The 140,785-nt window shown below is 48.2% G+C and overlaps 1 protein-coding gene and 1 pseudogene across 2 annotated transcripts; one reads left to right on the top strand and one right to left on the bottom strand.

Moving 5' to 3' along the window:
* Positions 1-2,669: 2,669 nt before the first annotated feature.
* On the bottom strand, positions 2,670-7,688 carry LOC147737829 (uncharacterized). The gene is made up of 2 exons (XM_086946954.1): positions 6,550-7,688; positions 2,670-3,018 (listed from the first exon to the last, which is right to left on the bottom strand). Exons 1-2 carry the CDS (start codon positions 7,686-7,688, stop codon positions 2,670-2,672), a joined length of 1,488 nt encoding a protein of 495 aa, XP_086803080.1.
* A 15,716-nt stretch (positions 7,689-23,404) lies between these two features.
* On the top strand, positions 23,405-104,717 carry LOC147737828 (uncharacterized; annotated as a pseudogene). The gene is made up of 3 exons (XR_015302492.1): positions 23,405-23,520; positions 100,290-100,368; positions 100,846-104,717. The product of XR_015302492.1 is annotated as an uncharacterized LOC147737828 (transcript).
* Positions 104,718-140,785: the final 36,068 nt, after the last annotated feature.

Raw genomic sequence — 140,785 nt, 5'->3', positions numbered from 1 at the left:
GTCCTGATAGTCAAGTCAAGTCAAGTCAAGTCATAGAATTTGTATAGCGCACTACATACCCAGAGGGTTTCAAGGCGCTTAGGAAGGGGAGGAGGATTACTTGTCAAATATCCACGTTTTAAGTTGCTTTCTGAACGCTAGGTGGTTCTGGGTAAGGCGAAGGTAAGCGGGGAGTGAGTTCCATGTTTTAGCAGCCAGGTATGAAAAGGATCTGCCTCCCATGGTGGCCTTGTTGATGCGAGGTACAATGGCGAGGGCTTGGCTGGAAGAACGTAGTTGGCGGGAGGGGGTGTAGAAGGACAGTCGTGAGTTGAGGCAATCTGGTCCGATGTCGTAGAGTGATTTGTGTGCGTGGGTAAGCAGTCGGAAAGTGATCCTCTTATTGACGGGTAGCCAGTGGAGGTCTTTAAGGTGACCAGAGATGTGTTCGTTGCGTGGGATGTCTAATATGAGCCTGGCTGAGGCGTTTTGGATTCGTTGGAGTTTCTTCTGGAGTTTTGCGGTAGTACCCGCGTAGAGGGTGTTTCCGTAGTCCAGTCGGCTCGTGACCAGAGCGTGGGTGACTGTTTTCCTTGTTTCGGAGGGGATCCAGCGAAATGTTTTTCTGAGCATGCGAAGAATGTTGAAGCAGGAAGAGGATACGGCGCTGACTTGTCTGTTCATTGAGAGTGAAGAATCCAGGATGACGCCTAGGTTCCGTGCGTGGTCTGTCGGGATGGGTGCTTTTCCGAGGGCTTCCGGCCACCAGGAGTCGTCCCATGCAGAGGGGGATGTACCTAAGATGAGGACTTCTGTTTTGTCTGAGTTCAGTTTCAGACGGCTTTGTTTCATCCATTCGGCAACTTCTTTCATTCCTTCGTGTAGGTTAGTTTTGGCGGTGCTGGGGTCATTGGTGAGAGAAAGGATCAGTTGAGTGTCGTCCGCGTAAGAGATGATGTTGAGGTTGTGTTGGCGTGCGATGGCCGCGAGGGGGCTCATGAATACGTTGAAGAGGGTGGGACTGAGTGAGGATCCTTGTGGTACGCCGCAGATGACTTCAGAGGCCTCGGACTTGAATGGAGGAAGGCGGACTCTCTGGGTTCTTCCGGTGAGGAACGAGGTGATCCATTCAAGTGCTTTTCCTTGGATTCCGATGTTATTGAGGCGTTGTAGAAGGGTGCTGTGGCAGACTGTGTCGAAGGCAGCGGAGAGGTCGAGGAGGATGAGGGCGACTGTGTCTCCATTGTCCAGTAGAGTTCGAATGTCGTCTGTTGCTGCGATGAGGGCGGTCTCAGTGCTGTGTTTTGCTCGGAAGGCAGATTGTGAGGGGTCGAGGGATTTGTTGGCTTCGAGGAAGGCGGCGAGCTGGTTGTTGACAGCTTTCTCGATGACTTTGGCCGGGAATGGAAGAAGCGAGATGGGGCGGTAATTTTTGAGTTCGGTGGGGTCCGCTGTTGGTTTTTTCAGAAGGGCGGTGAGTTCAGCGTGTTTCCAGTCTTCCGGGAAGGTGGCGGAGTTGAAGGAGCAGTTGATGACGTCTCGGAGGTGTGGTGCTATGACGGAGTCTGCTTTGTTGAAGATGTGGTGAGGGCATGGGTCTGTGGGGGATCCTGAGTGGATGGAGTTCATCAGGCGGATGGTGTCCTCAGTGGAGATTGGGTTCCAGTCGTTAAGGGTGTTCACGGGGGGAAGATGATCAGCAGATGGTAGGGTGGGTTGGTTTCCGGGTTGGTTGTCAAAGCTGTTGTGGATGTCTGCAATCTTGTTGTGGAAAAATGAAGCTAGGGAGTCGCAGAGGGTTTGAGAGGGGGTGATGTCGTTGGAGTTGGCCGAGGGATTGGAAAATTCCTTGACGATGTTGAAAAGTTCCTTGCTGTTGTGGGCGTTGTTGTCAAGTCGATCCTTGAATGCTGTTTTCTTGGCTTTTCGAATCAGTTGGTGGTGAGTGCGGGAGGCGTTTTTGAAGGCGTCCTTGGTGCTGGTGGTTGGGTCTTTTTTCCAGGCCTTTTCAAGGGAGCGGCAGAGTTTCTTGGACTTCTTGAGATCATCGTTGAACCATGAGGCTTTCTTGCTGCCAGGTTTGCTTTGACGTTTTTTCAGTGGTGCTAAGGTGTCGGCGGTGTTGGATAACCATAGGGTGAGGTTGGCGGCGGCTTCGTTAGCGTTGGAAGAGAGGGCTGGGGAGTTTCGAAGGAGCGATGCGGAGATTTGGTCCGTGGTGATTTTGTTCCAGTTTCTTTGCAGGGTAGGTTGGAGGTGGATGTTGGGTTTTGGTTTGTTGTAGGTGAAGTGAACGCAGCTGTGGTCAGTCCAGAGGAGGTCCGTGGTGTGGCTGAAGGAGACATGATTGCTGGATGTGAAGATGGGGTCGAGTGTGTGACCTGCGATGTGGGTGGGGGAAGTGACTAGTTGTTTAAGTCCGAGGTTGGCGAGGTTGTCCACGAGGGTGGCGGTGTTGCGGTTGTTGATCTTTTCAAACCGGGCGTCGTCTTCTTGGTTCCGCTCCCGTACCGGCAAAGAAAAGGAAAACGGGGGTCAGGACAAAAGAAATGGTCTGATACTACACAAGGGACCGGGAGTGAGGGAAGAACCTCCGTGAGCTGGTGCACTAATCAAATCTACCCCTAAAGGTGGGGAAAGGAAGTGCTCGTGAAAGGGGCAGAGGGTTTAGGGCTTTTCTACAGGAAAATTCACTGCTGTTTCCTCCGCCCGACCCAACCCGCTACCCGGCCCCGTACCTCTTGGAGCCACGCTCCTCCCGTGGGAACGTGGCGGGGCGAAGCGTGGAAACGTTGGCCTCCAGGCGTGCCGTTCTCCCTCCGGTCCGAGTCCTGGTAACTCCCGTCGTTTTCCACGTGGACCTCCACTCCTGGGGAAACGCCGACCGTTGAGGTTTCTGTCCTTCCGGCTTTTGACGCCGTTACGCTCTCAGGGGGTGGAGACTCGTCTCCTTGGTCCGAGGTCTTAAAGGGACCGTCTGTATTAGTGAGCGGGATCCAGCCTGACTCGTCCTCTTCGGTCCATGACGAAGGTGTATGAGTGGGGACAAGGGGCACGGTAAAAGAGGTGTGGCTGACCACCGTTCTGCATTAATCTGAGGTTCCGACACCTGTGCCCCGTCACATTCCTCCCCCCCTGGCTTCTCCCGTTCGGGGAGAGGGAACACCCTCGAAAGAAAGTCTGCATTGCCATTGTCTTTTCCTTTACGATGGTGTACGGTAAAGGAATACGGTTGTAGGGACAAGAACCATCTCAAGACTCTAGGGTTGTGGCTACTGTTTTGATGTATCCACTTCAGGGGCGCATGGTCTGTATGAAGGATGAATGGTTTTCATTCCAGGTAATATCTAAGCTTTTCTATAGCCCACTTTATGGCCAGGGCCTCCCTTTCAATAGTGGAATACCTGCATTCTCTCGGAAATAGCTTCCTACTTACATACAAAACCGGATGCTCGATAACATCTTTGCTGACTTGGGACAGGACAGCACCTATGAAGTAGTGTGGCTCACTGGTTAGAGGCGGCAGACCCGAGAGCAGAGGACGGCCCGGGACCAGGGTTCGATTCCCGGCGCGGCAGGTTTCTGGACCAGGGTCAGCGGACTCGATAATTCTCTCGCCTCGGTGCCCACTCTGATCAGCGATCACACTCGGTAACTCTGGGCATTAGCTTGCCTCATCTTCACTAACGGCCCCACCAGACCGCCGGGGATGCCTGGTCTCACCCTGGAGATACCCATTAAGGGACCATCTCTCAGGGAAGCCAGGAAGGGTTTCGCAGCGGTTGAAGCGCCTTGGGACCCTACGGGTAAGTAGTGCGCTATATAAATGCCTATACATTTACATACATTTACATTTACATACCCAGGTTGGAGGCATCTGTGGCTAAAATGTAAGGTTTAGAATGGTCAGGAGAGGTCAGTATTGGTGCCGTAGTCATGGTAGTTTTTAGGAACTGAAAGGCTTTTAGGGACTCTAGTGAGGGTTGGTTGAAGTCACGGGGTTTTGTGTCTTTTCTGAGGAGGTCAGTCAAAGGGGCTGCTATCTCAGCAAAGTGAGGTATGAACCTACGGTAGTACCCCACCAGTCCTAGAAAGGCTCGTAGATCTCTTTTGTTAGACGGAAAAGGGACTGAGGCTATCGCCCGTACTTTCTCACTTTGAGGATCTATGGATCCTTCTCCCAAGACATATCCCAGGTAGTTTACAGTGTGAAAGGCGGCTCTTGATTTTTTTGCATTAATGTGAAGTCCCGCTTTCCTTAATGCAGAGAGGATGGTTGTCAGGTGTAATAGATGTTCTTTCCAATCTCGGCTGTAAATGACGATATCGTCCAAGTAGGCTGAGCTGAATGCAGTGTAGGGCTGTAGCACTAGGTTCATTAAGCGTTGAAAAGTCGCTGGGGCCCCATGTAACCCAAAGGGCAGAACCATAAATTCATAAGCCCCATCATCTGTCACAAAAGCCGTTTTTTTCCAATCTTCCTCACGAAGGGGCACTTGCCAATACCCCTTTGTGAGGTCGATAGTTGTTATATAGCGGGCGTCTCCTATTTTCTCTATCAAATCATCAACCCTTGGGATGGGGTAGGTATCGAAATGCGACACCGCATTTAAGGCACGGAAGTCCATACAAAACCGTTTGGACCCATCCGGTTTGGGAATCATCACTATGGGTGATGACCAATTGCTCTGTGAGGGGCGTATGACCCCTAGTTGTAACATATCTTGGACTTCCTTTCGGATAGCATCTTTCCTGACAGCCGGTATCCTGTACAGTCTTTGTTTCACGACTTTTCCGGGTAAGGTCTCTATACGATGCTCAGCTAGTGTAGTTCTCCCGGGTAGGTCGGAGAAGATGTCAGCAAAGGGTTTCAGCGTTTCGGCTAACTCCTCCTTTTTTTGGGTGGACAGCTCTGTATTCACCACCAAATGTTCCAGGGTTGAGGTCTGGTCCACAGTCGTCTGTCCTACAAAATGTCCCTTTCTAGGTGCTGGTCCCAGCCATTCTTTTAGCATGTTGATGTGGTATGTTTGGGTCTTGGACGGGGACAGGCGTAACCTATAGGTCGTCAGCCCAATGGTATCAATTATCTGAAATGGCCCTTGCCATTCATGTTTCTGCTTGTTCATGCTAGAAGGCAGTAGCACGAGAGCCCAGCTTCCTTTTTCAAGTTTTCTTAACTTCCTTCCTTTATCGTAGTTTTTTTTGTACCTGTTTTGCTGGACTTCCAAGTTAGAGTAAGCTAACTCTTGCAGCTTCCCTAGTTTGTTTCTTAGTTGGGTCGTGTACTCTAGCATTGTCTTTTGTTCTTCTGCTTCTTCGTTCTCCCACATGTCTTTGGTGATTTCCAGCAAGGAACGTGGTATCCTTCCATATAGGAGCTCAAAGGAGGAGCACCCCAGACTACTTTGTTTCTGGGCCCTAATAACATATAGGGCTATAGGCAAAAGTCGGTCCCAGGTAGGTCCCTCGGCTGTCAACATTTTCTTCAGAGTTGCTTTGAGGGTTTGATTATACCGTTCCACTAGACCATCGGTCTGTGGATGGTATACCGAGGTCTTCAGGTGTTTAATATCTAGGGAAGCACAGACTTCTTTCATCAACTTTGAAGTAAATGGAGTTCCCTGATCAGTCAGCACTTCTTTGGGGAATCCTACTCTTGAAAACAATTCCACAAATTTTTCAGCGATGGCTGCGGTGGTGGTGATTCGCAAAGGAAAGGCTTCAACAAACCTGGCGGCATAGTCGACTATCACGAGGGCATACAGGTATCCTCGACTCGACTTGGGTAAGGGACCTATGATATCCATGCCGACCCTTTCGAACGGCACTCCAATAATGGGCATCTTTTGTAAGGGGGCCATGGACGGTCGACGTGTATTTTGTCGTTGACACACTTCACATTTAGCACAATAGTCCTGCACATCTTTATAGATCCCTGGCCAAAAGAAATGTCTAGTTATGCTATCCGTGGTTTTTTCTTTCCCTGCGTGACCAGCCGTCAGATGGGCATGAGCAAAGAAAAGAACCTGCTCTCTAAAGGACTGGGGTACAAGCAGTTGTAATTCTCCTTCGGCTCTGCTTTGTCTATACAATAGATCGTTTTTATTCAGGAAGCGAGGGAAAGAGGGAGATGCTAGATCACCAGTAGCATGCGCAGCTTCCCATGCATTGACCAAAGTCCTGTCCTCTCTCTGAGCAAAACGAAAACTTCGGTCAATAACCCAAGGCTCGGGGGACAGGTATGAAGGAAGACTTTTACTCTGTTTGGATTGGGATAGGGTCTCTTTAAAGAGGGACAAAAATTCATGGTTGTCTGTTCCCAAGATCATGTCTTCAGGAAGGGAGTCGACCACCCCTACCCAAACTGTACAGGGTTCCCTATTTGGAAGTGCTATAGTAATAGATGCTACAGGGTACGGTTTTACATCTCCATGTACACACCTTATATAAATGGGCCCTTTTGGATTCATATGTTCTGGCTTAACAAACCGGGTTTGAATGACTGATTGCCAGCACCCTGAATCTAGCAAGGCTCTTACCGTGTAACCATCCATCCTCATACTCATGTAGAAGGTGCTGCCCATTTCTGCAGAGTACATCACTGTTCTTGGAAGACAGCCGACCTCCATCGGTTCCTCCGGTGGCTTACGTTTGGGACACATTCTCGCGATATGGCCCCACTCTCCGCATTCGAAGCACTGGGGTCCTTTATTTGGTGGAAGGATCATGCTTGTGGGGCGTAGCAGCCGAGGCAGCTCTACTCCTCCCTTAGGTTTCTTCTCCACTTTAGGGGGTGGAACCACTTTGTGAGCTTTTTCTGGCTCCCAAGTAAGGGTTTTCGGTTGAGCTCTAGCATATTGGGAAGCCATCTCGATCGCGTGTTCTACAGTAAGTCCCACGTGTTGACGCAACCAGCGTTGTGTGGCGTAAGGCAAGGCTTCCATGAACTGCTCTAGATATATTTTGTTTAGTATGTCCTCTTTGCTGCACACGTCTGGGCGCAACCATTTATCTGCTGACATTTTTAATCTAAAAAAGAGAGTCTTTGGGTTCTCACCTTGGACGCCTCTTTCTTTCCTGAACCGCACACGATAAGCCTCCTGATCCAAACCCAGGTGATCCAGGATCACCATTTTGATGGTGGCATATGGAGTTGTACCGAGGGGGTTAGCAGCCTGATAGGCCGATTGGGCTTCACCTGTGAGAAGAGGCGCTAGAAAGAACGGCCATTTCTCTTCTGGCCAACTCAATGCGCGTGCCGCCCTTTCGAAGTTTACAAGGAATGCGTCCGGATCTTCACCTGAGACGTATTTCTGTAGGGCCACACCTGGGGGATGGGGGTTATGTACTCTAACTTCCCCTTGGACGACCTGTGGAGGAGGTGTTATACTCTTCAGACTTTCCAGTTGTGCTGTTATCGTTGTCGTGAACATATCTCGGTCTGCCTGTGCGGATGACATTTGGTTTTCCATGACTTTTTCCAATTTCTCCTGTCCTTTGATGATATGGTCAATTAGGGCCTCCATCTTTTCTTTACAGACGGATGGTGATCCCACTTCTGACACCAGTTGTCCCGTGGGGGTTGGAACGTTGGGACCTGTACGGGGTACTATCGGTTCTACAGCTGGAGCTGCTGAAAAGAGGCACACAGGCGCCTTCAGTAACGGTTTTAACGAAGGCTTTATTGGGATGTGAGTCTTTTTCATGAACACAGTCCTGGAAAGTTAAGCAAAGAAATTAGCTTGTCTCTGGCGTCGGTGCTTCTGCTTCGGTACGTCTTGTTCTGATATAGGGTGGCCGTGCTCTAAACCGGGCGTCGTCTTCTTGGTTCCGCTCCCGTACCGGCAAAGAAAAGGAAAACGGGGGTCAGGACAAAAGAAATGGTCTGATACTACACAAGGGACCGGGAGTGAGGGAAGAACCTCCGTGAGCTGGTGCACTAATCAAATCTACCCCTAAAGGTGGGGAAAGGAAGTGCTAGTGAAAGGGGCAGAGGGTGTAGGGCTTTTCTACAGGAAAATTCACTGCTGTTTCCTCCGCCCGACCCAACCCGCTACCCGGCCCCTTACCTCTTGGAGCCACGCTCCTCCCGTGGGAACGTGGCGGGGTGAAGCGTGGAAACGTTGGCCTCCAGGCGTGTCGCTCTCCCTCTGGTCTGAGTCCTGGTAACTCCCGTCGTTTTCCACGTGTACCTCCACTCCTGGGGAAACGCCGACCGTTGAGGTTTTTGTCCTTCCGGCTTTTGACGCTGTTACGCTCTCAGTGGGTGGAGACTCGTCTCCTTGGTCCGAGGTCTTAAAGGGACCGTCTGTATTAGTGAGCGGGATCCAGCCTGACTCGTCCTCTTCGGTCCATGATGAAGGTGTATGCTGTGGGGACAAGGGGCACGGTAAAAGAGGTGTGGCTGACCACCATTCTGCATTAATCTGAGGTTCCGACACCTGTGCCCCGTCACAATACCCCACTTCCCTTCCGCAATTGGACATGCGCCCGCAGCCACACGGAGGCAGCCGCCTCCGCTTCACTACTCCCCTATGACACACAACAGCTGCCCAGCGCGGAGCTCGTGGAAGTCAAGAGAAGCCGCCGAAGCTAATGAAGAGGTGAGCCAGCAGGCAGCGCCATCGAGTGGCTGCATACCCGCGCAGTACCGAAGGGCCACAGAACTAATACGCCGCCCCCCCCCCCCCCCCCCCAGGGCTCCCAGAGTTCACCTGCGCCCAGAAAAAGGCTCTGCGCCCATCGCTCTCATTCGCAAGGCGAGCTCCATCCAGTTGCGCCAGCCCCGCGTGGCCCGCCTAAAATGAAGGAACTGCTGCGCGGCACATCACATGCACAGGGAGCGCCACCCAGTACCAACTGATCGCTCCACGCTGGAATCAATGAAGGCCAGCGTGAAGGAGTACCACAATCACGCCACAGCGCCTCTCTTACCAGCAAAAGCGTCTGCTGGTCGCCCGCCTGCCACAGATAGACTTTGCAGCTCCTACGCCCAGAGTCCGCCCGCAAATGAAGAGGCCTGCCTGACTCCGACATCACGCTCGTGATCGGAGGGAGGAACACTGCAGCCAAGCAGCAGGCACAGCGCCGCCTGCTGGCCCACACTGCACAGCACCCTACCCTGAAAACAAAGCACCAAGGAGGACGTGGGGGTCCGTGTGAATGCCCCGGGCCGTTATGAAGTGACTACTGCGCCCCTATTGACTTTCACACAGTGGCAGCACAAGCAAGACCGGCAGGAGCAGCCCTATCAGCCTGGCACAAAATTAGACATGGCCGGTAGAGACAGAAACGGCCTGCACTATTGAGGCAGATTGCATGGCTTCCAATGTTACAGCAGCTAGACCATTTACCTGTGCATATCCTGGTAGGCAGCCCTGTGCATGAAGAGCATCCAGTGAGGACTGGAACCGCCAAGACTGCTGCGAACGGGACAAAGAATTGCGCTGCAGTGCTACCTAGGGGCCGTATTTGGTTACTGCACCCGGGAAAAGGGAGCGCTTCTCAATGAAAGGCCAACAGCCTCAGGAGAGCTATCATAGCCAGCACAGCGTAGTGACTACAGCGTAACCCCTCCCTACCAACAACATCCTACATGACAGGCAACTCAAGCACTGCAAGGATTAAAGAAAGTTCCTTTCCAAAAAGTCAGCCGAAGAGGAAAAGCCTACACAGCATGAGAGCAGTTGCTGCACTGGACTAGGTAAAGGAAGCACAGTCTGCAATGTCCCTGTAGGAGCTGCCCTACCGTAACACAAGGGGAATAGACTGATGAACCCAGTCAGAACAGCACAACCAAAGGCCCACAGCAGCGCAGCGTGAGCACACAATGCCCAAGAAGAGGAAAGGAAGCGCGCCAACAGAAGAGAGCATCCAACCCCCCCCTCAACCAGCGGGCGAAAACATGGACGGCTACAGCTCTGCACCGCCCTCGCTCAACGGAAACTGAGGTTGCAAAGCACAGCCACTACCAGAACTGACTGTACCCAGCTGCCCTGCAAAAGAAGGGCACATGAGAGGTCTACTGTGACTGACCCTTTGCAGCAAGCCCAATGTGCCAGATGGACGCACGCACATGAAACCCACAACTAGCAAAGAGATGCCATGGGCCCAAGGCTACCCCAACACAGAAACATGCCAAGAAGCGAAAGACGGCAAAGCCCAGTAATATGCTGAGCCCAAATGACGCACCACACGTGGCTGCCCTCTGCCACCGCCAGTGAAGAAGTCGCCATCACCCACCCTATTGGTGAACAACCGCAAGCTACAACGCAGGCACCACAAGTGCCAGAAGAAAGCGTCCACAAACAAGACCAAGCACTCAAAGGACACACCAAGCCAGAAACGTGCAGGAGGTCGCGCCAGTGAACCGGACTGCACAGTCAGCACCTAGGAAACCTCTCCACACAGAAGCACTGCTGCACGCAGGTTGGAGAGCACACACCTCTCCACCGCCACAGCGAAGCCCTGCAACAGGCCGAAGACCACCCACGGTGTCCTACCTCGCACTACCTCAAGATGGAGTCGGCCGTGACCCAGATAGGCGAGAGACGAGTCGCACACCCCACGTGGCAGGCCGCCACAGCACCATGTGCTCCAACAACCAGCGACACCAGACCGAACGTCACGTCGCCCAACAAGCGAGGAGCACATCACCGAGTGACTAGTCCAGCCAAAGAACACGTCACCGAGTGACTAGTCCAGCCAAACACGCCAGAGCAAAGGCAGAAGCCGGCGCCACGACAGCGCCGCCTCGAGATCCAAATGTAACGCCCTCAAAGAAAAGAAGAAGAGTGACAGCTCTGTCACCCCGAAGACCGGATGAGCACAGGTGGGCTGAACACGCCAACAAAGGGAGAAGACCGAGGACTCACAGCCAGCCAAGAAGCACACCCTGACACACCAGACAGCCACCAAGACAGACCGACTTCCCAGGATACAGCCCCATGGATGAACCAAACATAAGCTGCAGCAAGCGCAGTCCACGTCTCATCCCAACGCTCCCCCAGGCGACGGTCCATCCTGAGCGTCGGCAGTCTCAGTCAGTCAGCATCCCTCCTCCTGTCCGCAGATGCCACGGGCGAAGATAAGATCAGCACTGAGTGGCCGCCCTCTCACCGCCTCAAGATGGAGTCGGCAGTGGCCCCACAACAGGCATGAGAGGAACCGTACACTCTACATGTCAAGCCGCCACCTAAGGCCAACATCAACAGAGCGGAGGCACATGGCTGCCAAATCTCTCCCAACATCCTACACTCCCAGCTAACCACCATCACCCCAGCCATCAACACCTGCGCCAAGCAACACCGCTGCCAGAGTCTGACAGTGTGGACTGGCAAGAGTTTCAAGAAGTTCAAGCAAGACGTGGTCCGCGACCAGGGAACCAACGAACTTCGACACCCTCAAGAACCAGAAGCAAAACCATTAACAGGAGAAGGTCGCGGCGACTGGTCCAGTCACAGAGCGGAAAAGAAGACAGTGTCCTAGAGCCAGGACGAGGCCAGAGGGAAACGGGCGGAGTGCACGACGCTCGGAAAAGCCTGGTCAGGAGGACAAGAGCAGCGAGATGACCAGACCACGTCGCGAAAAAGAAAACCGAGAAGAAGGGTACGACGCCATGAAGGAAAGAGAAGAAGAAAGGAGTCACGTGGCAAGACGCCATCAAGAACAGCAACACCGTTAAAGGTGAGGAGAGGTGCGACAAGCCTGCACACCCACCAGAAGAGGAGGTTGACATGCACCACAACATCGGATACAAGGGTTTCCAAGTCTCAAGGGAACATCAGTAGCACTAGGCAAGGAACAGGCCTCTACCCACAAGTCCTCTGACAACCCGTCGACTGCAGGAATGTACAGGCTGGACTATTGGCAACTCCCACCTTTGGGATTGAGCGGAAGCCTGGATGGGGATAAGGCTCAGACGCCCGGCAGAGTGACAACTGACCACCCCACACCAGTCCGTGGATATCCAAGGGGCAAAGGCTTCAGGGACACCGGTGGCAGAGGATACCGACACGAGAGATGGATCCATCGCCGTCTATCCTGCATGTCCTGGGAAGAAGAGGAACTTGTTCGCAAAAGGAAAGAGTCAACAGCCACCCTCCAGGTGGAGCATGGTAGTAATCTCATCGCCTCCTCCATTCACACCGGCTTGTGGAGTTGGAGCAACGCTGCAGAGAACACCCTGCCCAGCGGAAACCTGAAGAAGAGGGCCTCCGGGACATCTCGTGGCAGAAGAACACCAGCGAGAGGGGCGTCCCAGTGAGAGGGGTGCCTTTCAACCTCTCCCTCTTTTGCAATATGAAGCCCAGCTGCCTACAGTGAAGAAACCCGATGGAATGGTATAAGACAACCTCCATCAAGTCTACCATCTGGCCGTCCTGTTCGGCGTCTCCCCAAAAGCAAGTTCTCAAGGGACTGAAGAACACACTGCCATGGAGCGAGCCACACTGCCAGGGCGCAAGCCCAGAAGAGCACGCCCGCCGAAGACCAGGACGCCGAGCCCAAAAGAACGAACGTGTCAGCTGAAAGTTTCCACCGTCGTCATCTAGCAAGCAGCTGAAGAGACTCTTTCTAAAGTTAGGAGATTGCATATTTTTGTATTTTTCCTCCGACAGATTCGGACTTTGTTTTGTCTCAACTTTTATTAAAGTTGGGGAGGAATGTAGTGTCCTGCTGGACACGGTCTAGTTGTTTAAATGTTGTAACCCACACTATACACCCACCCACCACCGGCGTCATGAGTCAGGTGACCCGGTCAATAAAAGAGGCGGAGCGCACGTGCTCGGGGCCAGTTACTGTACTTCACTAATCTGTTTTCTACAGAGGGGAGGTGGTCCACAGGGGAATCCAAGTCCACATCAGTTTTCACAGGGTTTTGATGATGGTAACACACTCAAAAAAACTCTGGACCTCTTGAGTTTTCAGACAGTGAAGTTTTTGAAGGGGGTGATGAGTGTGTTAGGTATTGCGTCTTAGTGTCCTTAGGCTCAATCCTTATTTGTATAAACAGAATCAAGATAGTCCTTGTTTTGTAGAAAAGTTACTCTTTATTTGTGTAGGTAAAAGCGTAGACAGCCGACACGTGTTTCGCCCCTATGGCGATTTGCGCCAGGGCTTTTTCAAGGCTATTTACAATGTTTTTTGTTCTGTACACTTCCTCATCTTATGCAAAATAATTTTCAACATCAAATCCGGTTTTTCAATTTTTTTGGGGTAGAATCCCTGGAGTGCTCCTGAAAGGTCTCTCGTTTCTTCTTCCGCTATCGCTCGCGAAAATACTCATCACCCCTTTCAAAAACTTCACTAATCTGTCTCTGTGTCATTCATCACCGTCATGTGGGCTTGAGGCCCAACACGACACTATCCACGAGAATATTTTTGATGCTGCGAAATTTGCTAATCTATGATGCAATGTCTTTGGGGGTGGGGAGAGTCTATCTAGAGTCTTCTCGCCAGAGATGTGCAACCGGTAAAATAATCTCCATGCTGTCAGTTACATTTTAGGAGAATAGATAGTTAAGTGGCAAATATCAACAAATATTAGCAAACCCAATAGATCCAAGATAAGAATTTGTTGCGAAAGGAACTACAAATTTAGATGCTGAGTAGCCTTGGCCAAATGGCTGAAAGCAGTATATAGATACTGCCATAGACATCCAATGGGACCGTGTTCTAGTACCGTTCAGAGTGCCAGACCTATCTTCACATCTCCCAGAAGGCATGAACCAGGCATTGCCCCGGAGCCTGGGCAGAACTAGGGGCTGCAATCTGGGGCAGGTCTGAAGGAAGCGAGAGAGGACTGGGGCGCACAAAGGGGCTTGTGAAAATCTGACTCCTGGGCATGGAGGGCCCCTGCGGGTCTGGGGCCACCAGAAGGTAAGAAGGGGGTGGGGAGTGAAAGGTTCAGTGAGAGCTACGCCGACCGGTAGAAACAGAGAGCCACAGAGTGGGTGGAGGGGCAGAGAAAAGAAAAGTAGCCAGAGCAGCCGAGCTGGAGGGAGGGGAGAGCAGCTCTAAGGTCAAGACAAGGAGGGCGAGTTGGTGCGATGAGGACTTGGAGAGGTGCACATGACTACGCCCCAGCCCGGCCCGCCGTTCAGAGTCCCAGGCCTATCTTCACGTCTCCCAGAAGGCTCTGTGTGCATGAACCAGGCATTGCCCGGAGCCTGGGCAGAACTAGGGGCAGCATTCCGGGGCAGGTCTAAAGGAAGTGAGAGAGGGCTGGGGGTGCACAAAGGGGCTTGTGAAAATCTGACTCCTGGGCACGGAGGGCCCCTGTGGGTCTGGGGCCACCAGAAGGTAAGAAGGGGTGGGGAGTGAAAGGTACAGTGAGAGCTACGCGGACCGGTAGAAACAGAGAGTCACAGAGTGGGTGGAGGGGCAGAGAAAAGAAAAGTCGCCAGAGCAGGCGAGCTGGAGGGAGGGGAGAGCAGCTCTAAGGTCAAGACAAGGAGGGCGAGTTGGTGCGATGAGGACTCGGAGAGGTGCACATGACTACGGCCCAGCCCAGCCCGCCGTTCAGAGTCCCAGGTCTATCTTCACGTCTCCCAGAAGGCTCTGTGTGCATAAACTAGGCATTGCCCCGGAGCCTGGGCAGAACTAGGGGCTGCAATCTGGGGCAGGTCTGAAGGAAGCGAGAGAGGACTGGGGTGCACAAAGGGGCTTGTGAAAATCTGACTCCTGGGCACGGAGGGCCCCTGCGGGTCTGGGGCCACCAGATAGTTTTATCAGAGACGGGCGGGAGGCAACTGCCAGCGTGTGAAAGGCGGCCTGGGTGGGTGTTCAGGGCACGGGCACAGATAGGACCCGGGCTGACCACACATTACGGCCCCCTCCCCGCCCCCTTCCCCGTGAACCTCGCGCGAGCTGGAGGCGCTTTATACCACCCAAACTCCACTTCACAGCGCAGTGAGGGAGGAGGGGGAGCTGCGGGGTCTAAAGAAAGAAGAGGGGGCAAAAAATGAGGCAGAAACAAGGCCGAAATTAACCCAGTCATACACACGCCTTGCAGCGGTGCAAACTCAAAGCAAATGCTCCTTTGAGCTATTTTCTGTCTCCTTCATAGGAACTGGATAGGATTTGCTCCACTCCAAAACGATTTAGCACCCTGGCAAAAGATAGATTAAAGCGATCTGCTCTACTTTTGCTGAAGTAACATGTTAAGGAGAGGCGTAGACATCGTTTTCCCCGGCTATAAAATGTGAAAGATTAAACTAGATTTCGTGAAAAGTCTGCCTGCTCCGCTTCTAAAGCAAAACAGTGAAAAATCAACCGGTTTCATTTTCACATTATTTTTTAGCACTGCATTACTAATTGAAGAAGAGGTGGGGAAGGAGTAGGAAACCAGGGGAGGGATCATGAAAGAGCCACGTCTTTTTCAGACTAGGGGGCGTGTTTTTTCATGTTGACGTCACAGCGAGAAAGAAATGAAAAAACACGCCCCCCAATCCGAAAAAGGCGGGGCTTAAACGGAGTGACGCCCCTCTCCTCCAATAGCTGGCCAGCATTAACGAGGCCAGCCAATGGAGAAGAGGGGCGGGTTCAAGCCCCCTAACTAAGAATCATTAAATCTTCGGACCGAACTGCGCAGGCGCAGCCTACGGTCCTCGACCTAAAAAATCACATTACACAACAAACTACAGAATGCAACGGACCATGTTATTACTTAGAACAGCACCGCCTGAGTCTTCTGTAATTCTAATGACCAAAATAAATTTTTCTTTCATATTAGGCAATATCCAACATTCTGAAATATGGTCATGGCCATTTTTCACCTGTCTATTAAAAATCTGTTGAACTTACGCCAATACAGAGGGCTGGGACCCAATTAGAAAAGGAGGTCTTAGAGCATTTGAGTTGAGTGAATCAATCTGAACCTGATGATTTAATTGTATTCAGATATCAGAACACCTTTACAATATTTGATTTCAGAAAAGGTCGCAATTTCAGACATTAGCTTCAAATTACATCTTTCCAACCAGGTACTTGGTTTAACAATTCATTCTTTTATTTTTCACTTTGACTTTTTCATAATTCCGAATTTTAATTCTCATATCTTCAATATGTCTGTAGAGATAAATTAAATGTAGCATTTTAATTGAAGGGGCACTGCTTCCACGACATAGAATGAAACATGTAAACCTTGAGCAACCTAGGATATGGCCTAATTTTAATTTGTACAAACAGGGGGAGGTTACATAACATAATTATATATTTATATTGCCAGATACCAAGCTGGCTACTCTTGATTTCACTCCATACTGTTTTCTTCTACCTATCTACACTTCCTAGCTCTTTTATCACACTTGTGCAGATTGTTCTTAATTCCCACGGTCTCCTTTTGCCACTGTTTTACCCTGTTGAAGTCCCTGCATTCCTGGGCACTTTTGTAAAAATTGCGGCATTTTTACAAAAGTGCACATTTCGCGGTTTGCCGCGAAATCCTGGAGGGTCTGTATGTAGTTGGCTCCTCATACGCAATGCATTATTTCTCTCTTCTCGTTGAGTCCATTGTCGGTTGTGCCCAGACGTAGGATCGGTTTCTACTTCGTAGTGCGGTAGTATGGAATCAGTGCAACTTCCTTTTATGTGTTTTAGGACTGTCCATTTTATGTCTTGTGTCCCATCTCTTTTTTCTTCACAATAATGTACCATGGGTGCATTCTGGACTTTGCATTTAATTCTTGATCTGTGTTGAGTGATCCTCTTTTTTACCGCCTGAGTTGTTTTACCTACGTATGTACGCTGGCATGGGCATATTACACAATATATTACTTTGGTACTATTGCAATTTATGAATTCTTCATGTATGATACTTTTGCCTCTGTATTCAAATTTATCTCCTTCGATGGTACTCAAGCGTGAGATGCAATTTCCACATCGGTGGTGTCCTTTTATGGGAGGTAGTGCTAGCATGGTCTATATGGAAACCTTTGGTCTATTCATCTGTGTATTGGCACGTACCCGTTTGTCCTTTCATGGGAGGTAGTGCTAGCATGGTCTATATGGAAACCTTTGGTCTATTCATCTGTGTATTGGCACGTACCCGTTTGTCTTTGATGTTTTTGTCTGCTGACCGCTGTTAGGGGCCTCTGTTGGTTACTGTCTTAATTCACAGAGTTTTCCTTGGGTTGGGGACAAAAGTCTGATCCAAGGGGTGTACTGAGCCAGATCACTTTTGTTTGCCATGATGGTACTGTCTGCCACCTGGGATGTATCTGTGAACAAGTTAATGTTAGGTGCTGCACAGATGAGAAGAGTTCCCCGTGGGCCAGTTCAGTGGCTCAGGAGAGTGTAGATTGAGGTATCCAACAGAGTTCAAAGGGGCATAGAACTGATGAGTGCCTCTGAAGTAGAGGGCCACTGTCCCCGTTCTATCACCTAAGCAGGAAAGCCTATCAAGGTATTGATTAAACTCCCCTGTCGTTAGGCTGGAGGGGGTTGTGTTAGACCTGCCCTTTTTGCAGGGTCATCCCCACACTTTATACCTTCCTCCTACTACTTTTTGATAAAGCTGTTTTGTTAGCCTTGGGACTCTGTGCACTTTACCATTGCTAATCCGTGCTAAAGTGCGTGTGTTCTCTTCTTAAAACATGGTCACATATACTTCTGCCTATTTAGCATATTTAATATACTTGTAAGGCCCTAGTTAGGTAGCCCTACATGTGCCCATGGCCTGTAAACTGAATGCCACTAGTGGGCTGCAGCACTGCTTGTGCCACCCACTTAAGGAGTCCTTTAAACATGTCTCAAGCCTGCCACTGCAAGGGACATCATTGGCAGGAATCGGAGGGAGGGCCTGAATAGGCTCTGTAGTGTCTCAACACAGAGAACTGCACACCACCTGTAGTTAGTCCGGAACAAGGGCAGGGAAGGTAGGGCATCTCTACACTTCAAAGGTATGCCTCTAGAAGTTTCTTCCACTTCAAAGAAAGAAGGACATTGGACACCAGCACTTCAGTACACTTCTGGACCTGGGGACACTGCCAGGAAGAAAGACTACTGTGCCTCTACAAGGAGTGCCACTATGCTGGACTGCTGCTCTATAAGGAACTGCACCCTGCTTTACTGACCTGCTGTACTCTTGTCTTGGGAAGAATATCTAAGTCTGCAACTCTACCTTGAACCCGGGACCCCAGAGTTACTCAGCAATCATCGCTCATACCAATCATCACTCATCGCTCATACCAATAATCAATCATCGCTCAGACCAATTATCACTCATCGTGCAGACCAATCATCACTTATCGTTCAGACCAATCATCACTTATCGTTCAGACCAATCATCACTCATCGCTCATTCCAATCATCACTCATCGCTCATACCAATCATCACTCATCGCTCATACAATCATCAATCATCGCTCAAACCAATCATCAATCATCGCTCAGACCAATCATCACTCATCGTTCAGACCAATCATCACTTATCGTTCAGACCAATCATCACTCATCGTTCAGACCAATCATCACTCATCGTTCAGACCAATCATCACTCAGCGCTCATATCAATCATCACTCAGCGCTCAGACCCATCAGTCCTCGCTCATACCAACCATAACTCATCGCTCAGACCAATCATTAATCATTGTTCAGACCAATCATCACTCATCGCTCATACCAATCATCACTCATCGCTCATTCCAATCATCATTCATCGCTCATACAATCATCACTCATCGCTCATACCAATCATCACTCATCGTTCAGGCCAATCATCACTCAGGGCTCATACCAATCATCACTCAGCGCTCATACCAATCATCACTCAGCGCTCAGACCAATCACTCATTGCTCATACCAACCATAACTCATCACTCAGACCAATCATCGTTCAGACCAATCATCATTCATCGCTCATACCAATCATCACTCAGCACTCATACCAATCATCACTCTTCGCTCATACCAATCATCACTCATCGCTCATACCAATCATCACTCATCACTCATACCAATCATCACTCATACCAATCATCAATCATCGCTCAGACCAATCATCACTCATCGTGCAGACCAATCATCACTTATCGTTCAGACCATTCATCACTTATCGTTCAGACCAATCATCACTCATCGTTCAGACCAATCATCACTCAGCGCTCAGACCAATCACTCATCGCTCATACCAAACATAACTCATCGCTCAGACCAATCATCAATCATTGTTCAGACCAATCATCACTCCTCGCTCATTCCAATCATCACTCATTGCTCATACCAATCATCACTCATACCAATCATCAATCATCGCTCAGACCAATCATCACTCATCGCTCATACCAATCATCACTCAGCGCTCAGACCAATCATCACTTATCATTCAGACCAATCATCACTCATCGTTCAGACCAATCATCACTCATCGTTCAGACCAATCATCACTCATCGTTCAGACCAATCATCACTCAGCGCTCATACCAATCTTCATTCAGTGCTCATACCAATCATCACTCAGCGGTCAGACCAATCATTCATCGCTCATGCCAACCATAACTCATTGCTCAGACCAATCATCGTTCAGACCAATCATCACTCATCGCTCATACCAATCATCACTCAGAGCTCATACCAATCATCACTCATCGTTCAGACCAATCATCACTCATCTCTCAGACCAATCATCAATCATCGCTCAGACCAATCATCACTCATCGCTCATACCAATCATCACTCATCGCTCATACCAATCATCAATCATCGCTCAGACCAATCATCACTCATCGTTCAGACCAATCATCACTTAGCGTTCAGACCAATCATCACTCATCGTTCAGACCAATCATCACTCATCGTTCAGACCAATCATCACTCAGCTTTCATACCAATCATCTCTCAGCGCTCATACCAATCATCACTCAGCGCTCATACAATCACTCATCGCTCATACCAATCATCACTCAGCGCTCAGACCAATCACTCATCGCTCATACCAACCATAACTCAGCGCTCAGACCAATTACTCATCGCTCAGACCAATCATCACTCATCGCTCAGACAAATCATCACTCATACCAATCATCACTCATCGCTCATTCCAATCATCACTCATCGCTCACATACCTTCATATGTGCTTTCTCAAAATAACCAATACCATCAGGGATAGTTTACTCATGTGCCTCCTGTGTTGCTGCTACGCTGTGAATCAGTGGCAGCGCTATAATAGAACAAAGTCTAAGAGGATACCAGCACAGCCATTGACGTCTCAGCCTCAGCGCCCTCATCCACACTGACAAATAGCATTTGCAACTGAGAACTCCTGACCGAACCGCTTTACCAATTTACACAACGTATAGTACCTTTGCTCTCACACCGCTGACAGCATGCACCTGACTCCCAGGCCAGAACGTCACAAGAACGAGCACAATCAGATGGTGTAATGTACTCAGGGGCTAATCAGAGTGAAAAAAAGAGTACATTTATGCCCAAGTGTAAGTTTATCCTGGTGAATCGAGACCATAATATCTGCTCTTTCCCCAGCAGTTGTGTAAACAGTGACGTTTTCTTGAAATTGGCTCGACCACTGTAAATGTAAATGTAAATGTATTGCGATTTATATAGCGCACGTATCACCCGAAGGCATCAAGGCGCTTGCCTTGGGAACCCGTCCTGGTATTCCCCTGTGAGATAACCCCAGCAGGGTATCCACAAGGTGAAAGCCAGGCATCCCGCCGCGAGGGGCCATAGTGGAGATTAAGCAAGCTATTGCCCAGAGTCGCAGAGTGTGAACCCGTGAGTCGAGTAGGCACCGGAACGAGAATTATCGAGTCCGTGGAATTTTTGAGCCCAAGACCCGCCGAGGCGGGGAATTGAACCCTGGTCCAGGACCGATCCCAGCTTCCGGGTCTGCCGCCTCTAACCCCTGAGCCACACTTCTCCACTACGCCAGATTGTGCATAAGTCCTATGCGTAACCAGTAGCTGGGTGAATAGTAATGCTTCTTTGCCGTCTGCGCGTCCGCCATCCAGATAGGATTCAATATCTGCCCCTTAGCCAGCGTTAATTATTGATAAGGAGCAGGTCCACAGTGCAGACTCTCCTGATAGCCAGCAGCCAGGTAAATTGTGAAGTTCTTTGCAGTTTCCACTGCCTCTGGCTAAACCACGCATAACTTCTTATATTTAGCAGGCAGCTGGGTAAAAACTTACATGTATTTGCTGTTTGCACAGTACTGGTAAATAATGAAGCTTGTTTGCTATTTGCAGAGCCACCAGTATAAGTGTAAATAATCTCTGCTGTTCGTACAGTTGGCAAATGAATACCAGAGAAAATTAAATACATACCACTTATAGACAAGCATTGAAAATGCAACAGGTCTCGCCTTTGATTAAGTTAAAGCCATCTGCTTTGCTAATGGAACAGTATAGCAAAGCAAATAGCTTTAACTCAATGAAGGCGAGACCTATTGCATTTCTAATGCTTGTTCTTTCTATGTTTTAGGTGAGGTTATTTTACTAAGACTTGGTTTTTCATTTCCTTGGGTGGTGACATGTGAAGTAAGCCACTTGTTTACCGGTGTCAGGCGTAATCGTATTGGGAGGATAGCTGAGTGCGGAGAGTGATTATTTTTCTGGAGGAAGTTAGTTTATCCGCGTGCCTCAGAAGTGCTGTCCTACAAGAGTAAACAAAACTAAAAGGAACCACGGACATGCAGAAATTAAGCCTACACCGCAGAAAATCAAACCGCTTATGACAGACTATGTTTGCCCGTCAAAAGGTGACAGTACGTCAGAGCTCAGATTAGCTATTCAGAGGGTTGTGGCTGCAGAGTGCAGATGTAACGAAGACACGACACCCACCTGGGTCTCTCCTTGGTTATATGAGGCTATAACCACCAAGGCCGCTGGAATTATGCGGCAGTGAAGGGAAACTTATGTGGCACGGTTGAGTAAATTATGCAGCAAGAAAAGACAAATTATGCGGCGCATTTTGTGACCGTATTACTTCATTATTTTATCATTTTTACTCCCGTTAACACTGTGTGGCCATTGGTTGCACTACAAAATAATTAGGGAGTCACCCTTTATGGCGAAAAGGGAATGGGTTTATAGTCAACACAAATATAAAAGATTTTCCCTTTTCCTGGTTGTGGATGATAGAGGGGACTGCAATATACAGCCCTTCTATCACTGCGTTTAATCAGCAGCTGGGGGATATGATCAGGTTTAAAGCGCACCACACAGTAACACATTTACAGGGGAGCTAATCAGTATGGATCATATTCCTTTCTTACTTAAACATGCATAGTTATAACAACATTCAGGGATATATGAGTGGTAAGACAAGAGGTAATGCTCAAATAATAGAGGTTAGGTTGATTTAAGTCAGTATATTTATTATCACAAAATTGATATTATACATTTTATTAACATTTCATAAAAACAAAATATCATCCATTTTATACAAAAGCATAATCATAAAACATTTTCTATTAAGCTGAGGAGTACAAGTAAAACAAGCGCGAGCCAACCACGAGTTTACTTTCACATCACGCAGACTGTCACATCTAAACCCCCAGGTCTTTACCAGCGCCAATGCTTGTTTCCCATATGAGACCCTTTTAAGACGGCTGCGAGCGTTTTAAAAAAAATCACCCACGTCTGTGTCTTTACAGGCGCTAATGCTTGTTTCCCATATGAGACCCTGTCATGGACTGTGAGCATCTTAGAGAAACACCCATGTTTGTGTCTTTGCAGGCGCCAATGCTTGTTTCCCATATGAGACCCTGTCATGGACTGTGAGAGTCTTAGAGAAACACCCATGTCTGTGTCTTTGCAGGCTTGTTTCCCATACGAGATCCTGTCATGGACTCTGAATGTCCACCCACGTCTGTGTCTTTACAGGCGCCAATGCTTGTTTCCCATACGAGATCCTGTCATGGACTCCGAGTGTCCACCCACGTCTGTGTCTTTGCAGGCGCCAATGCTTGTTTCTCATACGAGATCCTGTCATGGACTCTGAGTGTCCACCCACGTCTGTGTCTTTGCAGGCGTCAATGCTTGTTTCCCATACGAGATCCTGTCATGGACTCTGAGTGTTCCACCCACGTCTGTGTCTTTGCAGGCGCCAATGCTTGTTTCCCATATGAGACCCTGTCATGGACTCTGAGTGTCCACCCATGTCTGTGTCTTTGCAGGCGGCATTGCTTGTTTCCCATATGAGACCCTGTCATGTTTCTTTGCTGGAGTCTGGTTGCGGCGGTTCCGTCAGTGGCCACCAGAGGGCGCTCCTCGCCTGCTGATGAAACCCGCTGAGCCGCACATTGGATGTAAGGAGAAGAGTTTCCTTTTCCGGGTGAGCAGCGGCAGAGACAGCACCAGCAGCGGTGGTGACATCACCTCTTGTCTCTTCTTGTGTGCAGCCTGCTGCCCAGGAGGAAGGAACCTCATCTGTCTGTGCAGTTACCTTCATCTACAGACCCCCTCAGGCCCCTGATCTCCCCCTGCCCTCCCTCAGACCCCAGATCTGCCCCCCCCCACCACGGCCCCACAGGAGGGGGAGGGAGCCCCGACACATCTGCACAGTTCTCTGCTCAGGTAGGAGATTGTCAGCACCTTCTGCTGTGTTTGTAGAAATAGACTGAATAATCCTGGAGGAAATCTCTGCAGGGGCCGGGCTGAGCTGGGCTCTTCTATCCGGGGGCCCCTGGGGCTCAGCTGGGCTCTTCTATCCGGGGCCCCTGGAGCTGAGCTAGGCTCTTCTATCCCGGGCCCCTGGGGCTGAGCTGGGCTCTTCTATTCAGGGCCGCTGGGGCTGAGCTGGGCTCCACTATTCAGTAACTGGGGCTGAGCTTGGCTCTTCTATCCGGGGGCCTCTGGGGCTGTGCTGGGCTCTTCTATCCAGGGGTCCCTGGGGCTGAGCTTGGCTCTTCTATCCGGGGCTCCTGGGGCTGAGCTGGGCTCTTCTATCCTGGGCCCCTGGGGCTGAGCTGGGCTCTTACATCTGGGGCCCTGGGGCTGAGCTGGGCTCTTCTATCCGGGGACCCCAGGGCTGAGCTGGGCTCTCCTATCCAGGGGCCCCTGGGGCTGAGCTGGGCTCTTCTATCTGAGGGCCCCCAGGGCTGAGCTGGGCTCTTTTATCCAGGGGCCCCTGGGTGCTGAGCTGGGCTCTTCTATCCGGGATCTGTGTGCTGCATCTTAGTGCACTATGAGGAATCTATGCACTGGAGCTGCCCGTGCAGGTAAGGGTGGTGGGTCGGGTGTCGTTCCGCGTCATCATGTGTTGTGGCCAGTATTGTCACTATACACTCCGCCCTGGTCGGGTGTTGTTCCGCGTCATCATGTGTTGCTGCCAGTATTATTACTATGGTCGGGTGTCGTTCTGCGTCATCATCTGTTGCTGCCGGTATTGTCACTGTACACTCCGCCCTGGTAGGGTGTTGTTCCGCGTCATCATCTGTTGTGTAAATGTTGTCAATGTAAGATGGCGCCTCTGGATCTTTCTGTAAGAGCTCCATAACTGATGCTGCAAATAAACCAGGACTATTCTTAAAGCCACTGGCAGTCATGTATAACAGAACTGAGAAAGAGCTTAGACACTCCCTCCCTCTAGATTCTTTAACCCCCCTCTTCATGGTTTCCATACAGCCCTGGAGCCTACTTTAAAGCTCCCTCACACACATTCTTTTCCCTCAGGTCCCCGGGTTTGTAGGATGAAAATGCTCACAATTTTACCTCTTCTCCTGAGGGCGCATCCCTTATGAAGGCTTGGGACTGTGACCCTCTGCAAGAAGGATGTTGTCGGCAGCTGATAAATGTGGGCAGAAAACAGCTTTAAATGTGTGTATGTATAGCTCTCAATTAGTATTTTTACAATCTGAACACTATCTGGAGGTTTAACATGTCCATCAGAGTTTCAGACTGTATATATTCTTCAGTCTGATTCACCAACAGAAGTTCTCGAAGAATCTAGCGCAGTATTTTCACTTCAGCTGGGCTGTCCACCAGCACCATCACCCAAGTCCTGTTCCGTAGAAGTATCTGTAGTTTGCAGGGCATTTTCTATAGTTAATCAAGTTCCTTTCTTTCTTTTTAAAGTTAGTGATAGATATCAACCTTTCTCTTCCTTCTTTACACTAACCTCAGTGTCTTGTTCTGATTCGGTCCGTCCACCCCTCTTGGCCCAAAAAGAATGAGAAGTAATGCTATTAGAATACAGATGCCAGTCTGTCTTTTATATTTTTGTACGGTCCGTCAAATTGTATCCACCTTGGCTGGACTTCTGAGTTGATGGAAATTCAGTCCTTTTATTTTTGTTAGTCTTTTTCGTCTTTTTATATCCTTTCTAGTCTCTGGTGTAGTTTTTTCCTCACCAGAACCCTCAGTCTCATTTTTTGTTGTGAGGTGCAATTTGATGGCTCGTGACCCCAAGGTGTGACGCCCACAGGAGTAAATGTTTCAAAATCATTTTAGGTGGCTCCTGTTCACACTCTTGAACAGGGATTGCTGCAGCCTCTGGCGCATAGCCAAAGCCGCTGCTTCTCGGCTCAGCATGATTGAGGACAACTGTTTTAAGATTTCCCATTCATTTAATTCCTAGATCTAGGGAGGGTGCAGCCTTCTACTCATTTGTTCTTGCCTTAGTACATCGGGTAGTACCGCCCATGACGGCGTGCCATGGGTAGTACGGTTGATACTTCAACTCATTCCTAGATCGAGGGAGGGTGCAGCCTTGTACTCATTTGTTCTTGCCTTAGTACATCAGGTGTACCACCAATGACGGCGTGCCATGAGCAGTACGGTTGATACTTCATCTCATTCTAGATCGAGGGAGGGTGCAGCCTTCTACTCATTTGTTCCTGCCTTAGTACATCGGGTAGTACCGCCCATGACGGCGTGCCATGGGTAGTACGGTTGATACTTCATCTCATTCCTAGATCTAGGGCTGGTGCAGCCTTGTACTCAATTGTTCTTGCCTTAGTACATGGGGTAGTACCGCCCATGAAGGGGACGTCTCATCGCGACAATGCTGCTCCTCTGGTTGGTGTTGCAAGCGATCCAGAAGGCAGTTTTGTTGCTTTTTACGGGCTCTTTGCCCATAGTAGCGCTTATAGTCCGTGGACTGCTTGTATGGAACCCTGAGTCTGTGGTACAGGTCTCACTCGACCCGCTCTGCCTGCTTTGTTCTGCAATACATACTGTTTGAGCCACCTATACAGGATACTGTGTCTACCGAGCCAGTACGGTATCAGGTGCCCCCCGCTTTAGGGAACTCAGTCGGGCATTCTGAGGTATGTGGGGGCTAAGTGACCAACAAACCAATCTTATGAACTGGACGGGTGAAAGGGTCCACCGGGTCGTGATATGCTTGGGGCTGAGTCAGAACGTCTGCATCTTTGTAGGAGTGGAAAGCGTAGTAATGAGGAAATATAAATTTTTTGGTCAAGTTATGTTCCCTAGCGTGTACCCCACCGTCTCCATGTACGAGGTTAAAGTGCATGTAACTTCCCTCCTGTGCCAGCTATAAAGACGCAAATACATTTGCGTTCAACGTTAACATGTCCTCTTTCAGACCCGCCATGAACGGGTTGAATATTCAGTTCCTAAGTATGCCTTGCCAACGTCTTTTTGTGGCATACTTTACACGTTTTTCAGCTCTGGCGGAGCAGGCCCCGAATTCTGCCATCGAGCCTTTTTCTGCTTTCTGACTCTAAAAGCCTCAGCCCAGGCTGCCTCTGTACCCGTGACCTCTGCCTTACTCCCAGCGCAGCCCTCGGCGCTTAGCACAGCCTGCTGCCTGCCAAGACCGACTTCAACCTTCGCATTATCTATTCCGCTCCTCGAAAATACATTCTTGCCTACTAGTTTAAGTAAACATTCCCCCAGCTGCAGAGCAGAAGGGCTCGGCCTCACTGTCTCTGTGCAAGTAATTCATAGCCTCCGTTACCATGGAAGGCCCATGCCCCCCTCGCATCTCATGCAGACACTTAGACGCTTATACACGCACTCACAGTCAGTATAGAATAGCTTCTGCCCCAGAGACCTTTTCCGTCCAGATAATATGGTTCCCAAACATCAGATACCAGATATGATAATGGTACAAGTTGATCTGACATGCCAGACTTCTGTCTCTTTCCGTCAGTGTAAATGTCAAGTCCCCTGCACCCTCCAGTTTCATGTAAATCACACGTCATGCAGCTGCGCGCGCATCCAGGCCTCAGATTTCTGCTGACATTGCAAGATTCTGTCATAGAGCCACCCACTTGTGACATATTCACATGACGTTTCCAGAACACACCTCTGTTCACGCCTAGTTCACGCCTTCTAATTACGTATTGTTAACACGTGTGTATCCTTATCTCGTTTCTCTCAGCTGTTACGCCTTCTGCATTGACTTTCATTATGTATAATAAGTATAAAAGAAATGTAATGTCAATAAAGTATTGCTCTATCCCTTCCTGCACCCCAGTGGTGGCAGGAGCAAGATATCCGGTCATGACCGTTCCTTTTTAAGGAATAAAACCCCTAAGAACTCTAACACCACGGACTCTGATTCTTTCTTTCCGATTGAGTTATTATTGATTAAGTACTTACCTGCATAGAAATTAGGACGGTAAATCAAATATTTACCACATTATTTTGGCGCCCGAATAGGGACCCCTCCCCCACCTTACGCGCCGGTTGGTGCGTTGCACGCTCTGTCCCCTGCCATCAGTTAGACGGAAACTACGCGTACCGGCAGGATTTCCTGTATCTCCCTCTGGCCCACGGAGGTGACGAAGACTGCAATCAGCTCCCAGACGAGGCGGTAAGGAGTGCGGAGGATCCCGACCAGAGCCTAGCCGAAAGAAGCAAGGTCCGAGGTGTCAAGAGGCCCACCAGTTTCCGAAGTATCCACGTGTCGAGTCGAGTCGAGTCCGGTCCAGTCCAGTCGAGTTTTCCGAGGCCTTCTGTTTCCGTGCTTCCCGGTGAGTACCATTGCTGGGACGTATCTAGACGGGTGCATTACTATGTATCCGGTAAAGACGGGTTTGGGTACACAAATTCGGTCTGCACTGTTTTAGACAGTGTATCTGTACTGTTTAGCAGTATATCCGATGATTCAGGTTCTTGCACTGTTCTTAGCAGTGTATCTGTGCTGTTTAGCAGTACATCCAGTATAGGGGGTAGTCATATATGTTTCTAATGTTCTCATGTGATTAATGTCGTTGTATGAGTGACTGTTTTAATGTGCATTATTGTGTTCTTGTGTTATTGTGTCTAGAGTCAAGCAGCAAGGATTGAACATTTAGTGTTTAAGTAGACAAGATGCCGTTTTTCAATAAGTTAAAGCAGATAGGAACTAGGAAAGGGATACTAGAGGAAGAAATTCCTATCCCCCCTAGGGACACGCCTGGAAATTACATGTACCACAAGCATGGCATAGACGCCATACTGTATCTAGATTTATGGGCCGATTATACTAAGCATCTAGAAGAAAAATACAGATGGCCCGCTATAGGAACATGGGATGCCGAGTGCATCCTTAAGGTAGAAGAAGCTCTATGGAGAAAGAAAGCCAGACAATCACAGAAAGATGCTATAGAGTTATGGCGTAAAGAATCACATAAACGTACAGAAAAAGCACTCCGTAGAGAAGACAGACTTAAAGATTCAGATAAAGCTCAAGAAAACGAATTAGTTACTGAAGGAATCCGAGTAAAAGCAGAACAAGTAGATCGCATCCGAAATAGCCAAGTAAATGGTATGTATTTAGTGGCCGAGGGTTCGCCTGAAGCCATTTCAGAAATGCCGAAAAATCTACCACCACCATTGGTTCCAACTAAAGTAAACCACAGGACTACTAAAGACATATTTCTGAATTCCTATCTAAACGATGTAGCACCCGCTTACACCAACCCTCGTGCCCACGTCCCGCCTACTGACGGTGACGGAGATGGCAACCCGCCTTCAGACCGCACCCCACCATTACCGCAACAGAGTTCCCCCGTTCGACAGCCTGTTCCTCCACCTCCACCACTTCCCACACCTAAGGTTAATATACCACATCCGCTTTTGCCTGATCCTAATAGGAGACAAGTTCAGGTACAGATACAGACTCCACAGAGAAGTAATGTTCAAGCCTCCGCCTCTGGAGGTGCGACAGCAGATTTCCAGACCCCGCCAGCATCACATAGATTAAATCTTAGAGATCTACTGAAGCAACCTACGCTCCAATCACCCCGTCTCGATATACTCAAAGAACCCCTTCAAGTTTGCAGATATGATCCAGTACCCGGTAAAGACGATAGAATGATGATAGCATCACTACGCTTACGACAAGCTACAGATTACCTACTATACTTCTCAGGAATGAAAGAGTACCTAGATAGAATATATCACTTTGTCCAGACTGGGGAAGACCCTGACAGTATTAAGGAAGCCATGGCACACCAGAAAGTTGACACTCAAGCGTATATACTACGTTTTTTCATAAATTGCTTAATAAGAGAACGAGACAGGCCTGGGACAGAACAGGACGAGCTGGACGGCCTAAATAAGTGGGGTCAGAATATATCCGAAGGAAAGCATGATAAACAGAATTGCATAGCTAGTATGTACAAGAAAATAAGAAAGGAAGTAATAGAAATACACAGAAAAGAACAAGAAAAAGAGAATGACAAGTTCTCCGAGGAAGACGAATCTGAAGAACCAGAAAAGACTACAGAGACAATAGCGTATGTAGGTAAGGGAACTTGCCTTAGGAAAGGCATTCGTCCAGAAAGCAAGAGAGTTTTTCTCTCTGGCATATCAAAACCGAACTCTCCTGAACATCAGTTCCAAGAGACTGATAAAATGCTTCGAGAACGAATGGGGTACCATGTGCTCAATTCTATGGATGAACAAGAACTAGCCCGGTCAGCAGTATTGTGGGCTGACAATCCTAATATATACAATGATGACACAGTAGCACAGACATTTCTGAACCTTTCCCCAGACGAGCAGAAACTAGCAGGTGTATACATGATTCAGCATCTCCTTACGTTACACAGAAAACAACATTCTGATCCAGGTCCCTTACACGATACATTAGAAGCACTACTCATGGATAGATGGAGAGGCCTAAGTACCAAGTTAATTCAAATAATTCTAGAGCAACGGCACAGATATAACACTTTTTTAAGCTCACAATACGTTCCCGCTCCGCCCCCGGAAAGGAAAATGTATCATATGGAACGTCTTCATGGACTCGAAAGTCAGAACCCATTACGAGAAGTACACCCAGTCATGGGTGCCGATAATACCTTGAAACATGTGTATGTACACACACCCATGACCAAGTTAGAACTATTGGAAATGAAGAAACTAGTACCCTGTCACGATAAAGACCCTGCGGGTTTTCACAGAGAACTTAAAGACATGTTACTGATGGGAGATTACACATATGCAGATATCATGAAAATGTTAAAAGTACTGCTGCCCACCGGCATCTACGAGAAACTGAAGGAAAGAGAGTGGGAGGTGGGAGACAAAAAGATTGTATGGGCAGAAATAGAAGACGAGGAGAAACTTCGTACCCCAGGGCTAGGCCTTGGGGAGAAAACGAAAGCATTACCAGGTTTAATAGTACAGGTTCTGCCAAGATTACTGACAACTAGAAAAGAAGACTGGGACGTGATCTCAGCCTGTAAACAGAAACACGATGAAGATACTAGTGACTTCTATTCAAGATTCGAGAAATGTTTTATTATTAATAGTGGCCTTAAACCGAGTAGCGAGTCGTACCCGCACCTTTTTGTAAGTAAATTAGTAGAGAATTCCCTAACGCAAGTTAAGAATCGAGTATACAAGGTTGAAAGTACATGGCAAGCAAATACGCCATCCCAGATGTTACAAATGTTGCAATATCACCAGAACAGAATCAGAGAAGAACAGGATCACGAACAGAAACGCATGAAAGATACGAAAATGAAAATGTTAGTGGCCCAGTCGGTTCCAGCCGACGGCCAGAGGAAGGGTACGACCCCGACCCAGAATTCCGCAGCTCCCGTTAAAGGGACATGCAATTATTGCAAGCAGCCAGGTCATTACGTACATGAACGCCCAGTCCTGAAACATAATATAGCAACAGGTAAAACTAAAGAAAGACCGCATCCACCTAGACAAAATCAGGGTCACCAACCGACCTCACAGAATATACAGTCTATGCAGAATACACAGCCTATGCATGCATCACCACATGCAGAACAGACAGTAGCAGTACCACAGAGACAGTCACAGCCACAGCCCATTGCCGCGACACAACAAGTCTCACAACAGATGTACCAGTATGCCCAATCGGACTACCCCGATTATCAGCGATACACATGAAACAGCCTAGAGAGGGAAGTTGGCTTGCCTCTTATTGAGATTCCTGTAGATCAAGAGGGTCCTTACGTGCACAGTCAAGTATTAGGAAAAGACAGAAAGTTTTTAATTGACACAGGGGCAAGTCGCACCACAATCAGCCATGATGAAGTCCCAGGGGCACCCCTCTCAGGCTCACAGAATGTTTCCCTTGGTTTTTCAGGACAGCCTATTGTAAATGAAGTATCGAAACCAGTTCCCTTAGCAGTAGGTCCATTATCACGTGTTACAGACCTGTTACTCTCGAAATCATGTCCAGAAAACTTGTTAGGAATAAAGACACTGAAGGCTCTAGGAGCCGTGATTTGCTGCTCTCCGGAAGGAGTTAGACTTTTCCTGCGGGACTTCAAGGGTCACTACGTCTTAAGAGATTTTGATGTCAGATTGAAAAATGTACCGGATCACTTGTGGGCACAAGGCCCAACTGATGTAGGCTGCATGCACATTACACCATACCGTGTTACACTCAAGCCAGGTGTTGTTTTACCCAGAATCAGACAATACAAGTTACCACCCGATGCTGTAGTGGCTTTACTGGAAATCATTGAGGAGCTCATTGCCCAAGGAGTGGTCGTAGAGACCGACTCCAATATCTGTAATTCCCCTATCATTCCGATTCTTAAACGTACTGATCCCAATGCACCGCCAGTATATCGGCTGGTGATTGATTTAAGAGAGCTGAATAAATGCATTGTTCCACAGTATCCTGTGGTCCCCGATATCTCATCCCTATTGACTGCTATTGATTCAGAAGCAACGTTCTTTACTGTAATTGACCTCAAGAACGCCTTCTTCAGTGTACCTATTGATCCAGAGAGCCAATATCTCTTCGGATTCAGTTTAAATGGACGAAGTTTCAAATTTTCACGCGCACCTCAAGGATTCACAGAAAGCCCCAGCATCTATAGCCAAGCACTGAAAAGACAACTTGACAGTATCCAAATGCCAGTTAACACTGCTTTACTGCAATACGTCGATGATCTGCTGATCACCGCACGAAGTGAACCCGAATGTGCACAAGCATCACTGACAGTCTTACATTTTCTGGCCGACAAGGGACACAAGGTGTCTCCTTCGAAGCTGCAATTCTGTGTTCAGCAAGTGGTGTACCTTGGGCACTTGCTGTCCAAAGTGGGGAGACAGCTCACTCCTGATCGCATCCAGTTAATTGTAAATATGCCACAACCTCAGACACAAAAGGAAGTGCGGGCCTTTATAGGCCTCACCTCGTACTGCAGACAATGGATTCCCCAGTATGCATTTTTAGCTAAACCACTGATACAGTTGACAACACAAGAGGCAGCGACTTCGACTGCCCTCCCTTGGACTCAGGAACATACACAGGCTTTTGAAGCATTAAAGAAAGCTTTATGTAAAGCACCAGTTTTAGCTACACCATGTTACAGCAAACCTTTTACACTTTTTGTTACAGAACGTGATGGTACAGCATTGTCTGTCCTCACTCAAGATCAAGCAGGTTCACATAAGCCTTGCGCTTATTTTTCAAGTACATTAGATCCAGTAGCCCAAGCACTCCCTGCGTGCTTAAAGTCAGTTGCAGCGACAGCCCTAGCAATCAGACAGAGCGACTCAATTGTTTTAGGACATCCATTAACAGTTCAAGTTCCACATTCTGTAGAGGTTCTTCTAAACCGAACCCAGACTCAACACTTGACTATAGCACGACTGACAGGTTATGAATTGACACTATTCCAGCCACACGTAGAAATCAGACGCTGTAGCATCCTAAACCCCGCAACATTGTTACCTACAATTATGACAGATCCAGTCCCACATGATTGTATAGAGATCATTAATGCAGTAACAAAACCCCGACGAGACTTAACAGATGTTCCATTGACAAATCCAGACCTGACACTTTATGTGGACGGTTCATGCATGCGAACAAGTACAGGAGAATTAGTGGCCGCATATGCAGTGACCACTGAAACTGGAGTCAAAGAAACACATCGTATTGACACACTGTCTGCTCAGGCGGCGGAGCTCATTGCTCTGACCCGAGCCTGTATACTAGCCAAGGACAGAAATGTTAACACATACACTGATTCCCGTTATGCGTTCGGAGTTGTACACGACTTCGGAGTGTTATGGCAAGAACGAGGTTTTTTGACCTCTCACGGTGCCAAGATCCAACATGGTCCGCTCATTCAAGCACTACTAGAAGCAATACATTTGCCTTCAGGCATATCCATCATGAAGTGTAAAGCACATACTAAAGTTACGGATTCTGTTTCCCAGGGTAATGACCTGGCAGACCAAACAGCAAAACATACAGCATTGACTCACACCCAGACTACTGATGTGACAAAGACAATAGTACCGACACATTGTATGTCAGTCAGGGATCCCACCCTAGATGTAATCGATATCCAGACACATGCTACTTCAGATGAAATAAAGAAATGGACTGAACTAGGAGGGATCCAGACAGATCAAGGATGGGTCACGAAGGGAAAATCTACATGGTTTCTCCCCGACTCAATGGTTCAAGTTATAATCAATACAGCACATAGTTCTGCCCACCTGGGAGAAAAAGCCATGCTAGACAGTTTACAGAATCTCTGGTACAACAAACACTTACGAGCAGCAGCAAAACAGAAAGTGCGTACTTGCATGATCTGTTGTCAGTTCAATCCAGGTAAAAGTGTCCCTGTAGAGCAAGGTGGATTTCATCCTCCCGATCACCCTTTTGAAGTCCTCCAGATGGATTATATCCAGATGGACCGTTGTCGAGGATTCAAATATGTCCTCGTAGTTGTTTGTGCACTTTCCCGTTGGACCGAAGCATATCCAGTCCCAGATTATACTGCTCCGACCACTGCCAGGCAGCTGGTTCGAGAATTCTTCCCACGGTACGGCTTGCCCCGTGTCGTGTACTCAGATAACGGACAGCCATTCTCATCCGAGCTTATGAAGCAGGTTTCACTCCTGCTAGGATACCAGTGGAGATTCCATTGTGTCCGACATCCCGAAGCCGCAGGCCTTGTAGAAAGGCATAATCAGACACTAAAGACCCGTCTTGCAAAAGTTTGTAAAGAGAAAGGGGTCGACTGGATAGTCGCCCTCCCAGTTGCCTTGTTCTATATGAGGATGGTTCCTCATTCGAGATCAGGGCTAGCCCCGTATGAAGTGGTTTTTGGCAGACCACCGAATATGTGGGGGACGCCCATGCCTAAGAAAATTACAGATGTTGATTGTAATATGCTGACAGATTATCTTGCCTCCTTGATGTCTGCACTCCAATCATGTCGTTCACAGGTTGCCGCAGCCTTCCCTGACAACACTGATGTAAAGCCACACGATGTCCGCCCTGGAGATATGGTCCTGATTAGGAACTTCGACAGGAAAAGTCCGCTGGAGCCCCGCTGGAAGGAGCCGAAGATCGTCCTTCTTACTACGAAGACCGCGATCAAGGTGGAAGGCAGAAAGGGGTGGGTCCACACGAGCCATATTAAAAAATGCAACGAACTGAAACCAGACCCTGACTCGTCCACCCCTTCCAAAGACTGTATCGAACCTAGTGACTTTAAAGTTCCCGAACGAGAGAAAACTCCCCAAGAGGAGTATAAATTGAAACTTCGATCTAGCAAGTCAGACAGTTTAATTGTTTAAGTCCTCCCCTAGGTGAATCGGTTAAATAGTTTCTGACATGTATCCCCTAGATCGAGATAGAGAGAGAGACAATTCAAGAAACGTGCATATTGTAAATCACTCCGCAGTCACTGTATAGTGACGTTATTGATTATGTTTTTTCTAAGTCTTCTGATTATTGTTGCAAGTATATTGCTTCCCATATATTACCCTATTTTCAAACGTGAACAATCTGCTTACAATGTATCTGCTGAACATTCTTTTAGTACATTACCGCCTCACGAACTGTCTTACAGGCTTGCGCTGCGCAACAACACATTCATTAGTATGTTACATCACTCCCATCAGACTAACAATGCTACAAACTGTTGGATATGTGGCCGACTTCCTCCCTATCAGAAATACAAGGGAGTTCTGCCTCTCTTCCCGTACCCGTTCACTCACAATGGCTCCTGTGGTGCATGGTTTAGATTAATTAATTCCTTAGATTCTGATATTGCTGTTTTCGAGGGGAATTGGATTTGGGGAAACCTGAACCTAGTACTGCTCAACGTCTGCTACCCTGACAAGAAGGGACTTCCCATTAGGACAGGAACTGATCTAGAAAATGAAGTGTATGGATTAGGTGATTATACAATCAACCTCATGATTCTTACTGTTGAATCCGAAGCTGCACCAGTTCTCCCTGCTATGTCAGTATTACCAGTCACAGGTGACTTATGTGTCAGAAAGAAGGGTTCAGTACACTTAGGTCATAGTCAATGTACTACCGTGGTCGAATTCAGTGATCATGGCAAGTCTTCCTTTAGAGCTACTCGACATTCCTATTTTGTTTGTGGCCATACCGCATACATACGCTTACCTCCAGATTGGGATGGTACCTGTTACATTGCTTTCCTTCTGCCACCTGTTTTCCTAGCCCCTCCTGATTATCATAGAAATACAAATCTAGTAAAGAGTAGACTCAGAAGAGATCTCCCGATTGTCGACTATACTGAAACGGCATGGGAACAATACACAGATTTCAATAAAGGCTTCTTTTTCTTCACAGGCCCCGTCCAAAACAGTAAATTAATACGAAGATTAACCAGAACGCTCGAAGCAGTAGTAAATGAAACTGCCTCCGCTCTAGGCAACCTAACAGAGGAACAGTCTGCTATGCGGATTGTTGTCCTTCAAAATCGTCTCGTTATTGACGTCATCTTGGCAGATAGAGGCGGAGCTTGTAAGGTCATCGGGTCAAGTTGCTGTGTTTTCATTCCAGAAAACGCGCCAACGGTATACCAAGCTATTACACGTCTTCATAAAATTGCAAGTTTGATACATCAGAATCCAGGCACCTGGACTTGGTCCGGATGGTTCTGGACAACACTGACCGCTTGGGGATGGAAGATCCTATCCTTCCTAGGCATTGCCCTTGTCATAGTATTCAGTTGCTGCCTGTGCCTACAATGTGGGCCGGCGATTTGTGGACTGTGCGCCACATCATGCATTGAACATTCCAGTTTTCATTCAAACCGCCAAAGAAAGAAAGAAGAGCAAATGATGTTACAAGAACAAACTGATCGATTCATGAGGATCGATATATCATGAAGGGTCCGTAGGGAACAAGGAGGGAATGAGGAAATATAAATTTTTTGGTCAAGTTATGTTCCCTAGCGTGTACCCCACCGTCTCCATGTACGAGGTTAAAGTGCATGTAACTTCCCTCCTGTGCCAGCTATAAAGACGCAAATACATTTGCGTTCAACGTTAACATGTCCTCTTTCAGACCCGCCATGAACGGGTTGAATATTCAGTTCCTAAGTATGCCTTGCCAACGTCTTTTTGTGGCATACTTTACACGTTTTTCAGCTCTGGCGGAGCAGGCCCCGAATTCTGCCATCGAGCCTTTTTCTGCTTTCTGACTCTAAAAGCCTCAGCCCAGGCTGCCTCTGTACCCGTGACCTCTGCCTTACTCCCAGCGCAGCCCTCGGCGCTTAGCACAGCCTGCTGCCTGCCAAGACCGACTTCAACCTTCGCATTATCTATTCCGCTCCTCGAAAATACATTCTTGCCTACTAGTTTAAGTAAACATTCCCCCAGCTGCAGAGCAGAAGGGCTCGGCCTCACTGTCTCTGTGCAAGTAATTCATAGCCTCCGTTACCATGGAAGGCCCATGCCCCCCTCGCATCTCATGCAGACACTTAGACGCTTATACACGCACTCACAGTCAGTATAGAATAGCTTCTGCCCCAGAGACCTTTTCCGTCCAGATAATATGGTTCCCAAACATCAGATACCAGATATGATAATGGTACAAGTTGATCTGACATGCCAGACTTCTGTCTCTTTCCGTCAGTGTAAATGTCAAGTCCCCTGCACCCTCCAGTTTCATGTAAATCACACGTCATGCAGCTGCGCGCGCATCCAGGCCTCAGATTTCTGCTGACATTGCAAGATTCTGTCATAGAGCCACCCACTTGTGACATATTCACATGACGTTTCCAGAACACACCTCTGTTCACGCCTAGTTCACGCCTTCTAATTACGTATTGTTAACACGTGTGTATCCTTATCTCGTTTCTCTCAGCTGTTACGCCTTCTGCATTGACTTTCATTATGTATAATAAGTATAAAAGAAATGTAATGTCAATAAAGTATTGCTCTATCCCTTCCTGCACCCCAGTGGTGGCAGGAACAAGATATCCGGTCATGACCGTTCCTTTTTAAGGAATAAAACCCCTAAGAACTCTAACACCACGGACTCTGATTCTTTCTTTCCGATTGAGTTATTATTGATTAAGTACTTACCTGCATAGAAATTAGGACTGTAAATCAAATATTTACCACAGTACCGCCATCTATAGGATCAAAGTTCAACCATGAATAAAGCATTTCAAAGGCATACGCTGCATGTGCATGTACAACAAATGTTACTGCACCCCTGTGCTCAAGGTTGCCTCTATCTTCACAATGTTGTGTAACATCTGCCCTGTAATTGACTCCGATCAAACGAGGAGCTTCATGTTTAAAGAACCCTTTCAACTAATGAAAGATCCAATGTGCAAATACCAAAGATTTGTTTGGATTAGTAGTTTTGTGCTGAAAAATTCCCCTAGTGGTCCGCTCTGCAAAAGAAATCTACCTGAAATGTCTGTTGACTGCTCACATTGACCCCTTAAATGCTGTCCCTTCTCTCTCCCCTCCCCCACGTGCTGAGCACTTTTTTGCTTTTTGGGGTAGCTCGTGCTTAGGGCCCATAAGTTATTTCCACAAAAGGTAACTGAAGTAAATTTGTGCCTTCTTTTTTCTAACACCCTGGGGATTTTAAAAGTACCCAGAATTTGTGGATTCCCTTGCCTGTGACCGAGAAAATAGGCAAAATATAACCACATTTATAGTATTTTTTAAAAACTTGAAAAAAATGCTCTGGATAAAAATTTCTATTTTATTTCCTAAAAATGTCATCAACGAACATTTACTGTGCTAAGGTCACCATCCTCCCACCTATTATGGACAAAAACTAATTTTTACCACAGTATCAGTCTATATGTCCTATTCTTTGTTCTCACAGCCCACCGCTTTTAGTGGAAACCAGTGTGATACCCATGGGTGATCCAGGAAGGCTGCAGATTTCTGAAAGTTAGACAAAATTCAGAATTCAGAAAGGGTCATATGTGTAAATCCCTCAAGGTTTTCCCAAAGATGCTAACAGTTGAAATAAAGAAGTATTGAAATGAGTGTAAAAAAATGTTACTACATTTTCATCTGTGAATTTCTGTCACAATGGCCAATTTACAAAAGTGTTATTTGTACATCTCTGAATTTGAGGGTGCCCATACTAGTATATGATTAGAAGGTATCTTTCAAAATGTCTGCCTTCTTACACACTGGCTGAGTTTTGGAAGGTACAAAATGTAGTGAAATTCAATTGTTAATAACAAATGTTTGACTATTCTATTCTCCCACATGTCTTCCCAAAACACAATGGATACATCACATTTTATCACTCAAACTGACCCTTCTTTGCAATGTGCCTAGCTGTGGATTTTGAACCCCAGCTCAGCCAGCACCCAGGCAAATGTAGCAAATTAGCACCTTTTTGAAAACTAGACATTCAGGGGTACCCAGGATGGGGTGACTTGCATGGGTCTCACCAGGTTGTTTTACCCAGAATCCCTTACAAACTTCAAATGTTAACTAACTAATTTCATTTGCCAGGGCGTGTGGGATTGTTTTCAGGGTGCTGATTGGGCGGCATTTGAAAATCTTCCAAGGCATCATGGAATGGAAGCATGATGTAGTAACGTGGTCCAGACTGGTAGTGATATCTCAGTGGTATTTATTGTACAAGTTACATGTCCAAAGGTTCAGCCCCACCAGGAGCAGCCAGCATGCAGCTCAGCCCGTCTCAACTGTGGTTTCCAGACACCAACATTCTTTATTCCATCATTCTTACAGAGGTCACTGGTGGAGCGATGGATGACATAAACTACAATACAGCTAGGATACAACACATAAGGTGGAGACTGCGCTGACTTGGGCGGTCATGATGCGTTTGCTGTCTATGATGATTCCAAGGTTCTTGGCATGGGTGGTGGGGGGGTGTCTGTCTTATTTCTGGTGGCCATCAGGTGTCGTCCCACTGTGAAGTGCTCTTCCCGAAGATCATCATTTTAAGTCTTGTCAGTGTTCAGTTTTAGGCAGTTATCATTCGATCAGTGGGCAATTCCCGTCATGCAGGAATTGAACTTGGGCGCCTCGACCATGAGAGACAGTTGTGTGCAGTGCAGGAGAGGACGTTGATGCTATGAGAGTGGATGATTCTGGCTAGAGGGATCAGTGATGCATTTAAGAGGGTCGGGCTCAGAGAAGATCCTTGTGCAACTCCGCAGGTAGAGTCGGGTTCATCCACGGTGTACGGTGCCAGGCTGACTGACTTGGTTCTTCCTGTCAGGATGGAGCAGATCCATCAGAGTGCGTCTCATTGGATTCTGATCCCCTGGAAGCGGTCGATGAGGATGGGGTGGGAGACTGTCTCCAACTCTGCAGAGAGCACACCTTGTGTCTTGTGTCCAGAGTCACGCGGATGTCATTCATGGCGGCGATTTGGACAGTTTTCATGCTGTGGTTGGGTCTGAAACCAGACTGAGAGGTGTGGTGAGGCGCTGGTGGTCATTGAGGTATTTACCAAGGTGTCAGTTGATCCTTTTCTCTAAGACCTTAGCCGGGAATGGTAGCAGGGAGATCGGCCTGTAGTTGGCGAGCATTGGGGGGTCTGCATTGTGTATTTCTATCAGGCCGGTTCTTCCTCGGGTCTATATGAAAATCGAGAGATCCACCTTCAGGCACCGCCAACTCTGAATGATGTATTAGTGCAGAGTATTGGAGTGGCCAGGCGAGGGAAATGGGTTCAGGGGATAGGAACAGCGGGGAAGGAGATTTGAAAAAGAGAACACTCATAATATTCAGATGGAGCTTGAGTTTTGAGTTCCCCGTAAAACTTCCTCTGCTTTTGAAGGATACGGTTTTTACCTGTAATGTTGAACCCTCTCTCTCTATTCTGCTTTTTCGAGGGTTTCAGTGTCTATACAGGAGTTTTTAATAGTAGGCTGTCAGATAAAAGGGATTAGGGAAACTCACTTGTTCAGCGCTAACCTTTTAACAGCTTAGCTCCATTGCATTCTAACACTGCTGCAGACATACATACCAGAAAGATTTCCATTAAACATTTCTCTCTCCTTCTCTCTCTTTTTAAATTGTTCAACGCCCCAGGTTAAGCCACCTGGGTTGTTAGACCTGGCACCTTGGCGTGAGTCTCCCTTCCACTTTTTGCTGATGTGCCTCAGATGTTTTGCTGGTGTTAGCTGCTCAGGGCACTGTGCCACTTCCAATCAGTGCCACAGTGCAAGTGCTCCATGATTGGCTTATTTGGTTTACTGTCAGACCCCAGTCAAGTGCACCAGGAGTGCCAGGGCTTGTAAATACAAATGCTGCTAGTCTGCCTGCAGCACTGGTTGTGCCACCCCCAGAAGCAGCCTTTTAAAAGTTTGTATAGGGTCTGCCATTGCAGAACCTGCGTGCAATCTGGTACTGTCATGCGGGCTGGTCAAGTGCACAAGCTTGCCAGCCCCTAAAGCGTCCCTTTACTTCATGTGAGTCACCCCTAAGGTGGGCCCAAGGGCAGGGTGCTTTGTAAGCATAAGGTAGGACAAGCCCCGATGTGTGCAGCATGTCCTAATAGTGAAATACAGCCATTTTCATTTTTCACTATTGTAAGGCTGCCTGTTCTCATAGGCCAGAATGGGCTGCTGGAATTGTTACACACTATAATCCCAGCTGGCTCAGGGAACATGGTAGAAAGTCAAGTTTAGTATGCCTGAACTCAGAATAATAAAATACATCTTTTGGTAAAGTTTATTTTAATATCCTGTATTTGCTTGCCTAACCATTTCAGCCCGCCTTTGCTAGGATGTGTATCTGCTGTCTGGTTTCTGTGTGTGACAGGGCTGGGGAATTCCAGGAGACAGGCTGGGGCTGACAGGTGGTGAATAGAGAGGTGACCCCTCTGAGCTCTGCCACCTCAATGCTGGCTCTGCCCCCTGGGGAGCCTCTCATGTCTCTGCCCTGCAACTTGTGAAGAGAGAAGGGGAGACTGTCAACAGAGTACTCCTGGACTGTACTTGTCACCACAATGCTGGCTCCACCTCCTGCGGAGCATCTGATGTCCCTGCCCTGCTCACTGAAAGAAAAGCCAGAGCTGCCCAAAACAAAGTGCTCAGGAACTGGACTTAATTAGGCAAAGGCCCCCCTGGCCTGAAAGAACAAAGGGTTTGGTATATAAAAGTAGGAGCCTTGCTCCTAAGAAATCAGATCCTGTTTGCGCCAAGAAGAACCTCTGCCTGAAGAGAAGGACCTGGGAAAGCTGCATGGAGGACTACAGTCTCTGACCTGGGAGAATGGCCTGTGGTGGGTGCCTTGCTGCAAGAAGGAGAGGAGAAAAGACTGAGAGAGACTTTTACAATCTATTTATTTATTTATTTATTTATTTAATGCCATTTATAGAGCGCGTACAATTACCCTTAGGCGTCTCGGCGCTGAAATTGCATTGAAGTCTCACCCTAGACAGAAAAGAACGGAAAAGTGGATTACTGATTAAAAAGCCATGTCTTCAGTTTTTTCTGAACTGAAGAAGAGTAGGACTGGTTCTTATGTGGATGGGTAGGGTGTTCCAAAGTCTAGGGGCCGCGATTGAAAAGCGGCGATCACCCCAGGAAACTGTCTACTGTGCACTTCAAAAGAAACGATCTCCAAGGGCTTGGAAGCGAGCTTGCCCCCTGAACTGAGCCCCAGGACCATCCTGCCTTCGCTGTCTGCTGCTGGTCTGTTGCCTTTTCCCCCTCACTGGAGCCGTGACTCCCAGTGCGCCTCGCCCCCTCCTTGGACCTTGACACTTGTGCCTGGCCGCCCCCGCCTTGTGCGAGCCCCGCTCAATTTCGAACTGCTCATCCTATGCATTGCTGGGCTGCCCGCACTCTGCTACCTCGTCCTGTTTGCGCCGCACTGGGCGTATCTCACCCCTCCCACCGTAATTCAACCCGAGTGCTGCCTCGAGCCCCGGACGGGGCGTATGTTCGAGACGTACCCCAGCAGCCCCGCTCCGCACTCTTGGGTCCCGCTGGGCCGCGCCGCAGGCTGTAAGCCTCCCCGTACGCTCCGTACTGGGAGCCCTGTGCCGTGCCTGCCTGCATCGTACCGCAGCACCTCCAACAGACCCGAAGGCACAGTTTGAACGCCGCAACGCCCCCAGCATCCTCGAGGATCCGTCTCGTCCGCCTCATCGCCCCGTGCCCCCGCTCTCTACCTCGTCCCCACAAAGCCGGACTCAGGCATGACCACCACATCCGAAGGCCGACCTGCGCCCCGTCCTCCACCACGCCCAGCTTGCCTGTTTCGGCCGGACTCCGCTCCTCACAAGGTACTGTGCCCCAGTTCGTGCCCCCTGTGCACATTCCACGGACCCCGAGGTCCGCAACAACCGGACAGTATTATTTTAACTTTGTGAGCCCAGTATAGGAGTCGGACCAAGAATGCACCACACGCACGGCTAACAGAACTACGCATTTATTTGTTTAAGAGACTCAGCCCTTACCAGGGGTTTTACTCTCTCCCAAGTGGAGGCCGGACTCAGCACGTGCCAGGGGTTTCACTCTCTCCTGAGTGGAGGCCGGACTCAGCCCGTTCCAGGGGTTTCGCTCTGTCCCAAGTGGAGGCCGGACTCAGCCCTTACCAGGGGTTTCACTCTCTCCCAAGTGGAGGCCCGGACTCAGCCCTTACCAGGGGTTTCACTGTCTCTCAAGTGGAGACCGGACTCAGCCCTTGCCAGGGGTTTCACTCTCTACCGAGTAGAGGCCGGACTCAGCCCTTACCACGGGTTTCCCTCTCTCCCAAGTGGAGGCCGGACTCAGCCCTTACCAGGGGTTTCACTCTCTCCCGAGTGGAGGCCGGACTCAGCCCTTACCAGGGGTTTCACTCTCTCCCGAATAGAGGCCGGACTCAGCCCTTTCCAGGGGTTTCACTCTCTCCCAAGTGGAGGCCGGACTCAGCCCTTACCAGGGGTTTCACTCTCTCCTGAGTGGAGGCCAGACTCAGCCCTTACCAGGGGTTTCACTCTCTCCCGAGTGGAGGCCGGACTCAGCCCTTACCAGAGGTTTCACTCTCTCCCAAGTGGAGGCCGCATCTCTGGCAGGGCGAGCATACTCACCACCAAGCGCTCAGCTGAAGAAACGTTGGCCAACAAACTCCGTCAACACAACGGAGAGATCCAGATTAGCGCGGGAGCCCAGAAAGGAAGCTGTTCCTCTGATCAATTCCTGGAACAGTGAGCACGTGGTTCTGGGCAGGGGCAGTTTTATAAACTAACCCCACCCAAGAGGACCAGCGCTTAGTGCTACTCAGATTGATAGTGCTGACGCGCCCTTGTTAATGGAACTAAATTATGGAAATATTAGTTCCCATTTTGAATCATAGAATCGCAGCGGGCAATATTGATTGCGTATTGCATTGCATGCAACCCCAGTACAGGTACGGGTCCAAGGCGGCAACCACAGGCAAGATTAGTTCTGGCTTTGAATCACAGCAGGCAATGTTATTCGCATTTTGCATTAAATGAAAAGACCAATACAGGTAGGTGTTCAAGGCAGTAATAACAGACACTATTTGTTCTCTCATCAATTTACAGCAGCACTATTGATCGCTTTTTGTTGTTGTATGACTTTATTCGACATAAAATATCATAAAAGTATGAACAACCCAATTTCATCGCTTTGAAACATGCCAATTTTTAAATAAAAACAGTAACATATTGCCATACAAACAATACAAAAAAAAGACAATCATCATTAAAAGGATTACAAGAGTGGAATAGAAATATAAATAGTTCATAAAAACAGTAAAAACAATCAAACAATATCATACACAGAGGAGCAACAGTGCACGTAGGGGGGGGGGTCGCTTATAATAATGGATATTAATGTTGCTAACCCTCAACAGCTTGCTTCTAGTTAGCCAAGCACAACCCAAATATTTAGCTACCCCACAGATTACGCTCAGGGAGGATGTATCAGTTTTTAAAATACGCAGCGCCTCCCTATGGTACTTGCCCCCAAGTTAGTGCAAACGGGTTTCAACCACTTCCTTCTTGCATGCCTATACGCAGGACAAGCAAAGAGAAAGTGGGAAATAGATTCAGTGGGGGCTGCACAGCACCTATCGCGGTATCTAATTTCCACCCTGCTGTAAATTCATTAAGTGGGAGCGTTCCAAGCCTCATCTTCAGAAATAATGACCTTTCTCTCGGAGATTGGATAAAATCAAGAAAATGTTCCACTTTAGGAGTAGGCTTGTAATCTAAAAACTGCTCTGTCAAAGTGCCCCTTTTAGGGTGCTTGTGGCCTCTGCATGCACCCACTCCCAGTAAGCTTTCTTTGCTACTTGTTTTGGCGGCGGGGTCTGGCTTTCCCATGCCTCCGCCAATTCGATGTCCCCAACAAGCTGTTTAAGTTTACAAATCCATTTGATCTTATTGCCTGTGTCGAGTTGGATGAGTTCACTAAGGGCTGTGGCATAGATTAACAATTCTGGGGTCCTTCTCAGGCGCACCCAGAATAGTAAGGGACGAAGCCTAGCAATTTCATTATTTGGATGTTTCCCGTAGTCCTGGCGGAGCGGAACTAATGGGGTAGATGGAGGGAGTGAGACCAGACCTCTGTAAAATGTATTTTCAGATCTCACTAAGTCTGTGATGTTCTCGAATCCCCATAGTTCCGCCCAGTGGAGGGTAGATGGTAATGCTTTGCCCTCAAACGCCTTAAGAGCCGGGGCTACTGGTCTACTATAGGAAAGTCGCTGATGTCTTAAAATTGCCCCCGACACCCGTTTATGATTGAGCAACATTTTGACCAAGTGGGAATTCCACTTCATCAAATTGTTAACCCGCATGCCCAAATAGTCAAATGATTCAACTAATTCTAATGGGGTGCCATTCAGCTTAATAGTGTTCCTAAACCGTTTTGATGGTGAGTGTTAGAATCGGAGGTCTCTGGTTGGCACAGGTATGCACTTGTTACAAGCAGGGACCTTCTCCTCTAGTCAGGGCCAGGGAACTACTCCATAAGAATAACCCCTGCTCACCCTCTAGGTTGCGTGGCGCGAGCAGACAAGGCTAATCCTCAGGGCGATAGTTAGTTAAGCATTTATGATCACATACAGTAAACCCACTGACCCACCACAGACGGACACCAATCGTAAGGTTATATCAATACTACGTAGACTTTATGTAAAAGATATACTTCATATGCAGGATTATCACAAGACCATATAACGTTTAGCGATTGAGTCCACCAGATTTAAATAGGCAATTGTTCTTAAGTGTTCTTGGACAGCAAGGTATGCTGAGGGTCGAAGCGCGCTTCGCGCTGGAGAATCGACCCGTGGATGAATGACGGACGACAGGGAAAACAAATGTTGAGGACCCTGGATCCGATGTAAACTCGGCATCGAGTTCAAGTGTACCTTGGGTTGAGTGTCCGAGGCGTTTCAAGCGCGGCCACAGGTGAGGTTGGACCAGGGACGAGGCCGGCGGTTCTCCGAAGGATCTATCTGGCTCCAGGCCCCCTCGAGGTGCGAGGCGGGTGAGCGGGACGGTGTGGAGGGTTGCGGCGATCTGGGGTCTGGTGCAGCTCACAAGGCGAGGCGCCGTTCAGGCCTACAGGGCGTACTACTTCTTAGCACGCTAGGTCGTACCTGTGGATCTGTGTGGGGCGTCGCGTTCTCGGGCAGACGGGTGCAGCACCGGGCCTCCGGTACCAACGTACGGAAGGCCTTCATGAGGTGCGGCATGAGCCTTGGTATGCAGGAGGGCAAAGGGAGACAGTCGGGTACGTAGCAACATACGGACCATCAGGGGCTATCAGATGCGCTCCGTGAAGATTCCGGCGGCAGAAGATGAGAGGCGCACAACGCGCTCCGTAGCAGGCGAGGTGACAGGAGAGCGGGCGGCTCGGCACTGAAGCGGAGAAAGACTCAAACTTGAGCGGGGCTCTCTGTGGCGGGGTGACCAGGCTCCGAGCTGTCACGACTTTAGGAGGGGCGAAGGCACCCGAGTCACAACTCCGGCGAGGGAAAAGAACTTAAGGCCCAACAGCAGACAGGCACCGGCAGAATTGAACCCACTGGTCCTGGGGTTCAGTACAGGGGGCAAGCTCGAGATCAAGCCCTTGGAGATCGTTTCAGGCACAAGTCTTCAAAGTCCTCTCTGGTCTTTTCCTCTCCGTTCTCAGCTAAGCACCACTGCAGGCCAGTCCCTCAGGTCAGGGACAGGTTTCCTTCCTTCAGCTTCTCTTGGTCCTTCTAGTCAGGCAGAGGGTTGTCGTGGTCAAAACAGGATCTGATTTGCTAGGAGCAGGGCTCCTACTTTTATACACAGTTTCTTTTGTCTTTGAAGGCCAGGGGCCTGAGCCTGGTTCAACCCAGTTTTAGAGCACTCTGTTGACAGGAAGCTGCCGTCTTCTTTCAGGGTGCAGGGCAGGGACATCAGACACTCCGCAGGAGGTGGAGCCAGCATTGTGGTGGTGGAGCACAACCCTATTCAGAGTCAAGGGCTACTCCGCCCACCCATCCTGGTGTAATCACTCTATTCACCACCTGGTAGCCCAGACTGTCCCTGGGAATCCCCCAGCCCTGTCACTCACACAAACCCAGACAGCAGATACACATCCTGGCAGAGAAGGGCTGAAATAGTTAGGCGAGCAAAGGCTAACTTTCTAAAAGTAGCATTTGCAAACACAGGATATTAAAATAAACCTCGCTAAAGGAAGTATTTTATTATTCTGAGTTCAGGCATACTAAGCTTGACGTGCCACCGTGTTCCCTGAGCCTGCTGGGACTATAGCGTGAAATAATTCCGGCAGCTCATCTTGGCCTACGAGAACAGGTAGCCCTTCTATAGTGAAGAATGAAAAGGGCGATAATTCACTATTAGGACATGCCACACACCAGACTTGTCCTACCTTATGCTTACAATGCACCCTGCCCGTGGGCCTACCATAGGGGTGACTGATATGAAGTTAAGGGATGGTTTAGGGACTGGCAAGTGTGTGCACTTGCGCAGTCAGCGCAACAGTACCTGACTGTATGCAGGGTCTGCAATGGCGGACCCGAGACACATCTTACGAGGCCGCTTCTGTGGGTGGCGCAACCAGCACTGCAGGCCCACTAGCAGCATTTGTATTTACAAGCCCTGGCACTCCTAGTGCACGTTACTGGGGACCGACAGTAAACCAAATAAGCCAATCGCGTAAATCAATTACGGATACACTTTACATTGGGAGCACTTGCACTGCGACACGGATTGGCCGTGGTGCAGTGCCCTTAGCAGCGAACACCAGCAAAACATCTGAGGCACATCAGCAAAAAGTGGAAGGGAGACTCACGCCAAGGTGTCAGGTCGAACAGTGAGAGTGCCATTAGCTTGGTTTTGGATGTGTTGATGCTTAAGCCCCGTGTGTCGCAAAACGGACTAAATCGGGCTAAAAGTTTTTGGAGGCCCATCCGACTTTTTGAAACCAGTACGGTCTCGTCGGCAAAGAGCAGAGTGGGGGATTTTTTGCCTGCCAGGGTTGGGGCATCGGCTGGGTCCTCCCTCAAATGGTCTACCACCCCATTAACAAAGAGAGAGAACAGAGTTGGGCCAAAACACAACCCTGGCGTACCCCCCTGGCCACCGCTACCCTTTCTGTCAGCTGGCCCTGTCTGCCCCACCTAATTCTGGCGTAGTTTCCCTTGTGGAGGCGTTTGATAAAGTCCAGAATCGGTGGGGGGATACCTAGATCGAATAGTACCTGCCCCAGCTTAGTACGGGGGACCAGGTCAAAGGCAGTCTTTAAATCGATGAATGCCAAATAAAGACTGTCTTTTCCAATGATCACAGATTTCCAATAAATCATATAAAATCTAAAGACCTGGTCGATCGTGCCAACCCTCGGTCTGAACCCGGCCTGGAAATGTGATAGAACATTTTCGTCATCCATCCATGACCTCATCCTCATAAGGAGCACCCTGCCAACGACTTTCTGTACTACATCGATTAAGCTAATGGGTCTGTAGTTGGTAGGGTCCTCCCTATTCCCCTTTTTATAGATAGTCACTACTTCGGCACCCTTCCAGGAATCTGGGACAGCATGTCCTCTGGCAATGAGGTTCATTGCGTGGAGGATGAAGTGGGCCCAGGGCTTTGGGTCATGTAGTAATAGATCATCAGAGAGGCCATCGGGCCCACCGCCTTGTCTGGCGCTATGCTTGCTATGGCCGATGTCACCTCGTTGATCCCAAAGGTTTCCTCTGGTATACGGGTTTCAACGATGGGTTGTAGGGTCCCCGGCCCTTGAGATGTGTTCAGCTCGTCACCAGAATACAAATTAAAAAATGGTCGTACCGCTGTCGGCCTGTTATGTGGTTGGATACTGGCCCATTACTCTCCTAGAGCTTTTATTGATTAGCTCCCAGAGCACAGTTGAATCTTTCAACTGTGCGGCAGATGTAAGCTCCTGCCAGTGGGATTCTTCCCAGGAGCGATTGGCTTGCTCTATTGTTCTTGAATAGTCCCTCCTAGCTGTTCTTATCATTATGAGGTCTTTTGCCCGGAGTGTTGTGGATAAAACCTGTCTTTTTTTGCATATGGCGGAGTACCACAAATTGGACGGTCGTGGTGGACATGCTTTCTGTTCCCTGATATCTTTGATGCTAAAAAACTCTCCCAGCATTCCTATTGTATCTTGGTATAGCCTTGGGAACTGGGAGCCTTGTGTGTCCTCACAGGTAGTGTTGAATGATTCAAATTCCCTGATCTTCCTTTCTATGTTGTCCCTAATGTAAGAGTGCGTCTCCTCCTGCTTAGCAACCTTGTGCCACTTAAGGCGTCGATTGCAATAGGACGGTACTACCTCCCTTGTTAGCAACATCGGAATATTATCTGTCACAATGGATGTTGTATCCTCTCCTCGGATAATTTGCATGGACAGGGGGTTGTGATCACTGTCGATACTGGGCATAACCTCCATATCAATAAGGTCGCCCCACAGACGTACGTCCAGCAAGATATAATCGATCCGAGAGGGGGAACTGACCCTATTGTATGTATTCGCTCCACAGGGATCAGGGCGAGTCCTGCCATTGACTGCTCTTGAATTATGCTCTAGAGTCAGGGCATTCATTTGTATAGCCCTTTGGGTCCACTTTTTTATTGGTGCTAAATTCAAAGCAGGAATAGCCCATTCGCTATCTTCATCCCCAGTGCCCAGAATGTCATCTCCACTCAATGATTCGAATGTGCAGTTGAAATCACCTGCTACAATGATACCAGAGTTGGGAAAGATGGAAGACAATTCTAGCTCTAGAGCTGATAGAGTAGCAGACGATTGGGCATATACATTAAAAATCTCCGTGTGAGCAGCGTTTTTACCCCCTCTGATTGTCATGTGGAAGATGTCCTGGGGTGTAGAGTTATGTTTGATGACAGATCAGTTTGGCGCAATGTTAAACCAAATATGGAGCCCCCCCGATGGGTGACCTTTATCTGAACTAATCGCCGGGATGTAGTAAGTGGAGAACCCTGACTTTTGCAGGGCGACCGAACTCCATGTCTCCTGGAACAAACAGACATCGTATTTATCAATGAATTCATTCGACTCTGGAAGAGATAGTTTTTTTTGTAGCCCCGCAATGTTCCAGGAGAGGAATTGAATCACCCCTGCATTTTTTGTGCTTGAACCAGCGTTTATGACCTTCACAGAAGGTGTCAAATCAGTGATATCTTTTATGATCTCCCTCACTTCACCTCGTGGTGCGGGGCTACCCAAACCCAAATCAATTTCTCTGCACATATACCCCGCTATGTCAGGAGGGGGTCAGATGGCCGCACCTCCTCTAGTCAATTAACTAGACTCGGTCCGGAATCATTGCCCTCCCGGACAGGAGACCAAAGTGGAAAGCGCCGTATCAGGATAGCAGAATGCTTAGGGGGGACGTTCTAAATTCTAATGCCAGTAAGTTCTCTGCAATCATCTGGTCGTATAGCTGTATCTCGATACAATCGGTCTTAGAGTTACCCAGTGAAACTCGCCTCACTTTTGCCATATCCTCCCGTATGATGGATCTACAGCCCCTTGTATGCCTCAGCCAGTGTATAGCTTTGTTATGTGAGGCTTCGCTGCTTTCATAACCCCTATCAGTGTTAATTCTTGGCACCTGCGTCATGTATACTGTTGGAAAGATGTTAACTGGGAGGATTGAGTCACCTTGTGTTCTTATACTGAAGGGGTTGGCAGCTTGCTTGCTCAGGGCTGGTTTGGGGATGGCCGGACAATGATAGTTTGCAATAATAGTGGTGTAGCCCATAGCTCTTCCCTTGGGATCTCTGGCTCTCACGGACTCAGCATATGATCTGGTATTGTGGGGTGTGTTATCTGTGGCTGAAGGGCCCTGCGGTCTGCGGCCTGCTTCTAGAGGTGGCCTGGTCGAAGTTCCCTTAGTGTTCTCTGGTCCAGACCTATTGGGTGGAGTATCAATATGTGGGTAGCAAGGGTGAAGCAGATACCACTGTGGAACAGTCGCCCCTAACTATAAGAGCTTCAACCTTATCTCTTAGGGATGCCAGCTCCCTTTCAAGCTCTTTGATTCTACCAAGTAACTCCTTATTCGTGGAGCCACAAGAACCACAGCTAGCCACATTCTTAATAATGTCAATGTCAATGTGTTCCCTCGGTGGGGCTGGAATCGAGTCTTCGTTTACATGTTCAAGGGCTGCGAACCTCTTTGAACAGGATACCTTGGTAACAATATCGCAATCCTGTTGTGTCCCCATAGGGGATTCAGCTAGTGTTGTGGATTTAATGTTAGGATTTAAATGGGGTCCTTCTTTAGTTATATCTGGTGGATTGTGTACTTCGCAAATGGGCTGCCTATGGGGGGTTTGCTTATTAAACATAGCAGGGACTACTCTTCTTTGTGTCTGTAATAGAGCTTCCTCGAGTGGGCAGGTATCATCAGCCAAAACATTGCTATTCTTGTCGCTCATTGACTATAGCTTCTATTCTAGTCAAAATGCAATTAATAGCTGCGTGGGGCACTTTCTTGGTTTTTTTTTCCTTTTTTGTTGGTAGGTACTCCCCCAACCTCCATGGCCTTCCTCTTTCCCATTTAGGAACTTTGGTGAAAAAAACTCCCCTCTTTGTAGTCCAGTCACGCTGTTGAATGCAGTGGGCCTGAGAGTTCACCATTAGAGTTCGAGTTCTCCACTGAAGGCAACTACGTGTGTACAGTACCTTAGGTGTTTGTTGAGCCAGATGCCGGATGAAAAGGGGGGGCCCCAGCCCAGCCTCCTCCGGCCCCCGACGGCCACAGACGGTCCGCCCTTTGCCCGGGCCTAGCCCGGCGCCAACCCGCACGGCCCACGCAGCGGGAGGAGCCAGACAATTATATCCTTCCGGTGGCTAGGGGGAGGGGCAAGCTGTCCTCCGGTAGCCCCGCTGCCTTCTGGGCCACGCAGTTCATCCTGCAAACACGAGCGTCTCCCGCGGAGCAGGAAACACAAGAGGTCTTTAAAGCCCCCCGTGACTGGGGGCAGGGGCAAGCTGTCCTCCGGTAGCCCCGCTCCCTTCTGAGCCACGCAGTTCCTCCTGCAAACATGAGCGTCTCCCGCGGAGCCGGAGACGCGAGAGGTCTTTAAAGCTCCCGGTGACTGGGGAGAGGGGCAAGCTGTCCTCCGGTTGCCCCGCTGCCTTCTGGGCCACGCAGTTCATCCTGCAAACACGAGCGTCTCCCGCTGAGCGGGAGACGCGAGAGGTCTTTAAAGCCCCCGGTGACTGGGGGGAGGGGCAAGCTGTCCTCCGGTAGCCCCGCTGCCTTCTGGGCCACGCAGTTCCTTCTGCAAACACGAGCGTCTCCCGCTTTTTGCAATCCATGTAGACACCATTTCAGGCAGGGGTCAAGGTGTTACCTGACAGAGTGGAATTTGCATTAGGACCACCATTTGGTGGTCCTTGCAAGCTGCAGAGGGGTTTTACACACTATGGTTGTCATTTGCTTGAGTATCCCTGAGGTAGGAAAGGGATCTTCCCATGTGCAGGTCCTAGTTCACGCGCTACCAGAGTTCGTACAGTTTCAAAGCACCTGGGAAGTTTGCGGAAGAGGTGAAGTTGCTGCGATTTTCTTGCTCCTGCGAGGGGATGATCGAGTTGGAGGCAGCCGCTGGTGAGGTGAAATCATTCACAATAGTGAAGATTTCTTTGCTTCTGTTGGTGTCACCATCATGAAGGTCTGCCAGAATGGAACATTTTGTGATCCGGATCTTTTTGTGGTAGCGTCTCAAAGGGAATTTGAACTTTCTTCTCTCTATATTGTCCTGGAGCAGTCTGCATTTGCACTCTAGTTCTTTGCAGTGATGTTTCATCAGTCTGAGTTCCTCTGTGTACCAGCTGACTTGGAGTCTAGAACTTTCAGTATTGCAGTGTTTGAGGGGTGCCTTGGAGTCGGCAATGGAGGTTATCCAATTGTTGAAATTCTCAATGGCTTTGAGGATGCTGTTGCTATGTTCAGGTTGCTGGGTGTTGAGAGTAGTGGTGCGTGTGTGTGGGCTGGAATGCTGAACTTAATGATTGCTTGGTCTGTCCAGGAGAGTTATGTAGGCTCCTCTACTTTGATATTGTCTAAGGTGGTGAATATATGGTTCAGGAGGTTCAGGAGGTGTCTGGTGACCTTGGTAGGCACTTTGCTCTTCTGGTGAGACCCATGTTTCCAAGGTCTTTGACGGGTGCTTTTGAGTTGCAGTTGGCTTGGCCTTACAGATGGAACTCACCGTCTCCGAGTACGATGTGAATGCTAACGTCCAGGGTAAGTGGTGTGACGATGTCTGTAATGGAGTCAGTGAAGTTAGTGAACGGTCCGGGGCGTCTGCAGATGAGAATGCCACTTAGGGTGACGTTGCGTTTGAATCACAAGTTTTTTGTTATGGAGGTGACATGCCTGTGGATGTGGTGCTGCTGATATAGTTCTTGTGGGAAGTTCCACCTCTGGGCTGATCTTACACCTGGTGGGGGGCGGGGGGGGGGGGGGTGAGGTGGCTGTGGTGATGTCTGGTGCCGATGAAGAATTCAGCCAGGTTTCCATGAGGAAAAGTAGGCCAGGATGTTGTTGAGTAGAAGTTCCCAGATCTGTGGCGTGATTGGTGAGTCAGCGGATGCTGATGAGCATGCATGCGAGTAGGTAGTGTTATGTCTAGTTGGAGGACTGTGTGACAGTATGAGAGTGGCGTGTTGGGTGATGTTGGTGCGGTAAGTGTTGGGTATGGGTAAGTGCATGAAACCGTACAGGAAGCCCATGAGAATGGTTCACTGACAAAAAATCGACCCTCAAAATATCATCCTACAAAAATATTGTGGCATAATTTTCCATGAACTTTTCAGCATCATTCTGGAGTTCAACAAACCCCCTAGTGAAGCCACAAACATCACACCTTCCCAGGACCTCTGCATTAAACTCGGCTCCTACTGTACTGTATCGACTGGCAGTTTCTGCGTGCAGTACTACATAAGATTGGTCTAGGACACAAAATTATCTCAAAACTAATGGCCCTCTACACCTCTCCCAACGCCCTGTTCTGTATCAACGGTCAACTCACCCCCAATTTGGGTATCCAGGAGCACCAGATAGGGATTCCCACTCTCCCCTCTACTTTTTACCTCAGCAGTGGAACATCTAGCTATTGCTATACGCCAGTCAGCAGAAATGATGGGCCTTCCATTTGGAGGCTACGACTAAAAAGTATCACTTTTTGAAGACAATCTCATACTCTCACTCACTACTCCTGCCACCTCTATTCTTGTGTTAACCTCACTCCTTCACTCTTTCGAACTAGCCTCAGGCTTCAAAATTAATATGACTGTTAGAACTGGGGGTCTCTAGTTGGCAATGGTGTACACCTTTGACCAAATAGGGACACTTGCCTCTAAGGCAGGGCTAGGGGATTATACTCCTGTATAATTCTTACTCACCCCCTTGGTAGCTTGGCATGAGCAGACAGGCTTATCTCAGAGGCAGTGTGTTAAGCATTTGTGAAAATACACAGTAATACAGTGAAAACACTACAGATGGGCACAACACAGGTTTTATGAAATAGGTATTCTTTATATAGACTTAACACAAGACCACGAACCACAAAAATCAACAATACTGTACTTAAAGTTGACTTAAAGATGATAAAAAGTTGCTTAGTTCAAATTGATGATAAATGCGACAAAGTTCTCAACAAAGTACCTGGATGCATCATGCAAACAAACTAAAGACTCGCAGAGTGGGAGATGAGTCGGTTCCGTGATCCATGAGAAAGGATGCGTCATGCCTCAATACTTGCGCAGAGTAGGGGATGCGTCGTGATCCTTACCCACAGAATGTTAAAACCAACTTTACTAAAATATGTATTTTATCATTCTGAGTTCAGGCATATTCGAATGTCTACCATGTTCCCTGAGTCAGTTAGGATTATAAGATGTAATAATCTAACTGCCTATTCCGGCCTATGGAAAAAAGGTAGCCTTGCAATAGTGAAAAACGAAAATGGCTGTAATTCACTATTAGAACATGCCACACACACCAGGGCTTGTACTACCTTATATGTACAATGCACCCTGTCCTTGGGCCTACCTTAGGGGTATCTGATATGAAGAAAAGGGAAGGTTTAGGGACTGGCAAGTGGGTGCACTTGCCAAGTCGAAATGGCAGTCACAGACTGCACACAGGCAATGCAATGGCAGGCCTGAGACACACTTTACAAGCTGCTTCTTTGGGTGGCACAACCAGTGCTGCAAGCCCACCAGCAGCATTTGATTTGCAAGCCCTGGGCACACATGGTGCACTGTACTGGGGTCTGACAAGTAAATCAAATAACCCAATCATGGAATCACTAATCAGTACATCAATTTAACATTGGGAGCACTTGCACTGTGGCACTGAAGAGCAGTGGCACAGTGCCCAAAGCATATAATCAGCAAAAACATATCAAAAACAGAGGAGGCAATCAGTAAAAAATGGAAGGGAGACTCACGCCAATGATGCCAAGTCTAACAATGACCAAGTCCCGTGCTCTAAATCTTACCCTCCCTGCTCCAGAGATACAACGACTTCAATCTCTCACCCCTTTGCATTGGTTGGGAAACTCAATCCGTTACCTAGGCCTTAACTTGACCCGTCCCTCTCCTCCTGGACACAGGCCAACTGGCTGACTTGCAGACAAGAAGTCTGGGAAGAACTACACCACTGGAAAAAACTCACGATCTCCTGGATGGGTCGCCTCAACGCGGTCAAAATTATAACCCTGCCTAAAATACTCCACCTCTTTTCAATCCCTGCCCACATCCATCCCTCAGGTAGACATTCAAAGCCTCCAACGTGACTTAACCTCTTTCTTATGGGGCAAAGATCGCCCCCGATTTTCGAACAAATTGCTTATGCTGCTCCGGGATCGAGGCAACCCCGCTTGCCCTAACCTTCTGGAATACTATTAGGCATCTCATCTTCGATATAGATCGTAATGGGTGATTAGCAAGAGCGAAAAGCACTGGTTCCACATGGATTGGACAGTTGCATGCAGGCCCCTGTGGGACCTGGCTTGACTCTCTAGAATGGCGCAACCCCGTAGGGCAAACATACCAACCTCTTCCAAAACTGTCCTTGAAATCTGAGATAAGATTGTGATCCCCAGAAGCCTGACATCCTTCCCCTCCCCCAACACACCTATTACCCCAAACCCCATGTTCTTGCTTTATAACTACATGCATTTCCATCCTGGAGCCAGGGAGGAGAATGCCGCATCATCCAGGACCTCTTCAAGGGTGACACTTTCAAAACCTTTGAACAATGCAAACAACCCTTCCATGTTACTGAAGCCAATGGACTACAGTATTACCAACTTCACCACTGGTTGCCCACTCCCAAATACACTTCAGAAGACACTAGCCCCTCACCCCTATGAGACCCTTTTCCGAAGCCTTGAGGGCACCCACGGCCTAATATCCCGTACATATAAGATTCCACAACACTCACAATCCAGTCACCTCAACACCTATCCAAAGCAATGGGTAGCTGACACTGGGGAAGAGGTGTCCCCACAAAACTGGGAACAAGTATAGCGTGAAATACCCAGAATCTACAGGAGCATTCCCCAATGTGAAGCAGCATACAAACTAATGACTCGCTTGTACTATACCCTTGCACGACTACAGAAAATGCTACTTACCCTCTCCCCCCTCTGCTGGAGATGCCAAACAGCGACAGGAGACTTTTTTTTTTTTGAAAATCTGTTTGTTAGCATAGTAATTGGAGCAGTTACATACATATTCGGGCATAGTAATAATCAGTACGTCACATTCATATGTCTGCTCAGTATTCACAGGCGTTTAGTACCCTTGATTTTCCATTTTCGTCCGGAACCATAGCAACTGAACAATCCCCTAACATACCCACTCCCTCCCCCACCCGCTAAAATCCCTCCCGGCACTCTCCTCATATGCGAATAAATGTGATATTTACATCCTGGTCACCTGTTGCTCCGTGTAGTACAGTGTTTCTGTCTTTTTTCTTTTCTCCCCATACACAGAGGCCGGCTGGCATAGAATTGACAATGGTACGGGATTCCCCGTACCCCAACACAGTGCACCATACATCATGTATGACCTCGGGGGCCGGACCCCATCATCCCGCCTGTAGTGAGTCATCCGTGTCCCCCCCAGTCTCGAAGGTCCCCAGCACAGTGTACCAGTCTAAGGAGATCAGTGTTTTCCTGAGACCTCTGTGTTCTTCTCATTGTAGTGCCTCGCCTTCTGCCTTGCCCCATCTAATCACCTCTGCTTTCCATAAATCCGGGTCAGGGGGTCTGGGGGACTTCCACCTCATCGGGATTGCTCGCTTCGCTAGTAGTAGGGCCAGGTCTGTGAAACGTGTCGCCACGGTCCTTGTGCGTGTTGACGGTCCCAACCCTAGTAGTGTGTGTTCTATGGTGAGCGATCGGGACAGGGTGCCAGCACTCTCAAGCGAGTCAGCGATGGTGGCCCAGTAATGACCCAACTTGGGGCATTGCCAGAGCATGTGTATTAGTGATGCGTCGTCAGCGTCGCGCCGGGGGCAGTTGCTACTCGCGTCGGGGAACATCATATGCAGGCGACGTGGGGTCAGGTAGGCCCTATGCAGCAGCATCAGCTGAATAAACTTGTATTTGGGGTTTCTGGCTACCTTCTTGGGAAACTGGAGGATGCGTTCCCATTCTTTGTCCCTCAGTGGCCTGACAATGTCTCCTTCCCATGCTGTCCTAAGTGTTGTTAGAGGGACCGCCCTCCCCGCTTTTATGCTAGCAGTGAGCCATTTGGTTAGGTGGCCGCCCGTGCCCATGAGGTAGTGCATTGTTATCAGGGGGTTGGTAGCTGGCTCCTGTCCCTCAGGCGCCCAGGTGTATGTTATATAGTGACGAAGGCCTGCGTATAATAGGAATGAGCCTCTAGGGACGCTATGCACAGCCCTGAAGTCTGTAAAGGACAGTGGGCGCCTCTCCGCGAACAGGTCTCCCACATGGGTCACACCTGCGTCCTGCCACGGCGCCAGCCTGTTCGTTGTCAGTGTACCCGAGCCCAGTGGGATGCCCAGAAGCGGGATCGTGGGGGCATAAGATGTCGTGGGGGAAGTGTATTTCACTGCCTTTCGCCAGTATGACACCGCCAGCCGGAGGAGTGGTGGGGCATTTCTCGGCATGTCCGATTGGGGTAGGAGCAACTTGTGTATGTCCCCTCTTTCGTGTTCCCTCTCTGCCATGTTGAGCTCGTGAAGGTTGCGGCCCGCCACCCAGTAGGCCAGCCATTGTAGCTGGCACGCATAGTTGTACGCCCTAAAGTCTGGAAGGCCCATACCACCGGAACCTGAGGGGAGCTGCAGTTTAGCGAGGCCTATACGTCTGCGCCCGTGTCCCCACACAAGTTCCGTGAGTAGTGTGTCGAGATGCTGAAACGTCGCCGCTGGGATCAGGAATGGCAGGTTGGTGAAGTGGTAAACTAGGCGAGGGAGCATTACCATCTTGGAAATGGCCACTCTGCCAGCAACAGAGAGGGGCAGCGTCAGCCAGAATTGAATTTGTGATTTCAGTGCTCTCATGGTCCTTCTGTGGTAAATAATTTACCGTATACTATTTTTGCCATATAATTTCAGACAAGTACAAAAGAATAGCTCAATCAAATGAGAGGCAGAGTCCGTGGTGTCTGAGTCATAAGGGCTTTAATCATAAATGACTAAATGACTCGAGTCAATGGAGATCTAGTCCATCAATACAAGGGTTCGGGTATGCAATGATGGCAGGAAAAGATGTCAACGATTTATTCACAGTACATGACATATATAGTAAAATGACACAATAGCATTGAATACAGTAGGCGTGACAAGTGAAATGTATATGATAAGAACACATGTGCGTAGCAAAAAGGCGTGAATATGGGTGTGCACAGAGGCGTGAACTAGAAACGTCACAGAAAAGTGTCATTAGTGGGTGGATGCTTAAAGAATTCTTGCAGAGACAGCTGAAACCTAAAGCCTGGATGCGCGCGCAGCTAATATGACGTGTGATTGACGTGCATCTGAAGGAAGCTAAGAGTCTGACTTTTAACACTAGTAGAAGAGACAGAAGTCTGGCATGTCAGATCGACCTGTTCCTAAAACATATCTGATATCTGGTGTTTGGAGGATGTTTAATCTGGAGTAAAAGGTCTTTCGGGCAGAGGCTATTCTATACTGAATGTATGCGTGCCTAGGTGCAAATGCTCGAAGACGGGGGCCTACCATGGCAACGGGAGCAATGAATTTCATGAGGGAGGACAGGAAGGCTTGGCCCTTGCTCTGCAGTCGGGATATGTTTTCGTATTTCACTAGACAGGAATGTGTTTTCGAGGAGCTGAGGTGGCTATGCTGATAACTTGAAGGCAAAATACTGTGTTTGGCAGGCAGACCAGGCCGAGCCGGGCACCGCTCGCTTGGCAGGAAGTAAGGCAGAGGTCAGGGATGCATCTCCATGCTGCAGCTTTCAGAGGCAGAGGCAGAAATGCCTTGAAGACAGAAATCAGGGCCTAGCTCGGCAGAGCCAGGAAAACGTGAAAGTGCACCACATAAAGACGGTGGCACGGCATACTTAGGAACGGAATTATCGATCCATTCATGGTGGATCTGATAGAGGACATGTTAACGTTGGACGCAAATGTATTTGCGTCTTCAGATTCGGTTGTGGAGGGAAATTACATGTACTTGAAACTCGTACATGGAGCCGTTGGGGTCTACGTTAGGGGACACAATTGACCATAAAAATTCCAATTACCTCATTCCCTCCTTGTCCCCTACGGACCCTTCATGATATATCGATTTTCATGAGACCATCTATTTGTTCATATAACATCATCTGTTCTTCTTTCTGTTTTCGGGAATGGGAAAGTACACTTGAATGGGGAATACAAGCTGTGGCGCACAAGCCGCAAATCGCTGGCCCACATTGTAAACCTAGACAACAACTGAATACTACGGCCAATATGATTCCTAGGAATGACAGTAGCTTCCATCCCCAGGCCGATACTACACTCCAGAGCCAACCGGACCAAGTCCAGGAGCCTGGATTCTGGTGTATCAGATGAGCAATCTCGTGAAGTCTGGTAATAGCTTTATAGACTGATGGCGCATTATTTGGAATAAATACGCAGCAACTGGATCTGATGACTCTACAAGCCCCGCCCCTATCCGCCAGGATGACGTCAAGGACAAGGCGGTTCTGAAGAACAACAAGTCTCATAGCAGACTGCTCCTCTGTTAAGTTGCCCAAAGCTGAAGTAGTCTCATTCACTACTGCTTCAAGTATTCTGGTTAATCTACGTATCAGTTTACTATTGGAGACAGTTCCTAGATAGGGAAGGAATCCTTTATTGAAATCTATATATTGTTCCCAGGTAGTTTCAGTCTGATCAACTAGTGGGAGGTCTCTTCTGTGTCTAACAATATTAAGGCGGGAATTCCTATGATAGTCAGATGGGGCTAGGAATACTGGTGGCAATAAGAATGCAATGAAACAGGTACCATCCCAGTCTGGAGTTAAACGGACATAAGCTGTCTGACCACATATAAAATAGGAATGTCGGGAAGCTTTGAATGTAGACTTGCCTTGATCACTGAATTCGACCACAGTAGTACAGACACTGTGACCTAGATGTACTGAACCATTTTTTCTGACACATAATACACCTTTTGCTGTTAGAACTGATATGGATGGCAAGTCTGGACTGGTTTCTGACTGAACATTTAGAATCATGAGGTTAAGTGTGAAATTGCCTAATCCATACACTTCATTTTCTAGATCTGTCCCTGTCATTTGTGGAAGACCCTCTTCGTTCGGGAAACATGCTTTGTTCATGACGGTGTTCAGATTTCCCCATATCCAATTGCCTTGGGAAACCTTAGAGTCAGTGTCTATAGATGATATTAAACTAAACCAGGCACCACAGGAACCATTATGAGTAAATGGGTAAGGAAAGAGAGGCAGAGCTCCCTTGTAGTTCTGATAAGGAGGGAGTCGGCCGCATATCCAACAATTAGTAGCATTGCTGGTCTGGTGAGAATGGTGTAACATACGAATGAATGTGTTGTTGCGCAGCGCGAGTCGATAGGACAATTCGTGTGGGGGTAGAGTACTAAACGTGTGCTCTGCAGTGTTATTAGAAAAAGAAGGTGCAGGAGGAAAATACATATAAAGCATCCAACTCAAAACAATAATTGTAAGACTCAGAAAAAACATAATAAGTAATGTGCAGATACATCTCCTCCGGAGACTTTTACGATATATTTGCTTCTTGGTCTCCTGTCTATCTCTCTCTCTATTTGGGTCTAACTTAAACATTGTCAGAACTGCCTAACCGCTTCAACCAGGGGGACTTAAACAATTAAACTGTCTGACTTACTAGACCTCAACTTTTGGCGGTACTCCTCTTGGGGAGTTTTCTCTAGCAGGGGGAGTTTGGTATCAGTCACTGGTACGTGGGAGTTCTGGGATTCAGGTTTTGGCGGAAGTCCATGAAAGCGTTTGACGTGACTGGAGTGCACCCACCCCTTCCGCCCCTCTATTTTCACTGCAGTCCTTGTTGTTAACAAAACAATCTTCGGCTCCTTCCAGCGGGGTTCCAACGGGCTCGATCTGTCAAAATTGCGAACGACCACTACATCGCCTGGGACCAGTTCATGTGGCTTCACCTCTGTGTTGTCTGGGAAAGCTGCCGCGACCTGTGAACGACATGATTGTAGTGCAGACATCAAGGAAGCAAGGTAATCTGTCAACATAGTACTTTCAACATCAGTAATCTTTCGCGGCAGAGGCGTCCCCCACATATTAGGAGGTCTACCGAAGACCACCTCATACGGGGATAGCCCTGTCCTAGAATGAGCTACCATTCGCATATAGAAAAGTGCAACTGGCAATGCTATTATCCAATCCACTCCCTTTTCTTTACACACTTTTGCAAGCCGTGTTTTCAGAGTCTGGTTGTGTCACTCCACGAGACCTGCTGCCTCCGGATGCCGGACACAGTGAAACTTCCACTGGTACCCCAATAGAAGAGAGATCTGCTTCATAAGCTCAGATGAGAATGGCTGTCCGTTATCTGAATATATGACATGGGGCAAACCATATCGAGGGAAAAACTCACGAACCAACTGCCTGGCAGTGGTTGGGGCAGTGTAGTCTGGGACGGGATATGCTTCGGTCCATCGGGATAGGGCACATACGACTACGAGGACATACTTAAATCCTCGGCATCTGTCCATCTGGATATAATCCATCTGGAGGACTTCAAAAGGATAATCGGGAGGATGGAATCCACCTTGCTCTACGGGAATCCCTTTTCCTGGATTGAACTGACAACAGATCATGCAGGTACGCACTTTCTGTTTTGCTGCTGCTCGTAAATGCTTGTTGAACCAAAGGTTCTGTACACTGTCTAACATGGCTTTTTCTCCTAAATGTGCTGGACTTTGTGCTGTGATGATGATAACTTGAACCATAGAGTCGGGAAGAAACCATGTGGTCTTTCCCCTCGTCATCCATCCTTGGTCTGTCTGGACCCCTCCTTGTTCAGCCCATTTCTTTATTTCATCTGGAGTGGCATGTGTCTGTATATCGATGACATCTAGTGTGGGGTCCCTGACTGTCATGCAATGTGTCAATGAGGTTGCATCCGTCTTTGTCATGTCCGTCGTTTGAGTATGAGTCAGTGCTGTATGTTTCGCTGTTCGATCTGCAAAGTCGTTGCCCTGAGAAATCTTGTCTGTGACTTTTGTGTGTGCCTTGCACTTCATGATGGCTATGGCTGTAGGCAAATGTATTGCTTCCAATAGAGCTTGAATAAGGGGACTGTGAGAAGTTGGCCCGATATGCAACGTTCGCTATTCTAGCGACCGCTATGTATCGTTCCAACGACCCTTATGGTGATTGGTTGTAAGTCAACCTTAGACCAGCTATCCTAGTAGCGTGGATACGAGCAGTCTTCGGGCTAAACTCTAGAGGGCGTGTTAAGCCAGCTGTTATACCATCACATACCCCTTGAACCCCAAGTGAAAGGACACCACACAAGTGTTATGAAAATAAACAGAATATTTATTAAGAATCACAACAGCCCTGGACTCTTTATGAGGACAGGGTACTAAGCACAAACCAAAACTCTTAGGAGAATACTTCAAGTGCACAATTTAAACAAGTGTCCGGGGACACGGGAAGTTTAGTGGTCTCGGGCGGACCCGATAAGGCAAGTCGGAAGCGAGGGACTCGGGACCCTAGAGTAAGGAGGCTATGCAGGCACCGAAATGCCGAAGTTACCTAGCCACGAGGGCTGCGGCTGCACAAGTCTTACAGGCGTCGGGGTCTTCGCTGACGAGCCAGGAGCCGGAAGAAAAGGAGTTGCTGGCCGGCGACCAGTGCTGAATAGTTCGTAGAGATCCAAGCCTGGATCAGAGATCGTTGATACCTGAAAGCAGAGGGGACCAAGTTCGTACTACTAGCCAGTAGTCAGAGGGTACCAGGAAGGCACCGGTTGGCCGTCACCTCGACTAGGTGAGTGGGCGACGCTAGGCTCTGCAGTCTCACGGACCAGGAGGCGTTGTCGGCGACCAGGATGGAGGTGCGAGCTGTCCCACGAAGGTTGATGCTGTCGGCGTCGCTGGGCCCAGGATTGGGGCAACCAGCCTTGGCAGATTTCAGGGCCACGTGGTGGGCCTAAAATGGCGTCTTGAGTGGACCGGGAGGGTCCGGGGTGCTCCTCTCAAAGATGGAAGCAAAGGCCAGTCTGGAGCAACCAGACCAGCAGCGTTGGTTGTCGGGTGTCGTCAAAGAAGGGCACAAGCCAGCGGCTAGTGACCAGACAACGTACTGAGCAGCGAGCAGAAGGGCCCCACGCAGATCGTGGAGATGCTGGGAGACTGCACTTCGGTGCTGGAGCGGCTCAGGGTCGGGGTTTCTCGGACCCCAGAGCACTCACCAGAGAATTGCTTCGATGGTCGTGCTGATTAAGAAAGCGTGCAGGTTTTGTTGATGGCCGGTCCCTCGAGGTCTCGTCGCACCCACAGATCACAGCTTAGCTGATGACGTGGGTAGAGGTCAGAGGTGCCAGGGAAGCCGGTTCTCGTCGAGCTGGGCTGTCGGATTCCTTGAGGAAGGACTTGCAGCAAAACCGCAGAGTTCTTAGATGGTGCCCGCTGGTGCAGGGTGACTACTCCTTAGCCACAAGGGAGAAATCTTGAGAAGAGTCTCGAAGTCCTTTCGTAGAAAGTATTCTTGATTCAAAGATGATCTAATTTGGAAGGGTCCCCGCTCCGGCCTTTATCCTAAAGAAAGGGGTGGGTACATGACTAGGTCCTGCCCTAAGGCTGGGACCAGGAAGGGGGGTAGTTACACCCCTCTCCCCTGCCGGACTGTCCCCAGGTCAGGGGCTGGCGCCCCTGGAACTGGTTCTGACCGGCAGATGCGTAGTGAGCACCGGGGTGCCACTCCGCAGTCACCTTCTCGCAAAGCCCTACCTACCCAGAATACACAAACCCTGTCTGGGACGGTGCGAACACCGCCCTTGACAGGAAACCCTTTGTCCAAGCTCTCCTCGCTGGAAGGACTCCCAGCAGCAGGAGGTCAGACTCGTGTCTGTGGTGGCAGCATCCATTTTGTGGAGCTGAGGCTTTAGTTAACTTTAACCGGGGTTCACAGTTACATACATGTCGTGTCCCTCTAGAAGGGCGGAATGCTAACCTCGTCGCCAGAATTGGTGAGGGGGTAGCATCCCGATTCGTATGACACCTTACTTGACATGTCTGGATAACGCAATACCGAAGTTACCGATATGGCACGCGTTATCATGGAACAGCCATTGGGTCTTGGTTCCGCCAGCTGCAACCGGGCTCGGCTCGGGCCAGAACCCAATTCACACGATTCCAAGCACTCTGCCTTCAGGATTGTCAAGGCCTGCCATAGGAGTGTCTGATAGGAACTCGGGTGTCCATTGTGTGGTTAGATATAGGGCTACTATACCTAAAGCAACGAGCGGGTACGCTACGTTGCCCCAGCTGTCGTGCAGCCAGTTGTGTCAGATTTAGATGGCCATCCAGGGGTGGCATAATACATGCTTCAGCCCCTGGTAGGCCCTGGGTACACCGATGCCCTGAGTTACAGGGTCTGACAGGGTGGCCCAGTTCCAATTGGGTAATGCACCTAAGGTACATGCATCAATTTAGAGAGAGAACAGCTAGGCGGTGGGTCTGATTAGCAGGCCCGCAGCCCGAGAAAGTCGTAAACCAGTGAAACAAAAGCAAAAAGTCCGGGTGATCATAGGATTGCAGACCCTACTCTCCTACATGACCCCCCCCCCAAACGTTGGGACAATAAGCTAACCTTGACCAGGTGAGTCTTCTTGTTCTAAGTGGAAATACCTGGAGAGCCCATCGGCATTGCCATGATCAGTACCAGGTCTATGCTCCACTGTGAAGTCCATCCCCTGTAGGGAAATGGACCACCTAAGCAGTTTGGGGTTTTCACCCTTCATCTGATTTAGCCATAAGAGGGGCTTATGGTCGGTCTGAATTTTGAAATGAGTGCCAAACAAGTACGGCCTCAATTTCTTCAGGGCCCACACCACAGCGAAGGCCTCCCTCTCTATAGCTGACCAATTTTTCTCTCTGGGGGTCAGCCGTCTGCTTATAAAAGCAATGGGCTGGTCATTACCATCAAAATTCAGTTGAGATAGAACAGCTCCCACACCCAACTCAGAAGCATCTGTTTGGACAATGAATGGTTTGGAGTAGTCTGGACTCTTGAGGATAGGTGCCGTGCACATGGCCTGTTTTAGGTCATCGAATGCTTTTTGACAGCTCGCTGTCCACTGAACCTTTTTTGGCATTTTCTTACTCGTCAGTTCATTGAGCGGAGTCACAATCGATCCGTAATTTCTGACGAACTTCCGGTAGTAACCAGTCAGGCCCAAGAAAGCTCGAACCTGAGTCTGGGTGGTTGGAGGAGCCCAGTCCCTGATTGACTGTATCTTGCTCTCCAGTGGCTGAACTTGACCTCCCCCGACGAGGTGGCCCAAGTATACAACCTGTGTCTGCCCTATCTGGCACTTGGTAGCCTTGATAGTGAGACCTGCCGCTTGCAGAGCCTCTAACACTTTCCGCAGGTGGACCAGGTGATCCTCCCAGGTGGAGCTAAAGACAGCAATATCATCAAGATACGCCGCACAGAAGTCGTCCAGCCCAGTGAGAACGTGATTCACCAACCGTTGGAAGGTGGCAGGTGCATTTTTCAAACCAAAGGGCATCACCACAAACTGGTAGTGCCCACTAGGGGTAGAAAATGCGGTCTTGGGCTTGGCGTCCTCAGCTAACCTGATTTGCCAATACCCAGCTGTCAGGTCAAACGTACTTAAGTAGTTGGCCGAAGCCAATCTATCGATAAGCTCGTCTGCCCTTGGTATTGGGTGGGCATCAGTCTTAGTGACTGCATTGAGACCCCGGTAGTCTACGCAGAACCTCATCTCTTTCTTACCGCCCGGGGTGTGAGGTTTCGGCACTAGAACTACGGGACTAGCCCAGGGGCTGCCCGAGGGTTCAATGACTCCCAGCTCCAACATTTTCTGCACTTCGTTCTTGATGCAGTCTCTAACGTGATCTGGCTGCCGGTAGATTTTACTCTTCACGGGCAAGCTGTCACCAGTGTCGACCTCATGGGTGCACCAATTGGTCTGACTGGGTGTTAGAGAGAACATATGCCGGAAGGATTGAAGAACCTGTATACAATCCTCCTGTTGATGTTCGGAGAGGCTGCCACAAAAGACAACACCATCTACCGATCCATCGTTAGGATTCTGAGTGAGCAGGTCGGGGAGAGGGTCACTCTCCTCCTCCTGTCCCTCATCCATGGCCATGAGCAAACTCATGTCCTTCCTGTCGACATATGCCTTGAGCCTGTTGACATGGAGCACCCTGTGGGGGCTCCGGGGAGTTCCCAGGTCTACCAGGTAGGTGACCTCTCCCTTTTTCTCCAGGATGGTGTAGGGCCCGGACCATTTGTCCTTGAGTGCTGCCGGGGCCACTGGCTCCAGCACCCACACCTTCTGTCCGGGCTGATAAACAGTCAAGACAGCCTTTTGGTCATGCCAAGTTTTTGGGAGTTCCTGGCTGGCCTTAAGGTTTTCGGATGCCTTCTCCATGTACTCAGCCATCCGCGAGCGGAGGCCCAGCACATAGTCCACTATGCTGGTTGCAGGCTTTTTGAGAGGTCTCTCCCATCCTTCCTTCACCAAACACAGGGGTCCTCTCACAGGATGCCCGTACAAAAGTTCAAAAGGGCTGTAGCCAACCCCCTTCTGTGGGACTTCTCTGTAAGCGAATAAAAGGCAGGGGATCAGGACGTCCCATCTACGCCGAAGCTTTTCAGGTAGTCCGTGAATCATCCCTTTCAGGGTCCTGTTGAATCTCTCAACAAGCCCATTGCATTGTGGATGATAGGGTGTAGTGAATTTGTAGTTGACACCACATTCCTTCCACATAGCAGTTAAGTAGCTCGACATGAAGTTTGCACCCCTGTCGGAGACGACCTCCTTAGGGAAGCCCACTCTGGAGAATACTCCAACTAGGGCTCTTGCCACAACAGGCGCTGTAGTGGTCCTAAGGGGAATAGCTTCAGGATACCTGGTGGCATGATCCACTACCACCAGTATAAACTTGTGCCCTGATGCTGTTGGTGGTTCCATGGGACCGACGATGTCAATCCCCACCCGTTCAAAGGGCACCCCCACCACAGGCATTGGTATAAGGGGGGCCTTCGTTGTGCCACCTGACTTACCACTGGCTTGGCAAGTGACACAGGAGCGGCAAAACTCCTTGGTATCTTCGTTCATGTGAGGCCAGTGAAAGTGTGAGACAAGCCTGTCCCACGTCTTCGTCTGGCCTAAGTGTCCTGCTAAGGGAATCTCGTGGGCCAAGGTAAGGAGGAAACCACGCTGAGACAAGGGGACGACCAGCCTCCTGGTCATGCCAGGCTTGGGGTCTCTTGCCTCAGTGTAAAGGAGTCCATCTTCCCAGTATACCTTGTGGGTACCTGTGGCGTTCCCAGCAGCCTCAGCAGCAGCCTGCTGTCTGAGGGGTTCAAGAGAAGGGCAGCCTAACTGGTCCTTCCCCAGGTCCTCTCGTGTGGGTCCCCCTGAGCCCAGAAACTCAACTTGATCAAGTTCGAGTTCTTTAGGTTCAGTTTCCCGCAATTCTTGGAGGTCAGCCTCCTCTGAGTCCTGATCCTCGACCTGGGGCAAGGGGGAAGGCGAAGCCTTAACCCGACTGCTCCTCTTCTTGGGAGGTGTCTGGTCCGTTGTTCCAAGATCCAGCACCTGCTCAGTGGGGCATCGTCTGACCTGTGACCTGGTCACAGCAAACACGTGTGCTGGCAAGCCTAACATCTCCATGTGAGTCCGTTGCTCCACTTCTGACCATCGTGATGACTCCAAATCATTGCCCAACAAACAATCCACTGGGAGGTCTGAACTAACAACAACCTTTTTCTGGCCATTTACCCCTCCCCAGGAGAAAGCAACAATCGCCATACTATGACTGGTAGTGGCGTTGCTGGCATTGGTCACCAGGAATTCTGTACCTGGCATGATCTGTCCAGGGTCCACAAAGTTAGGCGTCACCATGGTGACGCTGGCACAAGTGTCCCTATAGGCCTGAGCCATTCTTCCATTTATTAAAGGCGTCTGTCGGTATTTGCCCAAAGTATTGGGACTGATATCAGGGGATATATCCACATCCCCTGTACAGACAAGGACAGCCTGAGTGAGTGTACCAGCTAAGCCGTCACACCCCTCAGAACCCAAGGTTAACCCAACTAGTCCCTTGGGAGGCGCACTACTACTGCTGGCTGTACTAGGGGGCACAGGTGCCGTAGGGGCTGCAGTAGCAGGAGTCTGCCCTCCTTTCTTGGTGCACTCACTAAACCAGTGAGTTTTACTTTTACAGTATTGGCACCACCTTTTCGATTGACCTTCTTGATTCTTCTTTTTCTGGGAAGTCTGACCCCCCCCCCCTCTTTGGGTTGTTGGGGACCTGTCGAAGACTTCTGGTCAGTTTGTTCCCCTTTCGAATCTTTACCCTTCTGGTCTGCTTTCTTCTGACCACCCTGGTTCTGGCCCTGGTTTTGCTTAACCCTCGTTCTGACCCATCTGTCTGCCTTCTTTCCCAATTCTTGGGGAGAGGTCAGATCCGAGTCGACAAGGTGCTGATGCAACAACTGGTTCTGACAATTGTTTAAAATCTGTTCTCGCATGATCAAATTATACAATCCTTGGTAATCAGTAACCTTACTGCCCAGCAACCAGCCCTCAAAAGCCTTAGTGGCACAATCAACGAAATCAGACCAGTCCTGAGACTGAGTTTTCTGGGTATCCCTGAACAGCAACCTGTACTGCTCAGTGGTTAGGCCGAACCCATCAATCAGTGTGTTCTTCAGGATCTGGTAATTGTTAGCGTCCTCGACCCTTGTGGTGAGGAGCTTATCTCTACCTTTACCTTCAAAGGAGAGCCACAAGATAGCTGCCCACTGACTCTGGGGGACGCACTGTACAGTGCAGGCCCGCTCCAAAGCAGTAATCCACTTGTGGATGTCGTCCCCTTGCTTAAAGGGGGGCACTATCTTATTCAGGTGCTTAGTGTCTAAACTCCTGGGTTCCCGTGGGGGAATGCTGCCACCAGTGGGAATCGTCCCACTCAACTCTTGCTCTCGGGCAAAGGCGAGTCTCTCTTTGGCTAGGGCAAGTTCTTCCCTTTCGATCCGCAGATTGACTTCCCGCTCCTTTGCTTCGTACATTCTTCTCTGAGGTGATGTCATCCCTCTTCGAGCAGAACCTCGAGAGCCATTGGTTCGAGGGGATCTGTTAGAGCCTCTCGACAGAGACCTAACCCGTCCGTTCCCAATGTTAAGCTGGCCCGAGAGAGGCCCCAGGGGTCTCCTAGTACCAAACTCGTGCCGGCTTAAGTTGTCCTGAGTTAGCTGACTAACTATGACTGGACCTTTGTCTGCCTCGTCCCCAGATGTCTCTGGTTCCTCGTCCTCCTCTTCGCCCTCGGCAGAGAGATGGATAAGGTCAGGGTCACCTCGGGTTCCCTCGAGGGGAGGCATTTCCATTTCGGGATGAGAAGGGTCGGTGTTACCCGCCTTCCTGGCATCATAAGTCTCCAAGAGACCAATCAGAAACGGAATGGTAGGGTTTGCACCCTGCTTAATCTTTCGAGACGTACAGATCTGTCGCATCTCATGAAAGCTAAGCGCAGCATATCTGGAGGTGACCTGTGGAAGGTCGACTGACACGAGGGGAGACTCAGAGTTTCCGCCTTTGTCCGACATGCTGTTTCTAGTGTGGTGTAAGTGATGTACCTACCTACACTATAGGTTTACCTACTGAGCCCTTGCTAAGAGTTGTAGCCAAGGTGTGCTAAGCCTTGAAGAGCTACAACAGCTGGTTCAGTAGAACTCAGAGTATTCTAAGCTAGGTTATATGTACCTGGAGTACTTATGCGATCTTTCACAAGATGTTCTTAGGATACGCGTGGTAAAACAACAGCAAGCTCAAATCCCACCGCTGCCACCAATGTGAGAAGTTGGCCCGATATGCAACGTTCGCTATTCTAGCGACCGCTATGTATCGTTCCAACGACCCTTATGGTGATTGGTTGTAAGTCAACCTTAGACCAGCTATCCTAGTAGCGTGGATACGAGCAGTCTTCGGGCTAAACTCTAGAGGGCGTGTTAAGCCAGCTGTTATACCATCACATACCCCTTGAACCCCAAGTGAAAGGACACCACACAAGTGTTATGAAAATAAACAGAATATTTATTAAGAATCACAACAGCCCTGGACTCTTTATGAGGACAGGGTACTAAGCACAAACCAAAACTCTTAGGAGAATACTTCAAGTGCACAATTTAAACAAGTGTCCGGGGACACGGGAAGTTTAGTGGTCTCGGGCGGACCCGATAAGGCAAGTCGGAAGCGAGGGACTCGGGACCCTAGAGTAAGGAGGCTATGCAGGCACCGAAATGCCGAAGTTACCTAGCCACGAGGGCTGCGGCTGCACAAGTCTTACAGGCGTCGGGGTCTTCGCTGACGAGCCAGGAGCCGGAAGAAAAGGAGTTGCTGGCCGGCGACCAGTGCTGAATAGTTCGTAGAGATCCAAGCCTGGATCAGAGATCGTTGATACCTGAAAGCAGAGGGGACCAAGTTCGTACTACTAGCCAGTAGTCAGAGGGTACCAGGAAGGCACCGGTTGGCCGTCACCTCGATTAGGTGAGTGGGCGACGCTAGGCTCTGCAGTCTCACGGACCAGGAGGCGTTGTCGGCGACCAGGATGGAGGTGCGAGCTGTCCCACGAAGGTTGATGCTGTCGGCGTCGCTGGGCCCAGGATTGGGGCAACAAGCCTTGGCAGATTTCAGGGCCACGTGGTGGGCCTAAAATGGCGTCTTGAGTGGACCGGGAGGGTCCGGGGTGCTCCTCTCAAAGATGGAAGCAAAGGCCAGTCTGGAGCAACCAGACCAGCAGCGTTGGTTGTCGGGTGTCGTCAAAAAGGGCACAAGCCAGCGGCTAGTGACCAGACAACGTACTGAGCAGCGAGCAGAAGGGCCCCACGCAGATCGTGGAGATGCTGGGAGACTGCACTTCGGTGCTGGAGCGGCTCAGGGTCGGGGTTTCTCGGACCCCAGAGCACTCACCAGAGAATTGCTTCGATGGTCGTGCTGATTAAGAAAGCGTGCAGGTTTTGTTGATGGCCGGTCCCTCGAGGTCTCGTCGCACCCACAGATCACAGCTGAGCTGATGACGTGGGTAGAGGTCAGAGGTGCCAGGGAAGCCGGTTTTCGTCGAGCTGTGCTGTCGGATTCCTTGAGGAAGGACTTGCAGCAAAACCGCAGAGTTCTTAGATGGTGCCCGCTGGTGCAGGGTGACTACTCCTTAGCCACAAGGGAGAAATCTTGAGAAGAGTCTCGAAGTCCTTTCGTAGAAAGTATTCTTGATTCAAAGATGATCTAATTTGGAAGGGTCCCCGCTCCGGCCTTTATCCTAAAGAAAGGGGTGGGTACATGACTAGGTCCTGCCCTAAGGGTGGGACCAGGAAGGGGGGTAGTTACACCCCTCTCCCCTGCCGGACTGTCCCCAGGTCAGGGGCTGACGCCCCTGGAACTGGTTCTGACCGGCAGATGCGTAGTGAGCACCGGGGTGCCACTCCGCAGTCACCTTCTCGCAAAGCCCTACCTACCCAGAATACACAAACCCTGTCTGGGATGGTGCGAACACCGCCCTTGACAGGAAACCCTTTGTCCAAGCTCTCCTCGCGGGAAGGACTCCCAGCAGCAGGAGGTCAGACTCGTGTCTGTGGTGGCAGCATCCATTTTGTGGAGCTGAGGCTTTAGTTAACTTTAACCGGGGTTCACAGTTACATACATGTCGTGTCCCTCTAGAAGGGCGGAATGCTAACCTCGTCACCAGAATTGGTGAGGGGGTAGCATCCCGATTCGTATGACACCTTACTTGACATGTCTGGATAACGCAATACCGAAGTTACCGATATGGCACGCATTATCATGGAACAGCCATTGGGTCTTGGTTCCGCCAGCTGCAACCGGGCTCGGCTCGGGCCAGAACCCAATTCACACGATTCCAAGCACTCTGCCTTCAGGATTGTCAAGGCCTGCCATAGGAGTGTCTGATAGGAACTCGGGTGTCCATTGTGTGATTAGATATAGGGCTACTAAACCTAAAGCAACGAGCGGGTACGCTACGTTGCCCCAGCTGTCGTGCAGCCAGTTGTGTCAGATTTAAATGGCCATCCAGGGGTGGCATAATACATGCTTCAGCCCCTGGTAGGCCCTGGGTACACCGATGCCCTGAGTTACAGGGTCTGACAGGGTGGCCCAGTTCCAATTGGGTAATGCACCTAAGGTACATGCATCAATTTAGAGAGAGAACAGCTAGGCGGTGGGTCTGATTAGCAGGCCCGCAGCCCGAGAAAGTCGTAAACCAGTGAAACAAAAGCAAAAAGTCCGGGTGATCATAGGATTGCAGACCCTACTCTCCTACAGGGACCATGCTGAATCTTGGCTCCGTGAGAGGTCAAGAAACCTCTTTCTTGCCAGAGGACACCGAAATCGTGTACGACTCCGAATGCATAACGTGAGTCTGTATATATGTTTACTTTCAGGTTCTTGGCACGTATACAGGCTTGGGTCAGAGCAATGAGCTCTGCTGCTTGGGCTGACAGGGTGTCAATGCGATGTGTTTCTATGACTTCAGTTTCAGTGGTCACTGCATACGCGGCCACTAACTCTCCTGTACTTGTTCTTAAACATGAACCATCCACATAAAGTGTCAGGTCTGGATCGGGTAATGCAACATCTGTCAAGTCTTGTCTGGGCTTCGTTACTGTGTCAACTACATCTACGCAGTCATGTGGAGTGGGATCTGTTGTGCTCGATGGTATAACGTCAATTCATAACCTGTCAGTCGTGATACAGTCAAGTGTTGAGTCTGGGTTCTGTTTAAGAGAACCTCTACAGAATGTGGAACTTGTACTGTCAATTGATGTCCTAATACAATGGAATCGCTTTGTCTAATTGCTAGAGCTGTAGCTGCAACTGATTTTAAACACGCAGGCAAGGCCTGGGCTACTGGATCCAATGTACTCTAAAAATAAGCACACGGTCTGTGTTTGTCTGCTTGTAACTGAGTGAGAACCGACAACGCTGTGCCATCGCGTTCTGTCACAAAAAGTGTAAAAGGTTTGCTGTAACATGGTGTTGCTAAAACTGGTGCTTGACATAAGGCTTTCTTTAATTCGTCAAAAGCTTGTGTATGTTCCTGAGTCCAAGGGAGAACAGTCGAAGACGCTGCCTCCTGTGTTGTCAACTGAATGAGTGGTTTAGCTAGAAATGCATATTGTGGAATCCATTGTCTGCAATAAGAAGTGAGTCCAATAAAGGCTCGTACTTCTTTCTGTGTCTTGGGTTGCGGAAGATGTGCAATTAACTGAATTCGTTCAGGTGTCAGCTGCCTACCCCACTTGGTCAGCAAGTGCCCAAGGTACACCACTTGCTGAGCACAGAATTGTAGCTTTGAAGGAGACACCTTGTGTCCCTTGTCCGCCAAGAAAAGCAAGACTGTCAGTGATGCTTGTTCACATTCTGGTTCGCTACGGGCGGTGATCAATAGATCATCGACGTATTGAAGTAGGGCAGTGTTAGTCGGCATGTGAATACTGTCAAGTTGTCGTTTTAATGCTTGGCTGTAGATGCTGGGGCTTTCTGTGAATCCTTGAGGTGCGCGTGCAAATTTGAAGCTTCGGCCATTTAAACAGAATCCGAAAAGGTATTGGCTTTCCGGGTCAATAGGAACACTAAAGAAGGCGTTCTTGAGATCAATTACAGTGAAGAACGTCGCTTCGGAATCAATAGCAGTCAATAAGGACGAAATGTCGGGGACCACGGGATATTGTGGTACAATGCATTTATTCAGTTCTCGTAAATCGATAACTAATCGATAAACTGGAGGTGCATTTGGATCAGTACGTTTAAGAATTGGAATGATAGGGGAATTACAAACATTGGAGTCGGTTTCTACAACCACTCCTTGTGCGATGAGCTCGTCAATGATTTTCAGTAAAGCCACTACAGCATCTGGTGGTAACTTGTATTGTCGAATGCGTGGTAGTACTACTCCTGGCTTGAGTGTGACACGATATGGAGTAATGTGCATACAACCTACATCAGTGGGGCCTTTTGCCCATAAATGTGCAGGAACATTCTGTAACCTGGGGTCAAAATCTCTCAATACATAATGTCCCTTAAAATCTCGAAGGAACAACCTTACTCCTTCCGGAGAACAACAAATTACAGCTCCTAGAGCTTTCAGGGTCTTAATACCAAGTAAGTTTTCTGGACATGATTTCGTGAGCAATAAATCTGTAGTGCGGGACAATGGACCAACTGCAAGGGGAACTGGTTTCGATACTTCATTAACAATAGGCTTTCCTGAAAATCCAAGGGAAACATTCTGTGAGCCTAAGAGGGGTGCCCCTGGAACCTCGTCGTGACTGATGGTTGTCCTGCTTGCCCCTGTGTCAATCAAAAACTTTCTATCTTTCCCTAATACCTGACTATGTACATAAGGACCGTCTTGATCTACAGGAACCTCAATAAGAGGCAAGCCAACCTCCCTCTCTAGGCTGTTTCATGTGTATTGCTGGTAATCGGGGTAGTCGGATTGTGCACACTGGTACATCTGCTGTGTGAAATGTTGTGTTGCGGCAATGGGCTGTGGCTGTGGTACCGCTACTGTCTGTTGTGGAATCTGCATGGGCTGTATATTCTGTGGAACTTGTTGTTGGACCTGGTCCTGTCTAGGAGGACGCGGTCTCTCTTTAGTTTTACCTGTGGCTATGTTATGTTTCAAAACTGCACAATCGTTTACATAGTGACCTGGCTGTTTACAATAGTTGCATGTCCCTTTAACAGGAGCTGCTGAATTATTGGACTGTGACTGTGTCGTACCCCTTTTATGACCGTCAGCTGGAACTGACTGAGCAACTAGCATTTTCATTTTCGTGTCTTTCATACGTCTCTGTTCGTGATCATGTTCTTCCCTGATTCTGTTCTGGTGATACTGTAACATTTGTAACATTTGTGAAGGCGAATTAGCTTGCCATGTGCTCTCGACTTTCAGTACACGGTTCTTGACCTGGGGCAATGAATTCTCAACCAATTTGGATACAAAAAGGTGTGGATATGACTCGCTACTTGTTTTCAGGCCACTATTAATAATAAAACATTTCTCAAGTCGGGAATAAAAATCACTAGTGTCTTCATCGGGTTTCTGTTTGCAGGCTGAGATCGCATCCCAGTCCTCCTTTTTAGTTGCTAACAATCTTGGCAAAACCTGTACTAACAATCCTGGTAATGCTTTAGTTTTATCCCCAAGACCTAAACCTGGGGTTCGAGTCGTTTCTTCGGCTTCTAATGCAGCCCAATCAATCTTTTTGTCTCCCACCTCCCATTCTTTTTCTTTGAGTTTCTCGTAAATACCGGCAGGCAATAACACTTTCAATATTTTCATAATATCGGGATGGGTGTAATCTCCCATGAGTAACATGTCTTTTATTTCACGGTGGAAACCTGCAGGGTCTTTATCATGACTGGGCACTATTTTCTTCATTTCCAATAATTCCATTTTAGTTATGGGCGTGTAAACATACACGCGTGCAAAGGTATCATCAGGATTCCGGATTGGATGTACTTCTCGTAAAGGATTCTGTTTGTCAAAGTGAAATGGTTGCCTGACTGGGGGTGGAACGGAAACAAGACGTGGAGTCAAGAAGGTTCTATATTTGTGACGTTCTAAAATCGTTTCAATTAGATCGGTACCTAGACCTCTCCATTTTCTCAGGAGTAAGTCTTGCAATAAATTATATAACGGACCTGGATCAGATGCTTGGTTTTCATACTGTATAATGAGGTGTTGGGTCATGTATATACCAGCTAGTCGCTGTTCTTCTGGAGTAAGACTTAAAAACGTTTGCACTACTGAATCGTCTTTATATATACTGTCATCTCCGGCCCACTGTACTGCGGACCGGGCTAGTTCCTGATCACGTAGGGTATTGAGTTCTTGATAACCTATCCTTTCTTTTAGTACTTTATCAGTCATTTGGAATACATGTTCAAGGGTACATCGCTCTGGTATCGGACAAAGGTAACGTTTCTTGCTTTCTAACCGAATGGGTCTATCGAAGGGCCTATCAAGAGGGTACAATCTAGGGAGTTTCTCTCTACCTACATATGCTATCATGTCTCTTTCTACCTGTTGCGAGGTTTCTGCTGAATTCTCTGGTTCATCCTCCTCCGGCGAGGAGTCCGGACCGTCTGATTCGAGTGGCTCTTCAGATTCTCGACGGGCATGTATTGCTATTATTTCTTTACAGATCTTTCTAACCATAGCATGTACACATTTCTCTTTATCATGTTTACCCTCCGAAATATTCTGGCTCCATCTGTTCAATCTATCCATCTCATCTTGTGGAAAACCTGCCTGATCTTGTTCTCTTATCAAACAATTAACCAAAAATCGCATGATTAAACCTTTGTTCTCAACTTTCTGACGTGACATGGCTTCACCAACACTCTCCGGTCTTTCTCCTGTTCAAATAAAATGATACAAATTGTCTAGATGGTCTGGCATTTCTGGTAGTAGTTGCAAATAATCTGTAACACGTCTTAAACGTTGGGACGCTAACAACATGGGTCCTGTTTTACCAGGCACTGTGTCATATCTGCAATCTGTAAGCTGTTCTTTAAGCTGTTCGGCCGGGGCACCTTTAGGTGACCGCGACATTGCGAATTCTCTCATTGTCACTCGATGTAACGGTGGCGGGGTGTGATAACCTCCTGTAGCACCTCCTGAGGCGGAGGCTTGAGCATAACCTGGCTGTAGGGTCGGTATCTGTTGTAACGGGGTTGGAATCTGAACAGCGCCGGACCCAAAAGGATTAAGCGGATGAATAACAGGGGGAACAATGGGTAAGGGTGCAGGAAGCGGACCGGGAGGAAGCGGTCTGGGAGGGGTCTGCTGTTGCGGACCTGGGGGCTGATGATTATCAGGTGGTAGGTTATTGTCAGCAGGTGGTACATGGACAGGTACATTGGTATATGCGGGAGCTACATCGTCTAAATAGGAAGAAAGGAAAATGTCTGCTGCGGTCTTATGACGTAATTTAGTCGGAACCAATGGAGGGGGCAGATCTTTCGGTATTTCCGGGGTCGCCTTGGGCAGGCCCTCGGCCAGGACTGGGTACAGTCCTGTCATAATGGCATTACTCTGTCTGTCGTGTTGTTCCACTCTAACTCGTTCTCCTTCTTCTAGTAGTTCCTTTTCTTTGGCTTTTTCAGAATCCTCTCTACTTTTCTCTACTTTTCTGAGTGCTTTCTCTGTCCGTCTATGTGATTCTTTACGCCATAATTCAATGGCATCTTTCTGTGACTGTCTGGCTTTCTTCTTCCACAACGCTTCCCTTTTCTCGTTCCTATCTGTCGTAATTTCGAGAATAAAGGCATCGCTACCTCAATTTAAACACTATACACAATAAACACAGAAAAAAAATAATGCGAACAATCACTCATACCACGACATAAAAACACATTGAAACATTTCGAAACGAACAACAAAAACTGTATAATTATATACTAGATGCACTGCTAAACAGTACAGATACACTGCTAAAACAGTGCAGACCGGGTCTGTGTACCCAAACCCGTCTTGACCGGACACAAATTAATGCACCCGTCTAGATGCGTCCCCAGCAACGGTACTCACCGGGAAGCACGGAACGGAAGGCCTCGGAAACTCGACTGGACTGGACTGGACTGACGTCACTGCTTCTGCCGCGCACTACGCATGCGCCTCGACACTACTGGTGGGCCTCTCGATACCTCGGACACTGCTCTCTCGGCTGGGCTCTGGTCGGGATCCTCCGCACTCCTCACCGCCTCGTCTGGATGTCGGCCGCAGTCTCCGTCACCTCCGTAGGCCTGAGGGAGATACAGGAAATCCTGCAGATGCGCATGGTGTCCGTCACGGCCGTAGCAGGGGGCAAGGCCTGCGACGCATCACCGGCACGTGGCGTGGGGGAGGGGTTCCTATTCGGGCGCCAAATTATGTGGTAAATAATTTACCGTATACTATTTTTGCCATATAATTTCAGACAAGTACAAAAGAATAGCTCAATCAAATGAGAGGCAGAGTCCGTGGTGTCTGAGTCATAAGGGCTTTAATCATAAATGACTAAATGACTCGAGTCAATGGAGATCTAGTCCATCAATACAAGGGTTCGGGTATGCAATGATGGCAGGAAAAGATGTCAACGATTTATTCACAGTACATGACATATATAGTAAAATGACACAATAGCATTGAATACAGTAGGCGTGACAAGTGAAATGTATATGATAAGAACACATGTGCGTAGCAAAAAGGCGTGAATAGAAACGTCACAGAAAAGTGTCATTAGTGGGTGGATGCTTAAAGAATTCTTGCAGAGTCAGCTGAAACCTAAAGCCTGGATGCGCGCGCAGCTAATATGACGTGTGATTGACGTGCATCTGAAGGAAGCTAAGAGTCTGACTTTTAACACTAGTAGAAGAGACAGAAGTCTGGCATGTCAGATCGACCTGTTCCTAAAACATATCTGATATCTGGTGTTTGGAGGATGTTTAATCTGGAGTAAAAGGTCTTTCGGGCAGAGGCTATTCTATACTGAATGTATGCGTGCCTAGGTGCAAATGCTCGAAGACGGGGGCCTACCATGGCAACGGGAGCAATGAATTTCATGAGGGAGGACAGGAAGGCTTGGCCCTTGCTCTGCAGTCGGGGATATGTTTTCGTATTTCACTAGACAGGAATGTGTTTTCGAGGAGCTGAGCTGGCTATGCTGATAACTTGAAGGCAAAATACTGTGTTTGGCAGGCAGACTAGGCCGAGCCGGGCACCGCTCGCTTGGCAGGAAGTAAGGCAGAGGTCAGGGATGCATCTCCATGCTGCAGCTTTCAGAGGCAGAGGCAGAAATGGCTTGAAGACAGAAATCAGGGCCTAGCTCGGCAGAGCCAGGAGAACGTGAAAGTGCACCACATAAAGATGGTGGCACGGCATACTTAGGAACGGAATTATCGATCCATTCATGGTGGATCTGATAGAGGACATGTTAACGTTGGACGCAAATGTATTTGCGTCTTCAGATTCGGTTGTGGAGGGAAATTACATGTACTTGAAACTCGTACATGGAGCCGTTGGGGTCTACGTTAGGGGACACAATTGACCATAAAAATTCCAATTACCTCATTTCCAAGGTTGCCGTCAATCATCATGTCAGCTTCCCTGTAGATGTGCATCCCTAGATATCGGAAGGTAGTTCCCGCTATCTGGAATTTGTGTGGAGCGAAGGGTAGGGGAGTGGAAGAGTCTGTATTCCTGAAAGTGAACCCATAAGACTTGGGTTCACTTATAGTAAGGCCTGAGATCTCCCTGAAGTCCTCAAACAATTGGGGTATAGGGCCCATGTCTCCCCGTAGGTCTCGAAGGTACAATATGATGTCGTCGGCATAAGCGGACACAATGTGTGCCGTCCCATGTCTCCGAATACCATAGCGGGGGGCTTTCGCCCTGAGACTGCAAAGCAATGGTTCGAGGGCAAGGATAAATAGGAGAGGGGAGAGCGGGCAGCCCTGCCGGGTGCCTCTTGCTATAGCTATAGGACCCGAAATATGCCTAGAAGTGCGCACTCTCGCTGTAGGGAGAGTGTACAGAAGCCTGACCCAGGCAACGAATTCGGGCGGTATCCCGAATTTCAAGAGTGTGGCAAACATGTAGTCCCATCTAAGGGAGTCGAACGCCTGTCTCAGGTCTAGTGATATGCAGCCCTCCGGGCCCGCGCCCTCCACGCTTCCTAACATCAGTTGGGCCAAGCGTCTGAGATTCATGGCCGTGCTCCGGCCCGGCACAAAACCACATTGGTCCGGATGGACCAACTGGGGGATATATTGAATTAGTCTTGTCGCCAGCACTTTACTCAAGATCTTCGAGTCAGTATTTAGGAGGGACAGGGGTCTGTAGTCGGCCAGCTGTAGCCCTTCTTTGCCTGGTTTTAAGAGGGATGTGATCAATGCTTGCATGGACGATTGCGGTAGGGAGGCCGATCGTAAGGCTTCCAGATAGAGAGTATGTAAACGTGGGGCCAATAGATCTATGAACGTTGTGTAGAATTCGGCCGGGAGGCCGTCGGTCCCAGGGACCTTGTTCCTAGGGAGGGCTCGTATCGCTTGTCTGATTTCCGCTAGTGAGATGTTGGCTGTAGGTCTTTGCTTTGCATGTCGGTAAGCCGGGGCAGGTCCCCCATAAAGACCTCATAGGCGATCTCTGACTGGGGCGGGGGGGGGGCTATATAGTGTGGTGTAATAGTCCCTGAACGCCGTATTAATCCCTATTTGGGTGATGGCCGGATTGCCTGCTTGGTCCACAATTTCTAAGATTGGGTGGCATGGTGGGGAATCACGTAGTATCCGGGCCAGAAGGGTACCAGCTCGGTCTGCCTGTGTATGCTGCCTATTCGTGTGTTCTCTGTAATCTAGGAGCCTCAAGTCTTCTAGTAGCTCTGCGTGTCTGATGTGGGCCTCCTGTAGTGGGGTGAAATGTGCATTGGTGCCCGCTGCCTCGCTCTCCAGGGACGCTAGGGAACCCTCTACTTCCTTCAATTTATTGATGACCTCTTTCTTTCTGCCCACTCGAGCGGCCATCGCCTCTCCCCTGAGACAGACTTTAAATGCGTCCCATTCGATCTGACGGGTGCTGGCTGTGTTCGCATTCGTGGTGAAGTATGTGTCTATAGAGTCGGAAAGGGACGATCTAAAAACTGTGTCTTCAAGCAGGTCAGGGGGTAGTCGCCAAGCCGGGATGGGGGGCGTCAACCTGCCCCAGTGCCAAGTGAGTTCAACGGGGTTGTGGTCGGACAGGGTTTTCCCCATGTGTTGGGCCTGTACAAGTGAGGTCGTCAGGGAGCGGGAGCAGAAGACATGGTCAATTCTCGTGTGGAGCTGGTGGGGCGGGGAGAAAAAGGTATATTCCCTCTCCTGTGTGTGTGTGCTGCGCCATGCGTCTGCCAAGTCCCAGCCCTCAGCCCAACGTGCTAGAGCGTCCGCCTGTTTTCCGCTCTCAGTGGCCAACAGGGGGGGGGGGTGACCTATCCAGTGTAAGATCGAGCACAGCATTGAAATCCCCCCCAATGATCCAATGGTGGTCAGCCCAGTCAGCCAGCATCCCATTCAGTGTGAGCAAGAATTCCGATTGGCCTGTGTTTGGTGAGTACACACATCCTAACACAATGGCATCCCCATCCAGTAAACCCCGCACAAATACATAACGCCCCACCTTATCAATCTTTTGTTCTAATGCCTTGAAGGGGACAGAGTTGCGAAGCCACATTGCCGCCCCCCTGGAGAAAGCAGAATAGGAGGTAGCAAAGAGCTGTCCTCTCCATTTTTTGCGTATCTTCACAGTTTCAGTACTGTTCAAATGTGTCTCTTGCAGACAAGCTATCTGTGTCCCTCTACGGTTGAGTTGAGCCAGGATTCTGTGGCGTTTGTGTATCGAGCCCAGTCCCCGTACATTCCAGGTGCACAAATGATATACATTAAGAGGTCCCATAGCCATCTGTGTGTGTTGGTAGAGCGGAGCTCATGAGTGACCATGTTAGATTCGTCGTGGTGCCAGGTGAGAGTGCCTTGTGAACATATAGCCCCTTAACTAAAAGGTTCCCAGGCCAACGGGCTCGGGAGCCAAACAAGGGTGCCCAACGTGGGCACAAGTCAGTGTGTTCCATGTTCAAAACGGGGGAAGCAGACCTCTGATGACTATCTCTTGATGGTCCGCTCTGGCATGGTAGCCCTTGATAGGGTGAGCCCTTCTGCAACCCACCATGTATGAGGAAGAGGGGCCGGTTATACGTTACCACCTGGAGAGGATCAATCGTGCCGACAGTCAGAACTCCTCTGCCATCTGGGCCGTGATCTTGGGGAACAGTTGTAGACTGTCCACCGACCCGGAAACCTCAGTGTGGGTGTCGGTGGTGACGGTGCCCCCGTCCCCGGTTGCTCCCGCGTCGTGGGCGGCCAGCGCCTCCTCTGTTAATCGCATCCGTGATGTTGAAGTTGAAGTAGGACCCGCTGTCTGGTCCCCGGGCGGTTGAGTGTTCATCGGTGCGCCTCGCGTGGGGTGTTGTCCGGAAGTGGAAGGATTGCCTCGTTGTCCCTGCGAGGTCCTGTGACCCCCGCTGTGGTCGTCTGCGAATGGGTCTTGTGAGGCCGGAGGGGTGAGTGTGACTTCCATCCATTCCTCCGCCTCTTCCGGCGAGTCGAAGAAGTGGGATTTATTGCTGTGTAGTATCTTGAGTCTTGCAGGGAATAACAGCGCATATTTCATGTCTCTGTCTGAGTTTGCGCTTCACCCCCAGAAAAGTGGACCGGGCTCTTTGTAGCGTGGGCGTGAAGTCGGGGTACACCGATATGTTTTTGTCTTCGAAGCGTATAGGTGCCTTCTCCCTTGCCGCTCTTAAGACAGTGTCCCGATCTTTGTAATGGAGTAGGTGCGCAATCAATGGTCGAGGGGGCGCTCCCGGTTGCGGGGGGCGCGATGGCATCCTGTGCGCCCGCTCCACACTGTACAGGGCCGTAAGGTCGTCCTGGCCCACCAGTTTCCACAGCCAGTCTTCAACGAATCGGGTGGGGTCCCTCCCCTCGCTTCGCTCCGGAATACCCAGGATGCGGACGTTGTTGCGGCGGGCACGTCCCTCCGCATCGTCCACCCTGTCCCATAGCTGTTTAAGCTGCTTCTCCACGGTCTCCAGCTTCGTGGAATGCTCCGTCTGTTGGGGTATGAGGTCATTTAGCGCTATCTTCTGCTCCGAGACTCGCTCCGCCAGCTTGTTGTGGTCAGCCCGCAGTAGGGATAGGCCGGTCGCCATGCTGTCCATGCGTGATTCTAACGCTTCGCGTGTGGCGCGTATTTCGTTGAGGATAAGGTCCAACTTGGCGTCCTGGGATCCCTTTCCGGTCGGCGGGATGATGTCCGCGTTCGAGGAGGCCAGTGGGTCTTCGGAGCCCGTGGACTGCATGTCTGCCGGAGCGCCAAAGTCCTGGTTCCTGCCCCTGTGTCTACCCATTGACCTGGTAAGCAGGGCGACGCTGGAGCAGCCGCGGTCGCCGGCCTCCCCCACGCACGTGTACACGCAAGGGCGCCGGGCTGAGAAAGCGGTGTGCCCAGGTTCCGCTGGATGCAGGCGATTGCGGCGCAGTCCTCGGGTCAGCCAGGAGTGATCTAGGCCAGTTTGTGCAGGGGTGACGACGGCCGGCTGGTCGAGGTGTTTTCACAGGGCAGAGTGGGGTTCTGTTGGTGGTCTTGATAGCCGTTAATTACCTGGCTGTGCAAGGTGTAGGGGGGAGTCCACAGGCCAGGGAAGGCGACGAGGAGGGACAGCTTCAGTGGCCAGTATCGCGGTAGGCGCCAGGCTTGCAGTGTCGCGTTAGGGCTCCACAGCGCGCGTCTTCTTCCCCCCACGTTTGCCTGATGTCCCCAGCTCTAATCCGTGAGGTCGCAGGTATAACCGCAATGCGAGCGGTCACTGACCGTGGGAGTGTACAGCCTCGCGTACTCCCGTTGTTGAATGTCCGCCGGCGCCGGTGCCTGGAGTGTGCAGATTGCCGAGATTGAGTCCCCGATGTCCTGGACCCCACTCCGGGGTGCAAACAAAATGGCGCCTGCAGTACCTTCTTGATGCCGGGCCGCCCCACGCCCCCCGGCGCGCTGTGCCGTGAGCGGACTTCGCGTTTGCAGTGCCGATGGCGGGTCCCGTATCTCACTAGACCTGTTCTCTTCACCAACGGGGGGTCCGGGGCTCAGGCGCTGCAGCTGCGTGGCGATTGGCTGTGGCAGGTCTGGAGTCCCGGCAGCCCAGCGGGTCCCGCAGCGGGGGAGGCCAGCGGGTGACCAGCGGCCCGGTGCAGGAGGCAAGGAGGCCACAGGTGGCGCGGGGGGCCCCCGCAGTATGTACTGGTGTCGTGGTAGAGAGTCCGCCGTATCTCCGGACCGGGGCCCCTCCCGGAGCGAGTCAGTGACCTAGGGTGGGTCGGGCAGTCCACAAATCGTGGCCGAGGCTTCACTCTGTGCTACAGGCCGCAGCAGTCACCATGGTCACGGCGCTCTACCGGTGCGAACCATGGAGGAGCAGCGCCCGTTCGCTGCACGCCGGTCGCTCCCAGGGCTACTGTGCACCGTGTGCAGGTGAGTTGCAGGGCAGGATTGCAGGATAATCAGCTATTATTTCGGGCTAAGGACGGAGCTCCGGAGCTACACGTCCACCATGATCGGCACTTGGCCACGCCCCCCGACAGGAGACTTTATCCGTATCTGGTGGTTATATCCTCTCTTAACGATGTTTTGGAAAGAGGTCCTAAGTCACATCAAGGACACGGTGGTATTCTATATACCAACCCCCCCCCCCTCTGGTGATTTTACTGGGTATAAGACCAACTCAACTCAAAGCCGTGGCACATTCCGATTGGCGCCTTATCGTGCAGATGCTAAGAGCAGCAAGACAATCCATTGCCTTCCTATGGAAGACAACGTCTCCCCCTCCAATCTCTGCATGCTTCTTGCGCCCATTGTCACATGGTCCATATGGACATTGTTGTTTTTTTCTAACTTAGCATGAGCACGTTGCAGCCCACCTGCTGCTTTGCGCACTTTACTACATGTCGGTATTTTTGCAATATTTTTATAGCTGCTTTCACACGAGCACTCAACGCTGTTTTCATTCTCTGCATGTTCCTGGGATTTGACTGAACATTATGAGAGAGGGCGAACAACAATGCTCCTTGTTATTTTGTTCTAGCCAGACCGTAGCCCTTTGACAAAACATACAGATGCAGCTGGTATTTGGACAGCTTACTTGGATTTTTAGTAGGATACACAAATAGGTGACAGACACTTGGACACTTGGAGAGGGACCTTTCCAGAAAAAGAGTGAGACAGCACCTATGATTTAGATCTACCATCTATAGGCTAAGGTATGGGGTCTGATGACAAAGCCCAGAGATCTTCTTTTATATAATAATACTTCTTCTTAGCAAGGGGGGGGGGGAGGTTAGGCGCTATAGTCTTTTCTCTATTGTCTTTTCATGATGACATCTCCCTTCATGATATATGGACTAGTTGCTATGCTGACTGTACTATGCATTTTTCTGCTTGATGTAGCACATCACCACGTCCGTCCTCTCCTTAAAGCCCTTCACTGGCTTCCGGTATCAGAGCGTTGTCAATTCAAACTAGGCTGCTTGATCCACAAATCCCTGGCCGGCATCGGCCCCTCCTTCATCTCGTCGCTTTTACACCCGTACGTCCCTTCCAGACCCCTCCGATCTTCTCACCATGCTCTCCTTCAGACGCCCAGGTTTAGGCGCAAAAAGCACGGAGGCCTCAGATTCTCTTTTCTGGCCCCTTCACTCTGGAACTCTCTCCCTCCGGAACTTAGACTTTCCTCCTCCTACTTTCACTTCAGGTCTCTCCTAAAAACTCACCTCTTCCGCTGTGCTTACACATAAGCTCCCTTGCCCTCCCTTCTCTGTCTCTTCCTCATTTAGTGAACAGCGCCAAGAAACCGTCCGGTGTATGTTGCGCTCTATAAATCCTTTTTACATTACATTACATTACATTACATGTATGCTGCATGTTAGGGCACGTTAGTTAAAATAAATATTTTAAACTGTTCCATGTCTCTGTCAGATCTTATTGTGGACAAGTACAAGAGTGCATGCGAAAGGTTGTGCCTCGTTACCGTGATTCTTGAGAGATATGGGAGTGTTGTGTTCTGGGGTGCCTAATCATTTGTTTCTCCATGAGTGAGTAGGAGGGCAAGTGAGACACTATAGCTAGTCAGTCCTGGGCTCGAGGGTACTAAGGTGGTAGGAAGACCCAGTCCCTACACACCAAGGTCCCATATTCCTGTGCATAGTTCTGTATTTCTGCAGAATCCCCGCCACATGGCGCCACCAACATTTGGTCTGGTATTTATTCACGAGACCCCTGAGTATTTCTTGTGCTCGCCAACAATCCCCTCTCACCGGATTCTGGAGACGTCTGTGGTGTGAGGGCTTAGCCTCCTATATTTGTATTTTATAGGTCTGTCAAGCTTGAATTTTAAAAAGCTTTTTACTCTCTCTCAACCCGGTTTTGCGCTTCCGTTCTTTCAGTTTATCCTTTTCCATTTTTATTATGGCAGTCGCTATTGCGGCACCTAACCACGCAGTGGTCACGGCATTCTTGAATTAACGTGGAGTTCCCAATGCAGGGCTAACATTATTTCTGTTGTTGAGGTGGGCGCGGCTCACTACTTTTAGGTCTTTTACTCTTGGGTTACATTTCCAGCAGTGGATGGGAATGATAATTTGTTTCATGAATATACAGCAGCCGCAGTACCGCAGGCTTTTTGCCCTTATGCATTGCTTGAAGGTCCGTTGACGGACTTGGAGCATACCATCTTGTTTAATAGTGCCCTTCCTCACCCTGTTTCTGTTGTCTGTTTAGGCCCCTTATCAGTCGATGGAGCCACTTGGCCAATTTTGGCAGGTTTTGCACTGCATCCAAATTATCTTAATATTACACTCACTGAGCTACATCAGTTACATACAACGCTGATTCATATACACAGAAATCTGATTCAGTTTATGTCGCGTGCGATTCAAGTGGCTCCGGCAGGACATGGTGGTGGTCTTGTTATTAGTCCGTCATGATTAATTCAGTGATGGGCAAACGTCCTCAAAACCGTGATGACTTTCCATTTTGGCTTTCACAACAATTTGAACAACTTGAAACTGTCTTTCCACATACTACTCCTGTAGAAAAACACAGGATCCTCATAATGAGTTGACCGAGTGGTTTGATTCCTGCTTTAGTTGACGGCATCACCTGAGGGATGGTGTTTGTGTCCAGCCCTGGATTTGGGGATGAAGTTAGTGGGAATTTTCCCTATTGTCTCAGATATGACTCTGACCAACATTAAAGGTGAGGCGGTTTGCTTGCAGGTACACCAACGCCTAGCTGCGGTGGCCGATGTGGGTCAGCAACGGCAGTTGCCGATTATCATAGCAGATGTAGTTACATCTTTAGGTTGGAATAGCTTAGGCATTCATCCATTTAGTCAACCACCAATTAAGTCCCCTCCTGACAAGAAGGGTTGTCCAGTCTTTCCTAAAAAGGCTTGGAACAGAAATCAGTGACAGCATCAACAGAAGTCTAGTTCCCGTGGAGGTTTGCCTCCACCTGATGCTTCTAAACGTAGATATGATTTGCATGACCATTCTAAAATTAAGACACCTGAGAGGTTCCAGGTTCCTGATCCTCGTTCTCCTTGTTCCTTTCAGGAATCTTCGGATCAACAATTCGATGGAGGATGACAACAGGATAGCTGAGAAGGCAAGTGTGCGCAAGCAAGAGGCGACTAGCAGCGCCAGTTTTATGTGAAAGTCAAGCCGGGGGAACCACCTAAATATCATGCCCCATTTCAGAAGAAAAATTGTTTCTGCTTTGACTGCAAAGTATGCCTCAGATGCTGAGAACCCTGCTCCTCGACAGGAGTTTGGCACTATCCCTTCTTGACAGTGCGGCGGAGGTTACCATAGTGCGCCAGACACTCCACCAGCATCTGGAGGCGAAAGCAACTGATACTTTCATTACCGTAGAAACAGCTGACACTTGAGTTGCCCCTGCTCATAGACTTTATTAAATGATTCTCCAAATTGAAGGAAATATTAAACACCCGATTAAAGCAGTGTTTTGAGAGAATCTCACTACTTCCTATGATATTTTGTTGGCGAAGGTTGATTGGCCTCCCCCTTTTATCGTAGCTTCCTCCAGAGGGGAAGGTGTTATTCTACCAAGTTTTTTACAATATGTTCCTGATGACAATAAAAAGGCTTATGCCTCGCAGTTGGCTTTGTCATTGGCCCCAGCATTATATCGCAATAAGGCAGGTTGGGACTAGAGTTCTCCGGTTCATGTGATTCCTTTGTGTTCCACACCTCAGCCCTAACCACACTATCCAATCAAACGAGATGCTAAAGTGTCCATAAGTGACATCTTGACGTAATTGGAATACCAGGGTGTGATTGAACCCTGTGTTTCATCGATGTATAATCCTCTTTATTCCGATATTGACACCGAACTGTTCATATCGCATACTTTTAGATTACGGACATGTAAACAGTCACGTTCGTACCTTTGCAGTCCAGAACACACATAGCTCTGCGTTTGTGAATAACATTGTTTGCAAAAAGAACAAAAACATTTTGGATATTGCCAACAGTTTTTACTGCCACTCTTTGGCTCCTGAGAGCCGTGGTTTGACCACATTCAGTGCATTGGGCAATCAGCAATGATACGCGAGATTACCTATGAGATGTAAGAATAGCCCTAGTGTGTTTGCGGCACGCATAGTGTCCCTTTTGCATGAGATCGACCCTGATGCCTTCTCATACGTCGATGACATATACTTGACGGATGATGAATCAGCGCTGCATCTCTTGCATGTGGATCACATTATCGCACATTTTGCAAACTCTGGCTACAAATTCAATTTTACTAAGTCTCACACCGCCTTCTTGGTGGTTCTTTTTCTTGGCAAAAAAATCAACAATGAAGGTAGGGGGTTGGCCCCCCACTTTCTGGAGAAATGTGCTCAATTGCAACCTCCATCTACACTTAAAAAATTGCAATCTTTGCTGTTTTTTTTATTTCGGGAGGACATACATTCCAGATTATGCTCAGTGTATCAAACCGGTGTACTCATTGATACAACCTTCTTTTTCGGCTTCCAGTGGGCTTCCGGAACATCCCACAATTCTTCGGTCTCTGCAGTCTGATCTGCTTACGACCAACTTCTTGTTAACACAAGACAATTCTACAAATTTGGTCAAAAGAATTGTACCTGGGGCGTAAGGCTTTACTTACTTGACGTTCAATGAAGGGGACACCGTCCCCATTGCTTATAAATCGCATTTGTATACTACATCTGTGATGCGTTTCTCTTCTACAGAAATTCTTTTGACAGCAATACAGATGACGATTCTGAAAGAACACTCTCTGGCTCAGGGTAAACGCATTTTCATGGTTTCATCGGTTCCTGCTTTAGAAGCAGTTACAAAGGCTAGTGTCCTGAATTCAAAAGCCTTGCATCCTCGTTGGCTACAATGGGCTACTTCTTTGACTTCGGCTGATGTCAACTTTATCTTTGATCCTTCTTTACAGATGCCGGAGTTTTTGCAGTATGAACATGTTCATCCAGCTTCTTTATCAATACTCCCTCTTGAGTACAAATGCATTATTTAAACTGATGGAGCAGCACAGCCCGCCGTTGGTTCTAAACATGCTTATACAGCAGCCTGCGCAATTGTGGCAGGAAACATTGTTGATGGTGATTTTAAATCCTCCTTGGTGCACACACAGTCTCTTGGTGATTACACGGCTCAATTGATGGAGCTACCTGCTTGGGTTTTAGCTCTTGAGTTTGCTGACCCTGAGGTTCCAACACTTTTAGTGTGCGATTCGTTTTACTGTGTACAATCCTTCAATGACAACTTATTCTTCTAGACACAAAATGATTTTCGTGATTCTAAAGGTAGCACCATTAAGCATAAAACGCTTTGGGTTAAAGTGCCTGCTCTTAAGGAGCGCTTTCCACCCAGACATATTATCCATACATTGGGGCCATCAACGTGTGGGAGCACATGCTGGTGGTAATTCAATAGACACAGAATTGATGGATGTAATGCAGAACAAATTAAAACATTCACCCCCAGTCAAGAGATCTGTGCCTCATGCGAACAGTCCAGCCTGAACTGCCAAGCCAGGTCCTCCCTGGACCGGAAACAAGCATCCTAGAACCGGTTTCGGGGTTTCACCCCTCTTCAGCCAGGATAGCTTGATTCCAGTGGCACAGTGAGCCCAGGACACACATTTGGGCATACCTGGCACACTTAGGGCAAGAAAGCAAAAGATACAAAATTGATGGACAGAATGCAGAACAATTCAAAACATTCACCCCCAGTCAAGAGATCTGGGTTAAATCCATCATTTTTTTGCTCACCATGCCACCCCAGTTTAGACCTGGCCATATGCAAATCAGTCTTGACCCTGTGCCTCATGGGAACAGTCCAGCATGAACTGCCAAGCCAGGTCCTCCCTGGGCCGGAAACAAACATCCTAGGACCGGTTTCTGGGTTTCACCCCTCTTCAACCAGGATAGCTTGATTCCAGTGACACAGGGCCCGATTCACAGAACTAACTTAAGACTAATTCCTAAACTTACTACTTTTGGTATTCACAGAATGCACTTACTACTTTTGGTATTCAAATAATGGATTTACGACTACTAACTTCCGGCTCGGGGACGGAGCTTCCGGCTCGGGGGCGGAACTTCAGGCTTGTAGGCGGAGCTTGTGGCCCAGAGGCGGAGCTTCCAGCCTAGAGGCGGAGCTTGCGTCCCAGAGGTGGAGATTTCAGCCATGGCTAAATCCCCACCTCCGAGCCGGAAGCTCTGCCTCTGGGCTGCAAGCTCTGCCTCCGGGCTGCAAGCCCCACCTCCAAGCCGGATGCTCCTCCCCCGGGCCAGAATTTACGGCCAGAGTGCTGACGTAAAGTTAGTAGTCGTAAATCCATTCTGTGAGTACCAAAAGTAGTAAGTGCATTCTGTGAATACCAAAAGTAGTACGTTTAGGATTGTGTCTTAAGTTAATTCTGTGAATCGGGCCCACAGTGAGCCCAGGACCCACGTCTGTACATACCTGGCGCACTTAGAGCGGGAAAGTAAAAGACACACAATTTATTGGACGGAATGCAGAAAAAATCAAAACATTCACCTCCAGTCAAGAGATCTGGGATAAATCCATAATTCTTTTGCTCACCATGCCACCCCAGTTTAGACCTGGCCATAGGCAAATTAGTCTTGACCCTGTGCCTCATGGGAACAGTCCAGCCTGAACTGCCAAGCCAGGTCCCCCCTGGACCGGAAACAAGCATCCTAGGACCGGTTTCACCCCTCTTCAGCCTGGATAGCTTGATTCCAGTGACACAGTGAGCCCAGGACACACGTCTGGGCATATCTGGCGCACTTAGGGCGAGAAAGCAAAAGACACACAATTGATGGACAGAATGCAGAACAAATCAAAACATTCACCCCCAGTCAAGAGATCTGGGTTAAATCCATCATTCTTTTTCTCACCATGCAACCTCGGTTTAGACCTGGCCATATGCAAATCAGTCTTGACTCTGTGCTTCATGGGAACAGTCCAGCCTGAACTGCCAAGCCAGGTCCTCCTCCCTGGACTGGAAACAAGCATCCTAGGACCAGTTTCGGGGTTTCACCCCTCATCAGCCAGGATAGCTTGATTCCAGTGGCACATTGAGCCCAGGACCCACGTTGGTAATTCAATGGCTGAGGGGGCAGCCAAATCTGCAGTAGCCACTTGTTCAGTAGCAGCAGTCATTAGGTCTTTGACTAAAATTGATGATGGTATTTTGGTGGCTATAGCTGAGACGTAGGAGGGAACAGAGTTTCCCCGAGGTTTCCCTTCATGCTATACATATCACTTGTCTTCCGATCAAGTCTCATTTGCAACTATTCTGTCAGTTGGGGAGCGACTGTTTCCCAACGAGGACCACAGACTTTCTTTGATCATTGCCGCTCATGAAGGCGTGACTTCTGCCCATGCCGTAGTTACTGCGACAATTTCACTTTTACAGCAACGTTTCTGGTGGCTTGGTTGATATAAACAGGCACGTAAATATGTTGTTTCTTGTGATATTTGTCAACAAATTAGGCCTTCTACTGTTATACGTCCACCCTACACTCAACTTTACATCTCTAAGAAGCAGCCATTTGGTTGCATTTATCTTGATCACTGCTGTAATTTGACGTCTGATACTGTTTTTAAACACATCTTGGTTGCAGTGGATTCATGCACTCGATTCCTTTGGGTTTGGCCGCAACGCAGTGCTGACACTCAAACTGTTATAAAAGATTTGCGTGTCTTTGTTGGGACATTTTCCTGTTGCACCTTCCATTCTGACCAAGGTCCTGTGTTTGCCTCTAAGGCTTACCGGGATGCAATGAAGTCTCTGTGGGTGTAGGTGAAATTCTTGTGTCCTTATCAGCCTTTTTTTGTCCTTTTTTGAGTTTTATATAGCGCAAACTAGACCAGAGGATTTCAGGTATCAGAGAGCTTTACAAGAGCAGCGGTTTCATTACAGATGGACATATTCATTTATTTTTATTAGGCACAGGGAGATTATGTAATTTGCCTAGAATCACTGGATGTTGAGAGTGGTTGCTGAAACTTAAACCCGGCTCCCCAGCTTCAAGGTCAAACGCTCTAGCCGTAAGGCCACATCCTCTCCCCAATTTATAGCAAGCCAAACATCAACATCCAAAGCCCAACGGAAATCATTTAAACTCTAGGATATCAAATTTAACTGTGGGTTAAAAAGAAGTTAATGTCATCAAACATTCCCCAAGCGCATGTTGCATGCGCTTGGGGAATGCACTTAGCTTCTCCATGTCCTGCACTCTGTCATTGATGCAATTCCTCCACGGGAGCTGGCTCGAAGGAGTTCTCCGCTATTTCAGAAGATCTCCGTGAAAGGCGATGACGCAGCGGGTGGCTTGTTCGTAGGGGAAGTCCTCACGCTGCCATTGCGACGAAAGGAAATGAAAGCCAAGCAATAAGTGTTGTGGGGCATGGCTATTTATGGCCAATCGTTGTGCGTAGGCGGGCATGTTGTAGCAACATGTCTAGCAAAGTTGCTTCACCACGAGATTAGCTGCAGCATGCCCCAGTCTCGTGTGTTGCCCTGGGAACCGGGAACAAAGCTGATGCGTGTTTTTCTTTAGCGTGTACCGGTTCTTTTTAAAATAGAACATTCTCTTACGACTGCCATTTGGAGTTTACAAAGTATTTGGCAGCTTGAATTGGCCTAAGAAATGGATGCCCCCAATGTTAAGGAGCAATGGCAAAGTTAGTTGGTCTAACATACAAGCATTGGTAAAAGCAAACATTCTTTTAAACATACATTGCAACATGGTTAATGTAGAAACCATGGGGATGTCGACAGATGACACAAGGCACCATGGACCCTGTGTGATGTGTCTTCCTGACACTCATGGGTGTCATAATATCTGGGGTGCCTATAACCTGGTACTAGGGACTTATAAGGGTACCCCAGTATCCAATGTGGGGTGTACTTAAGTACTGAACATGACAATGTAGGGAGAAAGCAGATAAAATGGGGTCCTGATTAGCAGGATAGCAGTCAGACTAGTCAAATATAGCTTAGCACCAGGAAAAAAGTGGGGGTAACCTTAGAAGCAGATCCTACTTTCCTACAGTAAACTATTAAATTGTACTAATAATACATATGTCAATCCCACTCCAATTTATACAACAGTAGACATACTGTTGAACGCAGGGGAGGTAAAATGTACTAGTCCCACTCCACGCAGTGCAACAGTAGAGAAAGTGTTGGATTGCAGAGGGGTAAAATTTACAATTCCCACTCCACTTAGTGCAACTGTAAAGAAAGTGTTGGATTAGGGAGGGGTAAAAGTTAGTATTCCCACTCCACTCAGTACAGCTTTAGGGAAAGTATTGAATTGCAGAGGGGTGAAATATGAAAAGTGTTGGTTTGTGGAGGGATAAAATGTACTATAACCACTCCAGTCACTAATTCACTTCAACAAAATAAAATAATTTCAGAAATAGACTAAATAACAAAATAAATGTACATTTAAAAACTATATATTTTTCAAATAATGAAATATTTATTACAATGTTTAATACATATAAATTACTACAAATATTATTATAATTAAGATACACTATTTATTTCTCTGACCAGGTCCCCAATCTTCGGACCAAGGCAGATCTTGCTGGCATAACCAACACTTCCCCAGTGTTTGTGCGTTTTACTTAGCCGTTCTTTTATAAACGCGAAATTCATTGAGTTCCTGTAAAACAGGCAAACGTTCATTGTTGTCAAATAGTGTTTCAGCCACCACTGTACTGACACTATCGAGGTCTGGTACCTACATTCTCACACCAAACAGTAGTTCATAAGGAATACAACCACCCTAGGGATTTTACTTGGCATGTTGTTAAGTGCCCTCTGAACAACATTGCTTTTGAGGACTGCTTAAGTCATGGTTTTTCCTCTCAACTACCGAATTTTCCTCAGGATGGTAAGGGAGGGGGACTGCAAGACCACACCCAAACCTCCCATGGCTTCTTTGCAAGCCAGAGAGCTAAAGGCCAGACTATAGTCGCAATGTAGTGTGCTATTGAGTATGAGCCAATGAAGACTCACAAATCCTTTATTACAGTTTGAGCATCAGCTGAGCGCTGTGGCCAAACCCACAGGAATCTGGATCATGAATTCACTGCCACCAAGATGTACTTGTAAGCCCCATCTGATTGTAAGGCACCGCAGGGATCCCAATACACACATGCCAAGGGCTTGTCTTAAATCAAATGAGATGTCTCTGCTGGACGTGCCAAGGTGGAGCCCTTCATCTGCTGGCAGATGTTGCATTTAAGGACAAATATCTTGGTCTGTTTTGATAGACCTGGCCACCAATAGCGGTACTTCAGTAATTAAACTATACCAATAATCCCTGCATGGGAGGAGCTACGACACCAACTAAGATGGCCGCTTAGTCTCCCGGCTCCGCTGACCTCCGTCCTACGCTTCACTATCCTGCTGACAATCCTGCTTTCCTGAACCGGATCCGTGTGGGTGATCCGTCCCACACTCCAGTGGTGCAATTCCGGAGTTTTTCCGCCGTCGTGGAGCGAAGATACGTCGAAGAACGTACTGAGGCCTAACCTGCCGGGGAGGCCGGGATCTCAAGTGCTGGCCCTGCCGGGTACGAGCTGAACAACAACGGGCTGCTGCATGCGGTTGGGCCCGGTCTCCGGTCCATTTGAACTTTTTCCAGATTGTTTTGCTACCATCAGCTGCCTGGTGCCCTGTAGCATGTGAGGCGACGAGTGACGCAAGGTACTGTCTTGTGAGGGTCCCTGACCGGGGATCCGGCATCCATAATGCCGAGCCCCCCGTATCGGCGCCTCGCCGCGTACCACTGCTTGCTGACCGCCGTTCCCTCCTAGCTTATTCCTGCTCCGTTTCACTTTGCCCCGGAGAAGGAGCCTCTCCGTTGGGGTCACCATGCCTGCGGACAGAATAAGTTTAAAGGAGCGGGTTCGATCTGGCCCGTCTTTGTTAACGGTGATGGAGACACTTATGGCGCTTCAGGGCACTATCAAAGCTCGGACTCATGCCTTGTTGTCTGCGATGGATGAAGTCACAGGCTCGAGACCGGACCCTGACTCGACGCTTGCGACCCGGCAGCCAGCCCACTTTGCAATGGATGCTTCAGAGGTGTATTTAGACCCGGCAGTGGAAACAGTGTTTGCCCCTATTGTGTCGGATTTGCCGGACTGGAGTGTGCATGGACACCCGATTGAACTGTTGGAACCTTCGATCCTGCACCCTTCGGAACATTTATACGTCCCCACTGTGGTATTCTCTACTTTGTACTGTATGCGGTTTTGGATTTTGTTTATCCCCCTCCTCCACCGGTCGTTCAAGATGGCGGATGAGACGAAGCTTGGCCTCGGAGATGGGGAGGGGCGATGGTACCAGCAATCAACATCTCTGCGCTCCTGTTCTGCCGACTTATGGGACATTGTGTGTAAGGGACTTCCCTTAACTACCGACTTCAGTACATTTGATCGTAGGGGTCAGGGTTGAGATCTTTGTCTGGGCTCATCGAGGTGAATTTATGGTTGACGGGATTGCTTTACTGTCCTAACGGATTCCGGGGCAGGGTTGGCTAGGTTGGGGGAAGGAGACCGGGAGTCCGTAGCATTATGCCCTCCTCCGATTTCCCCTCTCGAGTGGGGCTTTCTTACTTTTTTTTTATTTTTCCCTTTCTTCTATATTTCGGGCTCTGGTTGCTGGGCGACAGGCACGGTGCGTGGGGGGTGGCCGTAGTCATTTGCAGGGGTGCAGGGTGGGGGGTGTGGGGGTGGGTGTTTCGTTTTTGTCTTTGTTCTATGGCCTCTTTTTCTTCTTCTCTTCTTTTGCCTTTCTTTCCTTTCTTTTCCGGGTTAGTGTAGTGGGTTCGGCTCTCTTTGCAACCTCATCTCTATACCTGGGCCTAGACCCTTTCTGGGGCCTGAGTGCTGGGGGGCGGACAACAAGGAAGGTGTGGATATTGATGATGTGCTGTTTATCCTGATGTTGCATGTTTAAACGCCGCTGATTGCTAGGGTAGCAACTTTGGTATGGACGCATCGTTTTCCTGTTCGCCCCCATTCCCATGGTCCGAGACACTATATGATACCTGATCCTTTCTATTTTATATCGAAAATTAAAACCTCCTATCCTGTTTCACATTGAACTGCACTCCCAACCACTGTATTTGGTAATCTGAGCTACTATGATCCTCAGGGACAATTGCTTTGAGACTGACTGTGATAATATGTTGAACTGCTTAGCGGCCAGCCCTGGGGGTTGTAGGCCCGGTTTTGTATATATGTGCAAATGTTAAATAAAGGTTTTCAAAAAAAAAAAAAAATCCCTGCATGAGCGAATCCAGACCCTACTAGTGGGCTCACTGACTGGTTTTAGCCAGCCTGCCGCCACAGACGAGTTTCTGACCCCTTGGGTGTGGGCCTTTGCTCTCAGGTGTCAGAAACAAATCCTGCCCGGGTAGAGGATTTTTTACACCCCCTCCCACAGAATGACCTACAGATTAGCATTCCAAGGCAGGTCCAAGAGACAACCGCCTTTGGTATGCCAATCTGGATTCCCTCACAGGAGAGGATGCTGACCGCCTTTGACCAGGGCCCATTTGGCACTTGAGCAAGGCAGGAAAATTAGTAGTCAGATAGGCGTGCTCAGCTCCAGGCTAGTACCACCCTTCAGGGGGACTACCTGAAATGATCACAACCTTTCAGAGACTGCCACCTTTGTGATGGCCAACTGAAGAACTTGTGAAAGTAGTGATATTAGGGGTGTAGGACCCCAGGGGTCAATCGCTGAATGGCTATTACCCTAGACTCCGCTAACGCCCCTAAATCTAGTATTTATGGGATACCCTGGCATCAGGAGATCAGATCCTGCCTACCTAAAAGAAGACGGACAGACGTGAAGACTCGCAAGAAACAAGAACAGAAGATCCAGCAACTGACTTAGCGGCCACCCTGCTGACCTGTCTGTTATTAGACAGTTGCACCGAAACACAACTTGTACTGCAGCTGTGATGTCTCCAAACCCTGGGAGAACTGCCAGCACTTCGGCCAAGGACTAGAAACTCCTGTGGAACAGCAGAGCTGCTCCCCTGCACCTTGTAGGTACCAAGAAAGAACTGTAAGGCTCCAAGACCGTGAAAACCCGACATTGGAAAGCATTGCTATACCTGAGCCACCTAGCACCTGGGTGAAGTAGGCCGACAGTGCCAACCCAGTCACCAGACCCGATGCCCACCTTGAGTTTCACCTCTGTGGACATATCAATGCCACTTGCGGCCTCTGCTTGCAGGCCCCCTCTACCACAACGCTCCATGTGGCAAAACCTGATGCCTAAAGACACTTCTGCACCCGTTACCCGTTACCCGTGGCCCAAGGAGACGAGGACTGAAGGCTTCTCTATGTCCCGCAGCATTGTGTGGCCTGAGCCCCCCTGTTGGTTTAGCCCGTCTGGCCTCCCAATCCAAACCTGCAGTCTCCTTTCATGCAGACTGATCCCCATAGACTAACATTGGGCACCGGACGCTGTATTTTGCCACTGCACCCTGCTGCCCTAGGGCCACTGGAGGTGACCTGCTGGCGCTGCCTTGGACCTTGCCCCATACTTACCTTAAGTCCAAGAGATTGGTCTCGTAAGTATCATTACTCTACTGTATCCCATACTTGTTTTTCCTCCCGTAAGATAACATTGCAGCTTCTGAAAATGGACGAAGTGTTGACTTTTTAAAATTGAAAGAATTTCTATCTCGAAACGTACTTACCTGATCATATTCATTCTGCCACTTACATATATATAAATTTATTTGTTATTTTTATAAATTGGGGATCTCCTTATTGAGTTGTGTGTATCGTTTATTTATTGTATGTGTATTTTACAGATGTCTAACACTGATCTCTGATAAGCCTAAGGCTGCTCGGCCTCACTACCCCCGAGAAGAGCATCTTGGGATTGCTAGAGCAAACCCTGTCCACTTATAGGAATATGTGGACTCTTTGTACAGTATACCTCTTTTTGGTGTACTATATAAAGATCCAGCTTCCGACACTCCTCTGTTTCTACCTCATAAGCACCTACCTCTGCGCATTCCCTGTTTATTCCTCATAAGCATCTACCTGTGTTTCTCCTCTGTTTGTACCTCATAGGTACCTGCGTGTGCACCTCTTCTGTTTGTACCTCATAAGCAGCTGCCTGTGCACCTCTGTTTACTCCTCATAAGAACCTACCTATACACCTCCGTTATTTACATCTTATAACCACCTGCTTGTGCACTGCCTGTCTTTGTGCCTCACAAGCAGCTACCTGTGCGCCTCCTCTCTTTATACCTCATAAGCACACACCTGTGCTCCGCCTCTGTTTATACCTCATAATCACCTACATGTTTACCACCTTTACTTATATATCGTAATTACCTAAATATTCGACTCCTTAGTTTATACCTCATAAGCACCTACCTGTGCACCTCCTGCGTCTATAGCTCATAAGCACCTACCTGTGCACGTCATCTGTTTGTACCTTGTGAGCTTCTGCAATGAAGCTTGTAATCCTACACAGACAGCAACGGGCGCATGATTATCAGGCAATTATCTAGCATCTGCTGTGTGAATGCATCAAGTATGTTCCCCTGATTCAGCTAAAAAATAACCTGTTAAATGAGTACACAGACATTGTGGGCGGGTAATAACAGGGAACAAGTTAAACCTGGATGTAAGAAATGCCTTAAGGTAGAAATGCTATATTCAGCTGCGGATGACGGATACCTCCTCGCGCGCTGCCAAAACCCCGTCCGGCCAAAGAGTAGCCTACTCGGCACAAAAGAGACAACACTAAGTCAGATACCCCTGAAAGGAAGAAAAAAAAAGATGAATATGCAGACATCTGCTGGCTGCACTGATATGTCAGATAAATTATTGGTTGTCATAAAGTCTCAATAATAAGGACTAATTACCTGTTATGATTGAATATTAACTTATAGATCAGTGTTTGTTTGCTTTATCTGCGCTTACAATGTAAGGGTCGGGCATTACAATGAACCACTCGTGGTTTTACAGCAAGAGCTGTGGAAGTAGCTGAGGCTTGAAATGCAACAAGGTCTGAACTTTAGATACTTTAGGAAGAACTAAAGAATCTCTTGTGTATGTATTGTGTGCGGCCAGAACCAGGCTCTGCAAGTTGAACTAGTTTTAGGGTGTTGGACGGATGTTACAGCAATAAAAATATCTACCTCATCACATGATAATGTTCCAATCTTTCAGATTAGAAGAAACCAGAAATTCTTGAACCAACCCCGGCGTGGGCTGAGATGGTGGCAGTGATTACTTAACGAACAGCAAGGTAAAGACAAGAGTTAGTACTTGAGCTGATATATTGTGAACAGGAAAGCACTGAAGTATGTGAATGCAGTTACCTTTCTTATGTACCTCCAGAGGAGTCAACTTTGTTGTACACTTCCTGAAACTAAATAAACAACCGTACACCCTAATCTCTCTTTTTCCACAATATGTTGTTTAAATGAAATCTTGTCCACGTGCATCTAACTAAAGCTTTACCTCTAGCATGTGGTGCTCCGTGAGTGCCCTTTTCATACTAAGTTACTCTGTGAGCACTGGTAATTCACCTCCTTTTCAGAAGTTAATAAGATATGACATGTTCAACAGATTGTTTGCTTAAATATCTGTGTATGGTGAAATAATCCTTGCTAAATTTCAAAGATGGTGAAGTTGAGATGTCGTTAAAAGCCAGTTAAATATTGTGTATTCATATTGTGTTACATTTGCATTTCGTAATTTTAAATCTCTTTACATCCAACAGAACACAAGCTTTGAAAGCATGAAATGCTTTTGAATAACAGCTATTGTTCTGTAAATCTACAAATAATGGTCAGAAATAATGAACTACAGTATTCAGGAAAACATCAGCACAGTCAGAGACGGACAGACCTGAACATAAACTGACAGATTCCGGAAGAGGCTGTGAAGGACAATTCAGTGGAGACTAAGAGTCTGAGCTATGCACCTCCACGTCACAGGACTGAGGAAATGACCTCTAGAAAAGTAAGGCACAACACCACCTTCAGCTGTGATCATGGGATCGGTATAACGTGGTTACAGCAGTGCGTTGAGTCCTAAAATGATAACAGACGATCATTCAATGCTCTAGGTGTATGGTAAACTCTTCCTGGCTATACCACAGCAACCAGTGTAGAGCACAACAGAGTGGAGACAAACAACTAAAGTGTTAAAGAAAGAGGAGTTCTGCTGTCTAACATTTAGAGCACTGTCCCTATTAAACCAACGGGAAGGATTTAATTTTACCCACAAGTGTCAAAACCTGTTATCCAATCCAAAGACAACATCTCTTGCAAGGAAGCCTGTCTAATATTATGCGTGTGGCAAGTGTTTAGTGGCCATTGTACTTTATTTTTAAATTGGAAATCAAATGTTGTAAATGCCAACAAATGCAGGAAATGTGGGAATAATACAAGTGCTTTTTCAACCATGCTGGCCCTTCAGGAAACACAGTCATGGGATGTAGACAAATATATACCCGACCCAGAGACACTAATCAAGAAGGAAGAATCATACACATGCAGCAAAAGCTTTAGTTTCTCATCCATATTAAAGTCCCATCGTCAAACACACACAGGCGAAGAGCTGTTCAGATGCAGTGAATGTGTAAAGAGCTTTAGGCTGTTATCAACCCTAAAAAGACATCAGCGAATGCACACAGGAGAAAAACCATTCGAGTGCAATGAATGTGTGAAGAGTTTTAGTCAGTTATCAGATCTCCAAAGACATCAGCGAACGCATACAGGGGAAAAGCCATACCACTGCAGTGAATGTTTGAAGAGTTTTAGTCAGTTATCACATCTCTACAGACATCAGAAAACACACACAGGAGAAAAAACATACAACTGCAGCGAATGTGAGAAGAGTTTTAGTTGGTTATCACACCTCCAAGTACATCTGCCAACACACACTGGGGAAAAGCCATTCAGGTGCAGTGAATGTGTGAAGAGCTTTAGGCTGTTATCAGATCTCCAAAGACATCAGCGAAAGCACACAGAGGGAAAGTCTTACCATTGCTGTGAATGCGTGAAAAGCTTTAGTCAGTTATCACACCTCTACAAACATCAGAAAACACACACAGGGGAAGAAACATACAACTGCAGCGAATCTGAGAAGGGCTTTAGTTGTTTATCACATCTCCAAGCACATCAGCAAAAACACACAGAAGAAAGGCCATTCAGATGCAGTGAGTGTGTGAAGAGGTTTAGGCTGTTATCAACCCTGAAAAGACATCAGCGAACACACACAGAGGAAAAACCATTCAAGTGCAATGAATGTGTGAAGAGCTTTAGTCAGGTATCAGATCTCCAAAGACATCAACAAATGCACACAGGGGAAAAACCATGCCAGTGCAATGAATGTTTGAAGTGCTTTAGTCAGTTATCACACCTCTACAGACATCAGAAAACACACACAGGGGAAAAAACATACAACTGCAGCGAATGTGAGAAGAGCTTTAGATGGTTATCACACCTCCAAACACATCAGCGATCACACACTGGGGAAAAGCCTTTCGGGTGTAGTAAATGTGTGAAGAGGTTTAGTCGATCGCCAGACCTACAAAGACATCAGCGAACACACTCTGAGGAAAAACCATACCGTTGCAGTGAATGTGGGAAGAGCTTTAGCCAGTTATCAATCCTACACGGACATCAGCAACACACACTGGGGAAAAACCATACCATTGCAGTGAATGTGTGAAGAGCTTTAGTCAGTTATCAATCCTACGCGTACATCAGCGAACACACACTGGGGAAAAACCATACCATTGCAGTGAATGTATGAAAAGCTTTAGCCAGTTATCAGCCCTCCAAGTACATCGGCAAACACACACAGGGGAAAAACCATACCACTGCAGTGAATGTGAAAAGAGTTTTGGTCAATTATCAATCTTACAAAGACATCAGCGAACACACACAGGGGAAAAGCCATACCACTGCAATGAATGTGTGAAGAGTTTTAGTCAATTATCAATCCTTCAAGTACATCAGCGAACACACACAGGGTTAAAACCATACCACTGCAGTGAATGTGTGAAGAGCTTTAGACAGTTATCACAGCTCCAAAGACATCAGCGAACACACATAGGGGAAAAGCCATACCATTGCAGCGAATGTGTCAAGAGCTTTAGTCGGTTATCACACCTTCAAGCACATCAGCTAACACACACAGGGTTAAAACCATACCATTGCAGTAAATGTGAAAAAAGCTTTAGTTGGTTATTACACCTCTACAGACATCAGCGAACACACACAGGGGAAAAACCATTCAAGTGCAGTGAATGTGTGAAGTGCTTTAATCAATTATCAGACCTACAAAGACATCAACGAACACACACAGGGGAAAAACCATTCAAGTGCAGTGAATGTTTGAAGAGCTTTAGTCAGTTATCAGACCTACAAAGACATCAACGAACACACAGAGGGTAAAAATCATTCAAGTGAAGGGGATGTATGAAGAGCTTAGTCACTTATCAGAGCAGCAAAGACATCACCGAACACACACGGGAAAAGCTATTCAAATGAAGGGAATGTGAAAAATTCTTTTCTCAATTATATGAGCTACAAAAACATCATTGAACATACACTAGGGAAAAACCATACGACTGCAGTGTATGTGTGAAGAGCTTTAGTTGGTTATCACACCCCCAAAGGCATCAACAAACACACACATGGGATAAAACATACAACTCTAGTTAATGTGTGAAGAGCTTTTGTCAATGACCAGCCCTACAGGGATATCTGACAACACACACATGGGAAAACCATACAATTGCAGTAAATGTATGAGAGCTTTAGTTGGTTATTATACCTCCTAAGACATCGGCAAACTAACACAGGGTTAAAATCATACCATTGCAGTAAATGTGTGAAGAGCTTTAGTCAATCTTCAGAGTTCAAAAGACATCAGAAAACACACGCCGGGGGAAACCATTCAAGTCCAGTTAGTAAGAGAAGAGCTTTAGTTGGTTACCAAGCCTACAAAGCCATCAGCAAAGTACAGAAGATGATAAAGTTACAATTATGTGGGGCATTCAAACGCCGGAGGATGTTAAGTAGAAGATAGACGCCCCGACTAGCAGAATGGAAGCAACACAGATATTTGTGGAATAATTGTGTCTACTCAGTGATTGATCAATTCATTTCTCTACAGATAAGAAAAATGAAGTTGCAGGAAACACATTAAGACATTAGCAGAGTGCAGACCAAAGAAAATAAATAGTGTTGTTTTTACTTTGGTAAAGTAGAGTTATAAAGAACAACATCCACACACACCTGTTCATGCTACTTTTAAAATCAACACTATGGACAGGGCTTGGACTAACGAGGGTATTTTCAGCTAACTTTAGGGATTAATTCTAAAACCTATAAACCCAACACACTCAAACTGATTTAACTGGCAGGCACTGGAGAATATTCATAGTTAATTGTGGGCTTTAGGTGCTTTGTGCAACATTGATGGTTCCACTGCTGCAGCCAGAGAACAGAGTCCAAAAACATGAGAAGTGAAAGTAGGACATTGTGATCTGTAACTCTCTGGGTTAATGCATGCAGTGCACATGTACCTCCCAAGACCTGACACGGGAGAAGTGACGCTCATTTCCATCATCACATGCATCTGTAAATGCACCCACTATAGGGGTATTTCCCCAGTGGCATTCAACAGCTGGATCCTTGGAGGATTGGACCGCTCACTACTGACTATGTAAATAATTATTTGTTTGATTAATTGCATGTAAAAATATTTTATGAGTTTCTTATTTGCGGAGAATCATTTGACCAAATCCTAACTGTTTCATGGATAGAATTAGTGCTTGATGGCAAAATTATTGATATGAGAAAACGATGTTGAAATGTTTACTTCTAATGAGGTTTCTTAAGGTTTGACGGTTAAGTAAAGATTAAATATTGAGCACTAAATAATTCCAGCTCTTAGAAGCTAGAATCCACAAGTATCGACTCTCTGTTATGCAGTTCGTGCAACCTTGACACTGGGAAAGAAATCTGGATTCAGAAGGAAAGGAGCACAAATTATATTCAGGTTTGTGTTTACAAGCTAAAAGGAACCCTCATTTTATAAACTCTGCTGGTGAATGCACGAACTTAAAAAGCATATGCTGCCTCGTGAGCAAATAGTGAAAGTTTTTGATGCATTTTAGACTTTCTTAGCCCACAAATAAGATAGAGCATAGCATTCAGAATCATCAGAAATTTGCTTTTGTGTTGCTGGAGCCACCAAATACAGTGTTCTCATAACCCAGCCTTGTATAGACGAAGGAGATCACCGATAAAATATTCATGTCACAAGACAGAAAAGGAACACCTTTAGTAGCCAAAGATGGTAGAAACTAATGCATTCCACTGAGTTCATTTTAACCAAGTGCCTAGGCCTTGCTGCTGTGCATCATCACAACCATCTTGTAGTGGTAATTTGGGATGAGGTTACTTCCAGAACTTGGAAAGGAAACTGTTACTTGCTGTTAAATACCAGACTGAGCACAGCACATCTATGCCGCCAGAGTTCTGTCCGTCACTGCATGTTTTGCATTGAAGGTTTTGTGAACCAGTGAGAGTCAAGCGTCTAAAGAGAGATCTCATCTGATGGATGCTTCTACCTGACGCTTCCTCACTTATAGCATAATCCCAGGTGCCAGTCTGGATCAGGAAACTTCAAGGCTAACACATTGCCAGTAGTAGACTCTAGCATTGCATCAGTAGCAAAAGCAGCATCCGATGACATCACCAAAGCATCCCAGCACAAGGTCATCAATTCCCTTTTACCTACTCCTATGGTGCTGGTCCAGCGCTTACTCTCTCAAAGAGTCTTATGTTTTCCCACAGGCATTTTCCAACAAGTGGAGTATTGTGTCTCCTCCCTAGAGAGCAGGGTTCAAACCCTGTAGGGACTGGGATGAACTGAGATCTAGAACAGAGCCCCTCTTCATCTGCCCCTAGTGCCTCGATTCAGAACACGACTACTGGTCTTGTTACTCCTGCCAGAGCAAGCACACGAAGGCCATCAAGGACCATGAGGCGAGGCGCTTCATACGCTGGGCCAGGGACGAAGAGCGCAGTTGACACTGCTTCCGATCACACTACAGGTCAAAATGGAAAATTTCAAGAGACAAACTCTAGCTCTAATGTAACCGGCATTGAAACCAGTAGACTGTACGGTGCCAATCAACCACATCCTGGCCCTGCATTTGCATCAGAGGTATCTATGTTTTGTAGGGGGTTCTATGCAGTAGTAGTTTGTAGTGCTACCCTTTGAGTTAACATCGGCACCTCAAGATTTCAGAGGTGATGGCAGTGGTTTCAATCCATCTCCGAAGGTTGGTCATACCTATTTTCCCAAACCTGAATGATTGGCTAATCAAAGTTGGATCTCCAGAGGCGGTATCTCCCCATCTACAGTCAAGTGTAGCCCTACTGTTTGACCGGGGTTCTGGTCGAATGAGCCGAAATCCCACCCGACGCCCACATATCCAGTTCATAAGGTCAGTACTGGACACCACTCTGCTCCAGGCCTTTCCTCCACCTCTGAGGACTGCAATGGTTCCTTCTTTCCAGCACACCGGGAGAGTCACAGTTCTGAAGGTCCTCTGACTCTCAGGTCTGATGGGTCTCTGCATTCTCCTAGTCCTGCATGTTCTTTGGCTCATTTGAACCCTGCAGTGGTGCCTCTATGAGCAGTGGCTACAGTACGGGGGAGACCCGTCTGACTCCATCATAATCTCCCCCAGTGCTGCAGTAGGAGTGGTTTGCCGATTAGGAGTGGCGTCCACTATGGGTATTAGCTTAGGATATCTTCACCTGCTGGGGTACTCCTCAGGTGGACTTGTTTGCCTATTTGGAAAATGCTCAATGCCAGCAGATCTGTGCCCCCCAGTATCCCTTCATGGGGTGTTGTGGGACATGTTTCAGTTGAGGTGACACTTTCAAGGGCACTACACATTTCCCCTCATTTCTTGTGTTCTGTGGAAGGTGCACTAAGACCCAGTTCTAAGTAATTCTCATCGCCCTAGATTGGCCAAGGGAGTGTGGTATGAAGACCTTTAGCGCTTCTCCAGATGTTCCCTTCTCAAGCTGCCATGGAGACTAGACCTTCTCTCCCAGTCGGAGGGAATGGTGCTGCATCCCAATTTCAGAGGCATTCTCCTTCATGCCTGGAGATCCACAGAGGACATATGAACTCCTTGCAGCTGCCACCGGAGGTGGTAGATATCATCTCATCAGTGCGTCAACCCTCTACCAAGTCCATCATAGGAAAAGGTTACTTACCTCCAGTAACAATATTTCTGGTGTATACTCTATCTACTTGAAGAATTTTTATTGACTCGCCCACCTTCACGTTTGATTGATGTGTTATAGGGAGAGTTAATAAGATCCCAAAATTTGTCATCATATTAACTTTATTTTGGTTCGATGAACCATAAAAGTGCACAGTGCGAACAACATTATACATACATAAAAAGATCATAAAACCTGATCACATACAGATATTAATGTAGATGTAAAAAGAGAAAACAAAAATTCAGTCATAAAATAAAAATTGGCAAATACTACCCCCAACGAAATCCCAATACCAGAGACAAAAACCTCAATAAGAGAGACCTTAGAAAATTACTCCTCTAGTCGTCCAAGTTGTATGTATTATTTCCATTCATTCGGTCTTTGTTTCGGGTTTTAAAAACTGTAAAAATTCATCAAACATTAAAAGCACATAAGTCAATTATATACACGTTAAGGTCTAAATTTAATTCAAAAGTAAATTAATTAAAAATAAGTCTTAAGATAGAATTAATTACTATCTTGGCCTCCTACATGTAATATCAAAATCAAATGCCATGTCAGCATAAGCCTAGTCTTTTTCACCGAGAAGCCCTCTTTTCTAGTCAATATGAATTAGCCATCCTTTATTCTAGGAACCTTTTCCAAATACACCATTTGAAAAAGAGGAATCTACATACTGTGAACACTATTGCATGGTTGAAATTGTATTTCAGTATCTGAGGGCCTCTAGGTGGTTAGACATCCCTAAGTTCCTGCAGATCTGTACTATCCACATATGTCTAACTCTTTTATATGCTGGACCAAAGTAAAGTACATGTACTTCAGTTTCTTCTGCTGTTCCACAGGAGGGACAATTCCGATCGAATTCCCTCGAGCAGGCAGAAGTAAATGTGCGCAGGGGGAACAAGCCATTCCTGAACTGCACATACCACTTCCTGGCTAGTACTGGCTGGATCTCATCTAAGAAAGTCTCATATCATGGATTGGTGAGTGGGGTGAGGGGAGTTGAGGGTGGGGGCAGGGGGGGAGAAATCAAAAAAATAGCAACTTCAGACAAATAAATCAATTTCAAACAATCTTTTTGCCTAGAATACGGGATCATGTGACGGCTAAAGGGAGGAAAGGGATAAATCAGAATAGGAACATGTGGATTGAACCATGTATATATATACTTCACCATGCGGTTAAGTCTAAGTTCAGAATTGCCATATTAAATGGGGAGATTAAAACTTTGTAATTGGAATATTGCAGGCCTGAATGACAGAAACAAAAGGGCACAGCTATATCAACTATTGAAGCAAGATCCAGTTGACATACTGTGCCTGCAAGAAACTCATATATAGCAGATTCCGATAAAGACCTCTTGAAGATCCCAGGGTATAATGTGATCGTAGCCACTTCCCAAACAGCTAAAACCAGGGGGGTTGCAATTCTGGCCAAACCACTACTTGGTAATCCTAGACGCAAATTAGCTGACAAACACGGAAGGTGGGCTATAGTACAATTAGAACTGGGTCCCACGATCTGTGCAATTTACGGGTCAAACTTAGATGACCCTACAACATTCAGGGATCTAGATCTAGAACTAGCCTCCTGGCCCTCTCCTCTTATTCTCTGTGGAGATTTTAATATTTCAGTGGGGGCTTATGTTCTTAATCAATTGCCCCTGAACTACAATGGCCGTAAGCCTAAGGTATACAGGGCCATACGCCAATTAATGGATAACCATAATTTGCAAGATATCTGGGACTTGAAAAAACATCATGATTCTGGTTTCACTTTCTTTTCATACCCCCACAATAAATATGTCCGAAATCGATTACATCATGACCTCCTTGATGGATCCGGAAATATTAGATATAATCAAATCCCCAAGAACAATATCGGACCATAATGCACTTACCCTTATCATCAATCTGCCTAGTCATAATATACCCAAATCGCAATGGACCTTTGACAGAAAGTTACTTGTCAATGCGGAATATATAACCCATATAACATCCTGGGCTCAGGGTTTTTTTGACTGTAATAGATTTAGTGTGTCTAGACTGATTGTATGGGATTGCTTTAAAGCAGCACTAAGGGGTGAAACTATTTCTTTTGTTGCCAAAAGGAAAAAGAGGGAAGATATCAACAACTATGAGCTTAACCTGGAGCTGTCCAATCTCGAAGCTCAACATGCAACCCAGATCCATCAAGGAGACCTAGCCTATGATACTCTTCATAAAATAACAGATTTGAAAACTGAAATCAACAGTTCATTAATTAGGAAAGCCGCAGAAACATATGAATCAAACAAAAGAAGTCTATATGAATCTGGGGAAAATGTTGGCAGGCAGTTAGCCTTACGTACACGCCAAAAACAATCATGCAATAACATAAAAATGATTGAGTACGAGGGTCACCAATATACCTCCGCACAGGACATAATAGGAGTATTCCAGAGGTACTATCAAAAATTATATCAAAATGAAGATCAATACTCTAGCAGAGAATTAAAAACTTTTCTCAACAACTGGCTTTTAGAGATAGGCCACAACCCACTGATTGATGAATCAATTAAAGAAGAATTGGATAGGGACATCTCGATTGTAGAACTGGAACGGGCGCTAGCGGAGCTCGCAAATGGCAAAGCCGCAGGTCCCGACAAAATTCCCTTGGACCTCTACAAAATATTAAACAAACAAATATTACCCTACATATTAGATCTTTTTCTAGGGGTCCAATGTAATTCAATACCACCAGAATCTTGGAAGCATACCAATATAGCAATATGTGCTAAAAAAGGCAAACCCCTACATCTCCCATCATCATACAGACCCATTTCTCTTATAAACTCCGACTCCAAATTATATGCCAAGGTCCTAGCTAATCGGTTGAGTCGGGTCATCGAACGTCTTGTCTCCCCGTGGCAACATGGCTTTATCCCGGGGAAGGGTACCACAGATCATACCCGCAGAGCCATTGCCCTTTTTGACATTATGGGCGCCACGGGGGGTAGGATGTCGATGATCCTACTCGATGCCGAAAAGGCATTTGACCGTGTTTCCTGGCAATTTCTGTGGAACATACTGGCGTTGAACAACATCTGGTACAAATTCATCAATGCTATAAAGGCCCTATATGTTGGACCACAGGCTAAACTTAACATATGTGGCTCGCAGTCGGAGTTTATTGAGATACAAAGAGGCACAAGACAGGGCTGTCCCTGTTCCCCGTTATTATTTGCCCTTTATATAAACCCCCTTATTTTAAAACTTCTTTCCTCACCTCTTATTAAACCTGTTACGGTGGATCGATTCTCAACAAAAATTCTGGCCTACGCCGATGACGTGGCTGTTCTAACAACAAACCCAACTGAGGCGATTAGCGAAATTGAACTAATTACTTATACTTTTGGTATTTACTCAGGCTATTCCCTTAACAGGGATAAAACAATGGTCCTCTGCACGAATAATACGATATTTGAAAGCCCTTATAAAGTTAAACAAGCCACATACTTAGGGGTCATTATATCCTCCAACGTGAGCAAAATTAATCACCTTAACTATACCCCCCTGAATAAGAAGATTAAAGAAGATCTTAGTAGAGTGGACAACTTACATCTGTCTATTATCGGAATGGCCAACTATCTAAAAATGAACATCTTCCCAAAAATACTCTATCTATTTCGAACAATACCGCTCTTGGCCGGAGGTAACTATATAAAGACTCTTGACTCCTCCATGTCTAAATTTATTTGGAGTTACGGTAAAATTAGAAGGGCTCTACCATACTTAACTCTACCATTAGAAAGGGGGGGATTAGCTATCCCTAATTTAACATTATATTTATGGGCAACACTGATCCAACACATGGGCCCTCTGTTAAACTCACGTACTGTACGTAATAATGAACATTATTGTATCCATTCTATCTATGAGTTTAGCCTGGGGACTAAATGTCAGGGGTTATTTCTGAGGCAGGTTGAACCATCTTATTTAAAAAAAATTAAGTTCAAAGTTGTTGTTGATGCCTGGAAGGTCTGGAAATTTACATCAAAACAACTGAAGATCCCAAAGTTCACTAAATATACTCCCTTGTGGGATAGTTCAATTATTCCGGCTTGCCTTAACGATAGTACCTCCCGGAGATGGGCGAATATAGGTATTCAGACAGTGGCAGATTTTTTTACATCCAGTTGGTATTACTACCTTTGAATGGCTTCAACAGAAATATACCATTCCTGCCACTGACTTTCTTAAATATTTTCAAATTTCTACATATATTCGTGACTGCACTCCCAAAATTGAACTAAACCACTTTCATTTTTTTTCTATTGTTGGGAAGCAATCTACCAGTATAGGTATCCTGTATCAAATGCTTATGGAAAATGTCAGAGATGATTTGGAGCGAGTAGAGCAAGCCTGGGCTCTAAGGTTGACTAATCCAAATATAGACATTGATCTTTCATTAGCTTTATCATCAAAATTGTTTATTGCCTCCAACCTTAAAGCTCAATATTATAGAGTTATATATGACCTGTATTATACACCAGCCAAATTATTCTCATGGGGCCTGCGAGCTGATGATAATTGCCCAAGATGTAAACAACCTCAAGCAAATTTAATCCATATGTTTGCCGAATGCCCCAAATTAGACCTATTAAAAACGATGATAATTAAATTTTGGGCCCAGGTTTTTGGACGGAATATAAAAGACTCAGTAACCCTTTATCTGATGGGCCATGACGATTCTCTGGGCCATAGCATCGAGGAGCAAAGATCCATGTTCTTAGCAACTGCAATTTTACGTATCATTCTTGCTGCCCGATGGAAAGATCTGGAGCCACCCACATTTCAGATGTGGCTTGGTCGTTTCCTCGCCACATATAAACAGGAGATTTCAATTTATAATACTAGGGGTAAAAAAACTAGACTTCTTGGGAACCAGATTTGGGCCCCAATTTCTAACTGGTATTCCAATGTGAAGTCGCCTACTCTGATTACTATATCTTGATTTGTTAAGATCATATTGTAGAAAATACGGTATCGAGTATATAATCTTGGATATGTTGATTTTTCTGGTTTGTCTTTTTCTATTTTTTCTAACAGCTGATGTAGATATTGATTAATAGGCATAATTACCCTGCTCTGATTCTTAATATTTCTGAAATATGTTAAATATGTCGGTTAATTTTGTATTACTATATTGTTTGACTGAATGTTGCTACAAAAATAAAATAATAAAAAAAAAAGAAAGTCTCATATCTTTACATTTCTTTAACCTGTAGGAAATTCCTCGTCAGAATGACCTCTGTTGGGCCCTTCATAAGAGAGGACAGTCTGGAAGCCCTGTAGCAATCCACAAGTTTCTTCTTGGAAATTGCCAGGAAGGTTGTTAGAGGGTCATCCCAAACAAAAACTAGTCCTATACTAGTCAGGGTATCCCTAAGAAGAGAAAATAAGGGTAGGGGTTTTGTCCCTGGATTCCCAGTTCCTTTAGAGCTTGTCTGTATGGGGTCTACTCTGGGGTCGACCAAATTCTCCTCCAGAAGAGAAGTCTTAAGGCAATGGTCTCTGAAATGGGGCACAGTCCTAGATCTAGTTGGAACGGAGTCAGGGGGTGCTAGGGGGAAGCATCAATAAGTCCCCCATGAATTAATTTTCTACCAATACAATGTCTTTAACAAACCCTTGTCCCCATAGCTCTGCCTCATAAGTAATGGCTCCAAGAGATTTGGTTTTGTATATTTCCATGAGGGTTAAGAGGCTTAGAGAATGTAGAACTATAGACCTTAGCCAGGCCACCTGTACTCTGTGCTAGTTTCAACCTCTGATTCCCTATGTGAAAGGCCCAGTCCATGTGCTCATTGATTGTAATCCCCAAATTCTCAAAAAAGGCAGCCTTCTGCAGTAGAATTCCATTCAGCACAGGGTTGGTTCTGGTGGAATGCATGGAATTGAAAACCATAAATTTCGTCTTGGCATCGTTAATCTCAAGACCCCGCTCGATGCAAAATGAGTTAAACCCATTGAGTATCCTTTGAAATCCCCATGGGAGATTTTGATAGGAAGAGGGAATCACCAGTGAACATCAGGGTTGGACTTCGGGTAGAACAAAACCTGGGAATGTCATTGTCATTGACCTCATTTAAAGTATCCACCAACCCATTGATGTACAAACAAAATAGCATCAGGGCCAACACACAGCCCTGTTGTACACCCCTAGTTACTGGAAATCGTTCAGAAAGCTCCCCTAGTTTCCCACATCAAACCTGCGCATAGTTCTTCTCATGTATCCTCATGATGATATTACAGAGGTAGGTGGGAACCCCATGTTGGATAGGACAGACCAGAGTTTGATACTCGTAACTAGGTCACAAGCTTATTTTATATCTATAAAGATCAGACACAGACTGCCACCCTCCAGCACCTCTGTTTTCCAGTAGAGGAGTTGAGGCAGAATACCAGTCAATGGCAAAAGCTTGGTTCCTAAAGGCTGTTTGTATAGAGCTAAGAGCATCGTGGTCCTTTATCCACTCCTAATCCATTCTAGAGTGACCCTTGAGACAACCTTCTGTATCACATCTATGGGGCTAATGCGCCTGTAATTCCCCGATAGAGGGGGGAACCTTTCTTATACACAGGGATCATTTCAGCAGCAGCCCAGGTCTCCGCGACGGGCATACCACCCAATACAGCATTAAAGATGACTAGCAAGTAGGGGCCCCAGACATCAGGTTCTGAGAGATACACGTCCCCAGGTATCTTGTTGATTCCAGGCTCCTTGTGAGGGGCCATGCTTGAGATAGCTCTGCAAACTTCCTCAAGAGAAACCATGGGGAGGTCCTCATTAGCCTTTATACCAACCTGGTTCAAGGCATATGTCTGATGGTCTGCATTGTTCACCATCACTACCTCAGTGGGATCCTGGACATCATAAAGTGAATGAAAGAGATCATTCCAGGCTTCGGACGCAATGCTAGGCTCTAGATTGTTTCTCCCTTCCCGATTGCCGATGGTGACTATATTCAGGAATGCGCTTGGATCTTTCTGTTTAAGGGCCTGTCTTGGTCTGTTTGGTGGCATCCTTATACATTATTCTAACACTTCTGAACCAAGTTTTGTCCTTAGATTATATTGCTATTATTAGGATAGATTTTGTTTTTCTCCAATGCACCTTATACTAGGATCGAATAATTTGTTTGTTCTCTCTGGACCTTCCCCCAGCATCAAAAAGGTTCCTCAGTGCAGCTACACAAAATGAGTGGATCGCGGCCACTTCCTTGAACCTGTTTCCTGTATTTGTTGCCTGCATGCAAGCACTCAGGTCTTCCATGGAAGTCCCCATTATGTTGCAATTGATGGTAATAGATTTAGGGGACTCCTGTATTTTGGCCCAATGGATGCATCTCTGTGATGTTGACAAAAGCAATCTAGCATCGAATGGGTCCTTGTGTTTCCCCTGTATATTCCCATCTTGCACTAGCATGTCTAATATCGAGACATAATGGTCGCTATCATGGCGTGGTAAAATACCAAAATCTAGTACTGAGTCCCACATTTTTGCATCCACTAAACATAATCAATTATGGACTTGGACCCAGCCCGATTAAACACAGGGTTGCCACATTTATCTGGCGTTTCTTGCCTGTTGAAAGCCATTAGAGGGGTACAGTTGTAGCAGGTATTGCCCACTGCCTAACTTCTTCATCTAAGGACTTGCTCAGTCTGATGCACAGTGGCTCTAACTGGCAATTAAAGTCACCCCCTATAATCTTGAGATTGTGCTATGTGAGGGAAAGACAGGAGAATTGATAATTGCTCCACTGGTGGGGAGCAATTGGTGGGGATTCTTGGCTCCTACTGACTGTTCTTGAGAATACATTAACCAAAACTAGAGTTCTAGCAGAGGTGAATCTCAGCAATACACACAGAAGGTCATGGGACCCCGTCTCAATCTCCCTTGCTGAGCAACCTAAATAGGTGGCAATTCAGATTGTAAGCCCCCGAGGCTCTACCTCGCACTGCAGGCACAGCAGGTTTGGAAAAGGCCACATAACCTGGTCGCCTTAACTCCTCCATGGCCTGGGTTTCCTGGAATAATACTAAATCATATTTGTCTATGAATGCGCCCCACCCCATTTACTGCAATCTAGCTTGCTCCTAAGACCCGCCACATTGCATGATGCAACTTTGATGGTATTAGACAAGGTTTGGTTTCTGGCAGAGTTCTACCCGCTTTTGGCTCTCGCTTATTCACCCTGGGCAGACACCCCATGTTATTTAAACTAGTAACATAGCTCAGATCTGCAAGCCCCTCTGTTGCTCCAGCCCTTGGAATCACCCTCCTCCTCCTATCTCCCTTCTTCGTATTGGGAAGGCCTTCATTCTTGGGACAGAGTAGCTCAGTGGCTACGGCGTGGCTTCCGTCAGGCCCTGCACTACCCACGGTGCATCCTGGCCGGGCAATGTTCTTAGCTACTGTCTTGAGCATCAGGCACTCCCAACAACCTCATCTGGTGAAGTTCTTGACTGAAGGTCATGTGGGCATGCCCTCAGCAGGGTCAGGGAGTCAATCCACCCCATCTAAGACCTCAAACCTATTGTTTACAGGTGCAGCATCTCACAGGGGTCAGCCATATGAGGGGGATGTTAGGCACAACTGGGAATAGAGGGCAGGGGGCGTTGTGCAGGGTGATGGAGCCTACCCAGGAAACATCTATAAAAATAGCCCAGAGGGATGATAGACAATGCTGGATTCTGAGCCTGCACCAATAGATCTATTAAAAACAAATCCGATACCTGTTTTGGATCCCTAAAATTGATAACAATGCAGGCCCCAGTTTTGTCTTTACAGCCTTTCCCAATCCAGGAAACCCTCCGGGTTAGAATAATGTCCCCAGCTCTAGTGAGGAGAAAACATCTGTGCCTCGAGAGCCAATGTAGAGATTAGTTTTTTGAGGTTCTTGTGGGATTCTCCCTGGTTGCTATTCAATCCCAGGACTCCGGTTAGTACCGCAACGTAAGGACATGATGCTGAAGGTAGATTAATAGCAGGTAGATCTGCACCCCGCTGGTAGAACTATTGGCAGCAATTCCGAGCCCTTTGGTCTGTTGACTGAGTTGCTGTTAGACCCTTCCCCTGCACTGGGGTTGCACAGCCCCTCAGACTCAGCAATTGGAATTTGAACAGTCTGGCATCCTGTATCCAAGCGAACAGTTTGCCCCCCACATCGTGTGAGAGTAGCCTCCCTGTACAACTGCTTCAGTAAGTCAAGTTGCATCGAGAGAGGGCTCAGTTATTTGCAAATTATGAATAGGGCTCCTGTTTTTTGGGTATTTATTTTTTCACAATTTCCATCTGTATTTATCCATATTTATCTTTCAGCCATCTTATTGATTCCGCGGAGGCTGCTGGTGGGGTAGCATGACGACCGGAAGCTAACGGCCGTGACGGAGCTCCTCCCCCCTGTGTATGGCGCTGAACGCTGAGTGCTGGCAGAGGAATGTCGAGGCGGCAGTAACATCGGCTCTAGATTTGTTTTCCCGTCTCTTTGTTCCTTCAGTTGTTTGGAGAGGTGAAATAAGTTTCATTTCATGATTTCCGTAAGATAGCTGGGCTTGGTGGTGAGACGCGGATGGTTGGAGAAATCCCAAAACCGGCGTGGTTCCGGGGGACCGGAGCAGCAAGGGAGTGGCGGCGAGATCCAAGGCGAGTGTCTCTGGGGCTCACTGGATGGACAACGTTTTTTTTTTTTTTTTGCAGAGTTTTATATAGCGCGAACTAGACTTAAACCGAATCAGGTATCAGAGCGCTTTACATATCACCAGTTACGTTACAAGAGGACACACATTCATTTTAGGCACAGGGAGATTAAGTGATTTGCCCAGAATCACAGGAGGTTTTTGGCGTTGTTACCGAGACTCGAACCCAGATCCCCAGGTCTGAGGTCGAGCGCCCTAGCCATTAGGTTATTTAGGTTTGATGTAAGGGGGGCAGTTGATAAAATTGCCTTTAAAACGCTAGACCAAGGTTTATGGAGTGGAGGAAGTGGAGTGCCATTGACGATTGCGCGGAGAGGTACTGTGTCTCTCAAGCATTGCGGGAAGGACATCACTGCAGTGAGTAGCAGGGGTCAAGTAAACCTAGAGGGGTATTTTGAATACTGCGGAGTACCCATACCTGCTCCACTGTGTGTGACAACGGTTTCTTACAGCACCAGGCAGGAGCAGGTTTGGGAGCCCTTCATGGAGGAGAGTGGCAGCAACGTTGCTAGCCTGTACACAAGCAAACCTAGTTCTCCCCCGAAAGTACCTACCGTTAAGGCAGGAGTAAGCCGCTATACCCTTCGAAATCGAGCAGTCAGTATAGTGCCTACACCTCAAAAGCCATTGGCGACCCCGCCAGTGATACAAATCCAGGCTACATCCCGGATAGGGAAGGGGAACCACACCAGCAGTCTTACCACCACGGTGAAGGGAAAAGGTAAAAAGAGGATAAAAAGCACAGTATCGATCGCATCCAAGGTTACCCCCTCCCTAAAATCATTTTATAAGGTCCTTTCGTTGTCTACTACAGATAGAGCGGGAAAAATGGCTTCTAATAGTACTTCAACCAGTATAGGACCGGGAGCAGGTGCTGTAGTTATTACAACAAACTCACCCATGGCCATGTCCTCCCAGTTAGCTCAACCATTTCAGTCATCCCCATCTGTATCTCCACCTCCAGGGGAAGATAGGGTGCATCCATCAATTGAACTCTCGAATAGCTTTTCAGCTTTGGAGATTCAAGACTCTGTGCAGGAAGAGGAAACTGAAGCGGAGGGTAATGGCTCCCAGATAGCTGACGAGGGCGTTCATACAGGCCCTATTCTACTAACAGTGTCTACCCCTGTGAATACTCCTGTGAATACTCCTGTTACACTTACAGATATCTTGCTTGGATTAAAATAGGATATGGGGAAGAGATTTGAGGAGATGGGGGAAAGGTTCACGATTTCAGAGACCAATCAGGTCGCTATTCAGGCATCCTGTGAGGTGCTGGCCAAGAAGGTGGAGGAGGTTTCATTACGGACAGAGGCCCTAGAAGCGGAGGTGCCCAGAATTAAGGAAGCATTAGGCACCACTTCAGCCCATATGGAAAAGCTAGCGCAGCGAAATCGGGAGGTGAAGGACGACATTGAGAAACTTGAAAATCACGCTAGGAGGAACAACTTAAAATTTCTAAATGTCCCAGAAAATATGGAAGGAGGGGACATTAAGGCATTTGTGGTGGCACTACTTAAAACCACAATCCTAAAGGATTCCGCTGATGGCGACTCAGACCTACTAGTGGATAGTCAGAGGGCTCACCGGGACCCATATAGGCGGAACCCAGGGAGGGAGCGCCCCAGGAAGATTCTGGTAAACTTCCTGACATATGCTATCAAAGAAAGGATTCTGTCCATGGCATTAAAAACCGGAGCTATAAAATCAACCTCCTTAACCAGCCCGTTCTTCTTTACAATTCGTTCAGACATCTCACACACAACTGCTGCCAAGCAATGGGCGATGGGCAAGAGACTTCCTATATTTAATTCATTAGGCGCACGAGCCCAGCTGAAATTCCCCGCTTACCTCCGCATAATGTGGAATAACCACATGTATAACATACGGCAGATTGATGAAGCAGACATACTCATTGAAAAGATCAAGGCAGGCAATAAAGGGCATGGTGGAGAACAGAGCGGGGTAGTAGCCCACTAGTAAAAGAGGATTTAGTATATTTGAAATACGGGTCTGATCTTAACCTGATGCTTTAATTAAATTATAATTCAGAAAAGGGGGTGGTGATGAACAGAGTGTCTGAATTAAGCGGACCACTCTTACCCAGTCCAAAGATCAGGGCTTGATCCATCACGGTTTTTTAGCTCACTGCACCATCCCAGCTCAGAACTTGGCTATATGCAAATTAGTCTGACCCTGGCCCAGTGCATCATGGGAACAGGGCAGACCAAACTACCAAGCCAATTCTTATACTGGGAAGGAAACAAGCCACCGGGGACCGGTTTCTGGCATTTCAGCCGTCTTCGGCCCGGCTTGCTTGAATCCTGATGGTGCAATGAGCAAGGGACTCACATCTGAGTATACCCTTCCACGCTTATGGTGGACAAAAATGATTCAGAAAAGGGGGTGGTGATGAACAGAGTGTCTGAATTAAGCGGACCACTCTTACCCAGTCCAAAGATCAGGGCTTGATCCATCACCGTTTTTTAGCTCACTGCACAATCCCAGCTCAGAACTTGGCTATATGCAAATTAGTCTGACCCTGGCCCAGTGCATCATGGGAACAGGGCAGACCAAACTACCAAGCCAATTCTTATACTGGGAAGGAAACAAGCCACCGGGGACCGGTTTCTGGCATTTCAGCCGTCTTCGGCCCGGCTTGCTTGAATCCTGATGGTGCAATGAGCAAGGGACTCACATCTGAGTATACCCTTCCACGCTTATGGTGGACAAAAATGATTCAGAAAAGGGGGTGGTGATGAACAGAGTGTCTGAATTAAGCGGACCACTCTTACCCAGTCCAAAGATCAGGGCTTGATCCATCACCGTTTTTTAGCTCACTGCACCATCCCAGCTCAGAACTTGGCTATATGCAAATTAGTCTGACCCTGGCCCAGTGCATCATGGGAACAGGGCAGACCAAACTACCAAGCCAATTCTTATACTGGGAAAGAAACAAGCCACCGGGGACCGGTTTCTGGCATTTCAGCCGTCTTCGGCCCGGCTTGCTTGAATCCTGATGGTGCAATGAGCAAGGGACTCACATCTAAGTATACCTTTCCACGCTTATGGTGGACAAAAATTATTCAAAAAAGGGGGTGGTGATGAACAGAGTGTCTGAATTAAGCGGACCACTCTTACCCAGTCCAAAGATCAGGGCTTGATCCATCACCGTTTTTTAGCTCACTGCACCATCCCAGCTCAGAACTTGGCTATATGCAAATTAGTCTGACCCTGGCCCAGTGCATCATGGGAACAGGGCAGACCAAACTACCAAGCCAATTCTTATACTGGGAAGGAAACAAGCCACCGGGGACCGGTTTCTGGAATTTTAGCCGTCTTCGGCCCGGCTTGCTTGAATCCTGATGGTGCAATGAGCAAGGGACTCACATCTGAGTATACCCTTCCACGCTCATGGTGGACAAAAATGATTCAGAAAAGGGGGTGGTGATGAACAGAGTGTCTGAATTAAGCGGACTACTCTTACCCAGTCCAAAGATCAGGGCTTGATCCCTCACCGTTTTTTAGCTCACTGCACCATCCCAGCTCAGAACTTGGCTATATGCAAATTAGTCTGACCCTGGCCCAGTGCATCATGGGAACAGGGCAGACCAAACTACCAAGCCAATTCTTATACTGGGAAGGAAACAAGCCACTGGGGACCGGTTTCTGGCATTTCAGCCGTCTTCGGCCCGGCTTGCTTGAATCCTGATGGTGCAATGAGCAAGGGACTCACATCTGAGTATACCCTTCCACGCTTATGGTGGACAAAAATGATTCAGAAAAGGGGGTGGTGATGAACAGAGTGTCTGAATTAAGCGGACCACTCTTACCCAGTCCAAAGATCAGGGCTTGATCCACCACCGTTTTTTAGCTCACTGCACCATCCCAGCTCAGAACTTGGCTATATGCAAATTAGTCTGACCCTGGCCCAGTGCATCATGGGAACAGGGCAGACCAAACTACCAAGCCAATTCTTATACTGGGAAGGAAACAAGCCACCGGGGACTGGTTTCTGGCATTTCAGCCGTCTTCAGGAGGGCTTGCTTGAATCCTGATGGTGCAATGAGCAAGGGACTCACATCTGAGTATACCCTTTCACGCTTATGGTGGACAAAAATGATTCAGAAAAGGGGGTGGTGATGAACAGAGTGTCTGAATTAAGCGGGCCACTCTTACCCAGTCCAAAGATCAGGACTTGATCCATCACCGTTTTTTAGCTCACTGCACCATCCCAGCTCAGAACTTGGCTATATGCAAATTAGTCTGACCCTGGCCCAGTGCATCATGGGAACAGGGCAGACCAAACTACCAAGCCAATTCTTATACTGGGAAGGAAACAAGCCACCGGGGACCGGTTTCTGGCATTTCAGCCGTCTTCGGCCCGGCTTGCTTGAATCCTGATGGTGCAATGAGCAAGGGACTCACATCTGAGTATACCCTTCCACCTTATGGTGGACAAAAATGATTCAGAAAAGGGGGTGGTGATGAACAGAGTGTCTGAATTAAGCGGACCACTCTTACCCAGTCCAAAGATCAGGGCTTGATCCATCACCGTTTTTTAGCTCACTGCACCATCCCAGCTCAGAACTTGGCTATATGCAAATTAGTCTGACCCTGGCCCAGTGCATCATGGGAACAGGGCAGACCAAACTACCAAGCCAATTCTTATACTGGGAAGGAAACAAGCCACTGGGGACCGGTTTCTGGCATTTCAGCCGTCTTCGGCCCGGCTTGCTTGAATCCTGATGGTGCAATGAGCAAGGGACTCACATCTGAGTTTACCCTTCCATGCTTATGGTGGACAAAAATGATTCAGAAAAGGGGGTGGTGATGAACAGAGTGTCTGAATTAAGCGGACCACTCTTACCCAGTCCAAAGATCAGGGCTTGATCCACCACCGTTTTTTAGCTCACTGCACCATCCCAGCTCAGAACTTGGCTATATGCAAATTAGTCTGACCCTGGCCCAGTGCATCATGGGAACAGGGCAGACCAAACTACCGAGCCAATTCTTATACTGGGAAGGAAACAAGCCACCGGGGACCGGTTTCTGGCATTTCAGTTGCCTTCGGCCCGGCTTGCTTGAATCCTGATGGTGCAATGAGCAAGGGACTCACATCTGAGTATACCCTTCCACGCTTATGGTGGACAAAAATGATTCAGAAAAGGGGGTGGTGATGAACAGAGTGTCTGAATTAAGTGGACCACTCTTACCCAGTCCAAAGATCAGGGCTTGATCCATCACCGTTTTTTAGTTCACTGCACCATCCCAGCTCAGAACTTGGCTATATGCAAATTAGTCTGACCCTGGCCCAGTGCATCATGGGAACAGGGCAGACCAAACTACCAAGCCAATTCTTATACTGGGAAAGAAACAAGCCACCGGGGACCGGTTTCTGGCATTTCAGCCGTCTTCGGCCCGGCTTGCTTGAATCCTGATGGTGCAATGAGCAAGGGACTCACATCTAAGTATACCTTTCCACGCTTATGGTGGACAAAAATGATTCAAAAAAGGGGGTGGTGATGAACAGAGTGTCTGAATTAAGCGGACCACTCTTACCCAGTCCAAAGATCAGGGCTTGATCCATCACCGTTTTTTAGCTCACTGCACCATCCCAGCTCAGAACTTGGCTATATGCAAATTAGTCTGACCCTGGCCCAGTGCATCATGGGAACAGGGCAGACCAAACTACCAAGCCAATTCTTATACTGGGAAGGAAACAAGCCACCGGGGACCGGTTTCTGGAATTTTAGCCGTCTTCGGCCCGGCTTGCTTGAATCCTGATGGTGCAATGAGCAAGGGACTAACATCTGAGTATACCCTTCCACGCTTATGGTGGACAAAAATGATTCAGAAAAGGGGGTGGTGATGAACAGAGTGTCTGAATTAAGCGGACCACTCTTACCCAGTCCAAAGATCAGGGCTTGATCCACCACCGTTTTTTAGCTCACTGCACCATCCCAGCTCAGAACTTGGCTATATGCAAATTAGTCTGACCCTGGCCCAGTGCATCATGGGAACAGGGCAGACCAAACTACCAAGCCAATTCTTATACTGGGAAGGAAACAAGCCACCGGGGACCGGTTTCTGGAATTTTAGCCGTCTTCGGCCCGGCTTGCTTGAATCCTGATGGTGCAATGAGCAAGGGACTAACATCTGAGTATACCCTTCCACGCTTATGGTGGACAAAAATGATTCAGAAAAGGGGGTGGTGATGAACAGAGTGTCTGAATTAAGCGGACCACTCTTACCCAGTCCAAAGATCAGGGCTTGATCCACCACCGTTTTTTAGCTCACTGCACCATCCCAGCTCAGAACTTGGCTATATGCAAATTAGTCTGACCCTGGCCCAGTGCATCATGGGAACAGGGCAGACCAAACTACCAAGCCAATTCTTATACTGGGAAGGAAACAAGCCACCGGGGACCGGTTTCTGGAATTTTAGCCGTCTTCGGCCCGGCTTGCTTGAATCCTGATGGTGCAATGAGCAAGGGACTAACATCTGAGTATACCCTTCCACGCTTATGGTGGACAAAAATGATTCAGAAAAGGGGGTGGTGATGAACAGAGTGTCTGAATTAAGCGGACCACTCTTACCCAGTCCAAAGATCAGGGCTTGATCCACCACCGTTTTTTAGCTCACTGCACCATCCCAGCTCAGAACTTGGCTATATGCAAATTAGTCTGACCCTGGCCCAGTGCATCATGGGAACAGGGCAGACCAAACTACCAAGCCAATTCTTATACTGGGAAGGAAACAAGCCACCGGGGACTGGTTTCTGGCATTTCAGCCGTCTTCAGGAGGGCTTGCTTGAATCCTGATGGTGCAATGAGCAAGGGACTCACATCTGAGTATACCCTTTCACGCTTATGGTGGACAAAAATGATTCAGAAAAGGGGGTGGTGATGAACAGAGTGTCTGAATTAAGCGGGCCACTCTTACCCAGTCCAAAGATCAGGGCTTGATCCATCACCGTTTTTTAGCTCACTGCACCATCCCAGCTCAGAACTTGGCTATATGCAAATTAGTCTGACCCTGGCCCAGTGCATCATGGGAACAGGGCAGACCAAACTACCAAGCCAATTCTTATACTGGGAAGGAAACAAGCCACCGGGGACCGGTTTCTGGCATTTCAGCCGTCTTCGGCCCGGCTTGCTTGAATCCTGATGGTGCAATGAGCAAGGGACTCACATCTGAGTATACCCTTCCACCTTATGGTGGACAAAAATGATTCAGAAAAGGGGGTGGTGATGAACAGAGTGTCTGAATTAAGCGGACCACTCTTACCCAGTCCAAAGATCAGGGCTTGATCCATCACCGTTTTTTAGCTCACTGCACCATCCCAGCTCAGAACTTGGCTATATGCAAATTAGTCTGACCCTGGCCCAGTGCATCATGGGAACAGGGCAGACCAAACTACCAAGCCAATTCTTATACTGGGAAGGAAACAAGCCACTGGGGACCGGTTTCTGGCATTTCAGCCGTCTTCGGCCCGGCTTGCTTGAATCCTGATGGTGCAATGAGCAAGGGACTCACATCTGAGTTTACCCTTCCATGCTTATGGTGGACAAAAATGATTCAGAAAAGGGGGTGGTGATGAACAGAGTGTCTGAATTAAGCGGACCACTCTTACCCAGTCCAAAGATCAGGGCTTGATCCACCACCGTTTTTTAGCTCACTGCACCATCCCAGCTCAGAACTTGGCTATATGCAAATTAGTCTGACCCTGGCCCAGTGCATCATGGGAACAGGGCAGACCAAACTACCAAGCCAATTCTTATACTGGGAAGGAAACAAGCCACCGGGGACCAGTTTCTGGCATTTCAGCCGTCTTCAGGCCGGCTTGCTTGAATCCTGATGGTGCAATGAGCAAGGGACTCACATCTGAGTATACCCTTTCACGCTTATGGTGGACAAAAATGATTCAGAAAAGGGGGTGGTGATGAACAGTGTCTGAATTAAGCGGGCCACTCTTACCCAGTCCAAAGATCAGGGCTTGATCCATCACCATTTTTTAGCTCACTGCACCATCCCAGCTCAGAACTTGGCTATATGCAAATTAGTCTGACCCTGGCCCAGTGCATCATGGTAACAGGGCAGACCAAACTACCAAGCCAATTCTTATACTGGGAAGGAAACAAGCCACCGGGGACCGGTTTCTGGCATTTCAGCCGTCTTCGGCCCGGCTTGCTTGAATCCTGATGGTGCAATGAGCAAGGGACTCACATCTGAGTATACCCTTCCACGCTTATGGTGGACAAAAATGATTCAGAAAAGGGGGTGGTGATGAACAGAGTGTCTGAATTAAGCGGACCACTCTTACCCAGTCCAAAGATCAGGGCTTGATCCCTCACCGTTTTTTAGCTCACTGCACCATCCCAGCTCAGAACTTGGGTATATGCAAATTAGTCTGACCCTGGCCCAGTGCATCATGGGAACAGGGCAGACCAAACTACCAAGCCAATTCTTATACTGGGAAAGAAACAAGCCACCGGGGACCGGTTTCTGGCATTTCAGCCGTCTTCGGCCCGGCTTGCTTGAATCCTGATGGTGCAATGAGCAAGGGACTCACATCTAAGTATACCTTTCCACCCTTATGGTGGACAAAAATGATTCAAAAAAGGGGGTGGTGATGAACAGAGTGTCTGAATTAAGCGGACCACTCTTACCCAGTCCAAAGATCAGGGCTTGATCCATCACCGTTTTTTAGCTCACTGCACCATCCCAGCTCAGAACTTGGCTATATGCAAATTAGTCTGACCCTGGCCCAGTGCATCATGGGAACAGGGCAGACCAAACTACCAAGCCAATTCTTATACTGGGAAGGAAACAAGCCACCGGGGACCGGTTTCTGGAATTTTAGCCGTCTTCGGCCCGGCTTGCTTGAATCCTGATGGTGCAATGAGCAAGGGACTCACATCTGAGTATACCCTTCCACGCTCATGGTGGACAAAAATGATTCAGAAAAGGGGGTGGTGATGAACAGAGTGTCTGAATTAAGCGGACTACTCTTACCCAGTCCAAAGATCAGGGCTTGATCCCTCACCGTTTTTTAGCTCACTGCACCATCCCAGCTCAGAACTTGGCTATATGCAAATTAGTCTGACCCTGGCCCAGTGCATCATGGGAACAGGGCAGACCAAACTACCAAGCCAATTCTTATACTGGGAAGGAAACAAGCCACCGGGGACCGGTTTCTGGAATTTTAGCCGTCTTCGGCCCGGCTTGCTTGAATCCTGATGGTGCAATGAGCAAGGGACTAACATCTGAGTATACCCTTCCACGCTTATGGTGGACAAAAATGATTCAGAAAAGGGGGTGGTGATGAACAGAGTGTCTGAATTAAGCGGACCACTCTTACCCAGTCCAAAGATCAGGGCTTGATCCACCACCGTTTTTTAGCTCACTGCACCATCCCAGCTCAGAACTTGGCTATATGCAAATTAGTCTGACCCTGGCCCAGTGCATCATGGGAACAGGGCAGACCAAACTACCAAGCCAATTCTTATACTGGGAAGGAAACAAGCCACCGGGGACCGGTTTCTGGAATTTTAGCCGTCTTCGGCCCGGCTTGCTTGAATCCTGATGGTGCAATGAGCAAGGGACTAACATCTGAGTATACCCTTCCACGCTTATGGTGGACAAAAATGATTCAGAAAAGGGGGTGGTGATGAACAGAGTGTCTGAATTAAGCGGACCACTCTTACCCAGTCCAAAGATCAGGGCTTGATCCACCACCGTTTTTTAGCTCACTGCACCATCCCAGCTCAGAACTTGGCTATATGCAAATTAGTCTGACCCTGGCCCAGTGCATCATGGGAACAGGGCAGACCAAACTACCAAGCCAATTCTTATACTGGGAAGGAAACAAGCCACCGGGGACTGGTTTCTGGCATTTCAGCCGTCTTCAGGAGGGCTTGCTTGAATCCTGATGGTGCAATGAGCAAGGGACTCACATCTGAGTATACCCTTTCACGCTTATGGTGGACAAAAATGATTCAGAAAAGGGGGTGGTGATGAACAGAGTGTCTGAATTAAGCGGGCCACTCTTACCCAGTCCAAAGATCAGGGCTTGATCCATCACCGTTTTTTAGCTCACTGCACCATCCCAGCTCAGAACTTGGCTATATGCAAATTAGTCTGACCCTGGCCCAGTGCATCATGGGAAGAGGGCAGACCAAACTACCAAGCCAATTCTTATACTGGGAAGGAAACAAGCCACCGGGGACCGGTTTCTGGCATTTCAGCCGTCTTCGGCCCGGCTTGCTTGAATCCTGATGGTGCAATGAGCAAGGGACTCACATCTGAGTATACCCTTCCACCTTATGGTGGACAAAAATGATTCAGAAAAGGGGGTGGTGATGAACAGAGTGTCTGAATTAAGCGGACCACTCTTACCCAGTCCAAAGATCAGGGCTTGATCCATCACCGTTTTTTAGCTCACTGCACCATCCCAGCTCAGAACTTGGCTATATGCAAATTAGTCTGACCCTGGCCCAGTGCATCATGGGAACAGGGCAGACCAAACTACCAAGCCAATTCTTATACTGGGAAGGAAACAAGCCACTGGGGACCGGTTTCTGGCATTTCAGCCGTCTTCGGCCCGGCTTGCTTGAATCCTGATGGTGCAATGAGCAAGGGACTCACATCTGAGTTTACCCTTCCATGCTTATGGTGGACAAAAATGATTCAGAAAAGGGGGTGGTGATGAACAGAGTGTCTGAATTAAGCGGACCACTCTTACCCAGTCCAAAGATCAGGGCTTGATCCACCACCGTTTTTTAGCTCACTGCACCATCCCAGCTCAGAACTTGGCTATATGCAAATTAGTCTGACCCTGGCCCAGTGCATCATGGGAACAGGGCAGACCAAACTACCAAGCCAATTCTTATACTGGGAAGGAAACAAGCCACCGGGGACCAGTTTCTGGCATTTCAGCCGTCTTCAGGCCGGCTTGCTTGAATCCTGATGGTGCAATGAGCAAGGGACTCACATCTGAGTATACCCTTTCACGCTTATGGTGGACAAAAATGATTCAGAAAAGGGGGTGGTGATGAACAGTGTCTGAATTAAGCGGGCCACTCTTACCCAGTCCAAAGATCAGGGCTTGATCCATCACCATTTTTTAGCTCACTGCACCATCCCAGCTCAGAACTTGGCTATATGCAAATTAGTCTGACCCTGGCCCAGTGCATCATGGTAACAGGGCAGACCAAACTACCAAGCCAATTCTTATACTGGGAAGGAAACAAGCCACCGGGGACCGGTTTCTGGCATTTCAGCCGTCTTCGGCCCGGCTTGCTTGAATCCTGATGGTGCAATGAGCAAGGGACTCACATCTGAGTATACCCTTCCACGCTTATGGTGGACAAAAATGATTCAGAAAAGGGGGTGGTGATGAACAGAGTGTCTGAATTAAGCGGACCACTCTTACCCAGTCCAAAGATCAGGGCTTGATCCATCCCCGTTTTTTAGCTCACTGCAGCATCCCAGCTCAGAACTTGGCTATATGCAAATTAGTCTGACCCTGGCCCAGTGCATCATGGGAACAGGGCAGACCAAACTACCAAGCCAATTCTTATACTGGGAAGGAAACAAGCCACCGGGGACCGGTTTCTGGCATTTCAGCCGTCTTCGGCCCGGCTTGCTTGAATCCTGATGGTGCAATGAGCAAGGGACTCACATCTGAGTATACCCTTCCATGCTTATGGTGGACAAAAATGATTCAGAAAAGGGGGTGGTGATGAACAGAGTGTCTGAATTAAGCGGACCACTCTTACCCAGTCCAAAGATCAGGGCTTGATCCCTCACCGTTTTTTAGCTCACTGCACCATCCCAGCTCAGAACTTGGGTATATGCAAATTAGTCTGACCCTGGCCCAGTGCATCATGGGAACAGGGCAGACCAAACTACCAAGCCAATTCTTATACTGGGAAGGAAACAAGCCACTGGGGACCGGTTTCTGGCATTTCAGCGGTCTTCGACCCGGCTTGCTTGAATCCTGATGCTGCAATGAGCAAGGGACTCACATCTGAGTATACCCTTCCACGCTTATGGTGGACAAAAATCATTCAGAAAAGGGGGTGGTGATGAACAGAGTGTCTGAATTAAGCGGACCACTCTTACCCAGTCCAAAGATCAGGGCTTGATCCATCACCGTTTTTTAGCTCACTGCACCATCCCAGCTCAGAACTTGGCTATATGCAAATTAGTCTGACCCTGGCCCAGTGCATCATGGGAACAGGGCAGACCAAACTACCAAGCCAATTCTTATACTGGAAAGGAAACAAGCCACCGGGGACCGGTTTCTGGCATTTCAGCCGTCTTCGGCCCGGCTTGCTTAAATCCTGATGGTGCAATGAGCAAGGGACTCACATCTGAGTATACCCTTCCACGCTTATGGTGGACAAAAATGATTCAGAAAAGGGGGTGGTGATGAACAGAGTGTCTGAATTAAGCGGACCACTCTTACCCAGTCCAAAGATCAGGGCTTGATCCATCACCGTTTTTTAGCTCACTGCACCATCCCAGCTCAGAACTTGGCAATATGCAAATTAGTCTGACCCTTGCCCAGTGCATCATGGGAACAGGGCAGACCAAACTACCAAGCCAATTCTTATACTGGGAAGGAAACAAGCCACCGGGGACCGGTTTCTGGCATTTCAGCCGTCTTCAGCCTGGCTTGCTTGAATCCTGATGGTGCAATGAGCAAGGGACTCACATCTGAGTATACCCTTCCACGCTTATGGTGGACAAAAATGATTCAGAAAAGGGGGTGGTGATGAACAGAGTGTCTGAATTAAGCGGACCACTCTTACCCAGTCCAAAGATCAGGGCTTGATCCATCACCGTTTTTTAGCTCACTGCACCATCCCAGCTCAGAACTTGGCTATATGCAAATTAGTCTGACCCCGGCCCAGTGCATCATGGGAACAGGGCAGACCAAACTACCAAGCCAATTCTTATACTGGGAAGGAAACAAGCCACCGGGGACCGGTTTCTGGCATTTCAGCCGTCTTCGGCCCGGCTTGCTTGAATCCTGATGGTGCAATGAGCAAGGGACTCACATCTGAGTATACCCTTCCATGCTTATGGTGGACAAAAATGATTCAGAAAAGGGGGTGGTGATGAACAGAGTGTCTGAATTAAGCGGACCACTCTTACCCAGTCCAAAGATCAGGGCTTGATCCATCACCGTTTTTTAGCTCACTGCACCATCCCAGCTCAGAACTTGGCTATATGCAAATTAGTCTGACCCTGGCCCAGTGCATCATGGGAACAGGGCAGACCAAACTACCAAGCCAATTCTTATACTGGGAAGGAAACAAGCCACCGGGGACCGGTTTCTGGCATTTCAGTTGTCTTCGGCCCGGCTTGCTTGAATCCTGATGGTGCAATGAGCAAGGGACTCACATCTGAGTATACCCTTCCACGCTTATGGTGGACAAAAATGATTCAGAAAAGGGGGTGGTGATGAACAGAGTGTCTAAATTAAGCGGACCACTCTTACCTAGTCCAAAGATCAGGGCTTGATCCATCACCGTTTTTTAGCTCACTGCACCATCCCAGCTCAGAACTTGGCTATATGCAAATTAGTCTGACCCTGGCCCAGTGCATCATGGGAACAGGGCAGACCAAACTACCAAGCCAATACTTATACTAGGAAGGAAACAAGCCACCGAGGACCGGTTTCTGGCATTTCAGCCGTCTTCGGCCCGGCTTGCTTGAATCCTGATGGTGCAATGAGCAAGGGACTCACATCTGAGTATACCCTTCCACGCTTATGGTGGACAAAAATGATTCAGAAAAGGGGGTGGTGATGAACAGAGTGTCGGAATTAAGCGGACCACTCTTACCCAGTCCAAAGATCAGGGCTTGATCCATCACCGTTTTTTAGCTCACTGCACCATCCCAGCTCAGAACTTGGCTATATGCAAATTAGTCTGACCCTTGCCCAGTGCATCATGGGAACAGGGCAGACCAAACTACCAAGCCAATTCTTATACTGGGAAGGAAACAAGCCACCGGGGACCGGTTTCTGGCATTTCAGCCGTCTTCAGCCCGGCTTGCTTGAATCCTGATGGTGCAATGAGCAAGGGACTCACATCTGAGTATACCCTTCCACGCTTATCGTGGACAAAAATGATTCAGAAAAGGGGGTGGTGATGAACAGAGTGTCTGAATTAAGCGGACCACTCTTACCCAGTCCAAAGATCAGGGCTTGATCCATCACCGTTTTTTAGCTCACTGCACCATCCCAGCTCAGAACTTGGCTATATGCAAATTAGTCTGACCCTGGCCCAGTGCATCATGGGAACAGGGCAGACCAAACTACCAAGCCAATTCTTATACTGGGAAGGAAACAAGCCACCGGGGACCGGTTTCTGGCATTTCAGCCGTCTTCGGCCCGGCTTGCTTGAATCCTGATGGTGCAATGAGCAAGGGACTCACATCTGAGTATACCCCTCCACGCTTATGGTGGACAAAAATGATTCAGAAAAGGGGGTGGTGATGAACAGAGTGTCTGAATTAAGCGGACCACTCTTACCCAGTCCAAAGATCAGGGCTTGATCCATCACCGTTTTTTAGCTCACTGCACCATCCCAGCTCAGAACTTGGCTATATGCAAATTAGTCTGACCCTGGCCCAGTGCATCATGGGAACAGGGCAGACCAAACTACCAAGCCAATTCTTATACTGGGAAGGAAACAAGCCACCGGGGACCGGTTTCTGGCATTTCAGCCGTCTTCGGCCCGGCTTGCTTGAATCCTGATGGTGCAATGAGCAAGGGACTCACATCTGAGTATACCCTTCCACGCTTATGGTGGACAAAAATGATTCAGAAAAGGGGGTGGTGATGAACAGAGTGTCTGAATTAAGCGGACCACTCTTACCCAGTCCAAAGATCAGGGCTTGATCCATCACCGTTTTTTAGCTCACTGCACCATCCCAGCTCAGAACTTGGCTATATGAAAATTAGTCTGACCCTGGCCCAGTGCATCATGGGAACAGGGCAGACCAAACTACCAAGCCAATTCTTATACTGGGAAGGAAACAAGCCACCGGGGACCGGTTTCTGGCATTTCAGCCGCCTTCGGCCCGGCTTGCTTGAATCCTGATGGTGCAATGAGCAAGGGACTCACATCTGAGTATACCCTTCCATGCTTATGGTGGACAAAAATGATTCAGAAAAGGGGGTGGTGATGAACAGAGTGTCTGAATTAAGCGGACCACTCTTACCCAGTCCAAAGATCAGGGCTTGATCCATCACCGTTTTTTAGCTCACTGCAGCATCCCAGCTCAGAACTTGGCTATATGCAAATTAGTCTGACCCTGGCCCAGTGCATCATGGGAACAGGGCAGACCAAACTACCAAGCCAATTCTTATACTGGGAAGGAAACAAGCCACCGGGGACCGGTTTCTGGCATTTCAGCCGTCTTCGGCCCGGCTTGCTTGAATCCTGATGGTGCAATGAGCAAGGGACTCACATCTGAGTATACCCTTCCACGCTTATGGTGGACAAAAATGATTCAGAAAAGGGGGTGGTGATGAACAGAGTGTCTGAATTAAGCGGACCACTCTTACCCAGTCCAAAGATCAGGGCTTCATCCATCACCGTTTTTTAGCTCACTGCACCATCCCAGCTCAGAACTTGGCTATATGCAAATTAGTCTGACCCTGGCCCAGTGCATCATGGGAACAGGGCAGACCAAACTACCAAGCCAATACTTATACTAGGAAGGAAACAAGCCACCGAGGACCGGTTTCTGGCATTTCAGCCGTCTTCGGCCCGGCTTGCTTGAATCCTGATGGTGCAATGAGCAAGGGACTCACATCTGAGTATACCCTTCCACGCTTATGGTGGACAAAAATGATTCAGAAAAGGGGGTGGTGATGAACAGAGTGTCGGAATTAAGCGGACCACTCTTACCCAGTCCAAAGATCAGGGCTTGATCCATCACCGTTTTTTAGCTCACTGCACCATCCCAGCTCAGAACTTGGCTATATGCAAATTAGTCTGACCCTTGCCCAGTGCATCATGGGAACAGGGCAGACCAAACTACCAAGCCAATTCTTATACTGGGAAGGAAACAAGCCACCGGGGACCGGTTTCTGGCATTTCAGCCGTCTTCAGCCCGGCTTGCTTGAATCCTGATGGTGCAATGAGCAAGGGACTCACATCTGAGTATACCCTTCCACGCTTATCGTGGACAAAAATGATTCAGAAAAGGGGGTGGTGATGAACAGAGTGTCTGAATTAAGCGGACCACTCTTACCCAGTCCAAAGATCAGGGCTTGATCCATCACCGTTTTTTAGCTCACTGCACCATCCCAGCTCAGAACTTGGCTATATGCAAATTAGTCTGACCCTGGCCCAGTGCATCATGGGAACAGGGCAGACCAAACTACCAAGCCAATTCTTATACTGGGAAGGAAACAAGCCACCGGGGACCGGTTTCTGGCATTTCAGCCGTCTTCGGCCCGGCTTGCTTGAATCCTGATGGTGCAATGAGCAAGGGACTCACATCTGAGTATACCCCTCCACGCTTATGGTGGACAAAAATGATTCAGAAAAGGGGGTGGTGATGAACAGAGTGTCTGAATTAAGCGGACCACTCTTACCCAGTCCAAAGATCAGGGCTTGATCCATCACCGTTTTTTAGCTCACTGCACCATCCCAGCTCAGAACTTGGCTATATGCAAATTAGTCTGACCCTGGCCCAGTGCATCATGGGAACAGGGCAGACCAAACTACCAAGCCAATTCTTATACTGGGAAGGAAACAAGCCACCGGGGACCGGTTTCTGGCATTTCAGCCGTCTTCGGCCCGGCTTGCTTGAATCCTGATGGTGCAATGAGCAAGGGACTCACATCTGAGTATACCCTTCCACGCTTATGGTGGACAAAAATGATTCAGAAAAGGGGGTGGTGATGAACAGAGTGTCTGAATTAAGCGGACCACTCTTACCCAGTCCAAAGATCAGGGCTTGATCCATCACCGTTTTTTAGCTCACTGCACCATCCCAGCTCAGAACTTGGCTATATGCAAATTAGTCTGACCCTGGCCCAGTGCATCATGGGAACAGGGCAGACCAAACTACCAAGCCAATACTTATACTAGGAAGGAAACAAGCCACCGAGGACCGGTTTCTGGCATTTCAGCCGTCTTCGGCCCGGCTTGCTTGAATCCTGATGGTGCAATGAGCAAGGGACTCACATCTGAGTATACCCTTCCACGCTTATGGTGGACAAAAATGATTCAGAAAAGGGGGTGGTGATGAACAGAGTGTCGGAATTAAGCGGACCACTCTTACCCAGTCCAAAGATCAGGGCTTGATCCATCACCGTTTTTTAGCTCACTGCACCATCCCAGCTCAGAACTTGGCTATATGCAAATTAGTCTGACCCTTGCCCAGTGCATCATGGGAACAGGGCAGACCAAACTACCAAGCCAATTCTTATACTGGGAAGGAAACAAGCCACCGGGGACCGGTTTCTGGCATTTCAGCCGTCTTCAGCCCGGCTTGCTTGAATCCTGATGGTGCAATGAGCAAGGGACTCACATCTGAGTATACCCTTCCACGCTTATCGTGGACAAAAATGATTCAGAAAAGGGGGTGGTGATGAACAGAGTGTCTGAATTAAGCGGACCACTCTTACCCAGTCCAAAGATCAGGGCTTGATCCATCACCGTTTTTTAGCTCACTGCACCATCCCAGCTCAGAACTTGGCTATATGCAAATTAGTCTGACCCTGGCCCAGTGCATCATGGGAACAGGGCAGACCAAACTACCAAGCCAATTCTTATACTGGGAAGGAAACAAGCCACCGGGGACCGGTTTCTGGCATTTCAGCCGTCTTCGGCCCGGCTTGCTTGAATCCTGATGGTGCAATGAGCAAGGGACTCACATCTGAGTATACCCCTCCACGCTTATGGTGGACAAAAATGATTCAGAAAAGGGGGTGGTGATGAACAGAGTGTCTGAATTAAGCGGACCACTCTTACCCAGTCCAAAGATCAGGGCTTGATCCATCACCGTTTTTTAGCTCACTGCACCATCCCAGCTCAGAACTTGGCTATATGCAAATTAGTCTGACCCTGGCCCAGTGCATCATGGGAACAGGGCAGACCAAACTACCGAGCCAATTCTTATACTGGGAAGGAAACAAGCCACCGGGGACCGGTTTCTGGCATTTCAGCCGTCTTCGGCCCGGCTTGCTTGAATCCTGATGGTGCAATGAGCAAGGGACTCACATCTGAGTATACCCTTCCACGCTTATGGTGGACAAAAATGATTCAGAAAAGGGGGTGGTGATGAACAGAGTGTCTGAATTAAGCGGACCACTCTTACCCAGTCCAAAGATCAGGGCTTGATCCATCACCGTTTTTTAGCTCACTGCACCATCCCAGCTCAGAACTTGGCTATATGAAAATTAGTCTGACCCTGGCCCAGTGCATCATGGGAACAGGGCAGACCAAACTACCAAGCCAATTCTTATACTGGGAAGGAAACAAGCCACCGGGGACCGGTTTCTGGCATTTCAGCCGCCTTCGGCCCGGCTTGCTTGAATCCTGATGGTGCAATGAGCAAGGGACTCACATCTGAGTATACCCTTCCATGCTTATGGTGGACAAAAATGATTCAGAAAAGGGGGTGGTGATGAACAGAGTGTCTGAATTAAGCGGACCACTCTTACCCAGTCCAAAGATCAGGGCTTGATCCATCACCGTTTTTTAGCTCACTGCAGCATCCCAGCTCAGAACTTGGCTATATGCAAATTAGTCTGACCCTGGCCCAGTGCATCATGGGAACAGGGCAGACCAAACTACCAAGCCAATTCTTATACTGGGAAGGAAACAAGCCACCGGGGACCGGTTTCTGGCATTTCAGCCGTCTTCGGCCCGGCTTGCTTGAATCCTGATGGTGCAATGAGCAAGGGACTCACATCTGAGTATACCCTTCCACGCTTATGGTGGACAAAAATGATTCAGAAAAGGGGGTGGTGATGAACAGAGTGTCTGAATTAAGCGGACCACTCTTACCCAGTCCAAAGATCAGGGCTTGATCCATCACCGTTTTTTAGCTCACTGCACCATCCCAGCTCAGAACTTGGCTATATGCAAATTAGTCTGACCCTGGCCCAGTGCATCATGGGAACAGGGCAGACCAAACTACCGAGCCAATTCTTATACTGGGAAGGAAACAAGCCACCGGGGACCGGTTTCTGGCATTTCAGTTGTCTTCGGCCCGGCTTGCTTGAATCCTGATGGTGCAATGAGCAAGGGACTCACATCTGAGTATACCCTTCCACGCTTATGGTGGACAAAAATGATTCAGAAAAGGGGGTGGTGATGAACAGAGTGTCTGAATTAAGCGGACCACTCTTACCCAGTCCAAAGATCAGGGCTTGATCCATCACCGTTTTTTAGCTCACTGCACCATCCCAGCTCAGAACTTGGCTATATGCAAATTAGTCTGACCCTGGCCCAGTGCATCATGGGAACAGGGCAGACCAAACTACCAAGCCAATTCTTATACTGGGAAGGAAACAAGCCACCGGGGACCGGTTTCTGGCATTTCAGCCGTCTTCGGCCCGGCTTGCTTGAATCCTGATGGTGCAATGAGCAAGGGACTCACATCTGAGTATACCCTTCCACGCTTATGGTGGACAAAAATGATTCAGAAAAGGGGGTGGTGATGAACAGAGTGTCTGAATTAAGCGGACCACTCTTACCCAGTCCAAAGATCAGGGCTTGATCCATCACCGTTTTTTAGCTCACTGCACCATCCCAGCTCAGAACTTGGCTATATGCAAATTAGTCTGACCCTGGCCCAGTGCATCATGGGAACAGGGCAGACCAAACTACCAAGCCAATTCTTATACTGGGAAAGAAACAAGCCACCGGGGACCGGTTTCTGGCATTTCAGCCGTCTTCGGCCCGGCTTGCTTGAATCCTGATGGTGCAATGAGCAAGGGACTCACATCTGAGTATACCTTTCCACGCTTATGGTGGACAAAAATGATTCAAACAACATTGGAAATGCAATAGGTCTCGCAGCATTAGAGTTAGTGCTTTTAGAATTGTTTATGGGTTTTTTTTGTAAATCTTTAGCATTTTTGTTTCCTGTAGCCAATGCTAAAGAATTACACATAAAAAAAGCCATAAACAATTCTAAAAGCTGTAACTCAAATGCTCCGAGACCTATTGCACTGTGTGAGGGTGAGGGGTTGAGGGTGAGTGAGGGTGAGGGTGGGTGAGGGTGAGTGAGGGTGAGGGGTTGAGGGTGAGTGAGGGTGAGTGAGGGTGAGGGGTTGAGGGTGAGTGAGAGTGAGGGTGAGTGAGGGTGAGGGTGAGGGGTTGAGGTTGAGGGTGAGGTGTTGAGGGTGAGGGTGAGTGAGGGTGAGTGAGGTGTTGAGGGTGAGTGAGGGTGAGGGTGAGTTAGGGTGAGGGGTTGAGGGTGAGTGAGAGTAGTTGAGGCTGAGTGAGGGTGAGTGAGAGTGAGGGTGAGTGAGGGGTTGAGGGTGAAGGTTTGAGGGTGAGGGTGAGGGGTTGAGGGTGAGTGAGGGTGAGGGGTTGAGGGAGGGTGAGTGTGAGTGAGGGTGAGGAGTTGAGGGTGAGTGAGGGTGAGGAGTTGAGGGTGAGTGAGTGTGAGGGGTTGAGGGTGAGTGAGGGTGAGGCTGGGGTGAGTGAGGGTGAGTGAGAGGTTGAAGGTGAAGGGTTGAGGGTGTGAGGGTGAGGGGTTGAGGGTGAGTGAGGGTGGAGGGTGAGGGTGGGGGGGTGAGGGGGTGAGGGTGTGGGGTGAGAGTGAGGGGGTGAGGGTTAGGGGGTGACTGTTAGGGGGTGTGAGCGTTAGGGGGTGTGAGCGTTAGGCGGTGTGAGCGTTAGGGGGTGTGAGGGTGAGTGTGAGTGAGGGGGTGTGAGGCTTCGGGTGTGTGACGTTGCGTGAGTGTGAGTGTGTTTTTCTTGTGATGTCCCACTCTATTTTGATTCATTCTCCACTAAGTTCGGTGATTCATTGGGGGTGCGTGGCTAGCCGAGCTGCGAGATGGCCGCCATGTGAGCGAGCCCACCCAAAGTTCTAGGGCTCTGTGCAATGACAGAAGTTACAATTCTTGACCAGAGGCCCCAGTTGGCACACATGCAAATCAGAACCAAACTTTCCTCTAAAAGGAAACTCAATCCGCAACACAAGACCTGCAGTGCCGATAATGGTATGATACTTAGTTGTTTCTATGCATTTCAAAAATAGCTTTAAGGTATTGTGACTTATTACACTCTGCATATATGGTTTATACCATGGTTTTTTTTTTATAAATGTATTTGCTTTAAATCAAGGTACATAACTGAAACCAGAATGCAAGGGGTTAAATGTGTGCAGTAAGAAAATCTCCCTTTGAAGAGGCCTCCCACTCTTAGAAGACATGTAGGGTCATTGTAACATGCAGTCTGTGAGGCGGTAAACAGGGTTTTTTCTCATGTACATTTCGCATAGCTAAATTGATAGCTTTGTCATTTACAACGCCAATAGTTATAACTTTCGCGAATGTGACACCTATAGCATTTGGAATGCAACATGTTTTGTATTTACGTGACATAGATGGCAGCTCTGGTCGTTAGGCCACATCTCTAGAGAGCAGGAGAGTGCAGCAGGGGAGAGAAGCACAGCAATGCAATAGGTCTCGCATTAGGAAAGTTTGAGCTATTGGTATAGTAAAGGACACATTTTTTATTTATGTGCTTGTTTTGAAAATTGCGAAATTAATAGCTTTGTTATTTACAATGGCAATAGTTTTATCTTTCGCAAATGTGACACCTATTGCAACACAATATGTGTTGTAGCACTGAGTGGTGTGAGGGTGAGTGGGTGTGTGAGGGTGTGAGGGTGAGTGAGGGTGAGGGTGTGTGACGGTGAGGGTGAGTGAGGGTGTTTGAGGGTGTGTGAGGGTGAGTGAGGGTGTGTGAGGTGGTGAGGGTGAGTGTTGGGGGTGTGAGGGTGAGGGTGAGAGGGTGACTGAGTGTGTGTGAGGGTGAGGGGATGAGGGTAAGGGTGTGTGAGCGAGAGGGGGTGATGGTGAGCGGTGCGAGGGTGAGGGTGGGTGAGGGTGTGTGAGGGTGAGGGGGTGTGAGGCTGAGTGAGGGTGAGAGGGTTGTGAGGGGGTGTGAGGGTGAGTGAGGGTGTGTGAGGATGAGGGGGTGAGGATGAGTGAGGGTGTGTGGGTGAGGGTGTGTGGGATTGAGGAGGTGTGAGGGTGAGGAGGTGTGAGGGTGATGGGGTGAGGGTGTGAGAGGGTGTGAGGGTGAGTGAGGGTGAGATGGTGTGAGGGTGAGACGGTGTGAGGGTGAGGGTGTGTGTGAGGGTGAGGGGCTGTAGAAGCAAACATGCAATAATCAACTATGGCTAGAAAGATATAAGGCCTCCTTGCATGGCATATATTATTTTTCCCCTTTACATAAGTTGGTTTGACACAAGGTAACAAATTTGTTTAAATGTAGCTCATGTTCCATCTTCAGGAGGGTATACTGATGGGGATTTTCTCTCTCTCCCTTTTGGTAAACATATATAGTGCCCTCTAGCACTTTATGATACTAGAATAGTGTGCCCCCTTTTTGACTTGCAACTGATTTTTATTTATATAGTGTGAGAGTACCTCTAAAAGTTAAGTCTCCTGTGATCATACCGTGGAATGGTCATTAGCATATTGTGTTTAGCTGTAAGAGGCAAGGGTTAGGTACAGACAAACACTCAGGATGGCTCCCCGAACCCATGGGTCCCTTACCTGCTCTGGACACGGCGCTTTGGGTGACTGCTCTGATCATCAATGGCAGTTGCTACAGATAACAGCTCCGTCCAAGCCTTCTGCTTCTGCTTTCGGGTGACTGCTGTGCCCTTTGATGGCGAGGGCAGAGGAGAGCAGCTCCGCCCGAGCCTCCCACTTCTATTGCTGCTTTCAGGTCCAAAGCATCTTCACCGAAAGGACCCCATTAACAGCTTGCAGAAGCTATGGGCTATGCTGGGACCCTGATATATATCGCGCTGTAGCACCGGGCATCGCACACTTCTAACCTAAAACAGCTGTACAATGAGAAGTGCATCTTAAACTTGAAGGCTATAATACAAGTGACAGCTGAGCCAGACAAGTGAACAAAGGCTAGTGTTACCAAAAATCTACTACAAATCCCAGCGTCCTCTGCTCTGCGGGTCAAGGTGTCTTCACCCAGAAGGCTCGCAGCCGAACCCACCCCTGCTAAGCAGTCATTGGTTGAAGCATACTGCATTCGCCGCTCATCTAGCCCGCGCGTCAATCAAATCAACACGCTCCACCATCAATAAACAGCGGCCATTAGAGTTAGGTTGACATGGCAAAAAAAAAGGGGGGATAGGGTGGTGGCTAACAGCCTGGCTGCGCAGTTTAAGCGGGCCAAGCTATAAGACGCTAGCACCAGCGATCTGTAGAGGACGGGACAAAAGTGAAATGTTAAACGCTCGAACATCTAGGTACAAATAGTACCCTAAGTCTCAGCGTAAAGCGTGCCATTAGACTTTTCACAATATGATCATGTACACTTAAAATCTAGAAGAAGATTCCTGCAGGACTAATCTCAGCAAAGAAAGAAAAATCGGAGGAACGGC

Source organism: Lissotriton vulgaris, chromosome 1_1 (genome assembly GCF_964263255.1).
Source record: "Lissotriton vulgaris chromosome 1_1, aLisVul1.2, whole genome shotgun sequence".
NCBI classification, from domain to species: Eukaryota; Metazoa; Chordata; class Amphibia; order Caudata; family Salamandridae; genus Lissotriton; species Lissotriton vulgaris.
Note: the sequence above shows the minus strand (reverse complement) of the source record. Positions and strands in the feature narration are given on the sequence as shown.

What these genes read in the sequence shown, in the direction of transcription:
- LOC147737829 (XM_086946954.1), bottom strand. Translation starts at nt 7,688, where the DNA reads ATGAAAAAGACTCACATCCCAATAAAGCCTTCGTTAAAACCGTTACTG. An exon ending in GAAATGGGCAGCACCTTCTA is followed by an intron (nt 3,019 to 6,549) that starts CATGAGTATGAG and finishes CCTTGTCCCCAC; the next exon opens with TCATACACCTTCGTCATGGA.